We start from the raw sequence: 106,828 nt of genomic DNA, 5'->3' as shown, positions 1-106,828 counted from the left end.
TTAAGCTTTTAGACCCAGGGAACTTTTTTTTATCGACAATAATTGAAATAAATACCTAAAGTTACCTATATATTTTATTTGAGTAAAAAATCTTGATAATTAGTACAAGGTTTCTCATAAGTTTTTCTTACCACAGTTAAATATTATCGTATAAATAGATTCATACTTTAAAGCCTCTATTTTTTTTTTATAATAGGCAATAATTTATTTTCTTACGAAATAATATAATGCATATTACATACGATTTTTTCGCGAAAATTAGTTCAACCTATTGTAGTACTATAATAGGTACGGTATTATTATTAGCAGATGGCATTAAAAAAAAATTTATGTTACGAGTGCATTAAATCGTATTTTTTTAAGGCATTTTTCTTGTTTTTTAGAGCATTTAAATCCGTTATCTACTGATAATATACATATACTATAATATTATATAGTAATTTTAGCATTTATTCACGTTGCATTAATTCCATTTTAAAGGAAATGTATATCGAGATCGAATGCGTATCAACAACTGCACCTTACGTGTAGTGACCGTTAAATATCATACGTTTATACACACGCGGTTATGCAAATACTACGATCTTCGTGTAGCGGCACACTTATTTTACGCCTATTTGAATGGGTTTCGACAACACACAAGGGGTAGCAGTGTGGACTAAGTCGGACTACGTCTATGGTGATTTTATATAGTCCACTGTGAGTACGAGACGGCTCACTCATCTCTTTCGTGCATCGTGAACACTGCGGCTTACAACGACCGCATCCGCCCGCGCTCGGTCGCATAAAAACGAATTAAAGGCCGTGGGTCGCAACTACTGAAAACAAAACTGTCGAATGTTGATGGCCTGTACCGCCGATAACCAAGACCGCAGTAAGTGAGTTGTTTCCCAAGACTTACTTTAAGTATTAGTTGATTCCCGGGTCATTAAAAGGTATGTACGAGTTGATTCCCTATATTGTTGTATATCAATGGGTTGAACTGTTAGAAGTGAGTCGAAAACATAAATTAAATGCAAGATCAATGGGACTAGAAAATCTATGAAAAACCGAAAAAAACAAAGCTTTTTAATAGAAGATACATGTATAATGAAAATAATGTCGTTTTGATGATAGAATAAAAATACTACTTTTGTAGGCACATTTCGCAATATCGTTGCTAAGCCTCTGGTAAATATATTTACCTATTTAATACTTAAAAAGTGCTTTACTAGTTAGTATTATTTCTTTTTATCATAAGTTGGCTATAGCATTGATTTTAAAATCAATGGCTATAGGCATAATTTAAACGTAAACTATATTAATTTATATTTTATATTATAATTTATAATAAATATTAATAAAATAATATTATGCTGGCTAAATAGTGTTTGTTATTATTTTTTTTTTAATAAATATAAGGAACTAATAAACTATTTATTTTTTCTTATCTTTTTAATTTCATTCAAAAAACATTTTTTAAACATTTTCAGTTTATTTATTTCAGTTGTTGTACTATTATAAACTAAAAACCCAGCAAGAGTATTTTAATTTTAACAGTTCAGCTATAATAATAGCTGTTTGTCTAATATAAATTTTTCCAATAAATTATTACCATATCATAAGCATATTTAATATTTATATTTATTACCTAATGATTTATATAGGTACTATATTATTGTATATCTATATTATTTAATAATATTTATATACTAAGTATAGTTTTAGAATAAAATTAGAAAAGTTGAATTTAAATAATAGTAACCGGAGGAAGGTTATATTATCTTATGTAACGTAATACATTTTTTTTACAAATGACAATTTTTTTCTATAAATAATATTTCACAAATAAAAACTTGCGATTTATGTATTTAAATATGTTAACTACCTATATTCTAACTGATTTAAAATGGCTGCTAGTATTATATCAAAACGTATAATTCATAATTTCTATATTCTCATTCCGATAAATTATTAATTTGGGGAGTAAAAACGGGTAAAACGCAAAAAAATATTAATTTATTCCATGCTTGAAACAGTTGAAACCCAAAAATGCAGCGATAGCGCTTTATCCACACTACATGAAAATTTTACCCAGTTTCTAATAAGAAACTCATAGACAATTTTACCCGGTTCTGAACACAAAACCTATAACCCGAAAACAATGTGATCCATTTTTGGTATCCCGTACTCGTAACCCGCACACAATTAGAGCGTTTGGAATTTAACAACGCACATGTGTGATATGCAGTCGTAATAATCGTTATGATTATTATTTTATTGATCACACACGGTGGCGATGTACACTTGAAACTGTTTGGATTTCCGCGTCGCTGTCACGGTGGCTATCGCTATCGCAGCGTGACGGACCAAACAGGGGCTATTGGTACGCACGTGAACCACGATTCGGACCCAATAGTGATGACTACGGTAGCGACGACGTATTGATGGCAAAGACGGTACGGGCTGAGTTGCTTGGAATAAAAATGTTGGCAGTGTCGACTTAGCTGCTGCTTCCGGACATACGGTGCAGCCGGTGCAGGTGCGCGACATCGACGGCGACCGGATACGGACAGCATTACCGACAGGACGGCGGTTACACAGTATCAGGATCTGTGCGGTGGCTGTCCGCAAACGTACCTCTTTACGTCTTCAAATCCCGACGGCAGAGTCCTGTCCGCAGTAATTTACACGTGCATTCGCCGTCGTCGCAAACCATATACATCAGTTCGCCGTACCTGTACGTTAAGGTCAAATCGCACGTATATAATTAAACATGTACGTGGCAACTATCGGCCAAAGAGAAATATGTATATAAATAAACATCAATGTGATCAATGGCTGTATGATTTGATCAAAATCTCATCGGTGTTCTACAATACGTCAAAGTGCGGTAATTATTTTTTTTTAATATTATATTTTTATTATTCATAATTATTTTAATCGTTTAAAAAGATGATAACATCCTCGAAGAAAAAATGTACATAAATATCATATTATTCATTTGTAGGTCAGGTAATTTATTTTTTGTTCCTGATGTTTCGGAGTGGGTTTAAACTCCCAAAAAAACCCACCCCCTGCGTTCGCGCCTGGATAAATACAAATATAGGTACCTATATATAAAATTAAAAGTTTTATCAATGGTTCTACTAATAGTCTTCGGAAAAATAAAACTGTATAAAATACAAATGTTGACTGGTTACAGTAACACGCATTGTTAGATGAGTTGCCGAAACAGTTTACGCGCAAAAAACACGAAATAATCAATATTTTTATTTTATTATTATGGCCCTCGTCACTTTTTGCCGTTTTCACAAAAAAAAACTAAATATACGTATTTTTTAGAGGAGGGGTGCTCGCGATGCCCCTAAAAACGTTGTAGCGTGCAAAAAGGACCGTGCAGCCATCTTTTTATATCAATGTAATAGCATTTAATATTTTAAAATTAAAATACTATTAAACTGGTTATCTCATGCGTAGTTAGACATATAATAGTATAAAAATTATAATTATAATTATAGAAGTTATATATCGTTAAGATAAATCTGATGGCTGTCGAATCATTGGGAATGACCATAAACTATATTATATATAGATGTGTGGCTGATGACAGGCGTGCGGTAAGCCGGTAAACTGTAGATGACCTATAGAAACATAGACTATAGAGTGGTTTAACTTGACACTGTGTAGTATACCGTTAGACGTTAGTCGAGAACATAATAATGTATAGCTGAATGGATTTTTTTAGTTAAAAGTATTTTTTAAAAGAATTTTAAGTCTTATAGGTACTCATAATGTGTCATACTGTGTGTCAGTGGGCATCAAGACGGCTAAAAACCGCAAGGCTATGGCAAGAGGACCACAGCCCTCCAGATTATAAACGTTTAGAAGTTTTATAAATTTTGAAAAATATAAACGATAATATTATACATAACTCTAAAAATTAGTAAGTGTTGATTGAATGACGATTGTATTGGTACACTTAAAATCATATATCGTTTTGGTGCGTTAATTGTATAGCCGCCCGACAATATTCACCATTCGTCTTGGTATGTAATTGGCATCCCCATAGCATATAGTATATACCGGTCGTCCGTTCGTCGACCTCGTGTGTTATCATCGAACAGAACGACTACGACACACGGGGAAAATGCTGCAATAAGTAAACTGCTTATGTCGGTATATAAGTCAACTACGCCCGTTATTCGGCCACCCGAAAACTCTGGCGGCTTGGTGGTTAGCTGTAAACGAGCGCGCGGCTGACGACGCCGCTCCCCGACCACAGTACCAAATACTACGGCGATATGACGACACGTTACGACGGCGGTGGAGATTTTTCACAGCGGTTTAATCCGTGACACGATGTCAGTGATGTCACCACACTATTTTTATATATATAATATGTATAGACATTGGACCTCGTTCAGTAATATTTATTGTATAGTGCCACCGTAACTAGACGTCGTCACTGCACTCAAAGCTGACCAATTGTTTGTGCGTTTCCGTAATTCCATATCACGCGATATTTGTTTTTGTTTTTTTTTTCATTTTTACAATATCCCATTGAGACGACGTCATCTCTGACACCGACATTGTATTTTTGTACGATCGCAAAATGTCATTTGCGATTTGGATCGGTTTATCGGTGTGCAACGTACTATTTTTATGCGTCCCCGATTGCGTTCTGCCGATCGTCAGCCTCCACGCGTGTTGCGACACGTAAACGTCGAACACCCGACGTTTTTATTTTTATTAACTTTTTGTTGAACTTATTGTTCAAAAAAACGTGTCAAATTATTTATTATAAGTATTTTGATATATATAATATGTATAGACATTGGATCTCGTTCAGTACTATTTAGTGCCACCGCAACTAGACGTCGTCACTGCACTCAAAGCTGACCATTGTTTGTGCGTTCCCGTAATACCGTATCACGCGATATTTGTTTTTGTTTTTTTTTTCATTTGTACAATATCCTGTTGACTGTGTTGAGACATCTCTGACACCGACATTGTTGCGGTCATCTGTAAAAGCGCGGATAACGACGCCGCCCGACTACAGTACCAAATATTACGGTGATATAGCGGCGCGTTACGACGGGCGGCGGACATTTTTCACAGGTCAGCGTTGCGGTGGTCAACGGCAATCCCAATCAAATTACCGGCCGGCCAGGCAAGCGCCAGATTGATATATATAACGTCAGGGTCGGATTGGGACCCAGAAACTTACCGAGCACAATAATTTTACCGACCCAGTTAATTTAGCTAGATATTTTAGCAAGCGGCCCATGTATCATAATAAATAACAATCCGGGCCTGTATAATGTATATTATATAGGTACGTCATACGGCATTTCGAGAGCACGCCGATGCCGATGCAAATTAATGTGCCCCGTCATCAACGATGTCAGTGATGTAATTAAATATGTCACTACAATATTTTGATGTATATAATAAATAAATTAACACACCAGTATCTGATGAAGAAAGAAGACCCACCCATATGCGATACCTGCGGTACTCCACTCTCAATCAAACACATCTTAACTGAATGTCTTTCATACGAAACGGATAGACGGGAAGCTGGCATTTCAAACATCTTATCAGAAGCCCTCCACCCAGACAACATAAGACCCATAATAACATTTATTACTAAGTCAAACCTTATAAATAGTCTTTAATATATAAATTATATAATATGTTAATAATTTAGAGTTAAACTCATTGTTGCTAATGGCCATTGTTGCCGAGGCTTAATTTAAATAAAAAAAAAAAATAAATAAATAAACATATACATGGGCGCCGACTCCGCGGGGGCCAAGGGGGCGATCGCCGATCGCCCCTGTGCATTGGCTTCAGAGGACGCCACGCTGGTCATTTTCAGCGGTAAAAACTTGTCTACGGCCAACAAACAAAGCGGCATCAAAAAGTGGTTTTAGAGTAAAAGTACATAAAATTATAGAGAACAATATTTAGGAGTGAACCTCATTGGTTTTTTTTTTAAATTTAAAGTATTAAAAAAGTTAAAATACTATAATTTATAAGTTATCAATCTTATGGTATTGTCATACATTTTAAATTAATAAAACATTTTTAAATAATACATATTATATTTTATGTGGTCTATTTCAGAAATAAATGTTTAACACAATCGTATTTGTATTTGTTTGTTCATTTGTTGAGTACTCTACAATTTTGTCATTTATAACATATTTTTTTTCGGCACATTTTTGATTTTTGTTTTTTTTATAAGATTATCTACAGTTTTTATTTTTATGTATATATTTACTTTAAATAGCTAGATTGAGAATTTCAATAACTACTATTAAAATATCATATTAAAATGTATGAAAATTAAATGTATTGTGATATTTTAATTTTGTAAGACAGTATCATCAGTTTAATAATTTATAATGTTAGATAATTTTTACATATATACCTATCTTCTACCGTGTATGGGCGTATACGTACCTTTTACGATAATAAGAAGTAATACTAACTACTAAAGTACTATGAGTATTATATATAGGTATAGCAGCGTAGCAAGGGTATGGCTAAGTGGCCTACGAAAGTAACATTAACGAAATGTTTTTCATTAAACACTTAGAAATGATTTTTAATTTATTTATTTATACACACTAGTACACCAAGTGTGAATTTAATAATGAAATTATGAAAATGCCAAATTGTTCCAACAGTTTTCCATTTATTATTGTTATTAACGCATTTTTTTTTTTTTTTAATTGATAATAAAGCGCTTTTTTCAAGATTGTTAGTGGCGCTAATGAGTCTTCTTCCGCTACTGCCAATATGCTTCATAAATTTAACAAATACCCTACTTTCTTAAAAAGACATGAAATTAATTTTTTTTTAAAACCCCATAACAGGTGGCCATGGTAATGAATGATTAATAAAATAATTGATATTGTATAGTAATTATCTATAGCTAATAACGCCTGTGTTTACAGCTAAACTGATTAAATAAATATATATTTATTTAATCATTTTAGCATATAATAATATTATATTTTATAATAATAATCAGGACTCATAATTTATAGATCTAAATAAGGTTGTTATAATAAGCGTAATAATATGCTCTAAAAATATTAAAATATACGAAAAAAAATATTTGGATAAAAAAAATTGGTTTCCTTATCACCAAGTGATTACCAAGTTTCGGGAGTACATTCTCGCTACGTCACGTGGCGCCTAAACTTGACTCGTGTAGTTATATATAGTTTCTTCTTATAATATTATACAACATATTATATAAATAATATTAGAAAAAAAAAAATAATATGAATGAATTACTAATATAAATAATTAATACGACTATAACTACTTGTTATTATTAAGAAAAAATGTTTTAACAAGGCTACGAAATTGAAAAAAAAAATAATAAATATGCAAAAATAATGTCGGCAAAATAGAAAAAAGCAAAATAGCACTTTTACTTCGAAATATGCAACATAAAATTTCGTATTTAGCTTCTTAGTTATCTGAAACAAATTTATAGCTCATTTAGGTATCTCTAGAACCTCTCTCTCAAAAAAAAAAAAAAAATATATATATATATATATGCAAATGCTAGAAGTTATTAGCCAATAATGCATTATGTGTATCGCATTACTCGGCTTGTCCGGCGCATTGTATAGACAATTTAACTACATTTATGCATAGAACAACACATATTAATGATAATAATGTATTATAACGTCCAAATACTTATATAGATCAGTTTATCTATTAGTATTTGTAATGTCTAATAATCGAAGTATTTCAACATATATACTATCTGCATTTGATTTAACTTGATTATTTAACTAAATTTTATAATTTGTTATTTTTTTTTTTTTGCAATAAGAATAAAAATATTATAATTTTATAATCATAAAACAAATAGGTATAACAAATATAGCTATAATACGACGATAGCTATATTGGTTATTGGCTGGCGCCGGGCCACTGCCTGCACACTTGGACGACCACTACAGTGGTACACACCACGTTACGAAAGACATAGTACAGCAGACATGCTGATACCGGTCGGCTAACTTAATAGATGTCATCGAGGAGGACATGCAGACGCAGATTAAGCGACGGAATCTACTATCGTGGCATCGTAAGTAGTCTACCAATCAAGTCGGATTCACTGTTGTTATAACGAGGTCGTCGATGATATTATCATCATGTTTATTACAATCTTATTTATGGAAGCGATCTTCATATAAGTACTCAATGACAATCTACGAATAAAAATCATTGCATCGATTATTGTGGACGGGTTCGACGGCGATGTCGTGCACGTATAGAAGAAGACCTGAAGACGTGGTTCTGGTCAAGAGTTATAAACTATAACTATTATAAGAAGTGAAGAACAAATTCCGGATATCTTTGGTTTGTTGCCATAATCCGGAGCATTCTGGGGAAGCTGCGTCGACCGTGTGGTACTGTAGTTCCCGCTGCATTAGGTTAGGCGAAAATATCGTGAACGGCGTCGAAAACCTTTGCCATTACTCGAAGTCGTCGAACAAGACGGCTGCGACACACGGGGAAAATGCTGCAATAAGTAAACTGCTTATGTCGGTATATAAGTCAACTACGCACGTTATTCGGCCATCCGAAAACTCTAACGGCTTGGTGGTTAGCTGTAAACGAGCGCGTGGTTGACGACGCCGCTCCCAGACTATACAGTACCAAATACTACGGCGACATAGCGACACGTTACGGCGGCGGCGGAGATTTTTCACAGCGTTTAATCCGTAACACGATGTCAGTGATGTCACCACAATATTTTGATATATATAATATGTATAGACATTGGACCTCGTTCAGTACTATAAAGTGTATAGTGCCACCGTAACTAGACGTCGTCACTTCACTCAAAGCTGACCATTGTTTGTGCGTTTCAGTAATTCCATATCACGCGATATTTGTTTTTGCTTTTTTTCATTTTTACTATATCCCATTGAGACGACGTCATCTCTGACACCGACATTGTATTTTTGTACGATCGCAAAATACCATTTGCGATTTGGATCGGTTTATCGGTGTGCAACGTACTATTTTTATGCGTCCCCGATTGCGTTTGGCCGATCGTCAGCCTCCGAGCATGTTGCGACACGTAAACGTCGAACACTCGACATTTTATTTTTATGTGCGGCCGAGTGTACCACCGCGCTTCATGGCAACTTACTCGACGTTAAACGCTTTAGAACGTTTTTATCATAGTTTATGAACACTGTGAGGCAGTGGAAGTTATAATCAGTCCACAGACTGAATGTAATTGATTGTTTGACAAGTTTATTATGTCATTTCAAGTACGGTTCAGTAGTAATGCCAGTGATGGTACAATTCAGTTTAACTTCCGAAACAAACAAGAAAGTACCTAATTAAATTAAAATAATTAAATATGTCTTTATTAAAAACATCATTATCTTTTATCACCCACATTTAAAGAAAAAGAAGATACAAGTGATAATTCTTTAATAAAACAACTTAAAGGTATATTATATAATAATGTTTGTATAATGTATTCTTAGGATAAAAAAAATAACGTTAGGAGAATGAAAAACATTTAAAATAAATTTTTTCTCTAAAAATAATACAGAATTTAACAGATTTTCAAAAAACACTTAATAGGTAACTTATTGTTCAAAAACACGTGTCAAAAAGTATACAAGATTGCCTAAACATCCTAATACGTGTGCAGGAAAAAATGTTCAAAAAATTATACGATCAGACAACATCTATCAATACTGATGAGTATTTGTCTGAGAATGATTTCATAAAATGTATGGACAATGACGAGAAATTAATTGAAGATAATATGAAGCATAGAATACAATTGGGAATAACTAACAATACATTTTAGATAATAAATTTTACTTTATTTACTTATTATAATTTATAAATTGTTTTTATTTAGAGTTTAAACCAGGGGCGGCTTGTTATAAGAATACTAGGAGCAACTGCCCCGAAAATGGGGGAAAAAATGTTTTAAGTTTAACAGGTTATTCATAATTTATGATCATTCAAGTAAAAAAATAAGTGTATCTATATCATAAATTGTAAAAGTTAATGAAAAATTTAACTAAAGAAGAACCTAAAATTATTACATTGATCCTCGTAAATGTATTTGGTGGGTGGATGGGTTGGTTGTTTAGAAACTTGCTCTTTGAGTTATGAAGACTCAAGCCGCCATTGGTTTAAACTAAAGAAATATCTCGTTTAAGAGAAAAATTATGGGTATTCTTGTCGTATGCGGTTTACCGCACGCCTGTTGTCTGCCACACATCTATATAATAATATATGGTCATTCCCAATGATTCGACGGTGATTAGATATATCTCCAACTGAGAAAAAAAGAATAATTCATAAAAAAAATATTTTGATTATATTGACTATTGAGCTAACGATTTTAAGATGAATTTTCCAGCAAACCGAAGAATTAACCGGCACCTGATGTGAAAAGAGGAACAAGAAATCTCAACTTCGATGGACTAGGGGTGGATCTAACATAATTTATATAGCCTATTATTTTTCTAGGACACGAAAATTGGAATTTATTAATTCTATTCCAATTTATGTAAGATTTGTGTTATTTATTTAGATATATATTACTGAGTTATTGACATTTATTTATTATTATACTATTTCACCAAAAATATTATGACATTCGTTAATTTTAATGATTATATACTATTTAATAATAATTTTTTAATTGAAAAATAAATTAAAATGTTCATAAAATAATATTAATGTTTTTAAATTTTGTAGGTACTGACATTAAAGCTTGTATGAGATTATTTAAATCCAATTAACCACCACAGTGTATATTTTTAAATACGTAAAATCATAGCGCTAAGCGTGGTTGTTTTAATAAGTGATTTGAAATATCGAATTATATCTTATTCTACTAATAATACTGTGCTATATGCATTAACTAATAAAATATGCATTTATTAATAATTAATTATAAAATTCTTTCTCGCAAGTTTTATTACCGTCTTTATTACAAATATGTTATAACAGGTTTAATAAAAATATAAAATCCATGACTTCTCTTTAAGTATGTCGACGATTATAATATAATATATACTATAGTATTATTAGAATAAGATATAATTTGATATTTCAAAGCGCTGTCTTAGAAGATCAGAGATATTATATGATAATAAACTTTCGCGATTCAAATCACTTATTAAAACGACTATATATATATATACTTAAAACTTTTAATTTATTTGGCTCAAAAGAAAAAAGTTACTAAGTAAATGTAAATTGTTGAAAACATGTTATGCAATACATTTTGGATCAATCAAATTCTAACTTGATTGTTCAAGTTCACATGATTCCTGATAATATAATATTATTATTATTATGATTCCTTTTTTTAATTAATTTTATAATTGTATAACTCCTATATAAATATTAAATAAACATTTGTAATTTTGTATAGTATTTGTACATAGATACAAGAAGTATACACTATAGTTGAAATAACTGTGTTGGGTAGTTTTTATTTTATATTTTATAATTTATTTAAAAAATAATAGCTGGTGGTTTTATTTAAGACGGTGCTAAAGCATTTTCATTTCTACCAAGTTGTTCGAGTATATTATTGAACTATGAGGCTGGTGAACAAAAAAAAAATTGTTGGTTTTTAAAATAGTAGCAAAGTCAATATTAGACATTAATGAGTGAATGAAAAATGTCATAAATTTTATTCAATAATATTAATTCAATTTTATAAATATTTTTTAATGAAAAACTGAGTATATTGATAATTGATAAATATTAAATTATCATACCTATTCAAATTAAATTAATACTCAAAATGTTGATAAACAATAACAACAACAACAACAATGCAAACATATAATAGATTACATGTATAACAAAACACAATTTAAAATGGAACTATCTTAAATTTTGCAAAAAAAAAAACAAAAAATAATTTTGGTGACAAAACTAATTTGTCAATATATGTGATTATTCATTCATTTTTTTTTTTTTTTTTTTGTTAAAAAGAACATAATAAACAAACAGCCAGTGCCGCAATAACTGGGTATGTTGTGTATGTCATACACACGGATCCAGGGTCCCAATGATAAAAATGTTAAAGAGGGAGGGGGCCCATTAATTTTATTTACACACAAACGACAAACCCAAATTGGTATAGTTGCGGCACTGTTAACAGCCTATAGGAATTTCTTCCTTTTATTATTATGGAGCTAACACTTAGAATTACTATTACCAATTAATGAACATGTATAAATTTAACCTCATTTTGTTACTTATAACTTACATAATATGTAACTAATAATTAAGTGACAATTGGATGTATTATTGTAATCAAAATAATTTTAAACAAATATTTATTTATAATCTAAAATTGGTTACATATTTTATTATCTACTATTCATACATATATTGATAGAACATGTTGAAGTAAATTAATTGGTATACTTATTTAAAAAAAAGTATACCTCTATATATTATATTTTATTTATAAATATTAATTTATAGTAAAAAATATTGAACTGTAAATATATATGAATAAAATACAAATAATTAAACTTTAAAGATAATATCTTGAAAATTAAATAATTTCCTTGATTAAACATAATATTTATATTAATTAGTTATTAGTTTAATATTTATTTAATGTATTGTTGGTAATAGGTCAATAAAAAAATTTCCCTAATGTAATAACAAAATGTCTGATTTAATAAATGCATACTTAATTAATATAATTAAAATTAACTGGTTTAGTAACGTGTTTTTCAAAAATCACTCTTTATAAATTATAATGATATTCATGAGTTACCCAACAACATAATTTGTTGTATTTGCATTAATTTACGATTAGAGAATATATAATCCTAACTTTAAATTTTTTAAATATTTAACCATTTATAAAGACTAATGAAAATTCACATGAAGACATAAATATCAAAAATAATTTATTAATCAATAGTTAATAATAATATTTAATAAATAAGTAAAAATCGAGATAAACCATTATAATTATTTTAAAATAATGAATAAGATATATTTCTTAGAATCAACAAATACCAAGTTTTAATAATTACTAGATAAACAAAACGTGAATTAGTTTTAGTAGATAAGTACCTTTCATCTACTGTATGTTCTGATAATTTACAGAACACAATCGACTTCATCTCAAAATAGATGAAAAATGTTTAAGTTTTATTAGTTAGTTGAAAGACACTTCAAACTACAAAAATTGTTCAGTGGTATTAATTTTGTTGACTTGATGAGTTAATATCAAGCTATGGGCAAATAAGTTTCAGTTTCCTCATTTTGGTATTCCAATGATGTAAATCTAGCCTTAAAATTGTTTACATTATAATTAAATTATAAAGGCATGAAATTAATCAACAGTGTGATTTTACCTATTAAATGTATATTGTGTCAAAACCATTTAAAATTTTATTACAAAAATTACCTGTTGTAATTCATTAACAGATGACAAAATTGAAAAAAAAAAATTGTGTGGCTTATAATTTTTTTACCAAGAAATTGCTGTTACAAAGAATATTTACTTTAAAATAATAAACAATAAATTAAGAATTTGTTTTGAATTTAGAAATAAAATAAAAATAATTGGTGGAAAATATAGAAAAATGTAGACAATTAATTTAAAATTTTAGAATAAAAATTTAAAAAATAGTCTTCTTTTAATTTAAAAATTGTTGGTTGTAAAAGCTTGATTCAAATTTTTGTTTTTAGTGGATATTGAGAAATGTTGAAACAGTTTTAAAACTGTAATTAACATTGACTTTTTAGGAATCAGAAAAATATAAAATGAATAATTTTAAATAGTTAAAATAATTAAATAGAAATAGATACAAAAAAAAAAACAAAGGAAATTAGTAATAAGTATAAATAGTTTTTTTTTGCTTTTAAAATTAATAAATGATAAAAATATATTCACTATTATTTAATTTTTTTTTTTTGAGTAAGATATTATTAAATAAGTTGAAAAAAGTAGATTGTGCCAGAACATACAATAGATAGACCTACTACTTTAATTTTTCACATGGTTAACATTTAAAAAAATGTTTAAAATACTGTAATTTTCTTATTATCTAAAATCAACCACATTGACCAGCAAGTTGTCATCCAATACATAATGTTCGGCAATCTAAAATAAAATACAGTACATTTTTAAGTTTTCAATATAGCTCAAAAATAATTGGGTAACAAATATTGCCTATTAGTTATTAATGTTAAAGAGTCCTTCATTTTGCTTTATTTTAATGTAAGTTTCAAGGACCATAATATAATAAAATAAAAAAATAAATAAATAATAAAATTAATTTTTTCTGTCCTAAGAGAGCTTAAAACAGAAAAAAACAACAATTTTATAATTCTTTGTCCTCTTATTAATCAGTTACTATTGATAATTAACAATGTTAAATATAATAATTAAGTTAGGGGTTTTTAATCTGTGGTCTATGAATCTTCGGAGGTATAGATTTGAATTTTTTAAATATTTATTAATAATAAAAATAAAAAATAAAAAATGTTTTTTAGTATTTTTGTATGTTATATTGTAAAGTCTATAGTGTAAACAAATGTAAGAATCCCCGAACTTGGTAATCACATTAAAAACACATATGACCTATGTCCTATTCAATAATACTAATAATAAATTAATACATACGGCATAAATATCACCATCTGTGTTATGTGTATGGAAACCACTGAAAAATTTGCAATCGGCTATAACTTGTAATCCATGATAAGGCGTCAAAAAGAAGAAATTTGATCTAAAAACAATATAAATTAAACTTAAATATAAATAATAACAAAACACAATGAAATAATATTACTCATTATATTTAGGTGCACAGACAATTGCAATAGCTTCTGGCATCATTAACTGATATGAATATTGTGTATGTAAATCTACACTTGACATAAAAGAAGTTTGTGTTGGATGAGTCTGTTAAACATAAATAATAATTACATATAAATTTCATTAATCAAGAATATTTAAGAAAAAAAAAATGCTTAACATTTAAAATAGATAATAAACAAAGATTAGAGTTAATAACTTAAGAAACATTAAAAATTGATCTGAAAAAATTTAAAACTATAAAAATTACAAAGATAATATTACATTTTTTAATTATTCCGCCTAGTTTTCTAAATCAAATGTAACATAAAATTAAAATATAACAAAATAATTATGTGTTATTGAATATTATTGATTGATCTATTAATAGTGTCAAATTTAATAAAAAGGCCATAATTTTTCTATCAATTAATGGAAAATGATAAAAAGTAAAGTGAAATCACATACAAATATAAAATAAAGCTGAGCGTAAATTTGCTATGTTGCGCACTTGTAAGATGGAGACAACACATATGGGAGTAATACTTTCTTACGACACAAAAAAATAATACATGATTGTAAAATTAATATTTAAATACCTTTACTCTGCTTAGAATTTAAAATACAAAATAATCTAAATTTTGACTTTTAAATTATTTAAACCAGCGGTTCTCAAACTGTGGAACGCGGAGGGCCGTTTTTGGATAATAAACCCATTTAATTATTTAATTCATATCTTATTTTAAAAAACTAATAAATAAAAAATAATTATACTGCAGTTGTAGTATTTTACTGATTTATTATTTAAAATAAATGTATTTAACTATAAAATTTGGAATTTGGATCGTTCTATTTTTAATCATGAGTGGTACGCGACTGATTGATAATATACTTAAGTGGTACGTTAAAAAAAGTTTGAGAACCACTGATTTAAACATATTTTTAGCAAGTAAATCATCATATAAAATAGGGATCTTGAACATTTTAGGCAACAAACCAACTATTATTTCTAAAAAATTTTATGGACCATGCTTAAAATGTGTTTGTGGGCTTTAAATAAAGATAAGGTGAGCAGATATCAGCTTTTAAATTATTCGCTGACGAGTGACGACACCTGATTTAAAATGAAAAAAAACAGTCATTAACTAAGGGCCTTAATTTTAAATACAGCAGAATCTCGGTAATCCGGCCGTTCTATAATCCGGCAATATTAACCTATAGGTACCAATATGTATTTATATATAAAGTTACTTTCGTAAACGATAAAACGTTAGATAAAACTAAGTAATAACAGATTAAATCTGAATAAACCTATTAGATATTTAATTTTTATTCAGTATATTTTTTAAATTTTTCAATAAGTAAAAATGCGATTTTATGTAAAACCCTCAATTAATCCGCCGTTTTTGTTAATCTGGCTGTAGCGTGGTCTGATATCTGTCAGATTACCAAAATTCTACTGTATTAATAAGATAAATTGTATTTTCCAATCAATCTTACATGTATCCATCCTAAAGTAATAAGATCTTGCTTGTCTTGAAATTCAAAAATGTCTTCTTCATTCATTGTAGTACATGAATCTGATGTACCACTTTGTTTTGGAATCATTAAATGAGTGACAATTAAACAGTTAGAACTCTAATAATTATTAAAATAAAAACGTTTGTTAAACATGAAATATACAGCTCAAAATAAAAACATTCAATAAAAATATTGAGAATAAAATTACCAATTTTCCTGCTAATATGCCACAAGTTTCTAAATTATTGAATGTATTCCGTTGTGCTTGTTCGAGGAATCTTTTAGTTAAATTGCCTGGAACTATTATTTGGCGAAGATTGTACGGACATGTAGTGTTCTTGTACAACATTGGTTTGGTACTTCTATCAACAATAGGTTTATGTCTAAAAAAAATAATTGATGTCAAACACAACTTTTAATATTAAATACTGAATATAATTCTTATAATTTTTATAAAATCAAAATCAGACTGAATTTTTAAATATTATATAATTTTACATATTTCCAATCAGCATAGGGTCAAATTTAAAATAACTACTTACTGATTGAATTCTATTTTTGAATTTGAATGTGTAGGTATATTTGATGGTAGAGTATTATCATCCAATTCATTAAAATTGATTAAATTGTGTTCTGAATGATCTGATGGTCTAAAAACAATTTTAAATAAATACATATCTTGGATTGCTTAATATTACATCAATAATATTGCAATATTGTTAAATTTAAATTTTACCTTAATTCAAATGATGTAGGATTATTTAAATAAGTATTATTTAGTTCAGGTACTGTGGTATTATTTGAAATTGTATTTAAATGTTTTTGAGTGACATTTTGAATAGATGGCGTATCATTTTTTTCTAAACTTAATAATTTTTTATCACGTTTTTCTTTAAATTCTTGTAATGCCTATTAATATAAATATTATTAAATATATTAGGTTACATTATTAGTCTGATTTTCTTATTAATAAATAATAATAACCACACATTTATTGAATGAATAAAATATGAATTTCCAAGAAAATGATATCCTAAATAATAAAAAAAATATAATACACACATATTATAATATCTTGTATATTGAACATAATGACTTAGTTATTTGGGTATTATTTTTAATTAAAATACTAAAGTGTAATCATTAATAAACAAATAAGTATTTATAAAATTTTAAATCATGAAAATAGTTTTATATATTCAAAATTGTATTTGTATTAATGATTGATAAAGGTTATTTTAGAAGTGAATATAATTTTTTTTTAGTCAAAGTTTTAACAAAAAAATGTAACTTGATGTTTAGGTTAAGATTATGGTTTTATTTAGGAAGGGTAATGAATCCAAAGTCAACCATCAGTATGTCATACATGGCAACAGATACATGTAAATTGTATTTGTTAAATATTTAAACATGAATTGTTAAGAGAATTATTTAGTTTAGTCCAATAAGTAAGTAAATAAGATGAAGAATATTCCTTATATATTATGAAGATTTATTAAGTTATTAAATTGTATTTATTTATCAAATATATGATGTATTTTTTATTTTAATTTTAAAATAAATATTACAATAGAAAAAAACTGATTTCTATTTTTTATTAACTTAATTTTTAAATAAATTGTGGGTATTGATTTGGAGAAAGGATTCAACATGGATTTAATCAAGACTATTTTGATATGCTAGCGAATACCTAAATATACTTATATACTTTATAGTTTATAGTATCACTACAATTATTTAACTTATCTGTAATGTACATGCATAATAAAACTCATATACTCGTACTTGTATGTTTTAAAAATAAATGTAAATATCTCTTTTTGATACCCTCATTTATGGATGGTCCTATATTTTTTTAAAGTAAACTTAATCTAACAGAAATGGTGCAAAAATTAAAATTGACTTAAAGACACTAAAATAAGTGTTATTTATAAATGTATTGTATTAAAATGATATTTACTTTTCGTTCTTGACACAATTCATATTCAGTACTATATTGTTCTAATAATTTAGTTTTTATATTTTCTGCTATTGGGAGGACTTCGCGGAGAGCCCGATAATTTAAATTGCGTTCTTCAATTGGTACATTTTTGTAATCAGGATGTTCATTAATAGTTTCCAAAAATAATCTAAAATAAAAATAAAAATTATGAAATGTCGAGTAAGTTTATAATAATAATAAAACACTTTTTCAGTTTCTTATTCCTAATAAAAAAAAAAAAAAAAAAAAATCAAATCAAATCAATTCTTCTTTCTATTTTTTCAAAATATGAAGTTTATAATAAATATTTAATTAGCAAATAAAGTTCCCAACAAAACTGTAACTGGCAAATCTATTTTATTAAACTGTACTATTATACTATTAGTTATAAAATTAATTCAGAAAATATTCAAATTGGTAAAACATTTTAGACAATAAAAATTAAAAAATTAAATAGATATAATATTATAATTAATAAATTTAATTTATTTTTTATTACATGAAATGAAAATTTAAGAATATCTTTCCATTTCTTTATTTTAAAATTAATCATTATCAAACTAAATAACATGTACTTAATAAAATAAATAACTATTACATTATATTAAACTAAATCTATTAACATCATTAATAAATCAACAAAAACAATTTTAACCGTAGATAATTTATAAATAAAGTTAAATTACATACTTTAGATAATTTCTATAACTTAGTCAAATACAATATCTTACAAATGGAATAGTAATTAATTTCAGAAATAAATCTATTAGAAGGTAAAAAACTAATAAATGATTTATCAAGTATTTTAATATTTCTTATAAAATATTGAAGAAAAAATTAAAATAAATTATACTTAGGTATTACCTATTTATAGTAACTACTAAGTTATTTAAAACACTCAATATACTTTAATTTGTTAATATTTATTTTAGCTGAAAGAAAATCAATTTATTGTGAAGTAGTTAAATATTTAAATCTTACGTCATAAATCGCATGTAAAGAATGTATGCTTGTTCCAAATTGTTTTCTTTTGTATATACATCAGCCATACTAATCATCTCTCGCCCTGATCGGTAATATCTATGAAAAAGTAAAATTATTGTATTTTATACTATATAAGTTTATATATTTTATATTGCAAAATCATACTTTCTAGCTGCTATATTCGTGTTTAACTCAATTTTAGAACTCAACAACAATAATGTTTGAATTCTTTTTTCTGGCGGTAGTATGTCTTCATTAATATCTTCACTATTAGTTAGATTATGACTCATGTTTATTTTATATTTTACAATCAAATTCAATTTTGAATGAAATGTTTAACTATCTTAAAAGACAACAAATTGTATTAATAATACAAATGACGGTAAATAATATGAGATTCGAGTGCAAAGTAATGAAAACATTTTTTTTCTGCTTTAATCTATGAGAGGCACGTTAGTACGTTACCTTGTGATAAAACATGATAAGGTTAGTAATTATTCAATAAGTAATTAAAATATGACAGACCAGTGTAATGCGAGAAGTTACTGGTTTTGAGCTTTATGACGTGGATATATCATGTTAAAACTTAATTGTAATTAATTTTGGTTATTTGTTGACAGTTGTACACTTGTACGGTATAATTAAATAACTAACGATATACTTAAGCACCTAAACCTAGTATTATAAATATTGTAAATGTTTTTCTCAGTTTGTCCCTCGAATCTCGATACTTCGATACTATGTATATACTATATACTATATAATTTAGTACACAGAATTATTCTGAAGTTAATACTTGATAGTGTTGATAGTAGCATGATAGCAAACACAATTATGAATTATCTATAGTCGTGGGGGTAACAAATAATACAATATTGTAGATGATAGTAGATTGTTGAAATAACATAATACACAAATATTTTATTTTTAACTTTTAAATTTTCGATATAAATATATAATTATTATGAATTAATTGTAAATTTGTAATTATAAGTACTAAGTAGGTATTTCATGTATTCTAATAATAATTTTTACTCTAAATAATAAACAGTTTTGGTTCAGTAAAAAAAACTTATAAATTTAATACAAGATTCTTCATATGTTATTATATAGCTTTTTTAAAATACAGATGCGCGATTTTGTTATAAGCATTAGTTTAAATTTTGAAAAAATTAAATTTGCAAATAATTTTATAGTTAGAAATGTAATGTTCAACTTTTTATAGCTAAGGATTAAAAAATTAAAACAAGATTTCTCATAAGTAGTTTAATGTAATAAAAAAATTAAAAAAAAAAAGTTGTTGTTTATACGAGTATTTTTAGTTCAAATTTGGATGAAATTATGATATTTAAACGAAGAATAACAATTAACAATTACTTTGTTTTAATTTTGAATATTAAAAGTGTGTACTTGAAACTTTTTACGTGTATTATTAATTTTAAAAATTCAATATTTTTTGTAAGAATTAATTCAATCGTAAAAATAAAGTTTTGTACGAGTAGTTTATGAGAGCTATAGGTATTTAAACTGTTTATAGTAATAACGAAGTAGGGTATTAACATTTTGCGGATTATTCTCTTTCTCTGATTACCACTCCATTCCGTTCGGCGTTCAATAATAATTAAAACATTTTTAGCTCATAAGCTACAACTAGTTGGAAATTTAATTTTTACATATTAAAATACTCCGAATAATGTAGTATTTTGCTTTAGAGCATGAAAGTAAAAATGTAAGAATCGTATAAGAAATTATGACGATACAAAAAGGAAAATGTATTAATAATTACTTACAATTATGTACATAGTTTTTATAAAACGTTAATTGTTTTTAAAAAATGAATAAGTAATTCTTAATAAAAATACCATATTGTGGCTACTTATACGGATATAGTATACACTACGACTACATGACAAAATGCATTTACATTTATTTTGTCATGTATACTGTATACATCTATGGACTATGACTAAGACTATATAAGACAAAATACTAAATACTAAATAGTAAAAATTATATTTATAGTCATGTTTACATCTTTATGTCAATGGTATCAACCGAACTCTGATAAAGGAATATAACCTGGTCTGTGGTCGTAAAAATGACACGTCTTTGCTGTACATTAAAGAAGCGACGTGTTGTAAACATAACCTAACGATTATTTCTGATAACACATAATTGATTGAGTATACAAAAAGTAAAAACTGAAAAATATTCTGCCGGCTACGTCAGACTGTCAAAGCAACAAAGTTTATATACATAATAATTCATTTTTATTTAATTTTTTCAGTTTTATTCTCTGTAATGGTTTAGTATAGTTAAATACATAGTTTAACACATTTATCTAGTGTGTGTGGTTGAGAGCGCTCATCATGAAATTTGGTAAGAAATCACCACTGACTGAATATTGTTAATTAATATTAATAAATTTGATATAATTTTAAATTATTCACTGTTTTAGTATTTTTGTTCTTTGTGGCAACTGGTTGTCTGTGTTTTTCTTCAAGTCTATCTGTTGATACATACTTGACATCTAGAGACAAAGACCAACTAAAGAGTGTACTGCTCACGGGCTTAGAATCTGAAAATTTGTCTGATGTCTTCTATGCTGTGTCAGGATTGCAACAGCTTGATCAACAAATACCTGATGCTCAAGTAAGTGTTCATTACTTACTTCATCATTTAATATTCTCAAAATAAACTACATTAACAGTCTCACTATAATTTCGTCTCTCTTATTTATTGTTGCTTGAATAAAGGACAAAGGTTTAGTTTATTATTTAAATATTCTATAGTAGCTGATATAGATCATATATTAATAATGATATTTGCTACAAAATCTGACCTATATACATCAGAGATTTATATGTTACCATACTAAATTTACTTTAAATAAAATACAATTCTATTATAAATAGCTATATTAAACAATTTTTGGTGTGAACCATAAACTACCTATGTAAGAAAAAATATACTTTTTACAAATCATCACATAATATTATATTATCATAAGTATTTTAAGAGTTGATTTTTTTATTAAACTATACTTTATTTAACATAAGAAATAACTTTAGCGTCTAACTTGTGCGTAAGGGGCGTGACTTTATAACATAGTAGATGTACAGATGGTTGATTTGGTGGGGAGACAAATGGTTGTTGACTGACAGCTGTCCGATAAAAACTGGTTGCTATTTTTTTTTTACTTATATAAATTAGAGCATGGGTCACCAAATGGCGGCCCGCCAACACATTTTATCCGGATCGCAGACAAAGAATAAATAACACTTATTACGACAAAATTATATGTGTTATGATTGTAAATTATTATTTTTGTTAAATATTATTGGTTTTTAAATAATGTAAATGTAAATATATACTAAAGATTTTGATGGCTCGCAAAAAATTTTTAGATTCCTTATGTGGCCCTTCAAAAATATTAATTGGTGACCCCTGAATTAGAGTATAAATGAAGTAACTCACTTTAATACATGACAAGGGACACTAAATCAACTTTTCTATTGTTTAGTTGTAAACTATAATAGTATTGGTTTTATAAATTAAATGCTGAGAAATACGAAGATAAAATGAGTATCTTTAGGAGATGCAAAGCTAAAATGTATAGTGGTCTAAAATAATAAAAAAATATTATATTCATAGTGATATGGATATCCCAGGTTAGGCAGTAGAATAAAACCAATTGTAGACCGCATACTATACTCATTACTCATGTTAAATATAAATTATGAATTATTCTACATTAGTTAGTTATTACATAAAATGTATGGAATATATTATAAAACTCATTTAAAAATGTTTACTTAAGTTTATGATTTAACATTCTGAGTATACAATATTAATTTTAACTTACTACCTATAGTTAATGTTTTTATTTGTATTAAACTACATGTTTTCTAGTCAAATTAAAATTATGGTTACATTTTTTCAACTATTATTCAATTTTTTTTTTTTTTTTATCATAAGTATACAATATATTATCCCCTATAATTATTATGTTTGCATCATAAATATTTTAGACTATTAGTTAATGTGTTATTCAGTATTGATTTATTAGTATATAACATTATTCAATGTTTACATTGGGTGTTTTAAAATATTGAACTTAGTATTTACTATTTTTTGTATTTTTTAGAAACTAAATTATTTAAATTTTATTATTTTGTCCTGCTCAGATTTTTAAATTTTTAATATTATAGTTTTTGAATAAAAAAAATTGTTTTAAATTATAATTAAATTTACATACATTGGATTATACAAGATTAAAATTTATAATTATTTGGCATATAATTAATTATCCAACTGATTTGTTGAAGGGTATTGATATTATAAAATATTACTTCTGTTATTATTATAAGTATTATTTTATTACTAAATATTAATAATCTATAAAATTTACTGTAAATATTTATTTATTATTATTAATACTTATTAAATTTATATTTTAGGCCGTCTGTAATAAATTAGTAAAATTTGCTGGGAAATCAAAATCATTAGATTCTGTATATTTTTCAACAAGTGCATGGAAAGCAATTGCCACATGTTCAGGCAAATTAGTTGTTGATGAATCAGTCCAAGTAATACAATTTGTTTTATTTTTTCAACTTGAAAATGTTATACATTATCATATTTATAGGATGTTTATGCTATGTTGGAGAAGAAAGATATTAGAGATGTCCACATGTCTGATTTATACTTTGGTGTCAGTATTTTGAGTAATCTTAATCTTAAACCCAAGGATATTACTAAACTTATAAATATCATAAAAAGGAAAATGAAACCCGATGACACTATTACTGAGTATGGTTTATATAAATTAAAATAATTAAAATATCATTAAATAAAATATTTTTTATTACAGTTTTGGGTATTCAATTCATTTATTGGCAAGTCTTGGCCCAGATGGACGTTTTGCTTTCAATCGTTTGTCTGATGCCATTATGCAAGTTGATCAGGTTGATCGTAAATTTTTACAATTTGAAGGAGGCTTGTCTGTTACTGGTAAAGTTATAAATAAAATACTTTGAACTAACTGTTTATTCACTATTTTAATTTTAGCTCTTGTGTTGACTGGAGTATACAAATTCTGTGATGCAGTGCAATGTAATACTTCATTTCCAATTCAAAATGATCAAGCTCTGATGTTTAGTAATTATCTTTTGTCTCGTAAATCCGTACAAACACCCAAGGGAGCCTATTTCTTGCTTAGTGCTCTTAAAACATTGTCCAATAACAAAGTATGTTGTTTACTGGCTTTTATTAATTTATACAATAATAGTATAGTAACTTTTATTTTATTATTTTTGTAATAACTGTAAAATATTTACAGTACCACTTGCCTATTGCTGCTACACTTGTAAAACCAATGGGTGATCTAGATGATACACAAAAAATACTGTCTGTGCGTTTTACTAATTTGCTCGGAGAACCACTGCCGACATCTCTTTCTGTTGGCGTTGAATCAGCAATGTTAAATAACAAAGTTGTTATGTCTAAAAATAAGTTCAAATCTACTACTGATAAGTAAGAGTTTATGTTTATATTTGTAAAATAAATCAATACTAATATAACTATAGTTTGCACAATGAAAACTGGCCGATGACTGGTGTGACTAGCGGCAATTTCCAATCAGTTATCATTATATTTATAAAATTAATTGTCATGTGCCTGTTGTGTAAACATCACAGCAGTGCTGCAGTTTTGAGAACTTATGGTTAACGGCAGATACATGGCGGGCAGGTGTCGGGGGTCACTGGCCAGTTTTTGTTGCGCGGACTATAATAGTATTATTATTTGACTAACAATTTTGTACTTTGTTTTAAGGACTGTATATGAATTAGAATTTAATGAACCAGATTTATCTATTGGAATCTATAGTATAGTAATAAGTGCTACCCCATTAGAAAAAGTCAAGATTCCACTTTTGGGCAATACAGCTATTCCACTTGAGGTAAAAGTATCAGCTTCTTCAGTGAATATTGTTGATTTTAAAGTTGGTACAACTGATAATGATCAACAAACAGGCCCATCATTCCAAAGGTATGAATAATACATTCTTGAATTTTCTATTGGGCAAATTTTTGTTTAACTTGATACATATATTTTTAGTTTGAAATATGGTGAAAAGTTGTCAACTCAATTAAAAGCAGACCACATGCAAAGAATTATAGTACGCTTTGCTATTAAAGATAATTTAGTTAAGAAACATGTACAAGTACACCAAGCATTTATTAGGTTTACAAATATTAAGACTGGTTCTCAAAGTGTATTTGTCGCTGAATTGGACTCTCAAAATAATTATAAATTGGATATGGTATGTTTTAATTGAAATTGAAAATAATTAACTGTATACTAAATTAAAACTTTTCCTTTCCCCCAGGATTTAGGCGTTAAATCAGTATCATTCAAACATATGTCTGGTTTATATTCTATGGATTTAATTATTGGTGATTCCCTGTTGAAAAAGCCTATAGTTTGGCATTTTAGTGATATAAAATTGAAATTTTCTGAAGTTGAATCAGATGTATCTGAATCTTTTGCAGATTTTTATAAGCCGAAAAAATTAATTTCTGTATGTAAAACATTTTATCCTTAAAAAACAATTATGTTATAATTTAACTAATTTAAGTATTGTGTCTAACATTATGAATGTTTATGTTTTAGCATACTTTTAGAGAACCTGAGTCTAGACCACCTCATGTTGTATCCCTGCTTTTTACCGTATTATCTCTTGCGCCGTTGTTGGTTCTTTTTGTTCTGGTTAGTATTCATTACAATCATAATTATTATTAACTATTTGTTGTTATTTAAAATTTAACTTTTTCAGTGGGCTCGTTTGGGAGTTAATATTAAAAACTTCCCTTTCAATTTAAGTGCCATAGGATTTCATTTGGCATTAGCTAGTAAGTTGCTTAAATCTCATTAAACAATTATTATTTATATTCACTAATTATTAATTATTATACATTATTATTTTCCAGGTATATTCATATTATTTGGTATGTTTTGGGTATATCTAGATATGTTCATAACATTGAAGTATTTATTTTTTCTGGGAATTTCGACATTCTTATTTGGTAACCGATTACTATCATACATTGCAAGAAGAAGAAACAAATAACTTAGAATTGTTACATGATTTATATGTACATTCTATGACTATTCTATGAGCGGGTTATCGATGATAAAGTCAAAACGATAAAATATTCATTCCGTCGTGTATAAGAAAATGTCAGATTCAATTTCTTTTTTCACTTTTGCTAGCATTGAATCATATCTTCAAAATTGTATTCTTAAATCTCAATAAGACATACATATAATGAATATTGTATTAAATTTATAAATATTAGAATATGAAAACATGAATTACACACTTATACACATACATGTTTTGTGTATATATATACACACACACTTATACATATATGTTTTTACCTACTTAATTTTAAAGTTTACAAATAATATTTTCTGAACAAAGCATTTTTATATGAAAATACTTAATTTATTATCAATATATTGGGTTGAAAAATTTAAATGAAGCCAAATTTTTTTAGTTGATAAATGTATTGTTTTTATTTTTAAGTATTATTTGTTCTTTGGAAATTATGTAGTACAATTTGAAATATTATTTTTTTCTTTGTTGAGTAATATTGTTAAATAAGAAGAATAAACAAACAAGAAAATTAGTAGATAATAAATCAGTAATATTTTTCAAATACAAAAATATAATATAATATAAAAAAAAACCTGAAATCACTTCTGTTAGTAGGTTTTGTGTGTAATTTGTTATCAAATTAGTGTTGGTAATATATATTATAGAACTTATTATATTATCAGTATGTATAGTCTTCATCTTACAAAAAGTAACAATCTGTGAATTGTTTCAACTGTGTATAATAAACTATATAGAGTTAGGTAGATTAGAGTGAATTGACCTATAAGATAGCTATATAAAAATATTCTCTGAATTTTGAAATTGTAATATTTTAAATACTCATAAATTAGCTTAAAAATATAAGCATTGTTTAAATTGATGAATAAATACAAAACAATGTTTTAACTCATAAGTGAGATAATAGGTAATTGCACTATATTATTAAAGCCAAAATGCCAAATACACAAAATTGAAATTGCTGAACACAAACTTTTCTACCTATGTTGTACGTTTGTAATACAACACAATATATTTACGTTCTGTAAACAGATTCCAAAGAAATATTATTGTGACTATTTTTGATATTTTGAAATTGCTATATGAATAAGTTATGGAACCTTGCATTAAATTATCTAGTTTTTGACTAAAACACAAACAAATTTTCAATGTAAAATAAATCATATTGGTACTTATACATTATAAACAGTGCTTGATGGAGGGACGGAGTCTCCTTTCTTTTTTTAATTTTTCTTAATGAACCCTTTTATTTATTTAAAAACGGAACGCTGGGATCACATTTACTATAGTGAATTTGTAAATCATCAGTTTTTCTAATGCAAATATACCTATAACCTATAAGCTATAGCCATAATATTTGTACATTATCTTTATAAATCTTAATATAAATTATAATGTCATTGGATTATGTTGTAAATAGATAAGTATGTCTTTCTTTTAAAATATTTTTGTATAATAAATTTAATGATTTTTTGGGATTGTGTGTGGCTGAAGGGTAAGTGGGGGCTTTGCTCCCTACGGTAACGCGACACTGGACATTACATTTTGTGTGGAACACTCGTTCATCCAACATTCACCGCGTCCCTTTTCCAAAGTCTTTACAAATCAAGCATTGCATTTAGAACCTAGTCAGTAGTCGCTGGTCAAAATCGATCGCTCAAATTGTGTCTCCCCATCATGTGACTTTTCCACCTTAAATAAAATATAAATATAAAATTTATGGAATTCTTCATCTTAAACTCTTAAAGGCATTTTATACAATTATTCGTACGACGGTTACGCATTATTTTAACCAAAAACACCGAGTGTATCTTTGTATTTCTAATGACTTACTTTTATGTTCATTTTTGTTTATCGTTTAAAAGAGGAGAGGACATCTCACCCGCATGTGTTGTCTCCGTCTTACACACGTACGACATAGTAAATTTTCGTTCACCAGTTTCAATAGTGTGCTTTTAGTTTTAATATTAGAGTGAATAGACCTATTATCAAACTTTTAGGTAAGAACATTATCTGTGTTCTCTCGTTGGCTTTTTACGATATTTTAATTTTTAAGTGAATTATGATCATTTTCAAATATTTAATAATTTCCTACTCATAACTCACCTAAAAATTATACTTATAATAAATACTATACATACCATAGGCCAATGTGTGTTCCAATGTGATTGATGATCTAAGGGTAATTTACCCAGATCAGCAACTGTCGAAAGTAAAGGGCTAAACATTATTGTACATCCCAAAAATGACCATATTGTCACAAAATATTTAATTATTTTTATGTTAATTTTATAAGCTCCATTTGGATCCATTCCTTTTTTTAGTGACCAGCTGACAAAACTTGTTTGTATACAATTGTAGGTGGTTTCGATGGATTGTTTATTTAAGGTTATTACCATTAAATGCATTGAATGAAGTAAACCACACATCAAGTAAAGAATTAACTCCATTATGATGGACATATTCTGTCCTTCACAAATAATGTATAATGGTGCGATAATAAGCTAATGAAAAAATATAAATAAAAATATCTATTTAGTATTTAAATTATGATTTCATAATAAGTATAATTAATAAAACATCTAATATTGTTATAAGAAGATATTTTATAATCTTCAGAAAATACTGTTGTATAATTCATATTTATATAGTAAAAATGACGAGTATAATAACTGGATAAATTCTAGATTCTTACCTATTTAAAAATATTTATGAATTTAATTTAATACAATTATTTTAATTAAAATTTATTATAAATTTAATTATGGTAATATGGTATACAGTATTTTTTAAATTAATAAGCCTACAATGTATGGGATTTATAATATGTTTGATAATCTTGTAAAAAGTATGATTTATATACGTTTCTAAATGTTAGTAAATAATAAATAAATTTCAATAATTTCAAAAAATTGAAAATTGCTTACCGATAAAATACAGTTAAAAAGTCCAAGATATATTATATATCGAAAAATATAATAATATGGATAGCCTGTGTCCACCGAAAAAGCTATTGCTATAAGTATTTGGTAAAATTTCATTTCGTTAACTGCCATATTCTTCATTTAAATTATTACGGCTTTTCGTTTGACTTCACAAGTAAGAATGAAGAAAAATCATATTAAAAAAAAATAAAACAATACACAGCGTATGGTAATATAAGGTTATAGACTGCCTGTCTATGGTCGTATTGTTTGTAAATTTTACATGAAGTGACCTATTATATGCATAATAATATACTCCTCCATACTTTTTTTGTAAAAATTTAATTTAATTTTTTTAAATGTTGGAATAATAATACACATTTGTCAACACACGATATAATGACTAGCTGCTTATATTTTAATATCTTCTTAATGTTATAACGTTAATAATTAACATATATATATTTATATATTAATATATTATTACTGGTTAAATTAATTTTATAATAGAGTTTATTACATTTTTACAAATTAAAACTATAATACCAGTATCACAGAATAGATTAAAATGATTAAATGCCAATTGAAATTTGAACATTGAAGAGCAATCTCGGAACAAACGGGCAAGTCTATTTTTGGAAAAAAATTTTTTTTTTTTACTGAAAACAATTTACAGTTTGGTGATATTAAATTTTTATATTTTCCTTCCTTCTAACTACACGTGTTATGTAAACTATATTACGCTAAGAACATACTAAAATGGGGTTTGGAAGAATGAAGTACCTAAATATATATTTTTAGATAAATTTAAAATTTTTAACCTTTTTGGTATGCACATGTGTAAAACAACTCAATTTTTTTTTAAATGTCAGCACTATTTTTTTTTTACATATCCGGGTATAATTTTTTTATTAATTTTTGTATGAAAAGTTTGTTTTTAATTACAAAAGTGCCAAAATAAATTTAATATTTACAAATAATTTGTTATAATTATTTGTATAATTTGCAAAAGATGAACATAATTAAAATTTCGTCATGACAACAATATCGCGTGGGCTTTTGACAGCAAAGTAGATAAATTGCCTATCCAAGACGCCGCGTGATAATAATATAAATGCATGAATATAATATTTATAAAACATATTTTTTGTTTTATGAGATATTAAAATAATGGTTCCAATAATTATAATTCTCTATCAAAATTAACACATATATATATGTTATGCTAACCATAATAAACATTTTTAATGAACAATTAGCCTAATTGAATTAGGTGTTTCCAATATCATTTACTCATGTTGTTATAGAATTTTACATAAAATTATGTTGAAATACTGTTTCACGGGGAAATAAATCATGATTATTATAATTAAAAATACTTAAGTGCTAAGCTTATGGTCCAATATTTTAAATTATGATTTATAACGCATCTATTCCGTTCGATATCAGTGCCGGTTTTATATAAGATACAATTATAACATATTGTTATTCTTATAAGTTAAATTTGTTTCTGAATCGCATTTATTTATTCACTGACTGCAGTAATAAAAGTCTTGGATTAGTGATAGTTAAATGAGTGTTTTCATTCATCTTATTTGAATTCTAGAAACAAAAATGCTTTCCCTTCATATATTAAGAGTGGAGTAATGATAAATGAGTAGTGAAAAATGAATAAAACATTTTTATAAAAAATAAAATAAATAAATAATATTATATAATCTAAGTCATATAAACAACATGTTTCTGTGTTGTTTTACCAGTTTTGGGATTTTTTCTCCTCGTGTCTTTTATTTTACTCTACGTGTAGTGTAAAACAATATTGGTAAATATCGTATAATATAAAAAAGGTTATAATTATGTAACTGTTTAAGCGTTTTTTTTTATGTTTATAATTTTATTTAAGCTATATTTCGGAAATTAAATAAATATAGACGATAGAGTATAAACAAGATGACTGATTTATCAATAAACCATCATAACGAAGCTTATATATTTGTAATAAAAGTTGGTATGTTTTGACTCTATATAGGTATATTTCAATTAAATTTACCTTTGAATTAATTAAAAAAATTCATTATTAAGCAATCTTGATTTTTTTTAACATTTATTTATCCTTTAAGTAAATTGTATTACAGTTCAAAAATTACATAACAGTTGATTAGAATTTAATGTTTACCAACAATTTGTTAATTTTATATAATCATAAATCGATAAAATATTAAAAAAATGAAATACAATAATTAGAGGTCACTAAGAAAAAAAAAGTTTTGCTCCTGATAATAGTCTACGATATAATATAATAGTAGAATAAATATTATATTAAATTTAGAATCACATCATGATTATAGGTGTATATTTGGTTATATATGTGAGGGATAAAGAGCTCGAAATTAATATCACATAAGACCACTATATTGATGTATCAATCACAATCATGGCTCATGTGGGTGGGTTTAAATATATTCTGTAAGACTTAGATGAGAGTACTATAAGTTTTAGTGGGACTTAGTACCCAAAAATCACTTGATCTCAATATTTACTTATGATCATTGATCATGTTTAGTTTTGATAAACTGTCAACTGTATGCACTTCAAGCAAAAGTAAAGTAATTTACTATTTAGTAAGTATAAGTATAGTGGCTAAAACTTAAGGTTGTTATTACAGCTTTAATAAATATTGTATGAAACGACTTACAATTAATACAGATAGTTAAAATAAAAACAATGATTATATAATCTACTATTTAACTACAAGTAATAAAATAATTATTTTAGCATTTATATTCTAATAACATAATATTAAAGTGTGCCGCTATTTCATTGATACTAAAATTAATAAATGCATGTATAACGCATTTATACATTGTAATTTATTTTATACACAACGACTATATAAATACCTATATCCAACTTCTCCGTTATTATTAATTATCTCAGGGTGTCCTAAAAAGAACGCTTTTTTAAATCGGTTGCCATTTTTTTGTTTTTATGTTTACAACATTGTTCTCATCATTTTTTTTTAATTTCGGTTTATTGTTGTGTAATCAGTTTTTGTAAGTATCACCATGGACCGAATGTTAATTGGAACACATGTGTTGGTTGTTAAAACCTTTTATCAATCTAACAAAAGTGGTGTGGAGACGCGTCAAATTCGTATCTTATTCCTATGTGACGCTGTTCCCGATGTGTCATCGATTCGTCAGCTAATAAAAAATTCGGAAAATTTGGTTCAACTATTGAAGCCCCGGTTAGGTTAAGGCATCCTCCTGAAACCCATCAGCTAGAGAAAATGATAGATAGGTAGTTATTGTTAATTTTCTAAATCGCACTTCGGCCTGTTAACAAGCTAAAGGAGGACAATCAAATGATATTATTTTTCATACGTAAACCGGATGTTATATCAACATTTTTATATCTGTTTAAAAAAATAAAGTGTCTTTTTAGCTAATTTAAAAAAGCGTTATTTTTGGAACACTGCATGTAAAAGGTTATCAATTTATGTTTTTAATAATACGTTTAAAATTGTGTACACTTGTTTAATAACTTTGGAAATTAACGATCTAGATGCTCTTTCGTTCGAAAACAGAGCTGAACTTAATGTCAGATTTCTTTGAGTACGTTGGAACATAATCACGATGAGCTGTTTGTTTTCGTTGGGCATATCGTACCATATCATGTTATAAATATGATTAGACAAACGTGTGTGCTGTAAACAAATATAACAATAATTTGTAGGTGTATGATATTTTATTTTGTATAATATATAATTGATTATACAATTGGATATAATTTAATTAGGTATTATAATTTATGAGTTTATAGTTAACTATACTATTATTCTATATAGAATATATTATAATATAGATTTTAAACATAGTTATAAAACAATCAAATTTTAACTAAATCAAAAAATACGTTCAACAAACTGAAAAGTTGTAGAGCTGATTATTATAATATAATGTTTGAAGTTTGAAATGTATAAATTAAAATAAAAAAAAAAAAAAAAAAATCTGTAATCTGTAAATATATTGTGAACAAAATATTGTAAACGATTACGAAATTGGTTGAAAGCTCACGCTAATAGGACTTCTCTAAGCTATAATAATGGCCCACAAGGATGATCATTTTATATTAAAGAATTTGATTCTCGTTTCACGGTATTTCAAATTTTTCGTAAGTTATTATACCGGATGTATATTGTAATACCAAGCGCGGATCAAGACGGGAGTGGTAAACTGAGTCCCAAATAATTTGGTGGATATTGGGGCTAGGTAAATTGAGTCCGGAAAACTTTAACGTGCTAGGTAAACTGAGTCCCCAGTAATAATATTTTTCGAAAGAATAATTTATAAATAACGACGATGTACCTACTTAAAAATAAAAGGTCTCAACATTCAATGAGTACTGTATATAGTGACTAGTCACCAATTATAATGATTATCGATTTGCTTACTTAAATATTACATTCAAATAGATACATTTATAAAAATACGTAGCAAAGAGGTAATTAAAATGAAAAAAATAACAATAGAAAATTATTTTTGAGACAAGAAATGTTGAAATATGAAAATAAAAATATTTCAAGATTTGAATTTGTTAAGAGTATATCAAATAAATTTTTACCGTGTACATAATAACAATAAATAGTAATAAATAAAAAAAAATTGACTTGAATAATTTGTATATTATATATTTAATTAATTGTGATTTTTATGTACAATCTAGTGAATTATATTAAATATTAAAAACAAAAAAAGCACATTTTTAACCACGCCAGTTGTATTAAAAGTACTAAGCCTGTAAAAGTGAGAAAGAAAATGTTCTGTTTTGGAAACTAAACCTATTATAACCAGGGACTTACTTTACCTTATACCTTTTCAAATCTTGGACTCAGTTTACCACAAAAACGGTATTTCGGATTCAATTTACCTAATCTCGATCAAGAATATAGTTACGGGAGGCGGGCATGACCCCTTGGTCCTTCCTTGGATCCGTGCCTATGTAATACATGATTAAATTAAAATTAGGTTATTCTTGTATTCGTTGTATGGTTATACCACGTGTTAAATTAAAATGTTGCGACAATGAAAACAAAAACATACTACGATTTAACTTTATTCCAGAAACTTAAAATTTTAAATAAAATAAAAATGATGAACAAATAGTGAACTTGGAGTAGATTTCTACTATACAGTATACATAGTATAAATGGTATTAGAAAAAACAGAAAAGTTTGAAAATTACACGCAAAATATTTAATTACTAGTGAATTTCCTTAAGGTACCCCATATCTATGAAATCTCTGAAATGTATTTATATTTGTTAGAAAGTTACAGAATATTATTCAATTTTGCTAAAATAATATTAAACATATTATACCAGGCTTAGTATGACTTCTCCAATGTGACAGTGAAAACAAATTGGAAGTAAATTAAATAATAACGAACCAGCAACTTTCATCTTATAACCAAGGGAAGCATTTATCTATTAAAAATACATAACAATATTATTATTTTATAAAATGTATACAGTTATAAAGTCCGTCTAATAATAAATTAGATTTAAATAATAAATTATTAGGTACTATACTTTTGTTAAATTATAAATAAGGATGGCCAACACTACTTGAACTGCAATTATTTCAATAAGTATGATCCATTTGAAATATGACTTTAAATCATCTAAAAATCTAAAACATAGTAAGTTATAAAATTATGTTTACAAGTTTAAGAATATTTAATCCATGGTACTGTGTAAAACTATATAATATTAGAATATGAACACATAGTGAATAGACTGAATAGAGTAAGATATATGTATAATGTATGCGTATTAATTGATTTTATAATAATAAAGTCTTTTTATTTTTAGTATACTATTTTTGTAATTAATATATTAATATTCTTATAATTTATATATTCGTATTTATTCATTAATTATTACTTATTTAGTTCAATTAATATTGAAAATTTGTGATCATTAGACATTATATGCTATGGAGTAGTTTTTTTATTAGCTCAAAAATTAAGATCAACTTAAAAATAATAAATTACAATATTTGCTCAAAATCGTTTTTTAAATACTATTATTGTCATTAAATAAAATATTTAAGTATCAGTTATATAATGGCGAGTATTATACATATAATTATAATTATTGTTGTAACAATTTTATACCGTGAAACATTTAAACAATTAATGATACTAAAAAATCTGAGTTTTGCACAAATTGAATTTTTATCTATATTTTGGAAATATCTAGTATGTCCGTGACCTGCACTAATAATGACGAGAGTATATTTTTTAATTTTTGAATCATTGTGAAAAATACCAGTTAAAATACCTAATTTATAAAGATTATTATGTGCCATTAATTTCTAAATAAGTTATTATTTAATAGTTAATATGTTAAAATTAAATTAACTTCATAAAATGGAATTAGTTTATTATCACGTCGATACCAACCTTGCTTACACATATGGAAATAATTTATATAATTCCACTAATATCATCTAACATAAAATTTAAAAATATAATTTTAGATTATTAACCATGAAAAAATGTAATAAGTACATTTATATTTTAATATAATAGATATATTTTTTAATGATAAATTTAAACAAATTACCACGTACTTATTTGTCGTTATTTCTAATATATTCCATACATTATATATATATATATATATATACTTAAGTAATTGAGAATTTGGTGTGATTTAAAATAAGTATATTATATTGTATTGCTGCTCACTTAATAATTATTTGATGGTGACGTATACAATCAATAAAAAGAGGTTGGAACTGTTTATCTCTCTTATATTTAAATGCATCTTTAATTTCATCCAATAACATTTCAAACTGGTTAGTTACTTCATTCAAAAACACCATAAAACCCAAATTGAATGATAAAGTCGAAATGTATAAAATAATAGTAAATATGACTTGCATTGCATAAATGATTCCATACATACTGATTTTATTAGTATCGACAATCTAGAAATTAAAAATATTCTTAAATGTTTATGAAATATCAATAATGAATTAAAACTTACATGTCTATACATATTACATATGTTAGTTATTATTTAATTTATTATGCGTAATATAACCTAATTTTATATAATAAATACTAATAGGTAGGGGTACCCGCCGGTTTTCCCGAAAGAACTTTTTCCCGATTGGTATTTTATCTGAAAATCCGAAAACCCGAAACCTTTTATCCCGAACGACTTTTTCCCGAAATAAAAATGTTTAAAACAAAAGAGTAATCAGTAACTTAAATACCTTAACGCTCCCCAATAATCCTCGCGGTCGACTGAAAAGGAGATGATGTAGAGATCAGTTGCATTAAACTCACTCAAACTCGTCTCTCTCCTAGTATCTTATTACATCTTTTCACATCCACAATCACCCCTCAAGTAAAGAGTCACTAGTGGGAGACTTCTTAATCACGCATACCATGTTTTTTTCTTTCTTCTTTGTTCACATATACTTATTATGCTAAGTAATACTTAGCATAATATAAAAAAAATAAAATTATTGTTATAACTAAGAGCTATATAATGGCTAGGTAAGCATTTTAATTTATCGATTTTAAAATCGATCCGGGTAAAAGGTGTTCGGGAAAAAAATCATTCAGTATTTTTAATTCGGGAAAAGGCGTTCGGGAAAAATTTTATTCGGGAATTTTGATTCAGGAAAATACCGGTAACTGTAGGTAAGTTCTGCTCAATGCGTGAGAATTTTTATATTTTTTAAAAATGAATTCAAGCATAATTAATAATCAATATTAAATATTATGCGCGAATAGTAAAAAAAAAGTTATTATTGAAGGATTATATTGCAAATTATAACAATAAAAGATATTCACTAACATAGGGTTAATATAACAAAAAGAAAAGATCGATACACCTAAATGGATATTTAATAATTGCTAATTGAGATATAGTCTAATACGTATTGAATAAATATTATATTTTTGATGGATTACTATGTTAGTCCACATTTTCAAGTGTCATATTTTATGAAAAAACATAAAAATATGGTAACCTACACGTAGAAAGTATAAATGAATGATGATGTGATTGTCAATAACTAGTTCTTGTATAACGGAAATAGTTGACAAAACAATTTCGAATCAATGAACAATAGATACTATATACAAATATACTTAATCATTAGTCATAAAGTAATATTTACAAACTTACCGTTGGCCAAAACAAGACGAAATGGGTTCGGTAATCCAATGGCAGCTTGCCAATATCGTTTATGGTTGATACTAAAGGCCCAAATGCAATAGATAATGATAATATTGCTAAAGGTATGATTAAACTTTTAACTGTTTTTATGTTTTTTTTATAAGCTACATTTGGATGCAATGATCTTTTGTTAGACCAGTGGATAAATATGGTCTGTATAAAATTGTAGTTTGACGCAATGGCTTCTTTTTTTATCAAGAATACCAAAAAAATTAAAGTAAAAAGTATTCCAACTATCATGTATTGAATTAACTCCATTCCTAAAGACATACCTGGATTTTCAAACAAAAACATGTATCCTGCAGCCAAACATACCTGATAATTCATACAAAATATCCAGCTTTTATAAGTCATTAATAATTAAGATGTATTATATTATTTTATACTTAGATCATAAGGTATTATTAATCATGATATTGTATTATGAGGTATAAGTATTATTTAAGTTATATTGAATAACATTTTGTGAGCCTCAAATAAACCTTTTGAAACAACTTTATTTAGTATAAACTATTTATATAATATAATATAATTTAAGATTCTGAGCGGAATGTATTGATTTTATAATGATGTGTGTTTTTTATCTGTCATTCATTACTTTGTTGGGTGTAAATAATGTTAAGATTTTCAACTTTGACTGTAGTTACTACTTAAAAATTATATATAGTTGGTAATTTAAGGAGGTCAAAAGTAAAAAAATCCAAATACTTTTCAAAATAACTGAGAAAAACAACAAAAAAAATTAAGGAAGAACTGACATTTTTATACAAAATGTGTGTTTAGCAAATGTATTTTGTTTTTCTAAAAAGAAATAACTATTAATCTTAAAATTTTTACCATTACATTTTTAAGCAAAAAAAAATATCAAAAATATCGAGTCATTATATTTTTTAATTTAAGTGTTTAAAGTTTAAAGTAAGAATTTTAAAGTAAAAGTCGTGAAAATTTGCAATCCGTTTTATATAGTTTTATACTATATAACATTTCTCATCCATCTTTATTAATGGAATTTTAAGTTGGGCATCTGAAGTTTAAATCTTGACAAAATTATGTATGCACGCGTAAAACTTGAAATATCGCAATTTCTGGTCAAATAGTTTTCCTATTATTATGAAGTTCAAAAATGAATAACTGAATATTTAATGAAAATTACAAATATCAGCTATGGTTTACAGTTGCTTGTTTTTGAATTACTACATAATAAGAAAAATATACTGTAAAAATAGTTTTACGTAAAAATTAATGTTTTACCCTAATGCTTTTTTTTATTATATTTTTAAACGTACTGGAATTTTTTCACTTGAAACCAGTTTCAAATTTGAAAATCTTTATTTTGCTCGAAATGGTGATGATAGATACAGATATTGATAGATTATATTACATATATATGTAATATATAAATAAAAAACTATTTTAAAACTAATACATTCATTCCTTGGCATATTGAATCTAATATGATATAAAAGTTTTTTAAAAAATGTATGTATATACAAATTAATATATTGGTCAGAATGAAAATAGTTTTTAATTTATATTACTCACCAATACCATCCAATCAAAAATATAAAATTGCATTGTAAATTTTGAAATACAATGATATTGACTAGTGTCCAAAAAAAAAGCCATAACCATAAGTGTTGTATAAAATTTTCGACTGTATTTTTTTTTCTCAATTAATGTCATTGTATTTGTTTTGACGGCTACTTGATGTAAAGAACATTCAAAGAGAAATGGTTTATTTTAAAGAACCTAGTAAAGACTAATATTATTTGAGATATTTAGATAATAATAGGGTTACAGACAGAATGAAATATTAAGGTAGTTTATTATTCATAATAGGTATTAGGTATTATAATTCTGGCTGTCATACGAGGTTTTATGTAAGTATATAATATTTTGTATTCAATTTCTAATGAAATATTTAGGTAAACTTATTTAAGTGTCAACAAAAATCATAATAACATAAATCAGGTTCTAAGTTTTATATACACTAGGTATAATATGGATAATATTTACCTCATGAATACCTCATATTAAAATACATTTTAGTATCTATTATTATATGTGTCTATATCTTTCTATATGAATTGTGAATATTTTGTTAAGGTTGTCAATATTATTTATGTTTAAAAAAAACTCTTATGTACCTTACATTTGACTTGTTTTTACGGTTTGTAGAATGAAAAATTTGTCAGATAAAATTTAGGTTATAACAATCTAAAAAAAAAAAATTATAACATATCGTCGTAACATTCTATGTTGTGTTAAAAAACCTGTAAACATTTATTGGGAGGTTGTATGTATATCGTGTTAAGAGCGTCCTCTTAACGTCTTGCATCCGTAAAGTTTGTTGTTTGTTTGAATTGTCTTTTACAGATTATAGACGCTAAAATATGTTAAATATCACAATTTAAAAAAAATTTCTAACTTGTACTCGTAAAACGAAGACAACACGACTACTTGAATTGCGGGTATGTCATTTTTTATCATAATTTTAATATTTAGTGCCAGACAAAAATGAACATTGAAAGAATTATATTCTAATCTCGTTATTTTTTTTTTATGATACCTATCCTATTTAATTATTTTATTAAATATAGAGTTGATTTCAAAATGTTTATTAATTTAGACATTATGATTTATTTAAAAAAAAATAAAAATAACTGAAAATATAGTATTGTGGAATTGTTATGATACAGTAAGTTATTAGATGTATAGGTAATTAATAACATCTCAATTAAAATATTTCAAGTATTCAAATAATATAAATACTTAATATACTACATTGCTACTATTAATATGTACTACCTGATTTAAGATTACACTAAAATAATTAATATATCATATAAAAATTAAATTAATTTTAATAAACGATAATATTATCATAAAAATCGTAGGTATTTCAAAACTTAAAATCTACTGTTACAAAAAAACCACAAACCTAAAATAATTATACCTTAATTTATAAATATTATAATACCAAATAATATATAAATAAAAATCATTTATAAGGGGTTTTTTACACAGTAAATTTTAAGAAAGTTCTGATTAAATAGTATAATATGACCAACATTTTTTTTTAAAAACACTTTTTCATGTAGCTAGTCTTTAAAAAAATAAAGATGCACATTAAATTAATTGAGAAATCAAAATAATTTTCATCAAAAACAAGTATATGTGTATTTTTTATATTTTAATAAATACAATTGTTTTATGTATATTTAAAAATAAACTTTATCTATTGATTGATAATCGTCCGTCAAAGCAATATCAAATAAATCATATACATATATATATCAAGGTATAAACATTAAAAAAAAACACAAAAAAAAAAGAAGAAAAATGTATTAAAAATGTCTGTAATAATACAATAATATTATATTGAAGGGTTTTTATTAATATTTTTTTTATTGAAGTGTATATAATAATGATTTATATGAATTATGTGAAGGTAAAAATAGATTATCTATAATAAGGTATGCATATTGGTCATTGGATACATAACATTATATATTTATTTTTAAATAGTAAAATACGTAGGTACTACTTTTGTTTATACTTGAGGTTCAAATTGTAGATATGTAACTATATGTATATGTAACTATATTAATCATAAAACATAATCGATATCTATAAAAGTTTCTTAACAAAAGCTAATACATTCTCGCCTGTTGGTCTTATGATGATTTCGGAGATCTGTAATAATTAAAACTTATAAGTTATAAGCACAAGCGTTATAAATTACGTACTAATAAGCTGGATCGAACAAAACAACTTAACACGATCGGTAGTATTTGGGAGTTGCTAAAGAAATACCTAGACGTGTAAATCATCATTTGGAGTGGGAAGGAAAGTCATATAAAATTCGGAAATGGGTCATAATACAATTTCGTACTAAATCCTGGCTAAATAATAGCAGTGTAAGTCGAAAAATTAAGACGTAACAATTGGGAAAATGTTCATATAAATTAATACTAATTAAAAAAAATTACTGTATAAATGCACTTAAATATTAATAACCTAAGCACATAGGTACTAATTATAACTTTTTTTTAAATATTAATGAACGCGAAATATATTATCTTTTATAATATGCATGCTAAAAATGTTTAAGTATAAATTATTTTAGACTTACGTTAACATGCTGTGGTGCGCTCAATGCGTACATAATAGCTTCAGCAACGTCAATAGATTTCAACATTTTCACACCTTCCAACTTACTTAACTCTTCAGTCATTTTAGTTTCTACTGCACCCGGACTAATACTCTAAAATTAAAATGATCCAAATTAAGTATTTTTAAATTTATAAAATTCGGTATGATATATTCATATATTACTTTGAATTTAAATAAAATATTTTATAGTATAGATATTAGGTATTTTTAAAATATATTGAAAGAATAAAAAAAATAAGTTCGAAGATTTAATATGTACCATTAAATTATTGTACGTGTAAATATTACACTATATAGGTAAATATTAACTCTCTAATTTCTAGTTATTGGTTTTAAAATATTATTGAAACAAAAGTTATGTGATACCAGAATAGTTACTTAACAATGCTACTACATTTATTGACTGCAATAAGTATAGTATAATATAATTTAAAATTACTCTAAAGACTAAGATAAAATATACATCATATAAATTACATTTAATTAAAAAACTTGTCTTATAGACAATAATATATTATTATAATTAAAATTTCAAAATTCAAATTAATCAACTTACTGTGTTCTTAAGAGGATGTCACGCACTGTTTATTTTCTCTCTCTAGCCCACGCGCAACATAGACAAAACGCATATACGCAGTCTAAGTAGAACTCGCTCAATTTTGGTTCTAAAGTAAATATACCTATTATAAAATTAAATTTTGATAATATTTCTGAGTACATGACGATGAGCTTTTTAAAAAAATTTAAAGGTTATTTAAAAATGTTGTAATTTATAGCTATTTCTAAACAATATAATTTACGTTGTATTGAGAATAATGGAAAAAACTCATCGTTTTGAACTCAGAAATATTATAAAAATTTAATTTTATAGTAGGTATATTTACTCTAGAACCAAAATTGAACGAGTTCTACTCAGACTGCGTAAGTGCGTTTTGTCTATGTTGCGCGTGGGCTGGAGAGAGAAAACAAACAGTGTGACATCCTCTTAAAAAATTTGGCAGAGAAAACAAGTAAGGTAAAATTCTTGGAATGTATTAGATTTTCATTTAACAAATTTATAAATATATATAAAACATAATTTATAACCAATTTATCAATATTATAATATATATACATTGAAATCGATTTATACAGCTTGTAATAAACCTAAAAACTAATAAATTACCGTGACTCTAATGGGTAAATTTTTCATGCCCATCAATTCTCTTAAATATTCTGTAATTGTAGTGACGCTATGTTTGGTAGCACTATAAACTGAAACATCTTTCAAGAACGGAAATATGTAATGACCTGCAACGCTACAACATAAATTGATTTTAATGTTAATAATAAAATAGTACATAAGTATTATTGTTATAAGCTTAGAAATAAATTACATTTTATATTGTTAAATGGTATTTGAATTTATTTATTTGAAAAATCAATGAATATATATTTATCTTTACGCTTTTATATTAAATAAAATATATATTTAAATAGTTACCCATTAATATTTATAATGTGACCTTCTTTGATTTGTATTTCCTCCATGATTTTTATAGCCTCTCTGCTGCAAATGTTAGCACCTATGATATTAATGTCATACATTTGTTTCCAATCATTTGTATTTCCTGGAAGTTTTATAAAGGTAACTGTTTATAATACTGATATTACAATAATCAAATATTAATAATATAATTTCATTGATTACAAATTTACACGCAACTGGTACCTACTTCTGAACATTGTATTTAAAATTAAATTACATATAAATAATTTATTAAATTTAAAAATTAATAATTATTGTGAATTATAATTAGGTATCGTTAATATTTGCTCAAATCCTCAAATGTTGTAAGAATACCCATAAAATCATAATAATATCGTGATTTGTTATAAACTTTTATCATTGATAATTCAGATAAATTAATTGTATTAATTTAAATTTAAGTCGAAGACCAAATTTAGGGTGGTAAGAGGCCCCCAAAGTTTGTAATTTACATGATTTATACAACATGTATTTGTACATAACATGTATTGTTCAAGTTAAATGCGCTTTTCTAAATAGATGATGCAGATACGAGAGGAAGGATAGCCCGCAAGGGTGAATTTCTTTCTTGTAGCACCACGGTTTGACCACATAAAAAAAAAATTCAAATATTTTTAATAGATATCCACAATAATTCAGCAAATGATGGTTGATAGTATAGTAGAGTAGTATACGTACGTCAAACAGTGTACTGTTTAGATTAGTTAAAGGTTAAAAAGATTTTATAGGATCTAATGATTAAAACAAAATATTTTTTTAGAAGTATGAAACTCATTCATACAAAAATGTTACGTTTAGAATAATTCAATTAAATTAATTATTTTAATATTTTAGAGAATTAATTTATAAATTATGTAACAATTTTATTATACAAGATTGTATAGACAGATAAGCCATTCTATACTATAGTGGCAGCGGCTAATTGCAATCAAACACGATATAATTTAATGGCTTATTGCAATTAACCGTTACTAATATTAAATTTGGAATGGCTTATCAGTACATCATACAATCATAGGTATGGTTAATATTTGATGTGTTGTATGATCTTCCTGACCTATTTCGCTCATTGACAATACCTCAAAGTTAAAATTAAACTATAGACAACATAAGAAAATCGACGAGATAACTCAGTAGTACACAAGTACACTGCTAAATCATACACGCTATAACTAATATTCACATGATTTTATCGATTTTTATTCCGTTTTTATAGTTTTTTAAACTGTTTTAAAAATATGATTTAATAATAGATTATCTTGAAAATGTAAAAAACTAAATGATATACGATTTTTTTTTAACTTTTGAATTTTTGAAAAAAACCTGAAATTTATGTCATTTAATTAGAATTTACTTACTAATTAACCTTACTGTAAAAAAAAAGAATAATAAAAATTTTGAATTTTAATATATTGATTTCTCATGGTGATACGCGACTTATAATATGTTCTTTAAACCGTTAAATATTTTATTATATATTATTTTACATACTTAATACCTACAATTAATTATTATATTATACTAGAATCTTAGGAATTACGTATGTCTTATATACTATAAAATATAAATTAGTTCAATTTACCTAACAAATCACTATACTTCCAGACACCTGCATTATTAACTAGTACGTCAACTGATTTCAATGTTTGCTTTACCCAATGAAAAGCTTCCAAAATGTTTTCTTCCGAACACAAATCAACTTTAAGGTAATAAAATTTACCCAGTTTTCCTTTTAAATCCTTTTCTAACATCTGAAAAAATATATTACATTACATACTATGGTATATGCATAGTATACATACATATGTATTAATAATACAATTAGAAAAGTATAAAATATAAATACTTAAGTACAACCAGATTCAATTTGCTACCAGAACCCCCCTTTTCCCTAAAAACCAATATATCTACGTAAAACATTTTTAATAATGTTTCCCAACCTATTATTGCGAAATCGTTTGATGGTCTAAAGACACAACACACAAATATATTATAATATGATTAAAATATTAAATTATGGAATTATACTATAACTTGTTACAGCATAATAGCAAAATTCAATTTTTTATAGGATGCCAGGCAAATTAAGTGACTATTAAGTAGTGGGTTTCTGTATAAAATAAGTTAAGAAACACTGAACATTAATTTACAGTGTATCGTTCTATTCAGATGTAAAATGAAACACGTCGAGATATTTTATTATACAGGAACTTTTATTGATTTATAATTAATATAAATGTTTATTTAAACTTATGAAATAGGTTCTAAAAACAGAACACTATTTAATTTTATTTACAGCATACCTGAAGTTTATCGTCGCTTATATCAAAACCAACAACAATCATTCCTTTTTCAACCAGTTGTCTACAAGTCTCATCTCCGATTCCAGAAGAAGCGCCTGTTACTATAGCAACTTTTCCATTCCATTTTTCCATTTCTGTTTTTAATTAAAATTAGTTGTTTAACTGTAAAAACTACACGGTCAGAGCTTATCGATGTTCAAACAACAACTGAAACACATTCTGAACAGCTATATTTTTATTTGAGTATTACGAAGGTAGGTTGGTACTTGTTGAATTCTAAATTATAATCAGTCAGTACCGTAGCTAGGGGAGGGCTTCCGGCCTCTGGGCTCAAGCCCCCCCCCCCCGAAATGTCAGACACGACAATAATTTAATTAATTTAATTACTATTTGTGGTGATTAAGCAACACCGCTCTTATCACACTTACTTGATATTGATTTGATAATTTGTATAATTATATGAATTATATTGTCAGAAATACAGTGTAAGCTTAATTTGTTGTCATAATTGGCTATAAAAAATTAAGCCCCCCCCTCGAAAAAAAACCCTCGGCACTGTAATCAGTTGTAATCACAATTTTTTGGTTTATAAAAGTCAATTAATCGAGAATATATTAATATTCATCATCCATCCAAAAATTATGGCGTTTAATATTTAAGATTGTGTCACATAATCATAATATTTAATGACCGATTGAAATAATGATCAAAGATGTAACCTATAATATTAATATCAAGGTTTCACCTTGATTATGTACTATATTTTATTTGCACAATATCCTAGATTTACTATTTTTGATTACAACCATTTTAATTACTGCTGTAGTGACAGGAATTATATTGTTAATGACAACAAAATAATAATAATAATAATACATGTAGGATATAGGAAAATCATTATCTAGAATATAATATTGTTCGGTACTTGTTAAAAAGAGAACAGAATTCAAATAGGAATATAGGATACACAATTAAATTGTTGGGCATTATATTAAGTTTCGCTTCGATCAATCATCAATACGCATATGATTGAAGAAAATATTGTAATCATGCATTTATATAAGTACATTTAAATAATTTTTAAATTTACAAAAATGATCCTGAACACAACTTAATAAATTATAGTCTTAGAAATTTCAAACATTTTAAAAACTAAACAAGCATAGTGGTGCACTGCAGATTACGCATAGCCGCAATTATCGCATATAAAGTTATCCGTCCAATTTCAAAATTTGTTCACTTTTCACCTCCATTTATATAATTTTAAGTTAATAGATTTTGTTAATTCTTAAAATAAAACTTCAACCTTTATTAGACCGACAAGTGACAATATGATGGTTGTCTGACCGACAACCACGCAGTGACGTAGGGATTGAGCATGTGAGTACACTTTAGTTAATTTAACTGTTATTGTACTCAATTATGAGAGGTTCTATAATAAGAGAGGCACTTCGCCCACTATACAACGTAGCTATGGTTCTGGGAACTCAATTTATACATTTATTATAGTACTATCCCCAGAATAAAAAATAAAATTTTTTCTTTATCTCTGTTATTATTTAATTATTATTTTTAAATAGTTATAAAAGTATTATAGCATTGTGATTTTGCGAAATATATCCATAGGTGTAGATTACCTATCGCTGGATATTTTTTATTTTATTCCTAATAAAAAAATGTTTTATGTTTTATATTAAATTGTAGTAAATTAATACCTTAACTCAATTCAAATTAATTCATTTTTACTAATATTTTATACAAGTGAGTACTCGTCCAATATACTATATATCACATGTATGGTGCCTTGGTGGCTTAAAATATTACCTACAAAATTGTATTATACATATTCTTTCGGGGCTAGGTAAATTGAGTCCGAAATACCGTTTTTGTGGTAAACTGAGTCCAAGATTTGAAAAGGTATAAGGTAAACTAAGTCCCTGGTCATAATAGGTTTAGTTTCCAAAACAGAACATTTTCTTTCTCACTTTTACAGCCTTACAGGCTTAGTACTATTAATACAACTGGCGTGGTTAAAAATGTGCTTTTTTGTTTTTAATATAATTCACAAGGTTGTACATACAAATCACAATTAATTAAATGTATAATATACAAATTCAAGTCAATTTTTTTTTTATTTATTACTATTTATTGTTATTATGTACACAGTCGATGTTTTAAGTAGGTTAGGTGTTAGTGCAGTGGTATAATCAAAAGAGATCAGAAAGTGAGATGGTAAGTACTCGAATCTAGATGCTAAGGAGTAAGTGGCTTGAAGTATGTTTTTCTTTTTATAATACACCTACTATTTTAAATTTATTTGGATGTTTCAACTATTTCAAGATACATATAAATTTAATTTTAGTTATATAAACTTGTAGCGAGTGTGAATTTATACTCGTATTATAAATCCCGGGTTTATGTGTACGGGTTACTTATGATTGATTACTTACTGAAAATTCAAAATTATAATAACAACTGAAATGTTTATATACGTATTTTGAAAATATCAAAGGTTGACACATATTTTTAAGCACTAATTTTGTATCAGTTTCAATCAAAATAATATATGTGTACATATATTATGCTGTCTACTAGTTAGTCTTCGTAAAAAAATGTATTTAATAATTTCAGCAAATGGACGAAGGACGAACACCTTTAAAATCCTTCAATGGTTAGCCGACGACCTATGGAATTATCTACATAATTAATTTTATGATAAAACAATTATTTAGCACTTGTAGGCCGTAATGGACTGTAATGGTTTATTTTATTTTATCACAATCACAATTCATATATTAGGAAATGAGTAATGACATAACTACACAAAATACAAACAAAAAATAATAAATTAAAAATCAAAATGATAATTATTAATGATTGACGTATGTCCCGTATGTATCACAAATTAGTCCGTGTTTACTGTTTGGATTTTGTTTAATACGTTTTATTTTCAAAGCTAAGTTAAAATACTAGTAATAAACTTAAAATGGACAATAAGTATAACCTTTAATTATTATAAAAAATCATAATTTAATAAATACAAAAATAATTACGTATATTTACTAATTTTGAGAGTTTTTTTTTGATTTGAATAAAAAAATGTTGTTATTTTTATTTTTAGGGTAGAATACTGACTACTGGCGCATTCTCTTTAGTCAGTACTCAGTAGTCATTACTAATTAATGGATATAAATAAATGTTAGCATTTGCGTTCGATTCTCTACACCAGTGTTTCCCAACCAGTGGTCCGCAGTCCCATAGATTTTTTTTTATGTAAAGTAAAGTAATAAAAATTAACATTTTTTGATTGATTTTGTATATTTTTGTTAATGAGCAAAAAAGATCTTCCTAGTTTTCGTAAAATTAAAGTGGTCCATGGTGGTAAAAAGGTTGGGAAATACTGCTCTACACAATGAAATGTAATGTAATATGTATTCTTTTTAATGAAAACTTATTATAAGTTTTATCAAAAACATTGAAAATTCAACAAATCTGCAAATTTGATAAATGAAAATTTGACCTACTCCAGTAATTTTAATTAAAATGATATTGCCATCTGGATGAGTTATAAGTTATACGTTTACAACCTTCACACTTTACAATAATCGTAAATTTATTTAAGCACAATATTGTATCTATATACAAATAGGTAAATGTAGATTTTTGAATCATATAGTCTAAATCTAAATTGTTCAACGGCTGTACTTCAGCCATTTCGGTTTCTACCATAGTATAATATTATGGTCATTATGGAGGTATTACTATTTACGTGTATCATAATAATTTGTCCGTCGATTCATGAGCGGTTGATGGTCAGAGCGCGTTCAAGTCTTTTACTCGGTTTACATACAATATAGTATTATAACAGCTGACTAGATTTATCTAATATCTAATTAACTATTAGTTAAATATAGTGCTATATTTCGTAGTGATTTTATATTATTGATACTTATTTAAGAGGTTATTAACTATAGTTTTTATTATTGTTAATACCCAACTGAGAGTCAATCAATGGATGGTGTGTTGGTTGGTAAGTTGGTTTCATTATTATCTGGTATACAGGGCTGGATTCCCGATTGGCCTGGCGAGCAACCAAATAAAACTGGGCCGTTTAAAATATAGGCCGGTTTTAAGTGTTTGGTCGTATTTTTTTAATTTTTTTTTTTCGTGATAAATTAGTGCAAACGTTAGGAGAATTTAAAATATTAAAATGTATACCTATATATGCAAATAATTTTATAGGCAGTATTACACTAATACACTATGGTAAATTTATAAATGGAAACTAAATAGGTAGTATTATCTATTTCAAGGTAGAGCTATTGCAGCTTAAGTCTGATAATTGCTGTATATAACTTATATAAGCTATATAATTATAAGCACAAGTATAAGCATCATTAATTAACTGATCTATTTGAGTTAAAATATGATTATCTAGTATTTAGGTACCAACGATTTTATTAAATGGCCTATGTGAGTTTTTCCAATCAATATTGTTTTTCTTTAATACTAATATCATATAAACATAATATACTATAGTTATATTATATAAATTTGTTTTACTACTTTTAGATTCTGAACGGAGTGATGAATGTATTGATTTTACAATGATGTGTGTTTTTTTTTATTTTTGTGTCTGTCATCACGTTTTGAAGTAGTAATAATACTTCGATTTTTTACTTCAGCCCCTCTTTGAAAAGGAAAATTCATATAGTTGGTACTTAAAATTGTCCAGTAGTTTTCAAAAGCGTCGGGACAAACCCTGAAAAAATAACGGAAAAACGGGAATTTTTACGCATAACCACTTTTTGACAAAATCGATTTTTTTATTTTGCTGTAACTCAAAAAAAAATCGTTGTAAATACTTGAAATTTTCATAAAATGTTTATATTATGGTTATCTATTTACGATTAAATTTTCAAAATATTTTTACCTTTTTTAAGTTTTTTTTCTTAAAATGCCGATAAAAAAAATTTGGCTATCCAAAAAATCTTTAAAATTTAATACAAGGTTTATTATAAGTTGTACTTACCGTAAAAAATAAAATCAAAAATTGTTAGTCACAATTTTTGTTTATAAGCATTGAAGTTCAAATGTTTACGAAATATACTCGTATCAAAACCGCGAAAATCATTGACTGACAAATCATCTCCGTTCAGAATCGTTTTTCGTATACAATGATACCTGTCATTGCATTCAAATTTAACACATCCATTATAGTGACCAGTGACCTACTCTCCATCTCTACTATACAGCAGAGCGATACCCACTTTTTTATAAATGTCGATTACATATTAATATATTATTCGCTAGATAAAAATGCTTGAAAATTTAATACAAGCTTCTTTATAAATTCATACTATAATCATACAATTTTAAAAATGTATCAAGAAAAATATTTTTATAGTCATTTTAAATTCAAATTTGAATAAAATTACTTATTTAAACGATAAATCACGTTAATTATTTTGTAATAGTTTAAAAACATTATTCGTGGGAACTTAAAACTTGTGCGTATATTATAAATTTTGCTATACGAAATGATAGTTTTTTAAGCTTCGAATCTATTTTTACTGTTTTACGGTATTTACAGAAATATGTTATTACATTAAACATTTTGAGTTATATTATAAGTTGATATGATATTAAAATATGTATAAACATATATTATTTTAATAATAATAATAAATAATAATAATAATATAATAAACGCAATATTTTCAAAAGAAATGTCTATATCCTATTGTAATATTAAAACTAAAATAAATGATTTTAATAGCTATTCTTCGTGATATAGACTGACAGAGTGACAGACAATCTTCGCTTAGAATCGTTTTTCGTATACTATGATATATTGATATATCATTGAATTTTAATTTAACACACCCAAAATAGTAACTTCTCGACACCTAATGTACAGCAGAGCGGTATCCACTTTCCTATTTTTATGTTGTATTTTTGTTAAAATTTTGTTATAACAATATAACAAATAATCATACTAAAATTAAATGTTATTTTGATATGCTATTTAATTATCTTAATTTTGACTTATTATTTATAATTTATATTTCAATTAATGAATTTACCAATTTAATACATTTATTTATATATTATTTGTATGCTGAGTAATATTTGTATATATTAATTATTAAGGTGCGGCAGAAACGTAGTCAGGATTTTATTTCGGGTGGGGGGGGAGGAGTCAAGTTAAAAAAAAATAATAATTTTAAGTAATTTTAACCATTCTTATCAGATTCTAAAAAATGACATTTCGGTGAGGAGATCCTCCCCTGTCTACGTCCCTGGGGTACGGGGGTAAAACCACTGTGTGTAATGTGTCTATGCTGTTAATACAATAATAACCCCCCTAAATCATACAAATTTCCTTAGTTGCATCTATGCTAATTAACCAAATAGCACCAGCTCTTTGTTTTTATCAAATTATTTTTTTTTGTTTATTAAATTTAAAATGTTTCAGCATATACATGATATTACAAGTGTATTTACATATTATTTACATATTTAATTAATTATAAATTTGGCGTGTTTGTGGTAGCTTTAAGTTTGATTTTCATCTTCACTGACGTCTGACAGAAGAAGGTCTTGTGGTAAACGTAGTCGTTTTAGACGTCAATTTTTCGTTTTAGTTTTCAGGTTGAAGAAACGTTATTAAATTAAGGTAATATATAAGGTAGTATTATAATTTATAGCATACGTAGAAAATTCACAAAGTTGGGAAAGCATTCTGCAGTGTTTGTGTTATCCGATGAATGACAATATTATAGTGATTAATGTAATGACAATTGCATAAAGTATTAAAATAGGTATTATTTGTTATATTTAGGAGTCGTGTTAGTGCAAATTGATAACTCAATAATACCTAGGTACCTAATGTTAAAAGAAGAAAATTATTGTTCTGACTACGCTTGAAATGTATAACTTTTTTTCCTATAAAATGTCTTTTTGAATTTTAAATAATATATTTTGACGGACTATATTATCATAAAACAAAACAATTTTTTAAGACTGCTATACTTACATGGTCAATTCCGAATTTAGTTTGGTTTGACTGTTCATCAATCATAAACACGAAGTCTAAGATCAGAATACTATTACTATATATTACTATATAGGTATAATATGCGTATAGGTAGGTACATTGAAGTGTTTCAAAACGAGTACCTAATTGGTTTTTTTATATTTTATTATTTTATATTGGTTGGTACTATTATATAGTACTAATTAGGTAACAGTTAATAGTTTAACACCTTTACACACTAAATTATAGTATCTTATACTAATGTAGCCATCCGCGGCAATTTCCCGCTTCGAACTTGTATGGGGTGCGATGCCCTGTCCAGTCAAAACCAGTAACCATTATCGTCAACCTGTTACCTGTACTTGACCAGGGTCGTCGAGCCTTCAAGGTCTCCAGGGTTCAGGGTTGTCCGGTCGGCGTTTCGGCGGTTGTTTATAAGTTTATACAATATTCGAACGCATTTTTGACGGTCTGTGTGGCACTTACGGCTTACACCGTCGTCGGTCTTGGTGGGGAAAACTTGCGCGCGCTCACCCGACGTGTCCGTTATCTATCGTCGTAACCACCACGGGGAACCCGCGACCATGAGAAAAGTGATAACGACCGCTGCCGTCGTGCCCGTGCGGAACGGTAATAATAATAGTGCATAATATTGCCAATAATATGTAATTCCGTTCGCCACTGTAGTGTGGTGGTCGGCCGTCGCCGCGTTCGCTCTCCCGCTTTGTCGTCGTCGTCGTCGTCGTCGTCGTACCTAATATATATTATTAATTTTCCTTTCCTATTACGTATTATTGTCTATAACGGCCGTTCTCATTGTCATTTATTATTCACGTATTTAGGATAGTTATACCTTTCCCGGTGTTTGATATTTTGTTATTCATGTATGCTATAACGAATCGATGAGTGGAGCCCTCATAAATTGTGCGCGCTGCCAGTAACACGCGACTAGAAAAAAGGTCGTGCAAATAGATATTTTTAAGAAAAATCCGAATCCGATGTAAAACTAACCATGGTCGTAAAGAAAGAGTACAACATTGATTGGGTTTTGCCAAAACTCAGGAATCGACAGATATTTTGGAACGTCGCGTCTTGCATCACATTAGCTGCCGTCGGTATATTCAGCAAGATTTTCATCAGTAAGTATTCGCGTCCTTTATCAATACATGTAAGGAGCTCCTCCTGTATGCTATGTTTGTTTTTTTGTAGAATGGTTCAACAAAGCAAAAGTTTACAATCTCGTCTCATTCGACAAAGCAATCAATCGACCCAAGCATATACCTCTCATAACAGTATCTAATCATGACTCTTGTTTTGATGATCCTGGTATTTGGGGTATGTAGATAATATACATCTTTCATTAAGTTTTTTTGTCAACTATTTTGGATTATTTTAGCTGCACTGGGTTGGAAGAATTTAATAATGTCAAATAAAATGCGCTGGGCATTGGCCGCCAATGACATATGCTTTACAAATCCATTCTGTGCACATTTTTTTATGCTTGGTCAATGTGTGCCAACGATTCGAGGTGCTGGAGTATATCAGGTTAATTAAATTTCTTTTATTATAAATTATTATTTTGATTTTTTTTATGATGAAATTGTACGTAGGTAGTTAAAATAAATACAAAATATTATTAAATGTTAGAGATATCAAAATTGATATAAATTAAAAAAAAAATATTGAATTTTAATGATTACTTATATGGATTATATATTATTATGTTTATATTAAAAATAATCTTAATAAATCATAACTTAATCTTATAAAATTTCAACTATCTTAGTTTGTAGGTATAATACCTATCTATCAGTTTAGATAGGTTTTGGCCTTTAGGTATATTTTAATTACATTTTTATTTTCAATTAGGTAATTACCTTTTATACTTTTAATATGTGCATAAATTATGATTTTTAACAATGCATTTTTGATGGATTGTTTTATTATTCAACTATACTTTTAACTGTATACAATTATTAATAGTGTGTTATTGATTTATTAAGTATGTCATTAAAGGTCATATATATATTGAACCATAGTTGATTGATTTTTTACAGTTTTTAAATAGATACAATTTGTTTATAGTCTGATTTTAATTAATTTTTATTTTTTTAAATCAATAATTATTATTATTAATGTTACCTAATGAAAATAGTTAGAAAAAATAAATAAATAATAAAATTAATTAAATGTTAGTTCTATAATAAAGTTATTCTTCTTATTAAACGGTTTTCATTTATTCATATTAAATAGATATTATTATTTATGAATTAAAAACAAAAAAAAAAAAAATGCCATATGAAATTTCTTATAGATATAGTTGATGTTTATTAAATTTATAAAACCTAATTACTAAATAATTACTTAAATACATAAAATTTATTTAATTCAGTATTTTAAGTAATAAGTGATTTATATTTAAGGCAACAAAAATGTTCTTTCTTTATATTAACATATTATTTTATTTTCATTTTCGTTTTCAACATAAATCTTTTTTTATCTTACTCTCACAATATAATTCCAAAATTAAAGAAGTAAGTAATGATAATTAGGATTGTTCAATTTTTGAATATTTTTAGTTTGATTTGAATTTGAAATAAATTTGCACATTTAGTTGTAATATTTAAGTTTTTTATGTCTGTAATATTTATTTTTATATATTAAGTACATATTTCTCATACATTTTAGAATTAATATTTTTGTTTTATTTTAAAAAATTTTCAAAAAATTGAATTATTTATTTTAAAAATATCTTATACGTTATGGTTTTATAATAGAGATTGTTTATTACTACTTACACTATATTTATTTGTATAAGTAAGTTCATAGTATTTACCTACAATGTAAACTCCTAATCTAATCTTTATTATTAATAATATAACCAATAAATGTTGATTATAGCCCATATATTTTTAAATTTTTAATATACGGAGTGATTCATCAAACAGCTCATTTCTCACCTACTTTATCTTAAATAATGCAAATATTCAATATCTGATTTTTGGAATTTTTAAAACATACTTAAAGACTATATATTTATATTCTTGAACATTTATACCATTTAAGGAGTGTCTTATAGTGATATAAAACTTCTGTTTATGAAATGAGAATCACCATTTTTCCTTTAAATTATTCAGAAAACGTTTTTTTTTTTTTTAAATCATAAAAATAAGTAATTTTTGACTTATTGAACTATGTATACCTATTTTTTATCAGTTATCACCTTGCCACACATCCGTTTAGAATTTATCATTAGGTGATCGTCCATTGTAGTATGATATTTTGTATATAGCGTTGCAAAATGTTCAAATAACGGTAAACAATAATAAAATTTTAATACATTATTTACAATTAATAATATATGGTCAGTGGTGTATATAGGAGTTCAACCTCCCCCCTCCCAAAAATGTATGGTTGGTACGGGCATTGATTTTGATTGTATAATTAATTGGAATTTAATAATGGAAATTTTTTTTAACCCCCCCCTGAAATTATTTTCTATACACACCACTGATCATAGTTAACAACTAATATTTTATAGTAATATATATATATATATATATATAAATAAGACAGTTTTATAAGTATGCTTAAATATCACACATATTATTTTGTACTAACAATAATATTTGTTATAAAAATTGAATGCCAGTAATCAATATTATGGGAAATAACTCATTAAAATTAACTTTTAATAACATTTTTGAATCAGCTAATACTTTTTTTAAGATAAGTATGAACTTTAAATTTTAAATTATATATAATATAATGACAAGTTGAAAACATATGAACACTATTAACATAATAAAATATGATCTAAAATATTATATGGGGTATTTAGTATTTTTCCTTCAATAAAAGACATACTATACTAACCTAAATGTAAGGTAGGATATTAATTTATAAGTAAATTATAATATTTTTAATAATTGTCTAAATAATAATTAATAACTTATTTAAATTGTTTGTATAACTTTAATGCAATGGCATATTTAGGTTTTCTCCACTTATAGGTACTTTTCAATTTATCACCTTTTTCGCTCCTAAAGTTATTTTTAAATTATATTTGAATATACAATTTGTTATAGTATTAACTGTAAAAAGATACATTCATTATTAATTTACATTTTCTTTTTAAAAACATAGTAAAAAAAATAAAATCAAAATTACTTTTGTAAAAAAAAAGTAATAATTTGATCCCCGCAAAATGTTGCAGTTTTAGAGCTGTACCTATAGAATATACTAAACATACCACTATAGCTTAGTGCCTGGGCTGGTATCATTGATTCTTAGAACATAAAGTTTTATATGTTGGAAACTACTTGATAAATTTTGATTTAAATACATTAACATTTTCTAAAAAATTGTCAACTTAAAAATGTAAATTAAAAAAAGGTGAATCTCATTTGAAAAAAATGGTTAGTATTACCACAGAATACTCCTTTATAGTACAAAATACCTTAATTATTTAAAAATATGATCTTTAAGTATATATAAACATTTTAAAATCAGATCACGAATATCATCATAATTAAATGAAAAAATGCATTAAGGATGTTTAGCAAATCACTCTGTATAGCATTATCATTAAAATACTTTTCATACACGCGGACTTAATCTATATGTCATATACATGACTCTTTTAAAAGGTTAGGGTATCTAATTGTATACTTTTTTTTAAACTATATAATCAATGTTTACTTGCTTAAATTACTGTTATGTAAATAATTTGTCATTAATTAATTGTTATTATAAAGTTCCAAAATTATTATTTAATATATTTACTTTTTAATTTGATTGTTTTAAACTTTTTAAGCTATTGTTAGAAATGTAGTTTCAGTTCAAAAAAATAAAAAATAGTTATTATTTATAAGAAAATCCAATTTTGTCAACATTCATAGCTTAATGTTTCTTAATATAATCATTTCTAATAATTTTTTGTTAATGTATAAAATTAAATAAATTGTCTTTGCTTAAATATCATTTAATATCTAGTTTCAAATTTATAGATAAAATTGTATGAACATTTTGGAACATTTTCTATTAGAAAAAATAATTAAATATAAAATAAACTTTTAAATAGATAAATAATATTAGTAAAATAAATACATTACTTACTTTACTCAAAATCTAAAATATTAAAAATAATGTATTTTTTTTTATATATAGTAAAAAAAAAATCTGATTTTATAATAACTATCCATTTTGTTACAGGAGGCTGTTAAGTTTGGTGTAGAACTGTTGACTAAAGGTAAATGGCTGCATATTTTCCCTGAGGGTCGTGTTAATATGAGCAAAACCTACATACGCCTTAAATGGGGAGTTGGTCAAATGATATATGAATCCCCTATTATGCCTATTGTTGTACCTATTTGTCATGTAGGAATGGAAACTATATTACCTAATGAACCACCATATTATTTACGAACTGGTCGTAAGGTAACATTCAATTTTGGTGAGCCTATTGATTTAAAAGGATTAGTCTCAAAGTTGAAAGAATCCAATGTGACTGAGGAGGAAGCTCGTAGAGTAATTACAGAAAAAATTGAAGAAGAATTATATAAATTGCAACAAGACACAATATTGTTACACAACAAGTTAAATTCTTGACGGCTTGGCTTGCAATGATTGAAATATATATACTTTAAGGTGAGTAGAGTTTCAAGAAATGCATTTTGCGAGTAATGTCTTCAAAAGTTAAAAAAAAAAAAAACAGAATACTTAACAATGTTATGTATGAAAATTAACAAATTATATCTGTTAAAGATCATTTATACATAATTCATATAACTTTATGTTTTAATATTGTTTATAAGTAGTATATTGAATATCACATATTTTTATGTATAAACTTAATTTTGAAACCATAATCATTTGGTCCTCAATTATATATATTATATATATAGTTTATTTTTCAATAAATATTTTTCATAAATATATCTATTAAATATTTTAATTAAAAAATATATCCATTTTTGATGTTTCTTTAAGAATGTCAATAACCTCCGTCCAATCAAGTATACGTGAATGATATTTATTCAAAATAATTTATACTTAATAACATGAGTCATTTAATTATATTTTAATATAAAATATACTTAGTACTTAATTTCAATAGATACTTTTATCATAGTTGTTTTAATGATGAGTATGACTAGTAAATCTCTTAATACTTTGGGAATGTAAAAAAAAATGTCAGACATTTTTTTGCTATTAACAGGTATGAGACTTGATTTTAATTTATTTTCTCTTAGCTGTTACATCATTACATGAACTTTCTGTAACTCTTGCCAATACTTTGTTTACCAAATGCAAATTATGTTGAGTTTTTATTATTATTTATTTTTATTCAGTTTAATTGTAATACTTCTGTATTTTTCTACTTAAGATCATGTATAATTATTGTTATACTTATAGTTATTATAGTATAGTATATTGTATATTATGAACATGATATTAATACATTTTTAAGTTTAAAATTTTTTTCTATTTTAATAATTGACATATGAATTGAGCTTAATGTCAAATCTATTAATGTTACATGGTATTATTATAAAAAAAAATATGTGATCATTGGTTACCAATTTCGGGGCACATTGTAATTTAATAAACTATATTATCACCTAAATAAAAATCAATTATAATTATGTATTTACTTAATATAATATTATAATTGTAAATATATTTTTTTTTTACAAATGTGTCATTTAAAATGTCATAATGATAAAAATTTGTAATAATACAACATACATTTTTAAATGTATTGGTAACAAATGCTAAAATTCTACTTATATTGAATTATCATTTTATAATGTTAATTTACATAGTTGGATGTTGTTTAAAATTATTAATATTTAGTATTTACCAATTGAGCACAATTTTTTAAACTGTAAATATTGAATTGCAAATAACTATATTTTAGATATGCGTTCACTGTGCATAAGAACTTATGATTACAAGAGGTTAATAATTAATAACTATTCATTTGATTGTGGCCTGGAATTTTTTGCTCAACTTAAATTTTTTAATTGTGCTTTTTATTAAATTCTACATTTACGCACAACTATAATCCATTGCCATTTATTCATTCAAATAGATTTTAATTTATTTATTGTTTAAAAAGAAAAATTATTTAAATTTAAATCTTTTAATATTTTCTACAATTAATAAAACATTAAAATGTTGTAATGTAATCAATACATACAAAAATACTTATTTTAATCATGCTTTATTTTTCTAATACTGTATCAAAGAATATTATTTGAAATATTGTGTTTGGATAATTACTATGAAATTCTTATTTTATTTGCAATATAGACAAAGTAATTAAGCAACAAAAATAACAATGTGCATACATTATAATTATTGTATAATTAGATTATAGTTATGTAATGTTTATGATTTGTTATTTTAATAAAATACTAACCTACTTATTAATACTTATTGCATTTTAGTTTTTAATACAATTTCTTTTAATAGATATACTTTATTAAATTTTCTGTTTGAATATTATATTATTCATTAAATGTGTACAATATATATTTGTAATTTTTTGAAAAATAACTATCCTATAAAAAGAAGTTGCAATTATGGAATAGTTGTTTTTGTATTCATTATTGTTTGTGTAAGACCACATAAAACCTCATGATATAATAAAATAGGTAATAAAGATAATTTGTATATAATTAATAATTACATCAATTTGTTAAAATTCTCCCTTTGTACAAAATAATACTTAATGTTTTATAATCTAAAACCCTATCATAAACTTAGCTGCTTGACTCATATCAACCAGCGATAATCATTATTAACTAATAAAACTATACAAAGACGATCATCAGTGACTACAGTTTTCAATGTTTATAAACTCATAGAATGATTTAATAGTTATTAAATTTATGTATAATGTATATACTTAAAAATTATTAATTGTTGATTTTTGAGTGATTTTGATAGTAATAAATTTCATTTATTAGGATTCAGATTATTTAGATTTGATAAATAATGATCAATTTTTAAAAGAAGAACTTTTTTTTTCTACAACTTTTCTACTTTGGTTTAATTTTGTGGTTGATAAATAGTAAGTAAAAATGAAAATTTGTTATTTTAAATATAGTAGTAGGGTTTTATTACCTTATGATTGTATAGAATGATTTTGTTTTTAGATTAGAACTATAACAGTACGTCTCATACTATTTAAAACGTCACTGGCCAAAAATCTACTAAATCAGTAGTGGTTAATAAATTTAGCTTAGGACAAAATCATGTACTTCTAATATTTATTACTATAACTTGAAGTGGTGTTCCTTCTCTCAATATAACATTTATTTTAACCAATTATAACTTTTTACGTATTGTATTATGTATATATAAATTGTAATCAACTGATATTAAAAATTAACGCGATTAGATTTTTTTTATCTTTGGGGATGTCCTCCATACAGATTGCTAATATAAAATTAATCGAATAGCTTTCATTAAAATTAATAAACTTATATTTTTAGCAAAACTTCAAACTACAAAATAATTTATTATGAATTTAGTCGAAATTCTAACTTTAAACGTTTATAAAAAATATTGTTTAGATTTTCAGTATTTTTAAATTGAAAATTAACAACATATGAGGAGTTTTATATTGAATTTTTAAGCATTTCTACCCAACATCTAATTTTTAATCAACATTTTTAAAAAATAATAAAAAATTTGAATTATTTATAAATAGTTTAGAAAGTCAAAATATTTTGAAAATTTTAAGTTTTCACGGTTGTTCGTATTACAAAAAAGAAACAAAATTGATTTATCTAAAATTGGATTTGCGTAAAAATTCCAATATTTCCCTAATTTTTATTTGTGTTTCCTTATTTTAAAAATAACTAGGTACTTGGAATTTTTGACAAGTTAATTTCATTCATCATTGTTTGATTACAAAAATTCCTAATTGACTAATTGAAATATTGAATGTATGTTAATCATTCATATTCAATTTAATGTTTGATAATATCAATATGTTTAATAATACATTTTACCTATAAATAAAAATCACGATTAAAGGTATATCTTTAGTATATCTTTAATCGTGATAAAAATTAAAATAGAAACATTTTCTTTTTTTAAATTTAAGAGTAGCCTGTTTTTAAAACTCATACTTCCGGAAACAAAACTGAAATAACGATTCTGTATTTCTGCATAATTAAGATAAATTTAATTTAATTCGAGGTGTTAATTAAAAATATAAGATGTAACACATTTAAAATTCTGAATCGGTTAAAAAATTGGATTGAACTTGTGTTTTGGACGGTAACGCCATATGAGCATATCAGTGGGATTTTTATTTTTTCAAGTTGTCGTACCTGAATTAGAGTGGTCCGTTCTGTTGTTTACCGCATTTTTTCTCTTCCACTCCTTACTCCGCTACTTTTATCTACTACTAAACTCAAAAATCATAATAATATATAGTTCGGTGCGTCGTGCGTGTTCCATACACATCATATCGAGCATCGACGACGTTCTGGCAAAAAACGTGTGTTTCTGATTAAGTGCGTTCGTGGTGTACGATTTTTGATTAGTGAGGTTGTGAGGGATCATAGCTTAAAGCGTTTCGTATTTTGTCGTCTTGTCCGTTTGAACGACGATGGCTGACAAGGACAAGGATAACGACGAGGTGGAAGCGACAATCGCCGATGAGGCGGTGGTGATCAAGTACAAGACAGCCGGGGAGATCGCCAACCGTAAGTTGGTTCATTTGGGATTCACCATTCAGCATTTACAATCTACTCATTCTGGAAATAATTTACACGTAGCACCGAAAACCGGTCCCTGACTTTTCTTACTGCCTTACACGATTTCTGGTCATTAGACCTAACCTACAAAACTTCGCGCGTACCCGGTCGTGTGGTCGTGCGGAGTTGGCTTCTTCGCCAGGTGCCTTTGCCTTCGTGGAAGTCTTTATTAGTTTTCACGCACGTTGGCGGTCCCTTGGAAAACCTTGCACATCTCACAGAAACATGACCGGTGATACGTGGCGATGAGTCCCCCACCCCCATCTCGTTACTGCACCCTCGTTTAAGTACTCTCATGAATTTGTTTTTCTAGTAATGGTAGTGTTCACATGAACTAATTCCATATTGGTTGATCGAAGTTCAATTATTATAACTGTTAGCAATCAAATTGTTGATACCAGTATGCCACTACTAAATAGTAATGCATGTGGCATCCACTTCTATGTATAAAAATAGAAATCTAAAATAATTGGTGACCACAAAATCAATGGACCAGCAGCTTTAGCTTTAATAAAAACTAAATGATGCAGTTTTTCCCTGTTTTAAACGATGTTACACTGCAAAAACTTATAGTTTTGTGATACAATATATTGCCTCAAGCATATAAAACGTTTTTATTTTACAGGTGTTCTTGTTGAAATAATTGAAAAATGTGTAGAGGGTGCATCAGTCCGTGATGTATGCATTTCAGGTGATAATTTAATATTAGAAGAGACTAGTAAAGTATTCAAAAAAGAAAAGGAAATGAAAAAAGGTAACTATTTTGTTATATTTTCATGTTGATTTAATAAGACTTTTGACTATTATCTTTATTTAGGTATTGCTTTTCCCGTTTGTATATCTGCAAATGGTTGCATTTGTCATTTTTCACCTATTACAAGTGAACCAGATCATATAATTGCAAAGGATGATGTCTTAAAGATGTATGTATTGACATTTAATAAATGATTTCAAATAACTTATACAGTTGTTTACAATTTCAGAGATTTAGGAGTTCATTTAGATGGTTTCATTTCTATGATTGCTCATACTATTGTTGTGGGAGCAAATTCTGATAATAAAATCACCGATAAAAAAGCTAATTGTTTCTTAGCTGCTCATTATGCATCTCAAGCTGCATTAAGGTTAATGAGGCCTGGAAATGATGTAAGTATCAGTTTGTTTTAACTATGATTAATTTAAAAATATAATAGTTCTCATGAAAAAGTTGTAAATTATGAATGTATGTTTTTATCTATTTATAGACATACCAAATAACTGATATGGTAATGAAGGTTTGCAAAGAATTTGATTGTAAGCCAGTTGAAGGTATGCTTAGCCATCAATTGCAGCAATTTAAATTAGATGGTCCCAAAACTATTATTCAGAATCCTAGTGAATCGCATAGAAAAGAACACGAAAAAGCAACTATTGAGGCCAATGAAGTTTATGCTTTAGATGTACTTGTTAGTACAGGAACTGGAGCTGCCCGTGAAACGACAGCTAAGGTTTCTGTATTCAAAAAGACCGAAGAAGTATACCCATTGAAGCTTAGGGCATCTAGGTAATTAATATTTTTGAATTTTAAATAAAAAATTATTTTATTTAGCGATAATTTTTTTTTTTTATTTATATATAGAATATTCTATACTGAAGTTATTCAAAAACATAGTATAATGCCATTCAATTTGAGAAATTTTGAAGATGAAAAGAAAGCTAAAATGGGTGTGATGGAATGTGTAAATCACAAACTTATTGAACCATTTCAAGTTCTTTTTGAAAAAACTGGTATAATTTTTTTATTGACCACTAATTTAAAGTATAAATTTATTCTTGACTAACAAATATTTATAAATTAGGTGAAACTGTTGTGCAATACAAGTTTACAGTGTTAGTAACAGCAACTGGACCTGCTCGGATCACAGGATTACCATTTGAAGAGGATCTTTATGTGCCTAATTTATCCATTAAAGACCCAGAAATATTGGTATGTTCTATACACAGACATGTTAATACAATTAAGCGAGTCACTATTTTTGTCATTATTATTAATCATGCACATGATACTTTATATCAAATAACGACTAAATAAATTGATATTGAAAATTCAACATTTTATTTAAAAATAATATTGGATAAAATATTTGATAGTAACAATTTTTAAAACATTAACAACCCATGCTATAAAGTTGTTCAGATTTATTCTAACCTTTAAAATAATATGATTAACAATTATGTTGTATATTGTGTTTTTTGCATTTTTTGCATATAATTAAATTCTCCTTTTTATTTACTATTATTTTTATACATTTTCCAACTGGATGTAGTGTAAATAATGAGGGGTTGGGATCAATTGTCTATGAAAAAGTAATAACAGAAATTAGTAAAAAAAAAAAACTATTCGTAATATCCATTTTTAAATGTTTTCATTTAATAATTTAACATATTTAATGAATATTAAAATATGTTTAGAATTTACTTAAGACATCTGTAAATCAAAGAGGAATTTTGCAACCCGTGAAAAAGAAGAAGAAGAAGCCACAAAAAAATGCTAATAATGCTGCTGGTGAAAACTGCTCTATGGATATCGATCAACCATCTAAAACGGGAGTTGAAAAAATGGAAGTGGATGCTTAAACAATGTTCTTCCATTTTTATAGAAATTATGTACAAACATGTTTTGGCATTAAATTACATTGAAAAGTAATGAACAGAAAATCAGGAAATTTTCAGTAAAATTGTTACGGAGTGTGTATCAACTTCTATGAATGACAAATCATATAGCTTTAGAGTCTCAAAATCAATATTGACTAAATTTTATATATTTTTAATTTTAATATTAAATTTGTTAATGATCTATAGAACTAACTTTAAAATCCTGTTTACTTACATTGCCCTCCAAAACTATTTGTAATTTACTTGACTTGTTTTTAAATAAAGCGTATAAAACATTGTCATTGTACACGTTTATTTTTTTATCATGACATTTTTTGAAAACTAGAAGCAAAGCATTTTTAGTTTTATACTTTATTTTTACATACATTACACATATATATATATAAATCATGTGTGAAACATAATAAAAACGTTGAAATCGAGTTAAAATGATAAATTAACATCCCAAGTTCTTTGAATATTGCAAAAATAGTATTAAAAATCATTTATGTTGTAAAATTACTAAGCATGCATAAGATTTTTACTAATCATACTTTTAATCGTTCATCTAAATTTTATTTTTATTTCATCATTTTTGTTTACGTGAAACTTGTTAATAATTATTTATAAAACAGTTTTTTAAATTGTATACAAATACATTGTTATTGTGTATAATTTTGAATACAATATAATTGCATTTATCTTCACTATGATGTTTTATCAGTTGTATAGTTAATACGAATACCTGAAGTAGTACATACATTTCTTTTTTTTTTATTAAATAAAATGTTGCTTATTTGTTCAATATCCTAGTCCCAGGGTCAACAACTAATTTCTATGGAGATCCATTTTGAAACTTACCATATTGACCGCGGTCCCTAAAAGTTTTAGTAATTTACACACGTTAATAAATACATTTTTTTTTAAATTAGTATTTACATTTATTTATTTATGCATTTGTTTAATACATATAAATTTAACTTTTTTATCGCAATATAAATTTTATATGAAACACTTATAATTTTTATTTATTTATATTATAAAAATTTTAAAATTACTCTGCAGATAAGGGTCTGTAAAATAAGTGTACATGAGCCACCAGTTGGTAACAATGGTAACCCCTGCCCTAGTCTATATTTCAACAAAATAACTAGTAGATATTGAAGAAATAGTGAAAAATTGAAATTACATTGATATAACATAGGCACATTTTATATTTAGTACACATAAATATTGTTTTATAATTTAAATTGCTCTATATTGAATGAATTAAGTACGGTAGATGGTGTAAATAGCATGGCAAATTATCTACTCAATGTCTTTCAAAAACAAATTATTATAAATAATTACAGAACAAATTTCTATTAAATATTAACATGGTACATAGTTTTATTTACTCAATATGATAATAGATCATTATTAATTTTCTTTAGATTTATTCACTTGTATTTCAACCAATTGATATGCTTTATTTGCTGCACAGACACATTTGTTAGGTACATCGATAAAAAACTCGCCAGCATTGTACACACCTTTGTTCCAAGATGCTGTAGATGTGGATTTTAAATTTTCTACAGATGGTAATTGTTTTACCTTGAAAATACAAGTTTTATATGTAGGTTTTCAGAATTTGTATACTAACAATAATAATTTACTTGTTGTGGCATTTCTGACTCTGCTTTCTTGGCTATAGGTGTTAAAATTGCAATGATAATTTTTGCTACCTCACGTGATGTCTCGCCATCTTTCCATATACCTAATTCTTGTGAACCAAATATTGTTGCTCCAAATAATGCTCCTCTGATAGTGTAACTAAAATTTAAAAAAAGGATGACATACAAAGTTATAAAAATCAATGTCAAGGCTATTTAATATAATTTTAAATGGTTTTTAAGGTCATTAAATGGCGTATTAGTTAGCAGTGTAATTAAAATTTTATAATCTAGTGATTTACAGTCTTACCTTATGAATTTGTTTAGTTTACTCATAGTTATGACTAGTTTTTTCAAATTTATATTAAACTATATATTTCACACTTCAACAGATAAATTAATAAATCAATTAAAGATATTAGGATTAAATTTCTTTAGTTCGTAAATTTGTTTTGAACTTGGCAGTCTACCTGCTCTCGCTGATTTATTGGTAGTGGGTCTTATCAAATAGGTTGATACGCGATATGATTACAGAGCTATTCTGTGATATGATTACACATGATGATACCGCTTATCCATTTTCTGTAACTCGTGGAAGTGGAAGTTAAACAGTACAAAACTGAAAACCGGCAACTGCTGCATTTGCAAATACTAAATAGTGCAAGTGCAAATGTGCATAAGACCTATGTAAGAATTAACGAATTATTTTGGTAATTTTAGTAATTTACTATTTAGTATGCTCGACACTTGTCCATGGTGTATTGGTGTTTACCTTTAAAAAAAAAATATTTATGGTTATTTATTTGTTTGGCAATCTAGAAGTATATTTTTTTATTTATTAGACTGAACACTGAAAATATGACTGCTAGCTCAGCTAGTAGCATAGTTGTAGCTGAATCTAATTTTAAAATTTATATTGGTAGAGAATTAAAGTTCCTTTATTAATTTAAATTAATTTAGATAAAGTATATAGTACCTAGAATGATAATTATTTAGTATAAAAAAAAAATAATAATTGTATATTTGATCCTGATAGACTTATTATGTGATGTTTAAAGTTATTTTGTCATGAATAGTTTAGGTATTTTAATATTATATTTTGTGATTCACAAAACATGCCTTCTTTTTTTGTTTATGCAGTTATTTAAAATCTGACTATATTTTCCAATTGGTGAGATTTATTCTACTAACTACTTAAATAATTTCTGTGGAGACAGAAACAATTGTTTTGTAAATAATAACTCTTCTTTTAAATAGTAAATTATTTAGCCCATATAATATTTTGATGTATCAAAATCAAAATTCAAATAAGTGGGTAGTTTTTGAGTAGTATTACCTAGTGGATTAATAAGGGTAATAGAGTCTTAAATCATGATAAAAGAAAAAAATGGAAATGAATATGCTTAGTGATTAACCCTATAAATATATATTTGTGGTTCTTTCTAAGGGCTAAGACATAATTAACTTTAGATCTCAATTTTCTAAAATAATAATTAGGTACCCTTTTATTTTATATATAACTAAAACTATCTTAAATTTTGTTTCAGAGAAAGAGAAATACTGTTGTGTATCTATCATCTCTTGTTCAGCAATATTTTCAATCTAATCATGATGCATATTTTGGCCAAGAAACCGCTATTATGTGCGGAGATAAATGTCTCAATGGACATGGCTAGGAATGAGAAGATTTTGATTTATCAGTAATCGTGATCAATACCAAAATAATTTATAAAAACTTAAAAATATTTTATTGATCAAGTTATAAAATCACCATCTGATAAAAAACTGTTAGTTGCTTGGTTAATTTTCTAGATACTTATTCAAATTTTTTTTAAAACAAATGTAACATCAATTTATATGTAATTTATACATTATTTATAAGTTAGGAAAATATTTGTTTCACCACTTGTCAACGTTAAACTAATGGAATTTAGAAAAAGGTTCTCATAATGAATACGGAAAAGTTGTCAGCCAAAGAGATATTTTTTCATTCATGCGTAAACGGAGATTTGAATACAATTAAAATTAACTTGTTTCACAATGTATCACCATTCAGCCTTGATAAGGTAAATAATGTTTATTTCAAATTTAGAACTCAAATTTAAATTATTAAACATTTGTTCTTTTTATAATTTAAGTATGGAAATAATGCTTTACACCTAGCTGCTATGAATAATCAACCCAAAGTATTGGAATACTTACTAAAGACTGTCAAAACGTATAAAAGTAACTTTCAGAATAAAATTGGACGTACTGCTTTAAATATTGCAGCCGCCCAAGGTGCATATGAATGCATTGAAGTTTTATTGAACAGTTTTCACTGTGATATAAATTCTACAGATAAGGTATAATTTTTTTTTTGTGTTATTTTGCCTTGAAAATATATAGGTACCTATTTAAAAGTATATTTATTATATTTTAAAAACCTTAAAATCGCAAGAGCTATAAATATTAACTATTAAATTTGATATGAGCTGAATTAGATTCAAATATATTAAAACAAAATCTATAATAATTTTCATGCTTTTTAAATTTAACCATGATGATTGCTTATTTAATTTTTACAAATAATTTACTAATGTATGTTTTAAAATTTAAATACATATTTTAATGTAAATGGTACTAAAGTATACTATTTAGTAAGGAAGTCTATGTTATGTATTTAAAAAAATATTTGATTATTATACTTTTCTAAATATTCATTGTTATAATGTTTTATTTTTCAGATTTTTTGCAATAGTCCATTACACTGGTGTGTTACAAGCAAATGTATCAAAGGTGTTAAAAAGTTATTAGATATGGGAGCTGATTTTACTTCTGTAAACAAATTTGGTAAAACTCCCCTACAACTCGCCAAAACAACATGTCCAGACATTTTTCAGTTAATAGATAATGTAATTTTTTAAATTTTTGTTTCTTCTTCTTATTATTATTATTTTTATTAATAAACTTGTTTCATTATCAAATTTGATTTATCATACAACATTAAACTCTTTTTATAATCATTTTTATTTAATTAATCTATTTTTCAGTTTATCAAAATTAAAAATAAGGATCAATATTTGCAGACAACTCCACAGATTAATAATAATATTGGAACAAAAATGAAAACTATCTCAAAATCATCAAGTCCATCACAATTTAAAATAACTAGTAAGTTTTAGGTATACTAATCCTGTAAATATATTCATAGTTCATAATATAATGTTGTAATTCAATTCTAATAGAAATAAAAAAAAGAGAACATTGCTAGTTTAATGATATTTGTTGAATTCTTAAGATAAAATTGAACGATTTAAAAATTATCAAGTCATCTTTTAATAATTGTATTATTTCTATGCATATTTTTAATTTTAAACTTTTTGCTTAAAGAAAATATTTATTTCAACTTTTAGATTCTAAATAAAGCAATTAATGCATTGGTTTTAGAATATTGTGTGTTAGGTTCTGTACATTATAAATCAACATTTAGTTGTAACCTTTAAATGAATAACAATGATACACTATTACTTTTATAATATACACTTAAATATACCTAATATACACTCTGCTTTTGGCTCAACTTAGTTAGCCGTACCATTAATAGAAAAACAAAATTCGGGTCGTATGCATTAACTTGTAAGTTATTTACATTTAGGGGGATGATATCTATGTTGTACGGAGACTGACATTGCTGGAATAACTATATAATTATAAACATCAATTATACACTCCATTATTAAACATGAAGTAGAAGTTGAGATCATAGTTTACTCGGATTAATGGAGGGTCTATAGCAACTTAAGTGACCATGGCTTGAAACTATAAATCAACTGCTTGAAGCTTCATTCATTTATCCCAAAATTGGGGTAATACTCAATGTATATAATCTACAAGGAGATGTGTTAAAGTCAAATATGGCATAAAATACATGGGGCTACCAACTTATTTTAATAGTTGTTGATAGAAGAGTGGTGGCACTTACTCAATTTTAGTTATTCTCTGAACACATGAAAAAATAAAACTTCTTTTATGTAAAAATTCCCAGGTGATACACAACAACTACATATTGCAGGGTGGTGAAAGATTGTAGATAACATAAAACACTAGTTTTGAAAAAAAAAACACTAATAATAATATTGTAAATTTTTTGACAGATGATAAATCCAAATCAAATTCAAATTCAAAAATATTTGAGAAGACTGTTGATCAGCAAAGTGACAATTGTGAAACAATATTAGGTCCTAATTTGGCATCTAATAATGGAGATGAATCATTTTATTTAGATATTTCAAAATTAAAACGTAAGTTTAAATACAATTTATTATTATTTTTTTTTTTCATTAAATTAGTTGTGTACTTTAGATGGCGATAATTCCGTTTTAAAATTACTGGAAAAATCTATTGAACCAGTAGACGAAACTTCTTTTGTATCATCTATTTTAAGTAGCGGAAAAGTTATTCAGTTGACTGGTATAATATATAATTTAGTATTATGAATAAAAATAATAATAACTAGGTATAAAGTATATTTTTATAATTTTTAGAAGCTGGTATACTTGCTTTGGAATACACAAAAAACGAAATAAATACTCCAATTCCTGATCATCTTGTACAAAGTTTCTTGAACACATCTCAACAGTATAAGGAAAATGAAAATAATCTTGAGAATGATAATATTGAAAAAGATAATGAATTAAGTTCAATAACAATTGCCAAACGACTTAAAAGTCCACCGCCCTGCTCTAAAAGATTTAAATATAATGAAAGCACTAAAATTACAGAGTTTGAAAGTTTATTAGATCAATTGAGTTCTAAGTGTACTAAAACTGTACCTAGAGTTTATAATTCAAATTCCTATTGTCCGCAAAGTTCGTCAACTGCAGAAAGTAGTACAATGAGAAATAATGAAGTTGTCAAAAATCAATTAGTATGTGTAAACTCTGACATTAATGCACAACCCAAGTGGGTAGATGATCTGATGTGTTTATTGCATAAATTAGATAATTCAGATACAGTGGAACACAAACAAATTGATTAAGCTTAAATAATATTGTCATTTCTTAATAGTAATTAATAAGTTCCTACCATTTTTGTCATTCCTACATTATTATTATAAATTATTGTGCCAATAAGCAAAATTTTTTGTGTCTAACAACTTGTGTGGTATATAATTTGTAAATAAACAATTACCTGTCTACAAAATATGACTTAGGTTCCAAAAAACAGCTCAGAACATTATTACATTATTTGTTATTATTTTTATGATTAATTTTAAATTGTTTTAAGTTCTATATATTTTGTTTTATTTGAATTTTTTAATAATTTAATACATTTTTCCTGTTTATTAATTCATTAAAAAAGTATAAAGTAAAATAAAAAACTGTTTAACAATTATTTTATTTAATTTTTCAATTGTTAATTAGTTGTTAAAATTGTAATTTTATATTTTATTGTTAACAAAAGGCTACTCAATATCTATCCACAAACAATTTATACAGTGTTATTTGTTTGCTTTTTTTATTCTGGTTCATAAGTCAACTATTAACTAATCACATTAAATCAAAACGGTAATTTTTAAATAGCTGGTACTATGCAGTATATTAATATATATCAAATAATGGAATTATTAGATTAAACGCATTAATTTTCAATATATAGAAAAAAATATATTATCTCAATTAATTAAACAAATTTGTATTAATTTTAGATATAGTGTATATATAGCATAAAGTCATATTTACTTTAATTTTTTAATGATTTTATGTAATATGTATCTGTCTAATACATTATCACAGTTTATATATTTATATCAAATGGAATGTTTAATGGTACCTTTACAATGTAAAAATTGATTAAATTCTTATTTGCATATTTTGGAGGTAGAGATAAGATATTTTTTTTCTACCTAAATTTCATTCATCAATAAATCTTTAAATAAATGGCATAAACCATGTACTATATAGCCATATAGGTACTGATACATTAAGGATGCATTTCTTGGGGACTTTCCCAACTGCCTCCATCATAACTTATATCTTATTGATTTCCAATACACGATAGTGGCGCCGTGGAAGTAATGCGAAAGCAGTTCCCACAGTGCCATCGGTTTTAAACATGAAAAAAAAAAGGTACTGATACATTGTATATTTAGGTATATCTATTATCTACTTATTTACCATACCTAGCTCATAGTACTTTATATCATACCTACTATTACCTATATACTAAATTATTTTTAATTTTGAAATACAACACACATACAACTTTTATGTCTTAGATTCTGAAAAGAGCTATGTATAGTTTAGGTTTAGATTTGATTAGCATACATAGATTTTAAAATGAAGTACTTATTAGAAAAAATGATGTATGATTCTTAACTTTATAGCTGGTAATTAATAACAAATTGAATCTAACTTGTACTTTTGGGTAAACTTCCAAAAGTTCAAAATAATCAGGAAAAAGAAAAACGAAAACAATTAATAAAATCTGGAATTTTTTGCAAGCCAATTTTTGTTATAATAGGAATTCAAAAATAAATAGCGTAGTGACTTGTAATATTCATATTAACAATTAATATAGTTATTTACTAGACTTGTTATAATTTTTTAAATATTGTAGCTCTATTATAATACTTATATTATTATATTTTTGTAAATGAATGATGTATTTGGATATGTATGAAAACAATTTTCTTTTTTAATAAGAAAAATATGAAAATGTTATACAAGGTTTTGCATAACTTACTTTAAGTGAATATTACGTAAATTATTGAACATCGAAAATACACGAGTATTCACAATTTTTTTTACAAAATTTGTCAAATCATAAAAATAGGTTAATAATTTTTTGTAGTTAAAAGCTAAAACCTTCAGATATTTTTTAATTTTAACATTTAAAGCTTGAAGATTTAATAAATTATTTCTTGTAACTTTGTATACCGGAAATTATTAAAAAAAAAGTTTAGTGGCGTGCGTGCATTTTTTATGAGCGATTGAATTTCAAATGCTGACGACATTCTCATATCTCGTGTAACATATTTCTATTTAGAAAATGTTTGATATTTAAATTTAATTTAATAAATTTGACTTATAGAAATTTTATATATTGCACTATTATTTAATTATAATTATTTTCTAATTTTCTATGCAATATGCATAATGTAATTTTCAAAATATATTTTTTTTGTTTTATTATGAATACGATAAAATTATTATAGTAGATGTACCTACTTTTAATAAGTATTTTATATTTTTTCTAAAAGTCTTTTTAAAACGTTGATTAAGACTGTTGGGCCACAATGATTAATACATCATAAGCATTATTTATATATATAAGTGTTTAACGATGATAAAAATTACGGAAAATTGTAAATTATTTTTTTAGCAAAAATGCATTAATTTCTAAATTTTAAAAACTATAAAGATTGAAAATCTTATAAAAAGTTTTTCATGGGCTTTTTTTAAAAAACCCAAAAATATCAAAAATAATAAACATAATATATACAATTTTTTTATAGTTATTTCAAGTTAAAATGTCCTTAAAATTGGATATTTAGTTACAATAAATGCCTAACTAATAAACATATAATTTATTATTTATTTAATTATTTTATTGTAATATAAAAAAATGTATTTGGAGGAACTTTAAACTTATACAGCCTAAGCTTTATGAATTTATGATTATTATTCATTATACGCGATGCATTTTTTAAAGTAAGTACCTACTGAGATTTGTTTTTGACAACAATTATTATTGAGTACTCTTTATAGAAAAATTTTCAAATAAATTAGACTTATTAAGTCTAATAGCTTAAAATTATTTTTCGTAATATTGAATTAAAATTAAAATTATTCATTATAGCATTGATTATAAATACTAGTATTTATAATCAATGATTATAGGTACAACTGCAGTACAAGGTATACTTAATACCTATCTAGAATAGAATAACGAGTTCTCAATTTTTAAATTAAATAGGTACATGTATTATACATTTATTCAGTATCATCAATTGTACATAAGTTACACTGTCTTCTTTAGGTGTATTTAGTTGTATTAAGTTAGGGGGGCTAAATTCCTAAAAAAATGTATAGCAAATTTTTTTTAATTTGATAATTATTTATTGTTTCTATTGGTGTTTACAACTGATTTGAATGATTATTCGTTTATATGAAACATTATATTTTGTTATATTGTAGGCAAAAATGAAGTTAATACTAATATGTTTATATGCACTTACATTTACCCAAAAATTCTGAGGAGGCTGATGCCCACCCAAACCCCCCCTCCTAGTTACGCCTATGCTGTCCTATAATGTACTACTAACCAAACCATATATTAAACGGTTCTATTGTTTACTATTATAATATAATACAGGGTAATAGTAAACTAATACAGTAAATCTAAAGTTTAAAAGTAGCAGGTACCTACTAATGAAGCCACGTCCGTTGTTTCTGCTTTAAATACATAAGTACAAAAATAGGTTAAAAAAATAGAGTTTATTGCTATAATTGCGGACATTTATTATAGCCAATAAATATTAATTTCTTGTAATTTATAGATCAGTTTGATTTTATAATAAAACATCCTGTACCTGCCTAACTTATATCAATATTAGATAAAATTTATTAAATTATAGGTGTATAATAATTATTGATTTGTTGCGTATATTATTATTGCATAGTTACATTACGCATTATATTACTATTTATTACCTAGGTACCACAATAGTTACTACCTACTGTATTGTTTATTTTTATTTTAAATTCAATAAATAAACGTTACATAAATATTATGTTTATTGTGTGCAAATCATAAGTAAAGTATTGTTAGTTATTAATTGTTGCTTTTTGGTATACGGTATACCTATAGGTATATCAGTATATGTATATCACCAAACACGGCATATTATATTTATATTGGTTTACTCATAGTTATCGAACCGTAAAATAAATAAGTTTAATTGATATTAATTATACATTTATAACTTGTATTTTATAATATAATATATAGGTAATTTATGCAATCATCATCGTTTTATAATTATGTTGTGTTTGTTATTATATATTTGATATTTTAACTTTTAAGTACCTAGTTATTAAAACACGGGAAGTGGGAAAGTGTATCTATAGTCCTATATAAGTAGGTATCCAAAATTTTTATTATTGAATAACATACATTTAAAATATGTTATAGCGACTGAACATAGTTAAATTACGGTAGGTATATCACTTGCAAGCAGTTCATATAATAGGTATATATCAATATATAATTTATGTATAGCCGTATAGGTAATAGTTATGTTTAAAGTATTCATTTTAGTATTTTAATAAAAAAAATAATGTCTTATGACAAAATGATTTATTTGTAAATAAAAAATACCATAATGGTTATTAAAAATACCCATACAATATAGGAATACACATCGTTATGACTTATGTGATATAATTGGACACAGGAGGACATACATATCGGACTTAGGAGTTAGGCCAGTTAGGGGTGTACACTGTGTCACTGTAGGTACATAATATAACTGCACTCTTAGTCCTGTCCTATATTATTACTGTACCTATTTGTATTTATGTCTTGTACAGAGTAACCTGGGGTATAATATCAGAAGATGATAAGGATTCCAATCAGACTAGATGTGATTCATTCTGGTGGACATTGTTGACATAATGGATCATAAAAAATGTTTTCCTGCGATGATCCATTCGTGGTGCATGAGGCAAAATATGTAATTAAATAATTTAATATTTGCCATTTGGTCAACATTGGTGAACTTTATCAATTCCTATATAAAAATGACTTAAAAACATAAAAAAATCATCACTAAAAATGTTAAAAAATGTAAAATAAAAGTTACATTTTTTAATTTCTTGATGACATATATGAAATGAACTTTGTGCTTGGAAAGCATTGTTTTCGGACATTCAGAAAATAATGCAATTTGCATTTAACTCCGTTTCCTATTTACATGTATAATAGGATTACAACATATAATATGTCAAAAACATGTATAGTATATACCAGCTCTGGGTGGCCAACCCAAATGATCTTGCGGGCCACTTTGGAAATACATTACAATCCTGCGGGTCATATAAAAAATTATTTTAGTATTTTGCTTTAATACAAAAAAAAAATTGAGGTAAAAAACTAAAAACGTTAAACAGAATTATTTATTATTGTAAAATAAGTTAGGTACTTAGGTTATACCTTGTAATAATTACGGATACCGCGTTGTGCGGGAAAAATTTTCTATTAGTACAAAAATAATTTTTTTTTTGTAAATGTTAAAATATTTGATAAATCTCGCGGGCCACGGGTGGACCATTCCTGGTAAACACTAGCTGTATACTACCAAATAACAGTTGTTAAATGAAAAGTGCGCCATTATACCCTAGGACCCAGGTTACTTTACGTCGTTAAATTTATTTTCTCAACCATTTTTCATATAGGTATGTTAATATATTAATGTATTGGTTTTTTATAACAGTGGTACAATGACTATGGTCTATGGTGGCCGAAGGGGATCAGGCTTTGTTTACCCTCTCCGAGAAAGAATCATGACTGACTACAATTTTACAGTGAGTTGTGTGTTTTTATTTGCATTGTCTCATCACATTTTGGACTAATAAAAGTAAAAATTATTTAATGTTCAACTTTGAAGGTGATTTTGGATCTTTATAGTTATAGTAGGTACCTATACCTATTATACCTACTATTTAATAAATTGGGTTATGTCTTATGAAGTAGAATTTTCTAGACATATTGTAAATTGTATTATTTTCAAAATGTTTTAGTTCTTATTTATCTATTTGTAAACATTTTAAATGCTTAATTTTTTTGTTAGTCAAAAATCTTGAATACGAGATAGTTCCTGATCAGTGTTCTTCTAGTTCTAAAAATTAGTTCTAAAATATAAAAAAATTGAGACTCAATTTTTTTATGTAAGTGCTTGAAGTTCAAACTTTAACAAAATTAATCAAAATTATGAATATTTTAAAAATATTTCGTTGTTAAAAATACACAATTTTTTAAAATTTTATATTACTTCAAGGCTTTAAAATTGAATGAAAGGTTAAATTAAAATCATGATGAAAATTAAACTAATTTAATCAAAAGATACAATTTTAGCTATTTTGATATAATTCAAAAATAATAATCTTATAAGAATTTGAAACTTTTTGAAATGACACACATACTTCATATTATTGTTTTCTTTGTTTTTATTATTAAAATATTATTTTTAAAATACTGGGTAAAATTTTAGTTTATATTATGGATCTATTCACAGTGTTCTATGATAGGTATGTGGCAATGGCCATTGTGTTGGTATTTATTATAAGTTATTAACAATACTGTATTATTTATCAATTTATCATAATATAATATGATATAGGTAGCTATAGGTACTATTATACAATATATGTGATGTTCTTGGAAAAAATTAGTTCTATTTTGTTAATAATAGTTTTGTATTTTTTCATCCGTATAGATTTGGTAAATAGTTTTATGAAAAAGTAAGAATTGATAATAATAGCAATGAGCGTCATTCATGATCATGAGTGCGGTGGCGTGCATTGATTTGTGATAATCTTTTTCCCCTGGCCCCTGGGTTTTTTGCTACATATAAAGTTTTGTTCTATAAATATTTTATGTACTTACATATATTTAGCACTTTAGCAGGTATAAACTATAAATTATAATGTGAGTTTTTTTAAATAATTTTCTAATATGTTTTTAATGTGAAACTTCTACTTAATGTTTTATTTTTCACTGCCTCGTACTATCACTAATTTGCTTATTGTAGGTACCTTGTATACAGCGGCGGATCTGGGGGGGAGGGGGCCATGCTTCCCCTAAAAAAAAAAAAAAACAACAATGAATTTAATAATATAATATAAATTTTTATTATTACAGTACCTATATAATATAATATTATGTAACAATACATAATATAATTGTAATCTTTTAATATTATATTTATAGTAGTTATTGAATTTATTTAAATTGTGAACTCATGGGCCCCCATACGAACATGTTCAATGTTGTCCATTATCTTCTTTAAGAATAAATAAAAAAAATATTAGTATAGGTAATAAGTAGTAATTAATATCGTTTAATTGTAAATTCTCGTTAGGTATAGTCTTTATCTTATATTTTCACGTAGTACTACGCCAGTTCGTAGACTCGTAGTTGTATTTGATTTTTCAATAGGGACTCTTGAGTTCTCTATTTATAATTCTAATTTGGTTGATTTTTTATCGGTAATATACTAATATGTTTGACGTTTGACGACTGTTGTGTTCATACGTTCAGAGTAATATCGTTTGTTTTCAAGCTGTGCATAGTGCATCATTTTGCCACATCAAATATCGATAGCCAATTTTACGCGAAGAGACGACTGACGACCAAAACGAAAGTAGAAAATTGTAATTTGTAGTTGTTCTTGTTTTATAATTTTTTTATCTTATTGACTTGTGTACTATTTTGTATAATATTATGTTGTACTAATGACTATAGGTAATGAAGGTTATACGTGGCACTGATTTTTAAGCATTTGAATACATTTATCACAAAATATTTTTAAAAAAAATGTGATGTTATGGTCCTCCTCAAAATTAAACCTTAGAGCCATTATCACTGCTTGTATAGATTGTAAATTTTCATTAAAATAAAAAAAATTAATTTCTATTAGTGGTGTCGTGTTATAAAGGCACATGCGGTATTTAAATACAATATTATGCATCGATTTTTAAATTGCTTGGCCTTAAAAATGAATAGAAGCTTTCGTCTTACTAGTTCTACAGTAAATTTTATTAAAAAAAATATTTATTTTTTATATTGAATAAAATTATTCCGCGAATGATGTAAAAACACTCGATATCTTTTTTTTATTCAGTTTTTTATTCTATTATTTAAATAACTGTCTTTATAATATATGTTAACGAGCCGTATTCCTTTTGTTGCACCATTTGAGGAATCCCCACTGCAAACTTTCGAAATTCTGTGTGTGTGCATCAGTTTGGGGATCGACAAAATTATAAGAATGGCCAACGATTAATTTATTAAAACCAGCATTCTGCGTAGTTCATCTGTTTTATAACCACGCCAGAAAATAGAATAAATAGTTGTACCTTGGTTTATATTGTCTTTTATTGCATGTATAAGTGTTGTTTGGACACCCCCTTCCATCAAGCCGTCCAGTTTTGTAAATTATTAACCGTATTACTTATTGTATAGTATAACACAGATTGTATATACTTTTTTCTTTTAATAAAAAAAAAAAAAGTGTAGACGCAGTCCTATCTTCAACTAAAAAACATTCCGTAGTTTCTCGTAAAATACCGAACAGTTATTTGGTTAGGTAGTCGCGATAACCGATAAGTACCGTTTATTCAATATAATAATAAACGTATAATACGTCCTCATACAATTTGAATATCTAAGTGCAATAGTAGTAGTATCACTAGTATCTACATAATATACAAAATAGTAAACAGTATACACATTACAATAGTCAATAAAATAACATACATAATAGAAACATAGTAAGAGAAGATGTTCAAAATACTAATATATATATTACAATGGTATAGGGTATTATATAAACGTGATAAAACTAATTACATTTTTACGAATATTTAAAGACTGGTAAAAGTAATCAAAATCAAATTTATGACTAGCAATCATCAAAACATTGACAGTACAGTTGTTTATAATGTAATTTCTATTGAAGAACATCATTTGACAAAAAGGTTTTGGGTCACTTGTATTGAGAAAATTCGTGGAAAGAAATATAATGGAATTCACCATTTAAAATTTTTAGATAGGGTTTATAACTCGCAAAAATTTTGAGTATTAGAAAAAAAATTGAAATTTCCTTCAGAAATGTCTCAACAGGTAGTATATAGGTAATGTTATAGTGTATTGGACCCACACACACATACACACACCTCATTATGGCCTGCATATTATATCTATGGGTGTCGGTCGTCGATTAAATTGTATATGTGGGTACATCAATGCGTTTGATGTACACGACTCTCATGTACCTACCTACCTATTATTTTAATTTTTTATTATTATGTATTATATTATGTGACGGCAGCGACAGCGTCTCTGGCGCTGCATCAGCAGCACAATGCATTTCCCTTCCAGCGATTCGGTCGTGTTTTTTCCGTCATCATTGTTATTTTTTACGGTCCCGTTTTCCGGCGGCTTTCCGGGGGGGACGCTCAGTGCACGGGGGGCACCAATCGCGGGCGGCGGAGAAATGCGGAACGCGGGCCTCCGCTCCTCGCGCTCCGTGACGACGCTATTCGGTCCGCGTCTGTTAACCGTGTCGCTCGCAGTTCACGGGTGTTTCGTCGTCGGTGCCGGAGATTTCGGCCGTCCGTCGCCACAGTATACATTAATAATATTCAATCGTACGGTGACCGATCGTATATTAAATCAATTGTATAAAATCGTGTAGGGATACGTGTGAAACGCGCGAAACATTCAAACGGACGTCGTCCCAGTTTCATCGGTCGGTCGGTCGTTACTTGTATACGCGGCGAACGCGTTCCTACGTTCAGACCAGACGGCGTTCGGCAGCAGCTGCTGGCCCTGGCCGTCGGGCGGCGGTGATAACGCGGCGGCGGCGGCGGCTACGACGGCGATCACAACAATACGACATGAATCAGTTGTTGTGCATTGGTGACCCGAGTCAGAACGTCATGGCCGAGAGCAAGGGATCCCTTATCGCCAAATCCGTGTCCAAGCACGCTGGAAGGGCTAAAGAAAAGGTAAGACGATTTATTGGTTTAATCGTTTATTACGCAATACGTTTAAGGTGTTTTTTTAATTTCTATTTCGTCGCCGTGCCGTATTCGTAATAGATACTAATTGCTTTATTTGCCATTGTTGTTTGTAAAAGTATCTACTGTGTGTTACCGAAGAATAATCGGTACACGACAAAGGATTTATCATTTGTATTAATGTTATTGCGTTACCTACGTCGTTGTCACCACAATAATTAACATTTTATAAGCCCGCTGGAGTTCGATTCTGTCGCGTTTCAAACGCATTGGAATGATTTTTATGCGATCACAATGACTAGATTTTTCGCTGTTATTTCATTATTCGTTGGCTCAGACGCGTCATGTTCATTTAGAACATTGCCGAGTATTCTTCGTTTGGCTCTCTTCCCCTAAAAAATTGTGATTTTTTTATTGTCGGGAATGAGGAGATATTAATTGATATTTACCGAAAACAACCCCTCCGATAACGTTGTACGCGTATCGTCGGCCGAGGGCTGGGGGCGTGGGACAAAAGCGGTCGTGGATCTTTTTTGTTTTAATTTTACCACCCCCTCCTAGTCGTTAAAAATTGGAATAGCGCCTACAATGTTTCAGTCGCACGCCTATTTTTTGTTTTTAACATACGACGCATAGTGATATACGCAGGTATTTTAATATATTAATTAAAACGTAAAAATACTACAAAAAGTCTACGTGAAAATATTTATAATCTATCACCTACAGCGTAGGCCCTACATTATTTATTAGGTTAGGAGGTACACTTCCGCTGGAACGTTACCAGCTTCCAATACGATATATAATATGTATATCATAATATATTGTTATTATCCATTAGTTATTGACGACGTACGTTTAATCGAATTAGGTAGGTACTTATAACGTGTGGGTCTAAAACTATCGATTTTTCCTCCATTTAATTTGTGTACTGTAAGTCGATTATCATAATTCAATTTCTTCGTTACGTGCGTTCAAAGTACCAAACCTTATTTTAATGAGAGACAGAACTCGTTAGGTAGTATAGGAAATACCAGAAGTGCAGTCGACTTAATGGATACGGGAAGTCAATAGTTACCTGTGCACAATAAAGTAGTAATTTAGATATATTTATTTAAATTTCAATAAGTACTTATATAATATTATACATTCACATAGTTCCATATTTCAATACCATCGCATAGAATATTAAAACAATCAGACCCAGTCATCCAAATCAAACACCCTACTTTGTAGGGCGATAGTGAATAATCCTTAGATTAAGAGCTAATGGCTACTATTTTCAGTATTATCTTACTATCCCATAGTTACACTCCTAAAATAATATATTATTTTGTGTGCAGATCAGCATCGGTTGAGGGTTTATATTAAACTATAGTAGTCCTGGGATTGTCACATTTGATCGTCGTCATGGCGTGTAACACAGTCTGCGTATGGTTCTGACGTTTTCCGCGCATTTTAAAAGCCGATTTGGCAGTTTAACACGATGGCAATAACCTTACAGGCGGTAGAGGTATATACATTGTCGGGAGATCCGGCGGCACGGGGCGGGTGCGTGAAGAAGAAAATTCTTCAGGTCGAATGACCGTTTCGCTTTGGACTGTCCAAAATTTGGCGACTGGCCAAAATGTATTTCTGAACCGTCTGGTTGACGGACCGTATAGTGGCGTGCACCAGAAAATGCGCACATAACGTCGTATGATAATGTCACCTCAAAAACCCTCGTATTTATCATATTTTTTTTTCACTCTCTCCTCTGGTTCAATTCATCCGCAGTTCCCTACACATGATAGGTATACATTTAGGCAGGCACCTGTATAATCTGTGGTGGAGTTGGAAATATGAAAACTAAATGTATTGAACGTATTTATTTTTTTGATCTTTATTTACGGAATATAATTCCAAAAGTTTTATTTTTGGTTGATTTTATTGTGTGATTTATTCCGAAAGTGTATAATATAGCATAATAGGTAAAACATATTTATTTTTTTTAATTACTACAATTCACTCGCGTCTATGATTTTAAACTCATAAAACAACATAATAGATATGTATAGTAATATGATAGGTATTATTTCCAAGGTGAAAGTACAATGTCTCAGAACAATGCATGTGAAAACAAACCTTTTAATATTTTGCAAATCTTTTTCGAAATATAGTTTTTCAAGTGTTACTTGAGTTAAATATTCAAGGAGAGCTGTAACATAATTTATATAAAATGTACTTATGGTGTGTAAAGCATTTCGTCTAGTAATATATTTAATTATTAATATAACTTGTAATATTTTTGACGTTTAAATGTTCTTTTATGAATTATTATTATTGGTATTTGCTATTAGGTTAATTAACCTAATCGGATTAATATAGGTACATTAACTAATGTTGTTATTTTGAATACTTTTGTAATCTATTGGCAATTGTTAAACAAATTTTAAACTATTATTTAGAAATGAACAATATGTAAGACGTTATTACGAACATAATGTAGAAAAATAAAATGTAAAATTTATTTGTTATTTGTATATATGAATGTATCGAAGTTCGGATGAATTAGTTCTAAATAAATTATGAAACAATTTTTTTCCCTAATCATATTTTAACTATCTGTATAAGTGTATAACCTAGCTTTATGGGTGACCTTGCTTTGTGAACTTATTTTACTGATGATTACTGTAGATTGTATAAAATACTTGGCATATTTTCGAACACGGATCAAACTACTCTCTAAACTTTTTTAATTTTTTAAGAATCAGATCGGGGCTTGTGTATGCTATATCGCCTATTCAAACGTACATTCATTTTTATGTATGTATTGTATGTAGGTAGATTTAAAATCCAAACAATATTTATACCTATACATAAAACTCAAATAAATAGTTATTTTAGAGAAACTTGGTTAATGTTTATGTTATGAATAATTTTATTCTAATAATTTAAGAAATACCATTGTATTATGTATTATTTTCCGTTGTACCTATTATTAATATATATTTTTCATTTTTGATATATGGTAATAACCGCTTTTGATTATAATTATAATTTAAAACGAAGTGTACCTAATTAAAAATATTATATAGTATAGTCAGAAACAAATATAAAAAGAATTTATTTTGTATATAAAATATAATATTTGTTTTTATTTATAAAACAAAATAGCGGTAGGTAGGTACCTATCGGTATTGAGCATTTAATGTGCCATCATTCATTAACAATAATTTATTACAGTATGCACTTAAAATAATGTCAAGGTTATTATAGTTTATCCAAGTATACCCTTTAATACAACATCGAAGATTGAAGTGGCTGTTTGTAAAATATTATGTTTTTCATTATTGTGTACTTTGCATACTTAGAAAAATGATTATCTCTTTTTTTTTTAAATAAATATAATAAAAAACGTTATCTATTGGATTTCATCTTTTCGAATACACTTGACCGTCATATGTGTCATATAGTGACCATGACCATCGAAACTTACAAGTTGAATTCAAATAATGCATTAGTGTATTGCATTGAATTTTAATTGAAAAATAAACTACGAGAATAAAATACTTAATATTGATGTGTCTATTATGGCGAATGTTTCCAAATTTAAAAATATGGCTTATTGTTTGTATTGGACATTGGTACATTATATCTTTTACGTGTTAATATATAGTAATATCAGTTTTTACGTTTACACTCAGACTTGATTTTATTGCTATTTGAGTTTACATGTATGGTTTAGAATTTTGTACAATTTGTACAGAGTACACCCACATCTTAAGAGACTGTATGACCTTGATAAAACAGAAATGTGCAATTAAAAGTGCGAGGGAATTATCATGCACTTTTGCTAACTTTCTATTAAATGCGATCATTATTGTTATAAATTGTTGTTGTTCACGTAGTTTGTTTATACATATACTATATACGTGGTCCACGACTACAGATCTTCATTCGACGAACACGGTTATTATAGTATATTTATCATGATATCTTATAACATTTAATAATTTGTTGGCAACTAGGTTAGTATTGTAATATCGTGCACGTTACAGCGACTGTAGAGTGTAATAGGTACGTATCGTTTTGTAATAATTATTAATTTAACCGTATAACTTCAAATGGAAATTAGATCCAGAAATTGTATAGATTTTTATATTTTTTTACAATTGTTTAGTTTCGATAATGTACCTATATAGACTGTGGTGGAGTGGAAGATATCTATGTTTATATATTTATATATATAAGTTATATTCTATAATCGTTTTCTACGTTTCTTACGTATACCCATAAATAATGAAAAAAAAATAGGTAAAAAACAGCAAAATGTTTAACTTGCTAACGGCAACACTTCCGTTTCGGAATACCTTCTTTTACGTATATACTGTTATCAATACACAGACAACTCGACGGTAGTAATTTTTATGTTTATAAATTAATTATTATTTTTTATACAGACCTGGAATTTTTGCGTGCAGTAAGTACGAAAACGCAAGTATAATATTTATAATGTTATGCTGTAGGTATATATTTTAAAATCGTGCAGCAGATACAATAAACCTTTAATAGTCGTGTTAGAATTTTCCCAATAGTGATTGGAACTTCGACTTCTTTTCAGATCAATTTAACGGAAACGAGAGTGTAAAAAGAGTTATTTATAAAATACAATTTTTTCGTTTTTCCATTATGACGTGATTCGCCACAGCAATATACAGTAGTTGTAGAATACTACACGTAAACGTCGTAAGTTGTAACAGGAACTTCTCGTAAATATAGGTTCAGAAACCTCTAAATTACCCTATGGGTATTGGTCGGAAGAGAAACCGTCGTTGGTCGTACGTCCGGCCCCACCGCGGTCCTGGTGCCACGGCAGCGAGACAGGTTTTCTTTGCACACGCGCGTTCTCTATAAATGGCATTCCACATCTTATACTTTATGTCTATCAGCCGCCGCCGTTTCCCTGTTATCGTCGGCCAATCTTCTCCCGCAATAAGTGGGTTATTCACGAAGACGAAACTTCCGTATGTATAATATGATGATAATAATATACGCTTTGAACGGGGGCGTTGGAAGAGAAGTTCGCAAAGTATAAGAAAAGTGAAATTCGGCCCCGAGGTGCAGTCGATCATATATTATTGTGACTCCGTTGTTTTTCAAAATACAATGCGTGCATATGTTTGTAAAATTTGCGTGGTATTCGGTCATAACGTGGGCTGTTTTTTTTTCATTCGCCATTCTAGTACATTATACATTGATGATTTGTAATACTAAATGTTAAATATATTATGTAAACCTCAGAGGTTAAAAAAAAGAGGCACGAAAAATTTGTTGTTTATACATACAGTATTATAATATAATATATTTCACTAAATAACAATATTTTTGTATACATATATTGTTTGCAAAACTAGTTGTACAGCTAACCAGATTTATACCTAATTTTTTGTTTAGATATGTAGATCGTAGATGTATCCATTAATTATTATATGAACTAAATCCAGCTCGTGTCACTGTGTCAGTTGTGTGCAGTAACTTGAAATATGTTTCATTTAAGTAGCAATTAATAGTATCCACTAACCATGAAAACATAATAAAAAATGTACGTGTAAATAATAAATATACATATAACGTGTAACCTATGAATGTATAGCTTTTCATCCTCGTTTTCATCTTAGTATAATAAATACTTATGAGTTAAATTCGTCCGAGATAACTTGGTTTATATATTAATAATACTATGTACTATATAGGCTAGTGTACTAGTCGCACTAATAGTACTACTTGTATGCTTCACACTGCACTAGAATTATTAGAATTTACTTGTGAGATAAATCGTAAACACTATGCAAACACGATGCAGTTGACTGCAACGACACACTATCGAAGCCACATTTCTATGAAGGTGACGTCGTATTAATCAGGGGTTCGAAACGTATCGTTGTGAGGTGTGACGCAGTTTTTACAACCTTATATTTACTATAGTGCTATACAGACTGCATTTTATCGTTTTTCCTCAAGTAAGCAGTATATAATAATATATACATATATTTATCAGCTATTAAACTATACCTATATCTTTCCGGTTTAAAATAATAAGTGGGGTTAATTACTGCTCTAAAAATATAAATGAGTTCGCGTAAATTATTTACTATACTATAGTATACTCAGATATTATACACTACGTTAAATGTTTTTTTTTAAATATATGTAATTTTGTTTAGCTTACAATTTACAATTTAAATACCAATTATTCCATATAGTGATGCGTGGTTTACTTTTTTAGTTATGCAACTGTAGTTTGTATAGTCTTTTGAAATGAAAATATATTCCTAATTCAAAAATAGTGTGTGCTTATGGTCCAAGGTCATTATACCGTTTTCCAACTCGAGACCGGTATACGTTTTTCGTTCCATAAATATAATTAAAATTAAGATATTTGTATGTTGTGATTCAAAACTGAAATTCCTAAGCAACTATAGAGTACTCAGTATAATGTATTTATAATATTAATATTTACTATCTACTGGGTTTAAAAATTAAATAGTATTCTCAATATGCTCAAATACTGTGTAATGGTGAATTTTAAGAACTCTGTCGAACATTTCCAGAGCGTGGGAAATTTTCAAAAATGTTATTTTTTACTTATCGGTATATACTATCGATGCAACTACATAAATTTGTAACATTATTTAGAATTCGTGTCAGTGGGTGAAAGTTCAGACAGTCATTGACCTGCTGTAACAACTGTTTATTCTTTCTAAAAACAAACTATTAATATTATATATAGTTAATTATAGTACTTATAAATCAAATGTTTTTGCTTTTTTCCGAATCGTCTTTTAGATATAAGTTTAAATTGTAATAATGAGGCGTATTTTATATGTTTTTAATTAAATTGTGATAATTGAAAAACATAAAAAAACTACCAAGGTCATCCACTTTTAAAAACAACTTATAAAGTTATAGTAATTTCGAACTACAAAATACAATTCTGATGTTGTATATTTTTATTTATTTTTATAAAAAATTATCTAAAAATTTGCGTGTAATATGGCGAAATTAATTGATTCTAATAATTCATCAATAAATATTAATTTAATTTATTTTTTACTTAATTATTTTCGCTTTGGAGTATGTATATTTGCTTAAAAGAAATATATTATGCATGTCAATAACCTAATATTAGACTAAAATTCCGTAATACCACCTTCACAATTGCTTACAGAATAAATATTATGACAAACCCTTAAAAAATACACAAACTCATTAAAATTTTCGTGTAAACCTATTTATTATCAAAATCTAATGATACATGCAAATTGCATGCATCTTTAGCTTGAAATCTTGTATTTATTTTTTGTGAGATGATTGATGTTATTATAGATAAAACTATTTTACTATATTGTCATTATAAAACTCAAAGTAATAAATAGGTAGCAAATAAAATTATTTTTAACTTCATAAAATATTTTTATTACTTTCTTATGTCAATAAATTATAATTTATAATTTTATAAACTATATGTACATATTATTTAATAATTGTATTACTATAAGTATATAACCAATTAAATTATATTATTAAGAAGGTACTTCTAATTGCAAATTGATATAATAATCTTTTTTTATTATTTTTACCTACTATTCTAATTTAATTTATATGATGTACTGATTATATTTTTTAATTGCTATTATAATAGATGCGTATGCTACATTCTATAAAAATAAATCAAAGTACCTACATAGATTTATATTTCTGGAGAAATATTCTTTAAAATATTTTAAAGCAAAAAATTTAAATATCTTAATTATTTAATTTTAATGTTTTCTTAGTATTTTTGTTGACAGATTTTTGCAATATCCGCGATAAAAGTATGATTATCTAAATTCAGTTACAATAATGCTATCTAGCTATTTGATGAATATAGTACAAAAAATAATGTGACTCATTTGTAATTTGTGCAATATAATTTTTCTCGTATAACAATTATATTACCGAACTCCTGGCGCCGAATGATTTAACAATAATATATTACGTATTAAGTAGTATGCATATTACAACTGACATAGGTTATCTATAGTTGGTCAAAACAGAAGCTGTATTATATGTTTACGTAGTTGTCGATTGGCGGAAACCGTTATTCGAAAATCCCGTTTACACAAAACCGAGTTAATGTACTGTTTCTAACTGGTGCAAGATTACGTGGTTATGTAATGTGTAATATGTTCATGTAGTATAATATATATAGACTCGTAATTTTTACTATTTAAGTTGGTAGGTACATGATGCGTTTGCTGCGTAAAGAACTCGGTATACATACAAAAATATGACGTTTGACTTAAGATGAGCTATATACTGTATGTGTGTTTTCATTATTTTTTATTTAACGTAATCGGTACAACACGCGGGTGAAAAACCTCGTGGAGCTAATATTTCCTAAACCAAGTGTCTTGACTTCGAACACTTGGCATCTCTTTGCGTTACAGGCAGCCAAAAATAAAAAGCCGATTCGTAGAACTTTTTTTTATCTCATAGAACGTATATAAATATATACAATATATATATTCGTATTCAGGGATATTATATGAACATACACACGCTCGCTTATATAAGAATTTTTTCTAATTAAATTTTATACGAGAGCTGCATCGAAATAATTTTATGATTTTTCTTTTATATGGACTTGGTTTTTTGAGTTTAAAATTGTATTTTATTAATTCAAATGTAAAGAAATTTTGCCGTTGTATATATTATATGTAGCTAATGCATTATTAGGAGAAAATATTATTTTAAAAATAATGTCACTTGGCGCTTTTTAATCGAACGCCCACGATATTAAAGTACGACGTGTATCTGTTAGAAAATATATAATACTGTATTATTGTGACTTCGCGACGGCCCATGTATTTATTTTTCGCCCTATTTCTATACGGATGCGTGCAATGTAATTTTTAGTTACATCTGATTTTCAACGGTCGTGTTAAAAAAAAATTACGAATAGTGTACGGGCGGCGCATAGATATACACCTATAATATATACCTATATAATAATAATAATCCAGTCAACGACCTCACAATATTATGCTATAGGAGTTTGCAGCCCGCGTCCACAATAATATTCCTAACGGATGCCTTATCGTCAGCCGTACGTGAGAGGTCTAACCACCTGCTCATTTTGCGCGTCAAACCGAACACATTGGAAATTTATGACACTATTTCGATGACGATCGGCGCGTAACAGTTATATCTAGCCCAATCGACGTCATTTTATATTATATTGTTATTATATGAAATGCGTAGTGTTGAGGTGTTATTGTATTATATATTTTATACCACCATAGTGTAAAAGAGTTATTCTCGTATAGTATCATACCTTTTACATATTATTATATCGTAATGAATGTTTAAATATAGGTATTTATACTCATTACTTTTTATATTTATAATATTTTTCAAACGGATGACCGTTTTAAAAAAATACACAAAACTGATGGACTATTTAAAATTGTCTATACCATTTAACCGCACGGGTATTATTATTATTATTTGTATTATGTATAAACAGTAAATACTAAATAGCCACTAAAATATCTATACACATATTATTTGGTTAGTGGCTACCACCTACCTCATAGGTGCCTGCAGACTATAGTCGTTTGCTGTTTTTCCGTTCGTCAATACAGTATTGTGAGGTCATTGTAGGTATATATGTAATATGTATTATAATATCCACTCGTACACAAAAGACACACCTCCATTTCATGAATATATATATATATATATTAATATAGGTACCTATGCGCCTACCTACATACGTTGTTGCATCAAGGACGAAACCTACACGCATATTTCATATTTCGTTGTTTTTCAATTTTACTTTGGTCGCTTCATTGTACTTATATACCTGTCGTATGCAGTGCATACACAGAATGTTCGTTTGACATATTGAAACCACTTAAGCTCGATCAAAAACCGTTTACGTATATTATTTTAATGTATTTTAATTCATATTATAATACAAGCGATACTGTGTACGTATTTTCTGACTTCGTTGTACATCTGTTTTCCGAAAATTACATTGTCGTCAAGCGTGGACATATGCAAGGAGCACGTGTGGATGGATGTCACGTGGGTGAATCATCCCATATACAGTTAAAGAAGTTATTATATCAAAACTAGTTTTTAGTTTTTCTTTCAAAGACCTTAAAAGGTGATGAGGTAAATTCTTGGCGTGCGTTCGGCGTCAGGGCGTGTCCGGACGTATACTTGTGAACCGCTGTCATTTGACTGTATAGTATTAACACGTAATTGTCTGTAATTGTCGATATAAACGATAATATGCAACTTTGTTATTGCTATTCACTATAATAGTTCTATAATGTTCTTCAATCAAAATGTAATATAATTTTAATATCTTTAGTACTAAGAGTTTTTGATTAAGTTTTAACATTATAGTATAAAAAGATTAGAAAAACTTTTTTTTTAAATCTGGAAAATGCTTAATAATATGAGTTTCATATGCATGAATCATATCATTTCTTACAGTGTAGCATACCATTGTGTTGATAACATATTGTAGATAGAAAAAATATTATCTTACTACTTGAAAAATATTAACATCATAAATTATTAATTTAATGTATACCGTATAGGTACCTCATTTTACTACCTTTAGGTCCATTTCCTATATACTATAATATTAAAAAAATATAATTTTTTCGTCAAATTAACATAGACATGTACATATAATATATATGTTCATCATCCATTCCTATTATTTTGTATAATGTACATTGTATATAATTTCAATTTTATTTTTGTTCTAATAACTTTAAGTAAATAACATAAAAAACAAGTTATCTCAAATTGCACTTTACTGATTGTATTGCTTTCTTTGACATTAAGATAATACACGTTATTATAAGCTGTGTGAAATGTGTTTATTACTTTACGCTTGTACGTAGTATAGGATTATGTTTGAATACTTGATGTACCATTATATTATATATAAGGGCATATAGTTTTGAATGGATTTTCTTGAGTTTTATTTATATTTTTGGGCTTAATACACGGCTAAGGCTAACGCAGATATTCGCAAACAATGTGTCTCCACAAAAAGTTTAATATTCCATTAATAAACGCAATAAATTAGTGGCGAAAAAAATTTAGAAAAATGTATAAAATTTGTTAGTTGAAAAAATACGCTAACGATTCCGTACGCGCGTATGTTCAGATATACACCGCTGCTAATATATGTATTATGTATATATATATATACACAAGTCACAGCTTTACTATCGCGGGATGAGAATATATATTATGCTTATACACATCATCACGACGAGAGGGGCTCGTCGGTGCGCGCGTGGCCTATAGTTATTTTGGGTGCATAGAGACGTAATGGCAGTCGGCAGAATGGTATGTCCAGCGGACACCGGTCTAAATTTAATTTTCCCTGGTCGTCCGACTGGCTGTGCACAGTTATATAATAGTATCGTCGTGCACTGTCAATATTGGCCTGTGTTAAATTTCCCAGTTTCCTGCATAAAAAAGTCACTTTTGAACACGTTTACGAGGAAAAAAATTGCGATTAAAATATAAATTATAATCAGATCTTAATATCCTATTTATGTAAAGGAGTTATCAGCTAAATGATTGCATTTCGATTGTGATTGTATAGAATTTTACTGTATAGCTGTGGTTTAAAAAAAATACTAATGATAATACTAAAATCGCAATGACGCACTTCGTATTTAATTTTACGACCATTATTGTAATGATGATGTTGGTCGCAAGTTGGAGTATATAGTAATATATTGGTGTTTAATAATTACTCGCTTGCGTTCAATGCCCACATTCTATGTACCTACGTTCAAAATAATATATAATTTGTATAAATAAATATAGGTGGGTAGGTATTATAACTGCAACGCCCGAATTAATGAATAAAATATACTATTAATAATGATTTAGGTACCTATTATTAATTAATTTGTTATTTTATATACTTATGGATTATTACGTATAAACAATAGTTCAGCCAAAACATAAGTCAAAAAATAATACTTATACTACGTTTTTACCTGAAAAAATTAAACAAACGAAACGTACAATCATTAGATTAAAAGTTAAGATAACTTTTTATGTAATATTTTGTTATTAGTGTTTTTTATTTCTTATCATGTTTCTTATCATCTTATTATCTTTGATTGAGAGTTACTGTAAAGCGTAGGTTATAGGTAAGCAGTGTATTTTGTTATCATTAAATATCACAAATTTATTATTTTTCGATGTATATGAAAATTGTTTTACTTGTACATCTATATAAATTAAAACAAATTTATAGATAGTTCTCACCCAGTGAATAAGTTATTTATAGTAGATATAGTAGATATGGCGACCACTGTGGCAATAAGGTAGTGCGTGTAATGTATAACACTATAACTATATGTTAGGTATAAATTATTTTACAAATTATGCTACCGGAATGTTATTATTTTAAATTCTAATCACTTTACATTATTCTACAATCTTAGTTTATGTTTTCTATAATGGTTCATCGCTTCATCAATAAAACAGCCAACAATATGCTGCGCGGATACTATATAATAGCTATTATACTCGTATTGTGTTTGTGTATACACACACTTCATAAGCAACTAATAAATATCAATTATTTTGACGTTCATTTCGAAAGAGGACGCACTTTTACAAACAGGATTATATCGTTAACAAATACTAAATGGTTCTTTCCGCGTCTACGGTATAACCCGACCACGACGTTTCCTTTGCCATCCAATGCATTTCAAATTGCAATAATTGAAAATTGTTACACACTCCATCGTTTATTGTCAATCGTAGTCTTTAGATGTGTATTAACGATGTGAATTATCTTTTGCTGCTATTTGTTGAACCATTGATTAGGTTAGGACTACGAAATTTAATCCCTAATTCCTCCCTTAAAAAGATCATATTCACATACTTATACCTATTATTTGTTTAATATTATTTTTGTAACTAATGTTGGAACGATTTGTTATTATTTATAAATTAGTCTACTTATTTTGTCAGTAGTTTTTATATCTGTGGTCCGAAACTGCTTATGTTGGAAATAAAAATATTTTATGTAGGTATTTTGGGAATCAATAATATTTAAAAGGTTTTTCGTATTATTAACTTTTTCTATTGTAGAAATATTATTTATGTGATAATTATTATATTTATTAATATATTAATTTCTATGCTTTACATTATGTTTTATGTATTATTACTTTAATTTATGTATTGTATATAGGTATAATACTATTTCCAAATAAGGAAACAAATATAGACGTATAAAATATTTATAGGGGAGTGTGGTCATAACAATTTGTTCGCCTTTTTAAGTATAAGCTTTAATTAAAAAAAAAGATATGCCCCTCTTCTAAAACTTATCTCCATTTTTAACCTACGAGTGGAACACAATATTAAAATATCATTGTGATATTATCGAATACCTGGCCTCGTTTTCAAGTGTGGTTTATGTTAACATGATCTCGAAGCTTGTTTTACATCTAGGATATACTATACATCGAATCGTGTTTATACTTACGGTAAGTAAAGTAGTTTTGATTGAACACTGTTAAATGTATATAAGTGTCGTTAAAAATCAATACCTAATTGCAAGTACGTCGGTACTCCGCGGCATTATTGTTCTTTTTATTATATTGTAGACAAACTATAGTTTTGCACTTTCGTGTAGTTCGATTATAATATCGTTTGATATTGTAGAAGGCATTATTATTATTATTATTATTGAAGCGTTATCGGCATTATTTAAACACGCCGACGAGTACGCCTTCACGACTCATAATCATAATATTTATAATAATCATGTACATAATATAATATAATGTCGGCGTGTCATATTAACGCGTCTATAAAGGGTTTTAATTTTTATTAGAGGCATGTGTTTTATTTTACTCCAGGACCGTTGGACTGGAACATGTCGCGTATAGTTGGTTTCCTCCATCGATCATGCTTCGTGTATTATTTTATTATAATCCAGAGTCGATGGCGTGTGGCGATGTGGTATGATATTACACAATGTCATTTTGTGTTTTTCTGAAAATTCGTTTCTACATATTTTTAATTTGTTATAAAACAACGTTAATCCAACACGTCTGTTTTGTTTAATAATAATTGAGAGTCCCACGCGCGTGGTTGCCTCTATGCGTAAAAAAAACCCACGTTTGGTTGAAATAAAAACAGAAACTAACGTAGGCGCCCAAAAAAAAAACAAAATTGCGCAAGACATTACGGGTAGGATAAAGTATGAGCCACACATAGGTACATGACGGGTGGACAAATATTATAATAATTTATTGCATAGGAACAAAACTTATATTATTTAAAGCATCGTAGATTTTGCTACGAGTGAAAGTCGGTTGGTACGATATTTTACCTATTATTAAACAGGTGTATAATACTAGTACTAGTTGTGTGTGTACTGTATATGCACAATACAAAAAGTACCTATATAATATATATTAGACGACCTAATATACGTCATGCATGCGATTCTATTTATTATACAGGGTGATTTACGAAGCATGGTTGATACTCATTTCCATTGTATACTTTATTAACTTTGCACTAATTCACATTCTAATTCGTGGAATCCATGTTAGAACTTTAATAACCATATTTTCAAATAAGTACTTAGGTTATTAATTTATGACATTGACTGTCTTGACGTTCTATAATCTATAGATTATATATATATTTTTTTAAATATATTTAATAGATTTTATTTCTATTATCGTTATAAGTTTTGGATAATTATATAAATAAAACATTTTAAGATATTATTTTATAGGTGTATTACAACTTAAAAACATTATATTTATTTATTTGAATTTCGATTTTGGTATATTTGCGATTGTTAAAAAAAAAATTATCTAATGAATAATTCTTATTGGAATTAACTATTCAACCAATCAAGATTCAAGATCCTTATTAAAATAAAACTTAGCATTAATATTATAGGACACTTCTTAAATGCCTTAAAAATTTTCAAATATCAGAATCATATGATATAATGTATTGTTGGGGTTGAATATGTTTGATATGAATCACTCTGTATGTTTATATATCAATCAGTAACGCTAATAAAACTAAAAAGCACACATGTTTTAATTTTTGGTAAACTCGTTAATGATATATTATGACGTATTGATGTTTATAGTACTTTAACTTTTAACCTTAACAAAATAATTGTCTCAAAGTGTGTTTGACTTTGTGTAAAATTAGTAATGAACTAATGATATTACAATAAGTAACAACGAGATGTATACCTAATCTTTAATAATTATTCTGTAGGTATATAATATTTGTATTTTATTATTATTTATTGTTTATTACTTTATTATATTATTTTCATGTCAGTTGTTTCAAACACGAATGCGCATGTCGCGTATTTCGCGGAAACTGCAAGTGATTTTTCGTTTTGCCGTGTCATTTTTTTTATCTCGTTTACAATAATAATAATAATAATAATAATAATAATAATAATAATATGTTCATGTTAATTAGATACATACTTAATTTATATTGTATAATCGTATATTTTCCGAGCTCTGTACAATTATTAGTCCTACAATATCAGCGTGTAGCTAAAATTGCGAATAACTTACTAACTACAAACATATTATAAAGTCATATATATATTATATAACACATAAGTGTCACATATAAATACGTGTTGTAGTAGTTATAGCTAAAGATTATATCGTTTATTCTAATATTTAATACTCTAGAAAGTAAGAATACTCTTAGAAAACAATATAATAATTATTTTAAACCAATTTCAAACAAGCATTTCAACGCAAGAATGTTATTTGATTGACAGAATAATATTTAAAAACCTCATTATGGTTTGGATTTTTGTGTATATTAAATTCCCATAACATCCTCTCTTCTTAGTTACATACTGGTTTGGGGTACATAGCATCATAGCGAAAAAAGTTTTTCCTTGGGAGAAGGATTATCCATCTCTTTGGCTTCAACTGCTACCACTTCATTGAATCGACGATAAAATAAATATATATATTTACTGCCTAGTCCAGCTAGATAGCGTCTAACTTAATCAAATCTATTAGTTTTTTTTAATCAAGTTTTGGGTATACGATTTTGTTTTTGTTTTCGTGTTTACGAGGTTATTAGGTTATAAATATTAAAATTATTGAAATATATTATAATGTTTGTGTTCCATGTAGATGGTTATTAACTTATTTATGTATTCTGCTACAGCTGAGTTTATACGTTCTATTTAATATATGGTATTAAATTACAACATATGGTGTGTCTAGAAAGTTTGAAAACACTGAAATGTGTATGTAGTGGTTGCATGTATATTGTATGTTATTGTAACGTGCTACAATTAATTTAATTAAACTAATACTATACTGCAATGCTGTTATTATAGTCTTATCACTTATCAGTTATCGTTACCTAAATATAAATGTATGTATTATCATAATGTAATTTGATCCGAGGGGCGTTTCATATTTTTTAACACTGCTTAGTCGGATGTGTAAATGTGTAATGTGTATACTGTATAATGTAGGCACAATACTATTAATTTTAATCTATTATATTTTCGATAAAAAGTCTAAAAATATTAATTAATCATTCGTGTTAAAAAAAAATACGAAAAGATTAATCGTCGATTGTTTTGGGAAAAGAGAATATGTTTTGTATTTGAGCTGGTGAAGTACGAGATTGGTCTGCTTATAAACACCCCAAACATAAAACTTAAATAATATCCTTGCTGCAAGATCTCCATGCAATGTAAATATAGAGTTTCCATAATTTCTACACACTCTTTTAATATACCTACATAATTCTTAGAGTATATGCTTATAAAATATAAATTATATTATAGTAGGCATAAAAAAAGATAATATTATTTTAATGATATACACTTTACTACTTAATCGTTATTTAAACGCGCTGCCATTAAAATCACTGGTGGTCAAATTAGTTTATGTATTTGTTTGACTTTTATGACTTGTTTATGTATTACATGTGCGAATTGAATCGATTGTTAATTTAACTACTGAACATATACATTTCTTATTTTTATATCGTTGGACTAAAAAATTTAAGAATATTATTCGATTTTTAAAATACCTACTCAAGTATAGGTTTAATTATATTTGTGAATCTCTGTATTATAATGTAGGATTATTTGTTTCGTAATTGTAACTCAGTAATTAGTAATTAGTTCATAATTACTTTACTGAACATATTGTTAATGCAGAGTCAATTATATATTTCGTATAATCGTACTAAACACGTAATCCAATTAAAAACAAATCCTATCTTTACAATATACACTACAACACAGTGATGGTTTATATTTTTATAGTTGTGATATATATTATTTTGAATAAATACTTAAATTAGTTTTTTACAATTAAAATGTGAGATATATCATTATTTTTTGGTTTAATACATTTGATTTTTGAGCACGTAAATGCTTATCTACATAATAAAGTAATTAAATACTCCATAAAAACTCGAAATCTAATCTTATGTCGTTAAATTTAAATAAAAACCATTATAGGTATACAGGTTATTCTAATATAAATTATTTAAATACTACTTGTTTATATTTGATTTGTAAACTAATTTGAAAATTAGACAGCAAAGATTTTTAAAAATCTTAATTAATACATTTAAAATTTAATTTTTCACATCTACCAATCAGTTTTAATGTTGTTCATATATCTTAAACTGTCTATAAACTGATTATTGATCTGAAAAATAATAATGCGAAATAACAATAACATACTCTTAAAATTCTAAAAATGTAAAAATATGTTAAATTTATGTTAAAATTATAAAATAAATTAATACATACATTAAAAGATATTTAAGTAAGGTTTAGTTAAATTATATTTGTTATTATTGTATTTATAAAATAGTATTATTCACAGAATGTTTTGATTATTATAGTTATATTTTATTCTTTGTTTAAAAATAACATTCAAACTTCAAAAGCAATTCTTATATTTTATAATGGAATTTTCTCTTATTGATAACGTTATAACTAAAAAAAAAATATCTAGATTTCAGAAAAGTTTATATTTATACACTATAGTGATGATATATTTTGGCTGAACTTAATTTCTTGTTTGAAAATACATGCAAATGTATTAAGTTCACAGTTCTGGTTATTACTATTAGTGACTATTTATGTATTGTTTGAATTTATTTTTAACATTATTGTTCTAGGTATATAATAATGATTTAGGCATTAATCTAATATTTGTATGTTATTATAGTTTCTTCAAAACTTGGGAAAAGTCGATCGGACTGAAGATGAAATTTTTAATGAGCACTTACAAAATTTCTCAAAACAGCAAAATACGGCAAATAAATTACAAAAAGAATTTAACAACTATATTCGATGCGTTAGAGGTATGTTGGCACAATTATAAACATCAATAGTACTTATAAATTTGTTGTGGTTTTTTTGGCTTCATTGAAGGTTTGACCAATCGATGACCTTAATATTTTCTATGTTCCTGCGCCCAATCATTGTTATTAGTTTTTATGCATGTATATCAGATAAATGACAATGATAGATTGATATTTATGATTTCGTATTTTGAATTATTATTTAGCTGTGCAAGTGGCGAGTAAAAGTCTGATGGATACGTTGAACGAGATGTACGAAAGTCAATGGGTTGGTCACGATCACATGTGTACCGATTCAAACAATTTGGACATGCTGTGGAGCGATTATACACACAAGTTGGCCGATCAAGTGCTTATACCGTTGAACACGTACCAAGCCCAATTTGCTGAAACACGGGTAAGCACTGATATTACTCTTTCTAGCGGCATGTGATAAAAGATTTTCCTGCATAATAACTGCTACTAGTATATTATACTTATACACCTCCTTTACCATTCATAGCTGTACACTAGTACACTTACTTATAGACTATAGTTATCGATCCCAATTTTTATAGTTAATTTAAAATACATTTCATCCAATTTTTCGCATCCAATTAAGATCTAGCACTTTGAACAGCGGTAATTAATTATATTTTGTTAGATTAACTTATATTTTCAGTTGAACATTTGAATAATAAATTGTATAATAATAATAATTTTAAAAATTAATGCTTTAGAAAAATATGTTAAGGACTTGTAAAAAATAGATATAATTTATCTATCCAAATTTTCTATTTAGACCGAACTAGTACGAACTAATATACTAGGTATCATAAATAACTCTGTATTTAACTACATAACGACTTATAAAAACCTGGGATCAAATTTATATGACCACTCATATATCTCGCATGTTTTATCAGTAAACAAGTATTTCTGGTTTATATAGAAAAAAATTGACAAACGAAACCGGAAACTGGTTGATTACGACAGCCAAAGGCACAGTAACCAATTGGCTAATAATAACGGCGTTGGGGCAGCCGGCAAGAAAAAAGATGAAGCAAAAATGATGAAAGCTAAAGAACAGTTTGATGAAGTTAAACGAAAGTTCGACCTAATAAACACGGAGCTGCACGACGAATTGCCTGCTTTGTACAATTCTAGGGTACTATTTTTGATCACAAATCTGCAACCATACTTTGCCGCTGAACAATTATTTCATAGCGAATCATCTAAGGTACGCATGCATTATATTTTAAAACGTATTTACTTATTGTTCTCCTATGTTTTATTACATCTAATGTGGATATTAAATATTTCGGATTATATGGATTGTATAAGTCCCTAAACATAATTATTGTATTATAATTAATTTTTGTTGTTTTAATTTTATTTTAATACACTGTATTCATGTGTAATAAATAATAATACATAATTTTGGTTTGCACGTTTCGTCAGGTGTTTTCTGAAATGGAATCAATCGTTGACAAATTAGCCACGGATTATCAACACCAGTCGAAGATGCTGAATTATTTCTTAGGAAACAAAAAGCCCTCAAACAATGTCGCCAACAACATTCAATCTGCGTAAGTATACATATATGAATATTAAAATATAAAAATGTTATGCCTAATACACTGTAGGTACCTATAGTGTGTTGTACCCTATGGGTAGACTTAATGATATGCGGTCCTCACTTGCCACTGCGTCAAGTCAGACCACTCCTGAGTTGTAACACATACCTGTATATATGTAAAATGTTTTATATATATGTAATCAATAAACTAATTTCAATATAATATCACGAAATTAATTGTCTATTTCGTTTTGTGTAGATCACAGTCGCCCGTGTCTCCGATATCCATGAATGGTAATTATACTTAATATTTAAAAATTATTTTATCGTTTTTAGCTTTCGTATATAGTTTATAATATTATGTTAAAGTGTTATTGAATTAATTATAATAATAATATCTATAGGCGCAAATTCTAGAGCTTTTTTTCATTTTGAGTCGATGAACAGAGTTTATAATCATTATTAGGTACTCTTCAACCTCACGAATCATATAATAGCATTATACCTATTATAATATTGGCATAATTAATTCGTTTTCATTTATACTTAGTTAACGTTAAAATAAACCTAACTTTTATAAACATTTTCTTTGTTAAATTTACATAAAATCATACTTGTATGCAATTAAATATTGTCCATATATTTTTATCATTGTTTGTTCTTAAATCTTTATTTTTAACTCGTTTAAACGAGGCTGAATGTGCTCTGCAAATTTTGTTTGGTGTTAAACTGTTAAAGCATCATTTTAATATTTTTAAAGAGTTTGTGCCTATAATATAATAATTTACCAAAATTATATATTACGTAGTGTACTGTTTTTTTCTAACTAACGATTTTCGTGTGAAAACTAAACCGTGTGTGTGATATGTAGAAGAAGACGTTGCGAAATCCCCGCCTTCGTCACCCGCATCCCCTCAAAACACTGCATTCGTAAGTAGTAAATCACCGTCATCGCAGCCCGACAGCAGTAACAACGAAGTGTCATCGGTGACATCAAAAACACCGTTAGAAGACGAACTGGCGTCTTCGTCACCACCGCTGCAGCAACAGCAACAACAACAACAACAGCAACAACCTTTAGTTAACGGCAAGAGCAGTTCATCGCCTGTCAACGGTGTTGCGCCAGTCAGGCACGAGAATGGCACTAACAAAAACATCGAGATCGATATACCGCCAGGTACCATACAATGGTTTAAAATAGTAATTCCTGTAATAATATTACCTGACTTGACTTCGCGACGTTTTCATTAATTTTTTTTCATAACCGCTTTATTAATCGATTATAATATCATAAATTCATAACTGTCCGATGTCCGAACTGATCGGTTCGAAAAACAATTGCGTGGCGTACACGTCCTTGCACGGTTTTTCTACTCCGATTGTGTGATTCGCCCGAAGATGGTAATTTAGTATAATTTCGTATTGTTATCGTTTGCCGTTTTTTACAGGAGCTACTACGGACAACTTGCCACCCGGAGTGTTGTACAGAGTGGTCGCAACTTACAAGTATGATGCTGAAGACACGGACGAGCTATCGTTCGAGAAGGGCGAGATCATCAGTGTAGTACCTTACGACGATCCAGAAACTCAGGCAAGTATACTGCTATGTTCAAATTGAACTGCGGTTATTGACACTAAATACCGATACACTGTTTGGTTGTTGATGTTATTAATTTATTAAAATAAATTAAATTACTGTTTAGCAAAGCTGGGCAAGTTAGTTGATTTTTGTTTTTATTTTTTAATACTCTTATTATACAAATTAAATAATAAAATTAGATTTAAATTTTTAAAGTTTTCAACTACGTTAAATTACCTATAAGTTAGTTGAGATAAATATAACTTACTGTAGGAAAAAAGTTATTAGATATCTATTACTTTTCTAAAGTTTTAACGCTTATTTATTGAAATAATTTAAACTTAGTTGCACATCAAAATATATTTTGAAATAATATTAAACACCGTTAAATTTTATTTCCTGCAAATAAAATTATTCTTTTTTTTTTAAATATAAATTGTTTTATTAATTTACAAATAAAAATAATGATATATTTATCTATACAAACTATTTTAGATATTGATTAGGTTTTTATAATAGTGATAATTTAGAATATTTTTTACTCACTGAACCACTTCAGATAATATCATTAAATAACTGATTCCATATGCACAATTTAATCACAATAAATATTTGAAGAATATAATTCATCAAAATTATGTATTATTTATGATGTTGTTGATTTCTGATATACTGAAAAATAACTATTTATTTTTTTATTTTTAATGCCTCGAGATAAGATGATTTATAGTTTTGTACTACTAAATTTAGTTAAAAAATTAAATAATTTTCTAACTATTGAGTGCCCAGTTTTGGAGTATTTATAGTGTGTAAGAGACAAGTAATGACGACTTGTTTTTGTTTTTCTTCTATGAACATGCAGGAAGAGGGCTGGTTGATTGGTATCAAAGAAAACACAGGAGAGAAGAAAATGTTCCCTGCCAATTTTACCAGACCCTTGTGAGTGCCGCACCGTCGTAAGCGCCAGGAGATCATGACAAGACCTAGAATCTTTAAGTACAGTTTCTGGATGTTTGTGATTCTATTTTATGTTTTTATGTCTTTGTTTATCTATACAAATGAGATTTAAAGTTGGGTTTTGACCGACCGTCACGAAACGCGCTGCAACGACTAGTTCTTATGACAAAATTATTTTATAAACTAAAAACCACCCTTAAGTTTTTGAATGTTTATTTTTTTTACGCTCCGTGAACGTCAAGTTTAGAAAACATTATCACAATTATCCGTGCTGATAATAACATGAATTTGACTGATTGAGAAATCGTTACGAATTTAATAGGTTCATTTAAAATTTTATTTTTAGTGTGATTATATTGAACCTTGAAAGAATACTCATTAATTAATTAATGTGTAACAAGTGCCTTTAAATTTTTATACTAAGTGTTTACACCTATGTGAGGTAATACATTTTTTTGTGCCATTTGAAAGCATATTAAAGCTTCTATTTGGCTACTATTTTTAATCTTACTCCTACAATTATTCAGCTATGGTACCTTTTACCTTAAATGTATAACCGTATAATAATTACATTTTGCTCGTATTATGCGTTTACTACTTTTATTTTTTATGTGTTGTTATATTGTTGTATTTGTGTGTTAAATGTTTTTTCTACTTTTAGTGAGTGATTTGTAAAGGTTCAATCATTTTAGTTTACATTTCAAATATTTACCCCGTCCCCTATACCCGCTCTGATAGTCAGTAAATGTATATAAATCTAGTTTAGATTATAAATTATTATTGTCTAAGTAATATCTGTATTTATTATTATTTAAATTAACTTTGATAGATACTAAATTTATTATATAAATCAATGTATTATTTAGATGTAAATTTATTTTGCCCTTAATGTTTTGCTTTAGGCATTTTAACATTTGAGATTCAGTATTGCTATTGAAAAAAAAATGATATGCATAATATTATAAATTAACAAAAATAATTACTGGAATCAGTAGTCTTTTATTAGATAAATTTCGCTTATTGTGTATTTAAATACTGTTCTTTACATTTGAAAATAACCATTAAGAATACTATTGCATTTATTTATTTTTTGTATTGACTTTGGATCATTCATTTGTTTTTAAATGCCTTCAACCAAATAACATCGGCATTATTAATATGATATATAGTTATGTATTATAAATGCAATTTTTTAGGGAGGGGGGGATGTTAGTAGGCAATAGTCTATTGCTATGGTAAGATAATGGATGTTCTAGATATCAATTTTTTTTATGCATTAAACAATGAGTATTAATAAATAAAAAGAAAAATTAGACCTTCAATTTGTTTTATTTCATCAAGATTCAATAATGCATTTATTCAGTTTTAGATAAAATGCTTTTTTGTCTAAAATTTATAGAATATACCTAATATTAAATTAAAAACGGACAAATTGAATAACTATGATCAAAATTTGTTTTTATTAGTTGTCCATAATACTTGGAACTATGGCGTGTCGACATTTTGATTTTGTCCAGTACCTCTTTAATAGATCATATATATCTATTTATATATATATAATGGAAGGAGTAGTTAATTCACTATTATTGTACTTTATGAGTTATTCTATATTTATACACAAATGCCAAAAATAAATAGTTGGAGATAATTACTAATTATAGTTGACAAATTATCCATGGATGTAAATTCATTAGCATTTTATTGTTTATTTTTTTTTATGACTAATATTTTTGTAATCATAACACCTAAACACCTAATTCTTAACAATTCTAGATCTAGTTTATAAATTGTATAAGTTTATTAGTTCATTCGTTGTACAAGTGATTGTTACGTCCTAATTAAAAATTATATGTAACTAAAATTTAAATATTGTTCCAAGCTGATACGTTTATTACAATAAAATGATAATTTTTGTCTCATTTTAAATTAAAAATGTTTCTAGATTTATTTTTATTCAAATAAAATATTGTCTTCACTGTTCCTACAATATTATATTCCTAATAGTATTTTTTTTACAGCTCAAGAATAAGCGAGAAATTTCATATATGCATATTCGAAAACAACATAACAATGCAAAACTATTGCAGTTATTTGATTAAGAAAATGAAATAATGCTTCATAAACACTAGTATTATAATACATTTTTACTGAAAAAATAGTGAGGTATTTGTACTTAAATCTATGTAGGTGCGTCGTTTCATGTTGAGAGGAGTTTCATATTTTTAATTGGAGACAAATTAATTCTGACTAAAAACGTTTAGAAAAAAGCCACACGATTGCGCTTCTATTGAATCAGTTGCCACTTACTCCTGTTTAGCATATAATAAAAATTATTAATATATGTTCCGTTTTTAAGAAAAAGTATGCAATATTTTTAACCATGAATCATTATAATAAGTTTTATAGTTCATAAAACTACGGGATCATGCATACGCGTATATGGTATATTCATATTATATTTATTTATACTTCATAAACATTGTCTCATCTATAGATATTGTGTAAACAATATTAAACAAAATTATTACTTATTACTAGAACATGGGACTTATAGCACTTAAAATCATTAAAATAAGCGTTTAAAAACATCATTATAAATACTCAAATTTAAGCATTTAAAAAATTTAAATGTAAGTAAAACTATTTAATTATTTACGTGATGAATTAGGTATTAGATATAATTTGTA

At 26.7% G+C, this 106,828-nt stretch overlaps 9 protein-coding genes across 16 annotated transcripts; 5 read left to right on the top strand and 4 right to left on the bottom strand.

Annotated features, from left to right (window-relative positions):
• Nucleotides 1-11,681: 11,681 nt before the first annotated feature.
• On the bottom strand, nt 11,682-20,098 carry LOC132921997 (STAM-binding protein). Its single transcript, XM_060985287.1, has 10 exons — nt 19,503-20,098; nt 19,335-19,433; nt 18,333-18,501; nt 17,109-17,281; nt 16,915-17,022; nt 16,581-16,755; nt 16,352-16,489; nt 14,847-14,959; nt 14,678-14,783; nt 11,682-14,155 (listed from the first exon to the last, which is right to left on the bottom strand). The coding sequence occupies exons 1-10, from the start codon at nt 19,625-19,627 to the stop codon at nt 14,096-14,098; spliced, it is 1,266 nt and encodes a 421-aa protein (XP_060841270.1). The 5' UTR covers nt 19,628-20,098; the 3' UTR covers nt 11,682-14,095.
• A 1,416-nt stretch (nt 20,099-21,514) lies between these two features.
• Nucleotides 21,515-26,930, top strand: LOC132921102 (dolichyl-diphosphooligosaccharide--protein glycosyltransferase subunit 2). The gene is made up of 13 exons (XM_060983937.1): nt 21,515-21,716; nt 21,796-21,989; nt 23,798-23,926; nt 23,986-24,149; nt 24,211-24,350; nt 24,408-24,586; nt 24,679-24,872; nt 25,173-25,388; nt 25,458-25,662; nt 25,729-25,920; nt 26,013-26,108; nt 26,176-26,251; nt 26,330-26,930. The coding sequence occupies exons 1-13, from the start codon at nt 21,707-21,709 to the stop codon at nt 26,467-26,469; spliced, it is 1,935 nt and encodes a 644-aa protein (XP_060839920.1). The 5' UTR covers nt 21,515-21,706; the 3' UTR covers nt 26,470-26,930.
• Nucleotides 26,931-31,696: 4,766 nt separating this feature from the next.
• On the bottom strand, nt 31,697-39,676 carry LOC132923183 (uncharacterized). Of its 2 annotated transcripts, none has more exons than XM_060987032.1 (6): nt 39,246-39,676; nt 37,653-38,018; nt 36,197-36,438; nt 35,034-35,133; nt 34,824-34,928; nt 31,697-33,150 (listed from the first exon to the last, which is right to left on the bottom strand). In XM_060987032.1, the coding sequence occupies exons 1-6, from the start codon at nt 39,384-39,386 to the stop codon at nt 32,941-32,943; spliced, it is 1,164 nt and encodes a 387-aa protein (XP_060843015.1). In that variant the 5' UTR covers nt 39,387-39,676; the 3' UTR covers nt 31,697-32,940. The 2 variants fall into 2 exon arrangements, with proteins under 2 accessions (XP_060843015.1, XP_060843016.1); XM_060987033.1 differs by lacking the exon at nt 31,697-33,150 and adding an exon at nt 33,257-34,746.
• A 1,357-nt stretch (nt 39,677-41,033) lies between these two features.
• On the bottom strand, nt 41,034-45,940 carry LOC132922818 (farnesol dehydrogenase-like). The gene is made up of 6 exons (XM_060986529.1): nt 45,711-45,940; nt 44,990-45,158; nt 43,363-43,489; nt 43,045-43,177; nt 41,839-41,970; nt 41,034-41,399 (listed from the first exon to the last, which is right to left on the bottom strand). Exons 1-6 carry the CDS (start codon nt 45,840-45,842, stop codon nt 41,334-41,336), a joined length of 759 nt encoding a protein of 252 aa, XP_060842512.1. The 5' UTR covers nt 45,843-45,940; the 3' UTR covers nt 41,034-41,333.
• A 7,396-nt stretch (nt 45,941-53,336) lies between these two features.
• LOC132921647 (tafazzin) lies at nt 53,337-60,188 on the top strand. Of its 2 annotated transcripts, XM_060984785.1 has the most exons (5): nt 53,337-53,888; nt 53,959-54,084; nt 54,146-54,294; nt 57,964-58,398; nt 59,672-60,188. In XM_060984785.1, exons 1-4 carry the CDS (start codon nt 53,762-53,764, stop codon nt 58,357-58,359), a joined length of 798 nt encoding a protein of 265 aa, XP_060840768.1. In that variant the 5' UTR covers nt 53,337-53,761; the 3' UTR covers nt 58,360-58,398; nt 59,672-60,188. The 2 variants fall into 2 exon arrangements, with proteins under 2 accessions (XP_060840768.1, XP_060840767.1); XM_060984784.1 differs by having other exon boundaries at nt 57,964-60,188.
• Nucleotides 60,189-62,156: 1,968 nt separating this feature from the next.
• LOC132920077 (proliferation-associated protein 2G4) lies at nt 62,157-65,464 on the top strand. Its single transcript, XM_060982138.1, has 8 exons — nt 62,157-62,477; nt 63,154-63,282; nt 63,346-63,451; nt 63,512-63,674; nt 63,773-64,071; nt 64,147-64,295; nt 64,367-64,494; nt 64,980-65,464. The coding sequence occupies exons 1-8, from the start codon at nt 62,381-62,383 to the stop codon at nt 65,142-65,144; spliced, it is 1,236 nt and encodes a 411-aa protein (XP_060838121.1). The 5' UTR covers nt 62,157-62,380; the 3' UTR covers nt 65,145-65,464.
• Nucleotides 65,465-66,358: 894 nt separating this feature from the next.
• Nucleotides 66,359-67,317, bottom strand: LOC132920078 (MICOS complex subunit MIC13 homolog QIL1). Its single transcript, XM_060982139.1, has 3 exons — nt 67,125-67,317; nt 66,818-66,974; nt 66,359-66,755 (listed from the first exon to the last, which is right to left on the bottom strand). Exons 1-3 carry the CDS (start codon nt 67,148-67,150, stop codon nt 66,582-66,584), a joined length of 357 nt encoding a protein of 118 aa, XP_060838122.1. The 5' UTR covers nt 67,151-67,317; the 3' UTR covers nt 66,359-66,581.
• A 62-nt stretch (nt 67,318-67,379) lies between these two features.
• LOC132920076 (transient receptor potential cation channel subfamily A member 1) lies at nt 67,380-72,087 on the top strand. 4 transcript variants are annotated; one of them, XM_060982137.1, is made up of 9 exons: nt 67,380-67,501; nt 68,362-68,601; nt 68,701-68,880; nt 68,953-69,159; nt 69,541-69,708; nt 69,847-69,967; nt 70,951-71,097; nt 71,159-71,266; nt 71,341-72,087. In XM_060982137.1, the coding sequence occupies exons 3-9, from the start codon at nt 68,764-68,766 to the stop codon at nt 71,832-71,834; spliced, it is 1,362 nt and encodes a 453-aa protein (XP_060838120.1). In that variant the 5' UTR covers nt 67,380-67,501; nt 68,362-68,601; nt 68,701-68,763; the 3' UTR covers nt 71,835-72,087. The 4 variants fall into 4 exon arrangements, with proteins under 4 accessions (XP_060838120.1, XP_060838118.1, XP_060838116.1 ...); XM_060982135.1 differs by having other exon boundaries at nt 68,697-68,880; XM_060982133.1 differs by having other exon boundaries at nt 68,362-68,880.
• A 9,039-nt stretch (nt 72,088-81,126) lies between these two features.
• LOC132920079 (amphiphysin) lies at nt 81,127-106,074 on the top strand. 3 transcript variants are annotated; one of them, XM_060982141.1, is made up of 9 exons: nt 81,127-81,588; nt 99,912-100,047; nt 100,254-100,444; nt 100,979-101,266; nt 101,488-101,615; nt 101,865-101,899; nt 102,477-102,782; nt 103,054-103,200; nt 104,051-106,074. In XM_060982141.1, the coding sequence occupies exons 1-9, from the start codon at nt 81,478-81,480 to the stop codon at nt 104,125-104,127; spliced, it is 1,419 nt and encodes a 472-aa protein (XP_060838124.1). In that variant the 5' UTR covers nt 81,127-81,477; the 3' UTR covers nt 104,128-106,074. The 3 variants fall into 3 exon arrangements, with proteins under 3 accessions (XP_060838124.1, XP_060838123.1, XP_060838125.1); XM_060982140.1 differs by having other exon boundaries at nt 81,128-81,588; nt 103,054-103,196; nt 104,047-106,074; XM_060982142.1 differs by lacking the exon at nt 102,477-102,782 and having other exon boundaries at nt 81,128-81,588; nt 103,054-103,196; nt 104,047-106,074.
• The last annotated feature ends 754 nt before the right edge of the window (nt 106,075-106,828 follow it).

The sequence above is a fragment of the Rhopalosiphum padi genome, chromosome 2, assembly GCF_020882245.1.
Source record: "Rhopalosiphum padi isolate XX-2018 chromosome 2, ASM2088224v1, whole genome shotgun sequence".
In the NCBI taxonomy this organism is placed as follows: Eukaryota; Metazoa; Arthropoda; class Insecta; order Hemiptera; family Aphididae; genus Rhopalosiphum; species Rhopalosiphum padi.
Note: the sequence above shows the minus strand (reverse complement) of the source record. Positions and strands in the feature narration are given on the sequence as shown.

Coding starts and splice junctions, on each gene's coding strand:
- LOC132922818 (XM_060986529.1), bottom strand. CDS start 45,842: ATGGAAAAATGGAATGGAAAAGTTGCTATAGTAACAGGCGCTTCTTCT. Junction 43,490..44,989: donor GAAGTATAGTGATTTGTTAG/GTAAATTGAACT, acceptor TAAAACTTCCAG/GAAATACAAATGATTGGAAA. Junction 41,400..41,838: donor GCGCACCACAGCATGTTAAC/GTAAGTCTAAAA, acceptor TAATTATTACAG/ATCTCCGAAATCATCATAAG.
- LOC132920078 (XM_060982139.1), bottom strand. CDS start 67,150: ATGAGTAAACTAAACAAATTCATAAG. Junction 66,975..67,124: donor AAACTAAACAAATTCATAAG/GTAAGACTGTAA, acceptor TTTAAATTTTAG/TTACACTATCAGAGGAGCAT. Junction 66,756..66,817: donor AGTCAGAAATGCCACAACAA/GTAAATTATTAT, acceptor TGTATTTTCAAG/GTAAAACAATTACCATCTGT.
- LOC132920077 (XM_060982138.1), top strand. CDS start 62,381: ATGGCTGACAAGGACAAGGATAACGACGAGGTGGAAGCGACAATCGCC. Junction 64,296..64,366: donor AGTTCTTTTTGAAAAAACTG/GTATAATTTTTT, acceptor TTTATAAATTAG/GTGAAACTGTTGTGCAATAC. Junction 64,495..64,979: donor TTAAAGACCCAGAAATATTG/GTATGTTCTATA, acceptor AAATATGTTTAG/AATTTACTTAAGACATCTGT.
- LOC132921997 (XM_060985287.1), bottom strand. CDS start 19,627: ATGAGTCATAATCTAACTAATAGTGAAGATATTAATGAAGACATACTA. Junction 16,756..16,914: donor TCAAAAATAGAATTCAATCA/GTAAGTAGTTAT, acceptor TATTTTTTTTAG/ACATAAACCTATTGTTGATA. Junction 14,156..14,677: donor CAGATGGTGATATTTATGCC/GTATGTATTAAT, acceptor ATTTTATTTTAG/ATTGCCGAACATTATGTATT.
- LOC132920079 (XM_060982141.1), top strand. CDS start 81,478: ATGAATCAGTTGTTGTGCATTGGTGACCCGAGTCAGAACGTCATGGCC. Junction 101,616..101,864: donor GCCAACAACATTCAATCTGC/GTAAGTATACAT, acceptor CGTTTTGTGTAG/ATCACAGTCGCCCGTGTCTC. Junction 103,201..104,050: donor CGATCCAGAAACTCAGGCAA/GTATACTGCTAT, acceptor ACATGCAGGAAG/AGGGCTGGTTGATTGGTATC.
- LOC132920076 (XM_060982137.1), top strand. CDS start 68,764: ATGAATACGGAAAAGTTGTCAGCCAAAGAGATATTTTTTCATTCATGC. Junction 69,709..69,846: donor TTTTTCAGTTAATAGATAAT/GTAATTTTTTAA, acceptor TCTATTTTTCAG/TTTATCAAAATTAAAAATAA. Junction 71,267..71,340: donor AAAAGTTATTCAGTTGACTG/GTATAATATATA, acceptor TATAATTTTTAG/AAGCTGGTATACTTGCTTTG.
- LOC132921647 (XM_060984785.1), top strand. CDS start 53,762: ATGGTCGTAAAGAAAGAGTACAACATTGATTGGGTTTTGCCAAAACTC. Junction 54,085..54,145: donor TGATGATCCTGGTATTTGGG/GTATGTAGATAA, acceptor GGATTATTTTAG/CTGCACTGGGTTGGAAGAAT. Junction 54,295..57,963: donor GAGGTGCTGGAGTATATCAG/GTTAATTAAATT, acceptor ATTTTGTTACAG/GAGGCTGTTAAGTTTGGTGT.
- LOC132923183 (XM_060987032.1), bottom strand. CDS start 39,386: ATGACATTAATTGAGAAAAAAAAATACAGTCGAAAATTTTATACAACA. Junction 34,929..35,033: donor TTATTTATAATTTAACAAAA/GTATAGTACCTA, acceptor TATTTTTAATAG/ATAAATGCTTCCCTTGGTTA. Junction 33,151..34,823: donor GAGAAGTCATACTAAGCCTG/GTATAATATGTT, acceptor ATTTGTTTACAG/CACACACGTTTGTCTAATCA.
- LOC132921102 (XM_060983937.1), top strand. Junction 24,873..25,172: donor TTCAAATCTACTACTGATAA/GTAAGAGTTTAT, acceptor CTTTGTTTTAAG/GACTGTATATGAATTAGAAT. Junction 25,663..25,728: donor ATAATTATAAATTGGATATG/GTATGTTTTAAT, acceptor CCTTTCCCCCAG/GATTTAGGCGTTAAATCAGT.